The 141,580-nt window shown below is 46.1% G+C and overlaps 3 protein-coding genes and 1 long non-coding RNA gene across 10 annotated transcripts; 2 read left to right on the top strand and 2 right to left on the bottom strand.

Moving 5' to 3' along the window:
• Window positions 1-60,699: 60,699 nt before the first annotated feature.
• On the bottom strand, window positions 60,700-63,198 carry CRYAA (crystallin alpha A). The gene is made up of 3 exons (XM_010119309.2): window positions 63,010-63,198; window positions 61,951-62,073; window positions 60,700-60,909 (listed from the first exon to the last, which is right to left on the bottom strand). Exons 1-3 carry the CDS (start codon window positions 63,196-63,198, stop codon window positions 60,700-60,702), a joined length of 522 nt encoding a protein of 173 aa, XP_010117611.1.
• A 22,182-nt stretch (window positions 63,199-85,380) lies between these two features.
• On the bottom strand, window positions 85,381-87,638 carry LOC147602261 (uncharacterized). The gene is made up of 2 exons (XR_015261022.1): window positions 85,891-87,638; window positions 85,381-85,780 (listed from the first exon to the last, which is right to left on the bottom strand). It is a non-coding gene; the product is annotated as an uncharacterized LOC147602261 (long non-coding RNA).
• Window positions 87,639-87,807: 169 nt separating this feature from the next.
• Window positions 87,808-102,959, top strand: U2AF1 (U2 small nuclear RNA auxiliary factor 1). 5 transcript variants are annotated; one of them, XM_086765941.1, is made up of 10 exons: window positions 87,862-87,985; window positions 88,838-89,372; window positions 90,463-90,550; window positions 93,363-93,429; window positions 94,244-94,310; window positions 97,733-97,782; window positions 98,401-98,499; window positions 99,689-99,822; window positions 100,166-100,258; window positions 102,704-102,959. In XM_086765941.1, the coding sequence occupies exons 6-10, from the start codon at window positions 97,753-97,755 to the stop codon at window positions 102,840-102,842; spliced, it is 495 nt and encodes a 164-aa protein (XP_086622067.1). In that variant the 5' UTR covers window positions 87,862-87,985; window positions 88,838-89,372; window positions 90,463-90,550; window positions 93,363-93,429; window positions 94,244-94,310; window positions 97,733-97,752; the 3' UTR covers window positions 102,843-102,959. The 5 variants fall into 5 exon arrangements, with proteins under 5 accessions (XP_086622042.1, XP_086622049.1, XP_086622067.1 ...); XM_086765932.1 differs by lacking the exon at window positions 93,363-93,429; XM_086765916.1 differs by lacking the exons at window positions 88,838-89,372; window positions 93,363-93,429 and having other exon boundaries at window positions 87,808-87,985.
• Window positions 102,960-113,706: 10,747 nt separating this feature from the next.
• Window positions 113,707-141,258, top strand: LOC104483202 (cystathionine beta-synthase-like protein). Of its 3 annotated transcripts, XM_086765890.1 has the most exons (18): window positions 113,707-113,802; window positions 120,083-120,213; window positions 121,287-121,471; window positions 122,071-122,177; window positions 123,140-123,274; window positions 125,850-125,929; window positions 127,247-127,381; window positions 127,926-127,995; window positions 131,204-131,295; window positions 132,163-132,288; window positions 132,919-133,003; window positions 133,200-133,305; window positions 134,134-134,208; window positions 134,893-135,027; window positions 135,982-136,090; window positions 136,859-136,888; window positions 139,281-139,365; window positions 141,025-141,258. In XM_086765890.1, the coding sequence occupies exons 2-18, from the start codon at window positions 120,172-120,174 to the stop codon at window positions 141,132-141,134; spliced, it is 1,707 nt and encodes a 568-aa protein (XP_086622016.1). In that variant the 5' UTR covers window positions 113,707-113,802; window positions 120,083-120,171; the 3' UTR covers window positions 141,135-141,258. The 3 variants fall into 3 exon arrangements, with proteins under 3 accessions (XP_086622016.1, XP_086622024.1, XP_086622029.1); XM_086765898.1 differs by lacking the exon at window positions 136,859-136,888; XM_086765903.1 differs by lacking the exons at window positions 136,859-136,888; window positions 139,281-139,365; window positions 141,025-141,258 and adding an exon at window positions 136,473-136,583.
• Window positions 141,259-141,580: the final 322 nt, after the last annotated feature.

The raw sequence follows: 141,580 nt of genomic DNA, 5'->3' as shown, positions 1-141,580 counted from the left end.
CAGCATGGCAAAAATCACTAGACAGCACTGTTACAGACGGGTTACATCTATATCGACCCCAGCAGCTCCCAGGTATGCATGAGCTAAGCTAAATCGCTGAGGGATGTCTAGGCAGGAGGGTGCAGCAGCAAAGCCTTTGGAGTTGCCTGGGACAGCCTAGGAGGACTCTGCAATCACATACCGATGTCTGCAGAGACATAGCTGTGACTTTGCAGCATTTTGCATGCTGCATCCTGTGTGGGGAGGACAGATAGCATGGTGGTGCCGGTTCTTGTGTGGGCTTCCTCTGATTAAGTTATCTTCTCGAGGGGATATGCTTCCTCCCTTGAGTGGAACTTGGTCTTTGGGTTGATGTCAGGCTGTAGTCAGTGTTGCCTCCAGCCCTCCTCCTCTTTGTCCCTTTCGTATGAACATCAGGGCTGTCCATTGTGAATGATGCTTCCCATTCCTCTCTCTGCAGAGCTCCCTCAGTAACCTCAAGACCTGTACATCTGGCCTGCCTCTTGCTCCCCTGAAGCCGGGGATACTTTATTTGCAGCTCAGTGCATGGCCTCTCTTGCACTTTCTGACCCCAGACATCACCCTTATACCACTGCAGAACTGAGCCTGGCTGCTCAGGTTGTGGAGCTGGGGAACAGCCAGAGCACAGTGCTGCAATGGAGACCAAGCTGCTTGCAGGGCCATTGTACTTTGACCAGACCCTGAAGGCATCTGGCTTCCTTCTACCTTGGGGATGACCAAGTGACATAGCTCTCACAAGACCTGATGAGCCCAACACTTCCCACTGCACTTCACTGGCCGTGGCATCATCTCTGTCTCGACCCAGAGAGAATAACAAACACCCTTCTGGTCCACCAAACAAATTGGCTCATATTTGTATTTGGTGACTTACTCAAATAAGCTTCTCTTGAAGGTCTCAGAAGGTTTCAGTAACCATGGCTGAGCTGACCTCATGTTGGCTGTAGCTGTGCTTTTGGGGAGGGGTGGACTAGATGATCTCCACAGCTCCAACTCTGTGACTCTTTATTGTTATATGGTTTATTTTAGCCTCTCCTATATTCTTCACAGACAAAAATGTTGTAGCCCAAAGGAAAGATTTAGCAGGGGAAATGATTGCTTTTGACAATATTCAGTGTGGCCTATTGCTGAAAAGAAGACGGCTGGGCAGTAGCTCTGTCTTTTTAAGATGACGGATGGGGATACTAACATCAGTGCTTTCAGTTTGCTTCATTTTGGAGAGAAGTCATTTGAAACCGCTAGCACCTCTCAGACAGCCCTGAAATATGGCAGCCATAAATCCAGATACTGCCTTCTGTGATGCTGCTTGAATGGTGCGCCTCTCCGCAATGGCATCTCAGCAAAGGGAAGGCTGGCGTGGAGATAACAAGCGTGCCGTGAGCTCAGCTGATCGCCCTGAGATAGTCAAGAGCCAGAGCACACACGCTCTCTGCAGGAATCAAATTTCATTATGGAAACTTTTTAGTTGTTGTTGCTGCTTTTAAATAATCCCCAGCTAGGCCTGACCTCCCTCTCTCCCCATCTGTTTCATATCTGTAGGGAAGAAATAAAAAAGGAGGGGAGGAAGGCTCGTACCCTGTGGCTCACTCACTAGCCCAGCATACTGAAAACCCCTGGCTTTGTCTTCGCTTCACCTTCACCATTGGATGGGTTGTTGTTTTTTTTTCCAAACTTCTCATGTAAACTCATTAACATCACTTTTCGATCTGACCCACTTACAGATCTGCGTCACTGGTGATGCTTCAGCACTGAGCAATCTCCCTCCACTTTTCTGCTCATAACCTAGGCAAGAGGGGGGAGGGCGGTGCATGTGGGTCTTGGCTGAACGGCACTGCCTTTGCGTGAATCTATATTTACACATTTAACGTCTGAGCGGGCTCAGCTTCACAAGAGTGGTCTAGAGTGAACTGCACTGTACTCGTGTCAACACCTAATGGGGCCCTTTCCACTTCTGGATCCTGATGTGGCAAGCCGGCGCCGCTGCTGCAACGTCGCCTGCTCTGCAGAGTCAAACAATGCTGCTTTTTTTAGACTGACAACCTATAATACTGCTGGTGCTGTGGAGAAGTGATAAAGGTAACATTTCACATCGCCAGTCAGAAACTGCCTCTCTTAGGATAACTTGGCAAAAAAAAAAAAAAGGCAGGGAAAAAGTACAAAGCAGAGTGCGCAATTGCGAGCAGCGATGACGTCTGTCACCTCATAATCTCTCCTGAGCCATGTTTCAAGCAGGGTTGGGTGACACTGTTGTAGGTAAAGTAAGAAGCAGACACCGAAGGCATGCTGGGGTCTTGTGCTCCAAGATGGAAAAGAAAAATAAATGTAAAGCACTAGCTTGCTGTAAAAGATAACCAGCAAACATGCAGTTTTCTGTGACAAAAATGGTGCTGCCAGTGAGGGGACCATGGCAGGAGAGGGCCCCCAAAGCCGTGGTGTTTCCTGGCTCCCAGACCTGCTCAGCTTGCACCGAGGAGAAGGTAGCGTGCAGGAGGGGAGGTTCAGCTCTCGCTGCCAGCTTGGCAAACCAGCCCTGGGCTCCGACAGGCAATCTGGGATCATTTCATCTCCTGCATTATCACCTCTAATGGAGGAGCAGCTGGCCGAATTAGACCCTCTGGTGTGGTTTTGCAAAGCAAAGCATTCAGTGGTGATAGGTGCCAGGAGCATGCTCACTGCCCCGGCCCCGAGCTGCAGTGGTCCCTCCTGCTCTGCAAAGGGTCAACCCACCAGTGCCTGTTGGGTTATGCCATGAGCCAGATCAGAGAACTGATAGCACTTTCCTTTGCAAATTTTGGTTTGGGTTTTTTTTTTTTTTTAGCGGTATTGACTCCCTGGAGCTCCGTAACTCCTGGAGTGTGGTCCTGGCATGAGTTGGGGGTGATGTGTTACAGTGTGGGGATGGAGGTGTATCTTGGAGAGGGTTTGCATGAGGATTAATGGGGTTTTTTGCTGAACGCGTCATGTGGTGAAACTGTCATGTTGGTCCGATCAGTGCCAATGGCAGGGCTTCTCCACTGCACCATCCCTTGCCTCTGTGCAAAGCCAGACTATGGAGGCTTGGCAAGTCTTCCCCAAAGCCCAGCTCACCTGGGGCTGATTGCTAAACCAGGACTGTGTCCAGGGAGAACCCTTGGAGACTTGGCTCCCATACAAGCTCACCAGTGTGCCCCCATGGAAGGCTGGAGACAAAATTCATGGTTAATTTTCTGCTGAGAAAGTCTCGTTTGTACCTCAATTCACAGCAAGCTCTTCCCCAGCTGCCTTTCCTGCAGGATTCAGAGGGGTCCTTCAGCCCTACAACTCCTCGTAAAGACATGGTGCAGCTCCACTTTTGAGCTTTCAGGAATCCCACACACAAAGGCTTCACTTTCTCTTATAAGAACTCTGCTGGATGTTTAAAAAGTTGAGGTTCACCTGATATGCTGGTTTCAGGGCACTTTGTGGTTTTCCCCATGGTTTGCTCCCAGCAAGCCACTTTACTCCAACCCCATCAATTGCACCTTTTCCTGCGTGCCTGGGCTCACGTCACTTGCTAGATCATGCCAGGTTCAACAACTCCTTTCCAAACCTGTATCATTTTACTTGGAAGTCAAGAAACTTTGGTGCAGAAATTTTCCCCCAGCCAGTGAGCATGGGAACACAATTTACACAGAGTTGCTTTTGCAGATAGTCCTTTCTCTCTCTTCACTCAGCCAGCTTTATTCCCATAGGTAATCTGCTTGCAGAAGAAAGGGCAACAGAAAAAGGTCCTAAGCTCAGCCTCCTCTACATTATAAAATCACCTGGGAGATTTTTTGTTGCTGTAACAAGAGCCGTGCTGTGTGTGAGTTGCGCCCTGCTAGAGAAATTACCTGCTGGAGAACAGTCTGGAGGATTTGAAAGTTCATTGCTCAGGGGTGAGGGGAAAGGGTCATTTGCTTGCTTTTTGCTTGGTGTTTTGGGTTGTTGTTTTTTTTTTTAAATAGGGCATTTTAACAAATGGATTTTCATCCCTGTATACTGGGGGTCCTCTTGACTTCTAGCTGTGATGCCCTTACTTTGATCCTCCTTCAGGAACCTTCAATGCTGCAGGTCATAGGAGGAAAACCGACCAGCCTGTTTTAGGCTCAGGCCTAGCAACAAAGTTGCAGAGGGAGGCTGTAGGTTATTGATCCAGTAAGATCTGAATTAACATGATATTTGATCTGTACTTATATAGCCGAAGAGGCTCTACAGGGCAGGTAGAGTCAGCATTTTGAATTGGAGATAATGCGCTTTTTTCCTGTTACTGTAAATTAGCTGCGAGCGCATCTTTACATCTCATCTTACAGTGTTCCCTATCAGACATCTCTGACTTCAGCCAGTAGGCAGAAGAGCAGCACCAAGCACAGAGAAATGAAAAAAAAGGGGGACAAATCTTGCTGCATGTCCTTCGGTGCCCTTCTCATATGCTGTTCTAAAATGCATTTGTGTTGCTTTCTGGCTAGGTTTCACCAGGCTGTTAAGAGTTAGCTATGTGCTGCAGTGGAACTTTATGAGGCTACAATTTAATTTAGAAGCTAATTTATGCAAGTTATGCATCTTTCCCTCTCTTTCACTAGAAAGCAGTTGTTGGGTCCACATCATGCACAGTAGAGCAACAGTTACGGATAACTGATCAACTAGGAACTCACCTGTGCCCTCCAATGTGAAAAGGCAGTAACAGGAGGTGCAAGCAAGGGTGGGCTATGAAGAAGCGATTTAGAAATACTGCCCAGGTGTGTAAGGCAGTGCTAGAAAAGACAAAGCTCATCTAGAGTTGACACTTGCAAGAGGCATCAAGGTCAACAAGAAGAGTCTCTACCCCTACACTAGCAGTCAAAGGCTGAATAAGGAAAATGGAGGCCCACTGCTGAGTGGGGCGGGTGATTTAGTGATAGCAGAGACAGGTAAGGCTGAGGCACCCATTGCCTTCTTTGCCTTAGTCTTTACCAAGAAGGTCTTCCAGGCCTCTATGCTTAAAGAAAGAGTTGGAGAGGGAGGAGAATAACCAGCCATGGATGAGGATCAACTCAGGATTTGCTTGAGAGAACATCCTGCACATGGGACCCTCCGGGCTGCATCCAAGGGTGTTGAGGGAGATGGCTGTTGTGCTTGCAAGGCTACTCTCTATCATGTTTGAAAGGTTGTGGAGATCAGAGGAGACCTCCGGTAACTGGAGAAAGGCAAGCATTGTACCCATCTTCAGAAAAGGCTAGAAGGACAATCCAGGAGACCGTAGCCCAGTCAGCCCTAGGAAAATCATGGAGTGAGTCCTCTTGGAGCATGTCTGCAGACACAGAGAAGAGAAAAGGTGGTTGGGACCAGTCAGCATGGATTCAGTGTTCAGCTCTGGAGCCCCCACATAAGAAGGACGTGGACCTGTTGGAGCGAGTCCAGAGGAGGCCACAAAGATCATCAGAGGTCTGGAGCACCTCTCCTATAAGGACAGGCTGAGACAGTTGGGGCTGTTCAGCCTGGAGAAGAGAAGGCTCCGGGGAGACCTTATTCTGGCCTTTTACTGTTGTCCTGGTTTTGTGTAGTGGGGGGTGGGCTACAGTGGCAGCTTCTGCAAGAAGCTGCTAGAAGTTTCCTCTTTGTCTGGTGAGCTCAGCCTGATCTAGGGCAGACCCACCACTGGCCAGGGCCAAGTTCATTGGCAACAGTGACAATGCCTCTGTGATAATGTATTTAAGAAAGGGAAAATAACAACAACAAAAAAAAAGGAATGAAGAAGCAGAAGAGGGGGCAGAGAGGGGGAGGCCCAGCCCAGCCGAGAGAAGTGAAGAGATGAGATGTGAAGACAACGTGAGAGGCGTTTGCCTGAGCCTGATTGCAAAGAATTTCTTATGAGAGGAACGGCTGCAGACGCCAAGGTCAGTGAAGAAGGAGGGGGAGGAGTAATGCGGCTCCTGGCCAAGATTCCCTTGCAGCCTGTGGTGCAGCCCATGGTGGAGCAGGCTGTCCCCCTGCAGCCCATGGAGGTCCACGGAGGAGCAGAGATCCACCTGCAACCTGTGGAGGACCCCATGCCGGGGCAGGCAGATGCCTGAAGGAGGCTGTGGCCCGTGGAGGGCCTGCGCTGGGGTAACTGGTTCCTGAGGGACTGCACCCCGTGGAAAAGGACCCCACACTGGATCAGTTCACAAAGGACTGTGGCCCCTGGGAGGAACCCCACGCTGAAGCAGAGGAGGAATGTGAGAAGTTCTTCCCTCGAGGAGGAAGGAGCGGCGTAATGTAACAAGTGATGAACTGATCACAACCCCCATTCCCTATTCTCCCCTGTGCCACTTGATGGGGGGCGGTGGGGGAAGGAGGTAGAGATAATTGAAATGAAGTTAAGCCTCAGAAGAGAGAGGCGTAGGGTGGAGTTGTTTTGTTCTCTTTCTCATTACCCTGCTTTGATTTTATTCATAATAATAAATAAATAGTTTTCCTCAAGTCAAGTCTGTTTTGCCCATAACGGTAACTTCAATGATCTCTCCCCATCCTTATCTCAAAGCTCAAGCTTTTTGTTATATTATCTCTCTCCCATTCTCTCAGGGGGTGGAGAGAGTGAGTGAAAAACTGCATAGCTTGGTCCTGAATGGGTCTAAATTATGACAACTATATAAAGGGAGCTTATAAGAAAGACAGAAAGAGATTTTTTTTACCAAGGCCCGTAGTGACAGGACAAGGCACAATGGTTTTAAACTGAAAGAAGGTAGATTTAGAGGAGATATAAGGAAGAACTTATTCACTATGAGGGTGGTGAGGCACTGGAACAGGTTACCCAGAAAAGTAATTGATGCCCCATCCCTGGAAGTGTTCAAGGCCAAGTTGGATGGGGCTTTAAGCAAGGAGTGGAAGGTGTCCCTGCCCAAGGCAGGAGGCTTGGAACTGGATGATCTTTAAGGTCCCTTCCAGCCCAAACCATTCCAACATTCTATGACTGACCAAGGGTAAACAATGGCAGACCAACTTGACTGCCCACTGGGCTAAAAATCCAGAGGGAGATGTGAAAGAAGAGTCAGCTCTTCCATTGTCTGGAGACTGAGTAGATGAAGATGACACCAGGGCTCATCCCAGTTAATTTGGGGTTTTAGTAAGAGTTCATTCCCTGCTAGCAGGTCACATGTTCCCAGGGGCACTGAACTGCCAAAGTGTCAGGTCCAGGAAACTATCTGGCATTCTGCATTTTACAGTAGTAACCAAATAAACACCATTGCAAATCCTTCAGCTTTCTTGTTTGGTGACAAAGAGGAGAAGGGAAACAAACTTGGCGGAAATCAGCCTGACCACATATCCTGGTATTGATGCACCTCATCCCTCAGGAAATTTCTCCTTTCCTTCCCCCTCGGTGGTGGTGGCAGATGAGGTGGTCTGGCAGTGCAGTGTCAATGGACCATTTTATGAGGACTGTCCATACCTCAGTTCCATAAATGTACATTTCCCAGGGATTTGAGTTTCCCAGCATCTAGGGAGCAGTGACACTGTCTGATTTGGCCAGGAGGCTTAACAGGCAGTGAGCTTGTCAATGAGAAATAATGACTCTGCCAGAAAATCTAGGGCAGCATCTCACCTTCACGGGGACAAGTGCTCACCTGGTTGTGGACACATGACACTAGCTCTTGGACACTTTAGAAAGCCTGGGAGCTGGATACAGCCCTATTGGCTTTCAGATCAAATTTTCCATGAAAAAAAAAAAAAAAAAGGTTCATCTAAAAATAAAAAGTTCAGGCATGCAAAACCAAAAAAATAACAATAATAAGGTGGTTTCCCCAGATAATTACACATTTCAAGATCAGAAGTTCTGTACTTGCATACAAAATATGCTCCCCGCAGGTTTTTCAAAGCTCAATTTTCTCTCAGAAAACAGCATTTTTTGTGGAATTGTTGCTGCTGGTTTCCTAAGAAGGGAAATGTTTGTTTGTTTGTATACAGCTGCAGCCCTTTTCACTGGCCATTAATAACTATATGCTAATACACTAAAGAAGGTCTTAATTTTCAGGGTATGAATATTGATGATGTAAATTAAAGTGGGGCATTTGCATTTATTACTATACGTTATTTGCATAGTGTCTGCAGAGAGTTCTGTACCCTTGTGGTGAATATGTATGTGAATAAATCAGTGAGCATTAATTGCTGAGGCTTAGCCCGTTGGCCCTGAATTCAACTGGAGCCTTACCATCAAATTTATGAAGGCAGGGTCCAGTCCAAGAAGACTACTGAGATTGCAGTGAAAAATTGTTGAAACTGGCATAGTTTGTCACTGAATTGTAGCATAAATTGGGGCTTTAAAACCACTTTTGACAGACTTCAGGAGTCTTCCTTGTTTAAAAGCTTCCCTGCATGTCTCTATGAGCAGGATCAGGGCAAAAAGCTGAAAGTATGTCACAGAAAAGCCAATATTTTCTTTCCTGTTAAGGTGCCACATATATATAACATTTGGCTAGTGCTATTGCTGTCTTCGATACATGGAGCAGTGTTCCTCAGGGGTCCATATTGGGACCAGCACTGTTTAACATCTTTGTCAACGACATGGACAGTGGATTTGAGTACATCCTCCTCACGCTTACCGACGACACCAAGCTGTGGGCTAAACTACGACAGTGGTGCAGTTGACACACTGGAGGGAAGGGATGCCATCCAGAGGGACCTGAATAAGCTCAAGAGGTAAGCCCATTTTAATCTTATGAGGTTCAACAAGACCAAGGGCAAGGTCCTGCACATGGGTTGAGGCAATGCCTAGTATCAATAGAGGCTCGGGGATGAAGGGATGAGAGCAGCCCTGCGAGAAGGACTTGGGGGTACTAGTGTATGAAAAGCTGGACATGAGCCATCAATGTGCGCTCGCAGCCTGGAAGGTCAACCATGTCCTAAGCTGCATCAAAAGAAGCATGGCCAGCAGGTTGAGGGAGGTGATTCTGCCCCTCTGCTTGGCTCTTGTGAGACCCCACCTGGAGTACTGCATCCAGCTCTGGAGCCCCCAACATAAGAAGGACATGGGCCAGTTGGAGCGAGTTCAGAGGAGGGCCATGAAGATGATCAGAGGGCTGGAGCACCTCTTCTATGAAGAAAGACTGAGACAGTTGGGATTGCTCAGCCTGGAGAAGAGAAGGCTCCAGGGAGACCTTCGGCCTTTTAGTACTTAAAGGAGGCTTATAAGAAAGACAAGCAGAAACTTTTTAGCAGGACCTGTAATGACAGGACAAGAGGTAATGGTTTTAAACTAAAGGAGGGTAGATTCAGACCAGATACAAGGAAGAAATTTTTTACAATGAAGGTAGTGAAACACTGGAACAGGTTGCCCAGAGAGGTGGTTGATGCTCCATCCCTGGAAACATTCAAGGCCAGTTTGGATGGGGCTCTGAGCAACCTGATCTGGTTGGAGATGTCCCTGCTCTGTGCAGGGGGGTTGGACTAGGTAATTTTTAAAGGTCTCTTCCAATCCAAACTATTCTATGATTCTATGATTCCATATTTGTAGCTAGGAAGCTGTTAGGATTTTTTTTTCTCTTGGCTCTAAACCTTCTCAGTAGAATTTTCTAATATCCCAAATGAATCTTGAAAAAAAAAATTAGGATTTTTTTTCCTTATGTTGTATCATCCATAGATGTGAGAAGTTTGTTTCTTTGAGCAGCGCACTGAAACTGCTTCACCAACAGATTTACCAAAATACGTAGCTGTGGCAAAGACGGCTCTCACCAAGCAGTGAGACAATTCCCAGGCTATCAGTGGCACAGGACGAGTGATGGGGTCAGTGTTTCTGTACCATCTTCCACTACTCACAGCCTGAAGGAGAACAAACACGGTGCTAGAGGATGAGCATGTCTCATGTCCTGTGAGCCCGACCAAGATGGCTGCAATGGGGTACACTCACATTGGTACCCAGCAGATAAGAGACAGCTGGAATCATCAGAGGATGCAGTATTGCCCATAACCACCTTCCTGAGATGCCCCATCCCATTTGCCTTAGAAACAAGGCCTGCTTTTAGAGCAGGTGTGCAGGTAGTGGTAGGGGAAGCTCTGAAGTTCAAACCCTGCTTTTGCGACCCTCCGTGCTGTCCCCTGCCGACTCACCGCACACTCAACGAAAAGGAGCAAAACGCTGGTCTGCAGGCTGGGGGCTGGGAGCAAAGCAAACAAAATGCTGGTGTCCTGGTGCACAAACCAATCAGCAATTTGCATAATTAGGGCAATGCTGACGTAATGCTGAGTATCTCCTTCGGGTGCGTGGCAAGCTCAAAAGGATCCTGCTAGAGCTTTGTGGCTTTTTGATAAGCTCTCTTTCTGTCTCACCAGTGATAATTCTTTCACAGAGATATTTATTTGTACTACCTCTCCTCTTGATTGAAAATGTTTTTGTCATACCTCATTGCATACAGAAGCAAAGTTGCTTCTTACATACAACATACGAAAGCTGTGGTCCGCTCCCCTCCACCACGCAGGGCAGGCACTGGAGTTGAGGAAGGCATCTCCAGCCTTCCAAGACACCCCAGACTCCACACAGAAAGGCAGAGCTGTCTCTGAGACCATCCTCTCTTTCTGCAGCAGCATGGCACGTCTGCCTCTGGTGGCAGGAGTTGGGTAGGGCTTAAAAGTGAACTCGTCGGTGAGGGCAACCTATGCCCTTACCTTTCCCAGCTTTGAGGAGGCGACCCATAACCTCTCTGCTTTATGAATTGCTCCAGCCCAACTGGTTTCTTAGGTTTTCTATATTTTTTTAAGTCATATATAATGCCAGTTGCCTTTGCTTTGCCTGTCACAAGGACCATGATACTTTCGTTAAGATCTTAGCCTGTCCATGGCATTAAGTAATGACTCCTCTGTTCTCCAGGCTGATGGGTAGCCTGCTGCTGTCCCGAAGCACACTCCAGCAGGGACACTTGAGAGTCGTGGCACACAGTGGAAGGTGTAGGGAGCTAGAAGCCTTCCTGGCTTCTGTCACATTGCATTGCCCTGTCACTTGGCAACTTCTGACTGGTGACAGAAAAAGCGATTTGTAGAAGACAAGTCACGACTCGGATGATGATGGCATTACATGCAGAGTAGAGCTGGTGGTATGACTGCGTTCAGCTGCAAGTAATGTGAACCCTAAAACAGAGAAAGAGGAAAAGAATATGGGGAGCATTATATTTGGGCTTTGCCACCAAAGCTGGGACTACGAGTCTGAGAGCACTGCAGTAGCCACTGAAAACCCTTCCATCCCATGAAATTCCAGACCTCTGGGGCCTGGAAATCAGTGCAACATCATCTCTGCATTCATCTGCCACATGTAAGAGCAGAAAGGTTGCATGTTTCCTGGTGCACGCCTTTGGCATTTTGTGTCTGAGAGAACAAATTAATTGATTAATTAATTAATTAATATGGTTAGGCTAATGCTCCTGTCCTACTCCCGGACTTGCGGGCCCCTGGAATCCCACCTTGGGCTGGGAGCCGTGGGCAGTGTGAGAAGAGCAGGAGGAGGGAGAGGGCCAGCCCCAGAGCTGGAGCAGTGCTCCGCTGGCCCTGGGCGGTGCCGGCTGCACTCCAAGCCCTGGCAGCAGTGCAAGCACGGGCAAGGCGAATGCCAAGGTTCAGCTGTACTGGGTTGTGTCCTTGGGCTTCCCAGTGCTCGCTTTGCTCTTGAGCATGCTCAAAACCAGGCTGCCAAGGGTTTAGCATACCCCTCTAAATCTGTCTATCTTTCCCTGCACCTGCTTCTCCCTGTGGGAGCTCAGATAAGGCAGGAGAAGGGCAGGGAGCAATGGGAAAGGATGCCCACCACGTGCACATGACCGGCACCGCAGCCACTGGAATCAGGGTTTGATGGACATCAGCAAGCGCTGGATCAGGCCTCTGGCCAACTCAGCAGTGACAGCTGAAAAGGAAGGGGGTGATTAGCTGGGTTTGTAGAGGTGTGCTGTCCAGGACCTGGGCTGAGATAGCCAAGCAGGGCCCCTTCAGGCTGTGCTGTTTGTTGTTCAGCCCCCTCCAGGAGGATTAGAGCATGTGGCAAAAATTTTTTTTGGCATGTGACAAGGTTTTCTTCCCGAATTTCATGCCGAGTTTGAGCTCACTTATCTTCCCCTCGAAGCATGACAGATGACTCTGCATACCTCTGACACAAAATTTTAATCCCACGCCCAGATCTGGCTGCACAGTACCCACTCATAATGCCCCTCTCATCATTCGGGATGCTCCTGGGGAGCCTGCATGCCCCAACCTGGGGGTGGATGTGACCCCCCGGCACCTCTTCGGCAGCCAGTCCCTCTCCTCCCAGTCCCGCAGCCACTGACATCAGCAGACGTCGGCATAAAGCAGCTCAGGAGGCGGCATGAAAGGATCAGGAGCAAAGCCGAAAATTAAATTAGCGCTTATTAGAAGGGTGACTGGCAATGCTGTGGAGCAGCCACGTGTGAACTCCCAGGCCTGGCACATCGCACACGAGCGGCTGCAGCACGCGTGGGACAGCCGAGAAGTGCCCCTACACCCCCCATGGCTAACCTGAACCCAGCCGCGGCATGAGAGCAGGATCCAGCCCTCCTCCTCTGCGAAGGACACACGTCAGGGCCCAGGCGGTGGCGTCTGCATCAGAAATGCTCTGCGTAGGAGAAGCAAGGGAGGAGATGGCATTAGGGAGCTGAAATATCCTGAGCAGAGGGGACCTTGGCGTCACAGTGGTGGTGGCCACGCATCCCCCCCTGCCTCCTCCACTGGAGAGCAGTTGCTCACAGCTCTGTAAGCAGGTTTATTAACCACTGAGCGTGTGTGCTAATTGGATTACTAAGCATCGGCAAAGTCCTCATTAGAAAGGAGACCAAACGGGAGTACCAAGTTAGTGTCAAGCCTGTATTTGGGGAAAATTTACATTGACGCTCATATTTAATGCTCCAGCTATGGCACGTTGCAGACCCCAGGGTGAGCACAATTGATCTCTACATGGATTGACGTAATCATCACGGGAGACATCAGCAGGATGTACCAAGTTCCCATTTTTGTCCACAGCCAAGCTGTGCTGCCATGTTGTTGGGCATCGGGTGCCAGAGCTAAGGAAGGTCCATGCAGTGGCTGTCTGGGCTTAGCTCATACTGTCAGGTTTTATTTCTGTTGCCTTCAGCTCCAGATGGACTGACACATCCTCTGTAATGAGGCCCATGCCATGGGAGCTGTTTGCAGCTCCACACTTAACGAAAAATGCCTGGCTACTGTTAATCCTCCTAATAACACTGGTTCTGCTTCTAAATGTAAGTGCTCGTTATTAATTCAAGGAGTTTCTTCTTTGTTCAAAGGACATGAAGATCTTCTTCATTGCTTTGCACTGGCCCATCCTCCTTGCAGGCAGTTTGCTTGGTGAGCCAAAAGACTGCTGTTTCACCATGTCCCATTTGTTAAAAATGCTGCCTGTCCCAAATACAGCATCCTAATATTAAATATTTCACAGTGTCATGTGGGAACATGTTACCTCAAAAGCAATTTAGTGCTTGATGCTTTTGACACAGAGTAGTGGAGAGGGCTCAGAACATGGGACTGTGTGGCAGAAAAGGAAAACTGCTTGGGGCCAGTGTGGGACCTTGTCAAGGCCAGCCTCCCTGAGGGTGCTGCTCCCTGGGACAGATGCTGTGTATGCAAGGGAAGCATCTCAGAAGCAGACTGGAGCCCCAAACACACTCCCCTCGTCTCATTACTCCCGCATTTGGGTCTTGCAGTGGTGCTGGCAGGATCTCAGCTGGGAGTGAGCTCTCCTGGAGCCTCCTCTCCCACCAAGACCTATATAGGGTGGACTGATTATGATCCTTAAAGATCCTTCCAACCCAAAGCGTTCTATGATTCTATTGACTGACATTTGATGGAGCTGGTGCAATACCAACCAGCTCACCGGAGCAAAGGCTGAGCACACTGCAGAACCTGCGGCACATTAGCCCCAGCCCAATCCCTCCTGCAAGGCTTGGTGGCTTCTTCTTGTCTTGCAGAGTAAGCTGTCCTCATCCCCCCTGTAAACATTGGTACATCGCTTACTAATTACTGGCTTGGCATGAACAGTTTAAGCTTTCGGCTTTACCTATCGCCTGCTGCTTGGGAGGGAGGCTGTAGGCTGACGGGGGGACAGGGATGGGACCACAGGCAGGTGCATGCCGGGAGGAGGAGGAGGCGGATTTGACCTACACAGCTTCTCAGGGTTCCTCAGGGGCACAAGGCAGCCTCTAGCCCTCTCACCAGCAGCCAGCATTTACCTTGGTTTGACCATGCACACGTAATTCTCAAACTTTATAACACATCTTACCCTTTCCCTGTATCATTTTGCCTTGCCACACACTGAGCACTGGTTCAGATAACATATTCAAAATCTTGCAATTCCGAGATTTCCCGGAATATACTGGCAGAGTGCTGCTATTTCCAGGTTCTCTCCTTAGGGCACACAGTCCCAGGCTGTGTCACTGCCGGACTTGTCTGGTCGAGCCAAAGAAGGGAAAGACAGTGTCATTGTGGATGGATGCAAAGGACTGCCTTTCTTGTTTGGCAAACGAGAAACCCTGATGACTTTGAGTCACTTAAAGTATTTAATTCAATCTACAATAAATGCTAAGCAATGCTTTGCTTCTATCTTTCGCTTTCTCTTCTTTATCCTTTTTAGTGATATTGGGGAAGTTTTGAAATGTCCCAACAGCAAGCTGTTTTCTTTAAAATGTCAAAAAGAAAGTGCTTGATTTTTTCTTCAGCTGAAATATTTGCCCAGCGGAGCACAAATCTACTGCCAGCTTCTTTCAAGCTACGACTGCAGGGTTTCGAGACCTATAAACGATTTTAAAAATGTGGACCAGCTTTATCTGTCAGGCTTAGCTCCCCATGACTGCAACAAGCACACCGTAGCTAACAGGAACCTCTTGAGCTGTTATACGGATATTAACATTTACTCTGCTGTGACGCTCACAGCTAGAGATGATAAGTGATTTTTTTTCTCTTTTTCCAGCATTTCCTTAGCAATCCCGGTATCCACAGGGAAACGCTAGCACATGGCATTTTGCACTGAGCAGCTATTGCAAATTTTGCTGTATTGATTGACATGATCTGGCTCCGATCAGCTAAACACTGCTCTGCTACACCTTTGTCTGACAGGCAGGGAGTTTCTATAGTTACTTACCACCCTAAGAAAACCCAACCAGTCAGTCAATTATTCTCTTTATAGTCAGATTTAGTGCCCGATCCGGAACTGAGTGGTCAGCAGAATCACACTGTATGAGCCAATTCATTTTGAACTGGACTTGGCGTGAGGCTATGTGGTAAAACACCTCCCACTGCATGAGTTTTTAATGTACCACTCCCTTGCTCCATGCCCACCCTTTGGCTTGTTGGAGCAAGGAGGAAAGAGGAGAGGGCATCACAACATCTCCTGCACTTCAGTGCTGCAGACATAGAGGAGATCTCAGACATTAGCATGATTAGATTCAGAGCCCACCACAAGCAGGGGTCTGTAGGAGGATCCCTGCAGAGGGACTGTCAGGCACAATCCTTTCCCCAGCACTTTCCAAGGACCAGGAGGGAAGACTTGGCAGCCAACAAGGCAGGAAGGTCAAATGGGGAATTTTTCAACTGGAGACACAGGCAAGTGACTTTATCCCAGTCCCTTGCTTTTCTGTCACCTGGGTACAGGTTGCCCAGAGAAGCTGTGGATGCCCCATCATCTAGTGAAAGATGTCCCTGCCCATGGTGGGGGGTCGGGGGTGTTGGACTAGATTATCTTTGAAAGTCCTTTCCAACCTAAATCGTTCTGTGGTTCTGTGAGATGAAGAACAGGCTTGGATGACTGAGGAGATGTTAAAGCTGAGTGAATAAAAACATTTCTAGAAGCTCCTGCTGAAGAAAATTGCTCACATCTTCCCCCTTCCAGTGCCCTTTTACAATGATAAAATGAACCTGGCCATCACAAAAAAAAAAAAAAAAGAGAGGGAGGATTAAAAAAAAAAAAAAAAAGTCAAAGGGTCCTATCCTGTAATTGCAGGGTTCCTGCACCATCTGTGAGCAAGCTCTACAGTGCCTCACTGGGTGCTCAGCCTTGCAAAAGCCATGACTGCAAAGCAATTTGGCTAATAAACTGAAACCCCAGATAAAATCTTTGTCCCTGCTTTTGCCTGGATTAACTAGAAAAGTGTGTCTTTCTTTGCAAGAGACGGTACTGCTACAGATTCAGCTGTGCCTATAAAGGCTGCAATTGGCTTCTTTGTTTCCTCTCTCAATTTCCCACAAATGCAATCTATTACCAATGCCGTATTTTTCTTTTGTCAATGTATTACTGGGCTTTATCAGCAAAGCTTTCATTGCAGCTCTTCCTGCGAGGAGCCAGTGAGTAAAGGTTAAAAAGACCAACCCCGAGCGTATCTGCGAAGGTAGCTTGCATAATCAGGGAGCGCTGCTGGTGCAGGGCTTCACTGACGTAACCGGCTGGGGAAAATTACCGAGATGCCTGCTGAGGGACAGAAGTGACTAACTCTCATCAGCAGAGTCCCGGCTTCTGAAGGAGCTGCTGCTAAGGCGATGGGCGAAAATAGACCTGGAGGGAAGCTGATTTTGAACAGCAAGGGCCTTTTTATTTATTTTTATAAAAAGCGCACTCTGTGCAGATTGCGTGCGGACTCTTTGTGTGCCTCTGTAGAAATCAGAGGAATAAACAAACCTGGAAGCAACTGCTCGCACTTGACATCCTTTTGTTGGCATTTATCAGCCCCTGGCAGGATCCCCGTGAAGTTCCCAAGGGCAACTGAGACCCAGCCAGACCGCAGGCTGTCTCGCTCCAGTCCTGCCTTAGATAAGCAGAGCTGTCCTCCAGAGCATCACCCTGCTCTTAAAAGGAGCGAAGTATTGCGGCTGAGAGCTTGCGTAAGGAGCCAGAGCCATCAGCCGCAGGTCGCTCGCCTCCAGCTGTCTGCCTGCTGCTGGGAATGCTGAGCACTGTCTCAGGCTGTGCAGCAGTCCCTGGCTGGAAGCCACAAGATCTCAAGAGTGAGGAGAGCCGGAGCAAAGCCCTCGTGAAAGTGTCGGGAGCCCACTCAGCTCTAGGGTTTCAGGGTTTGACCCTTGATCTCATCCAAGAACAGTCCCACTCACACTACATGAGGTGGGCTGCACCTGCTCAGGGCTGGAGAAGGGAAAAATTAGTTTTCCAGCCTTGCCCCATAGCCTTCATGCTTGGTGGTGGGCCAGGAGGGCCCTCCAATGCTTCCCACAGGGCAGACGAGAGGAGCCAAGGAGAGGGGGAATCCTTGGTCATGAGCTCCTCTAACACCAAGCTCCAAAGCAGGTCCCCACTCTGTGCCAGCCCTAGAGCCAGAGGTAAGGCACACCTCGTCTGCTGGCCCTCACAGGGGGCCATGACAGCAAGGTCTACATCCATGTCGTGACTCCCAACCCCATGCCTGACCCTTTCTCTGTGTGACTTCTGGGCTACAGATGTGCAACGATGCTTTCGTGTCCAATGCCATGACTGAGAAAACCCATCTGGGCTCAGATAAATAGGAAATCAGACCATGTCTCATCCTCTGCCAAGGTGGAAGCCAGTTACAGATGCAGAGCAGAAGCCTCCTGCCCTGGTTTTGTCCAGAAAGGCACAAGGGGCTGGACATAAGGAAAGCAGCAAATCTGTGCCGGTGGAGCTGGTCACCATCAGGACAAGGATGCTGGCTTGTCCTGGCTGCAAGAAGTAGCACTGGCTGCTCTTGCTGTCGATGGTGAGGACAGAGTAGCTGCCCAGTTCACCTGACGACTGGATGCCAAAACTAAGTGGCATAGGGACATGTGAGGTGAGAGACATTTGGGCTAAATGGGACCCTACTGGCACAACCAGAGTATCCCCTCTGCCAGGTGTGAATCCCATAAGCAAGTGGGATTCAGTTGCTGGGTATCTCTGACAAGATGGACAGAATGAGATCTGCAGCTGGACAGCCAGGCTGAGGGAACCTGGAAACTTTTCCAAGGCTTCGTGATCTTCTTCCAGCTACTTAGGAGGCACAAATCTTTTGCATAAACTTTATCTGCAGTATGGGACAGTGTAAGGAACAACCACTTTCTACCAAATCCTGTGCACAAACTACATTACTACCCCCAGTGTACGGAAGCTGTAGCTGTATTTATAGAGTCTTGGCTGCCGTAAATGTACTCATGGAGGCTTTAAATCTATGCCTGGTTTTCTGACAATTGGTTTAACCAATGCTAATTGGCTGAAAATTAATGAAGCTGCTCATCAGATGTTTCTCCCAATGAAATGTGCTTTTTTTTTCCCTCAGGCAGATGAAGAGGTGCCCTGGGAAGGAGAGAAAAGCCCTGGGAAGCAAAGATAGCTCAAGCCATAGCCATGAGTCTGCAGGGAGCCCCGAGAAGCCTGGATGTGCCCAGCACAAGCTCGAGGGCTGCAAAGCTCCTGGGAAGCCCTGGCCCCTCCATGTCCTGAGCTGTACAGGCTGTCAAAGCACCAAGTAGAGAGACATGGAGCTCTCCAGGTGAACTAGAGCAAAAGCAAATTGTCCCCACCAGATCTGTGACACTATAGAGAAACAAAGACTCCTTCTATGCATCTCTGCCTTGCCTTCATGTAAATCTAGCCTCCACAGGGGAACTAGGAGCACCTCCTGGATGCATCGCCATCCCTCGTCCACAAGCGGGGAGACATGTGGTTATGGCCCTGCCCTCAATCCCACCACATCTGTGCCAGTCCAGAGAGATGTTTCGCCTGTTCAGAGAGCCCACAGATGTGGACCAAACCAGCAGGTTGGCTGGCATCCCATTTAAGGCCAACACAAGGCCTTTTGCTGTCCGCCCGTAGACAGCAGCTTGCTCCTGTTAATATACATGCAGCAAACCTCTCTAAGCTAGACGCAGATTGTATCACAGAAAAATGGTGATTAAAAAGAAGCTTTTCTGATGTTTCATGGTAGCAAAAAAAAACAAACCACCAGCTAGTGCTGTGTTTTGTAAGAGGCTCTGAAAGGTGTATTCATGTGAAAGCAGTGTGGGAAGTATGCGTCGTGGTCCCAATGCGGTGGCTGAGTTAAGGTTTAATTGCTGAGGTAACTCCTTCAAGTGAAACTGGAGTAGACACAACTGAAGACTGGAAGTCAAAGAAGCTGTCTTTCTCCTCTTTATAATTGAATGAACTTTTCTACTTAGTTTTATCCCACCTGCTGCCAGGAGTGTGCAGAGCTGCAAAGAGGTGGAGAATTGGTGCTTCACAGGAGTGTCAGCCAATCCTAAGGGTACCAAAATCTCCCCAGAGGCAAATGTTTAGGCAGTGGCTGATTGCATTTTGTTGTATTGGCTAGACGGAGGCTTAGAAGTGGGTCGTGTACCTCACTGTGTCTCATTTTGTGGAATAGCAGCATCCATCACCCAGATCTGCTGCAAGCTAACTTGGTAATTACTGCTAAGGCAGTTAAGGAAGCTGTGCTAGTATTCTAGAAGGAAGCCACTATTGAAATTATCCCAAAGCTGAGCACCTCAGGCTGGCTGGAAATGGTTTCAGGACAAGAAAAATGGACTTTCATGATGTGGGGACTCTTCAGGGCACAGGATTTGAGTGGGCTCAACAGTGAAGAAAGGATTTGTTTGGTGAATGAGCACAGGTGTACTTCCCTCTACACTGGAAAAGCTCTGCAACTGCATCCTACAAAACAAGTAGAAACAGATTGCCACATATTTACTCTATCCAATGCCACTAATGTGCACCTCAGGGGTGTTCCCATGCAGCCCGCAAACTCTCATCTATTCTCAAGGCCTTGTGCATCCAGATGACTGATATATGATATACTCTGCAAAGGGAATATGTGTTACGAGATAGAATCCATAATAGCAAAAAAAAAATTCACCACTGTGTTTCTGTTTTAAAAAAAATCAAACTCATATTGGAAGCAACATGATGAGAAACAAAAAGATGGGGTTTTTAAAGAGATCACACTCCGTCCTTCTCTCAAGCAAGTGTTCTGGGTGCCTGTCCCACCACAGCAGATCTATTTCTCCACCCAGCTGCATCTCTGGGGGATGTTTTTTGTGGGGGCAGATGGAGCTTGAAGCACAACCTTTAGGTCTCCCATCCACCTACCCCTGCCAGCATCCACGTCTTTTGCTGCAGAGGTTGTGCACCATACTTGGCATGGTTGATTTTTGCCAGGCAAGTGGCAGTCACCTTAGTGACCGTGGGAGGTATCCAGCTCAGAGCTTGAAAAAGCTGGTGTCTCTCAGCTTCCCACAGTGTAACAAGAGAGAGTAACTGGCTCCAAGTAACTTCCAAACAAGTTCAGGAGGGCCAGAACAGATGAAATGGATGGCACGGAGTTCCTGAGTTCCTTTTCCAGCAATATTCGTCATCTATTGCTTTTCCTCTGTTTCCCTACTTTCTTTGCACTCAGATACACAAGCACACTCTGTCATAAAAAAGTTTCAGAGCTCCAGAATCAGGAGGAGAAGGAAGGCAATTTTTTTTTCCCTTGCTTAAAGTTTTAAAGCCACATCCACTGTGCCATCCAAAGGAGTTTTGAGTGTGGGAAGAAATAAAGATAATATTGCAAAAACATTCTGAGCTGTAAGAATATTACACCCATAAAAATGACAGCCCAAGCTTATAAAACTTTAACAGAAGTAGTATTAAAAATGTAGAAGGGACCAACAGAGAGCAAAAGGGGGAACAGTGAAGAAAATAAGAACCTGGCAGGAGGAAATACACAAAAATATATGGCTTAGCTCAGGTACTCTAGGCATTGGCCTCACTAAATACTTTGTCCCCGCAATGTGAATTTTTTGTCTGCAGCAGCTGCTGGGGAAAGCATGGGGCAAAGGGAAATGGGTGCAAACGCCTGGGGTTTATGAGCCAAAAGAGAAGTGGAGATAAAGAAAGAGTCCATCAGGTCAAGGGGACAAGGATATCTCCAACTTGGTGCCTGGAAAGGACCACCATTTGCCGCTGCAAGGCTGACAGCTATGGCTTTTCATCAAGCCACCAAGCTAGGGACTGTGGAAGGGGGTGGGAGAAGAGCCAACATCATGGCCAGGAACAGGGAAGGAAAAGGGACTGGGGAACACAGTGGGGGCAGCCATACACCAGATCATCTGGCCTCTGCAGAAGAAAAGTGTTGGGACAAACTCCACAGGAATGATGGAGAAATACAAGATGGTGCATGACGAATCAAATAAAGGAGCAGCTAGGTTCCCCAGCTGTAGTCTGTGCCTGACTTGCTTGAGTCAGGACACAGGGGAGACCAGATCTGCCTGATTCCTTGTTGCCAAGCAGGAATATGTTCATTAAGATGAGGTGTCCTGAAAAAGATTTAGTCTGGGTCAAGAACAAGCCAATGGGTAGAAAACAGTCTGTGCCGAAAGGGGAATTAAAATTTGGCAGTGATTTCCCTGTGGAGTTAATCGAGGAGCTGTCTTGGACGCTATCTTAATCCGTGTTTTCTTTAAACAACCCTAGCAGAGAAAGCAGGAATGACGCGAAGTTGGGAATCACTGCTAGTACTGATAAGGGTTGGAATATTATGTAGGAGGAGTCGGGTGCCCTTAAGGATGAGACTGAGACAAATGGGATGTAATTTAGCAGTAAAAAATGCACTGCCACATACTTGGACACTAGAAATAAGAATTTCTGCTATATGCTGGCAGCTTATCCACAAAGCAGCAGAGATAGATCACTTAGGCATGAGATGGCTCTGAGCCACAAGTGTCCCATGGCTAACAAAAGCCAAATGCAAATGGAGGCGGCATCAACTAGAATATTTCCAGAAGGGCCTGGAGAGAGCCATGCCAGGGGACGAGGACCCACTGAGACCTTGGCAGTGCTCGAGGCTGTGCTCGAGCTGCTGGGGACATCTCCTTGTGCCAGCTCAACCCTCAGCCCTGTGCCCTGATGGACCCTGGCAGCTCCCTGCAGCTTGGGGGGCTGCGTGGGGATGTGGCCACTCTCTGTGACCACTTCTTTTTCCACTAAGAAGGGAGATGAGTTATTTAAGCTTGAGGATAATGCTGGCCATTGAGCAAATGCCTCTAAACTATTCCTGACTATGTTTAGAAGAGGAACGACAGAATTAATGACTGCTGGAGGAATGAAATTCTTCTAAGGCTTTCCTGCAGCAATCCTAGGAGCAGAGTGCTGCCTAGCTTTAAGCTGGAGCTTTGAAAGCCTATGAAGGGGATTGCATAACATGACTACGTGTGACAGAAGAAGATGCAATAGAACAACCCAGGAGATCCTGTCCAGTCCCATGATTTAAAACTCCTTATCTGCAAGCAGAGTTATAGAAATCGATAGAACAGGGGCATCCAACTAGGCACTGGTATTAAATCTGCAGATGAATCATGGCCAGTACTTCAGGGCAAATAAACAAGATATGGTTTATTTCAGACTTGTCTTTGGAAAACCCCACTCACGACCTGAGAATTTAGAGTCTTCAGGGAGGACAAGAAAAGGAAGCCAAGATAGGCAAAGCCACTGCATCAAAATGCCTCCTCTTAAGGGCAGAGCAGATTTCTGCTTTGCTCCTAAAAAGGCAATATCAGGACAGACACAGCTCTTACCTGTGCCAGCTGTCCCACAGGCTTGAAGGGATTTCTATTCCTGATAGGCCTGTCCAGGCTAGAAAGCCCCCAACCAATCTGTCCTCTTAATCCAACTCATTAGTTATATAAGTGGGCAACAAATGAAGCCATAACAGGAATCTACCTGAATGCTACCTTCTTCTATGGTCTAGCCACAACACAAAGAGAATTTTTATGGTGCTCACCTGGAGTCAATTGAAAACCACACATGTTCCTATCACACCATTTTTAATCAAAATGACCAAAAAGACGGTGACCAGCTTTACCCACCACTGCATGCCCTGTGAATGAGTTGGGAGGGCCAACATGTGTCAAGGTAAGCAGGATGGTCACCTCTCAGGATCAATGGTGGCTGGAGGGTCCAAGCAGGTCCATAGCAAGGGCAGCATCTTAAGGGTTATCGTGCACCTCTGCTATCCCCAGGGCTGGGGGGTTGGGTTATGCTGGGCTCAAGATAAGCCAGAGAGCATCAAGGGCCATTTCTGAGGCTGTGTGGATGCCATCAGCATCTCTGGCATGACGGACACATCTAACTGGCATGTGTACAGAAAAGGGAAATGACAACCTGAAAAAAGGGTTGGTATGCCAAGAGTATCAGAAGGTTTGTGTAAAGGTTGAGAGTTTCCAGCTCACAGCATAGGGACTGACGTCCCTAGAGAATTTTGGTGATCCCTCCAGTTATGAAGCAGGTGTATTCACAAAGAGGGGACACAGCATCCTTCAGACTTGAGTGTGACAGTATGTTTAGAGGGTGGCTTAGGCCAAGAAGGACATTGCCCTTCACCTTCACTGCACTATTATGGCTGGGACATGCTACCTCTTCTGTTCATTTTATTTAATTTAAAAAGGCTCCTCCTGCCTCTGTTGTCTACTTCATCCATGGCACTATTGTCTCTTTTGAGAGGTTTCCATTTTCATTAAGATAATCTGCTGTCAAAGTGTAGTTTGAAAGGGGACCTTCTTCCCTCAGTTCCCTCCTGCACCTCACCTTCCCCAAGGGTGTCCTGATGATCAAGACGACTTTTAGAGTAGACCAGGAGGACAAACATGAGGGGATGTTGGGGAACTGCAGAGGAGAAATTCTAGGACTTGTGACTGCACTGAAAATAGCACTTGATTTCTCCTGTGCTGCAGATTGGCTTTCAGAAAGCTTTATCTGTCCTTTTACAAATATGTGATTTGTTTTTTTGACAGTTATTCTGACAGTGCCAACAGGGCCATCAGACAGAAGAGTAAGTGGGGAGTAACAGCAGGAAATAACATGCAGGAGATTATTACCTTTTGCCTGGTATTTTTCTCTATATTTTTCTCCCATCTCTTAGGTCTCTCTGGGGTTAACAGCAGATAGGTTACACATGGGTGTATGGATGTCTTGGGTCTCAATGCTCCAGGACACTAAAGCCCCTATAAGGAATGACTTTCCACCCACACCAAGGCCTACACTTCTTTTTGTCTGCAGAGGAGTGGAAATCTGGTCTTGACAGAAAGAGTATTGCGGTGTCCCTCCAAGCCTCCTGTGTGCATGCACCAGCTTTGTTCTGAGTACTTCAGCTGCAGAGTACTGACTTTGGCACAAGACCAAAAGTAATGCCACATAATCGTCCCACCTGATTCCCATCCTCCATGCTGTCACATCCCAGATCACCCAGCCTTGCTGTAGTTATTCTCTGTACCCTGTCTCATGGTGACCTGACAGCAAAGATGTGCGTGCAGACTCTCTGCCACCCCTGCACTGGAGACCCAGGCTGCACTGACACCTCTACAGTGACCTGCCAGTCCCCTCATTTCAGGGAGCAAGTGGCACTGAGGGACTTGTCTGAGCAGACCTACAGCTCTCCCAAGCCTTTCTTCTCCAGGGGAGCAAGACCAGGCATCTGGTTAAATTCCTCACTGATCCTTGCCCTTTCCTACCATGTCTCATGCCTTGAGAGGTGCTTGCTGACATGACAGCCCACCACTGTTAGATGTACACACCCTGGAAATAATTTTGCCGCCTTGACTCACTGCCAGAGGCAGGGCAGACTGGAGTACAGGAATGAGAAGCAGGAGAACTTCTTAGACCCTCTGTCTAGCATTAAACCTGAAAGGTGACTGATGAAGGATCAGCTGCTGAACATCGAAGTACTCGCAGCAATCTGTCCTGCCACAGCTGAGAAGATGTAATGACCTCCAGTGAAAAGATGCAGACTAATTCCCCTATCTTTGACCCTTTTAGAGGAATTTGTTTTTCTCCCTCAAGAGTGGAAGGATCGATTTAAAATCTAGCAGTCAATTCACTCTGGCCTGTAGACTGCTTTAAAAGCGCTGGTCCTGTGAGAATACCCCAATTAAGTTCACCTCCTGCCCTTCTCAGTGCAAAGCAGGCTCCTCCGGCTCCTTGCAGATCAGCCTGGCAGCCTGAAGTAACACTCCCTTCAGCACTTTGTCTTCTGCCAAACAAAAGAAAATCAAACCCCTTGATCCTCGCTCAGGAAACAAGAGCAGTTCTGGATAAGCTCTACATGTTAACAGGCTCTGGCCCTGCTAAACCTGGCTGGAGGGAGCAATAACTTCCTCAGTAGCCAGCTCCTTGCTTCCTAAGGCAGAAGGACTTCCAGAGCATGGGGTGGGCTGGCCTGGGAAAGGGGTCGGGGTCACCTCTGGCTGAGCTGGAGAGGTGTGAAGCTATGTACTCTGCTTTCCCAGAGTTGGCTGGGTTGCGGATCTCAGAGCTGGCCTCTTGCTCACACCAGGGAAAATTGGAAATCGTGAGATGGCGTGTAGCAAATGCCAGCTAGACAGATCTGCAGCTTTCTGTTTCTGGTGAAGGGTTTTTACTGATTTTGACTATACTGGATTTTTTATTCCAGATAGGCTTTGTCCGTCTCTCAGAAAGGCCAATGAGCCTGCTCAGAGCCTCTGCCTGGCATGTGGGACACGGAGATCTGGGCTTGCATTTGAGCAGGGACACAAACTGTGTTCCCCCACATCCTCAGCAAGGGAAAGCTGCCAAGGGGGAGAGGCTGACCCAGGGCCTGGCTCTTCCCAACCTGGTACACTCCATTTTGTTAATCCCAAGCTCTGGTCAACGAGATGGGGAGTAGCTGGGTGGCAGTAATGGAGTGGACCAAAAACTCAGGCAGTGCCTTTTGCCTCAGGGGAGCTTCAGAGGGGCAGGTGGGAGGCAAGATGTGTGGGAGGTCCAGCCCCCAACTAGCCAAAACACAGACTATGCAGATGCTCCTGCAAAGCTGTCAGGCATCAGCAGGTGAAACAGCTCCCCAAGATGACAGGATGATGTGCCTGAGTCCATCCAGACTTGCCAGGGACAGGGGAGTGTGCTGTGCCCCCTGTGCCCCAGCCTGTGTTGCCTGGAGGAGGCCATGGGTTTCACTGTTATCCTGCACAGAGCTGGGGTGAGACCCTCCCCGGGCCACGAGCCCCCGCTTCCAGGGCAGTAGGCTCATCCTTTCAGCCAGAGTGAGGGTCAGGTAGCTCATGCAGCCATCAGAGAGACTTTAAGCTCTTTCCTGTGTTTTATTAGGGAAAGAATAACCTGCCAGAGGGTCTCATCTATTGCACATTCACTCCCTGCCCTCCCAGCTGTGATTTTCATAATCACTGCTCTCTGCTTTTCCTGCTTGGGCCAGAAAGTTAACTAGAGGAGATGTTTCTTCTCCATCTGTGGGGAGTGCCTTTGACCCACAGGTAATTGCAGGTGGGCATGGGCACCTACCTGAGAGCACGGGGTAACTGGCAAAACTCCAAATCCCTCTTCTGCTTTACATTTGACTCGAACCCACACAATGTCCTGATGCAAGAGATACGCTGCATGGAAAAAAAAATCCATGTAGCTACATTTTGCCTCTCAGAAGCGAGCTGATCAATCAGCCTAAAGAAATTCAATTTGTTCGGCTTGTCAGAGAGGAAGTCGGGAGATGACTTGACCACAGCTGACAACCCCTTTGGGAAGAGCCATGTGCCTGGCAGATCCACCGCTCCGGCAAGAAAGGGCACGATGTGATGCAGCAGCTGTGTGCGCCCAAGTGCCCAGGCAGGCCAGCTCAGATCAGAAATAAAGGTGCACATTCACTCCACAAGGATAATTAACCACTTCAACAGATTATCCAGGGACACAGCGCAATGGCTTGCAGCCCTTAAATCAGAACTGACTGCCTTTCCCAAAGATTTATTATATCTCCGAAGAAAGGCATGGGCTTGACGCACAAATCATGCTCTGCGTTATATCAGGGGTCACACTAGCCAACTGTAATAGCTCCTTTCTGGCCTTGAAATTTATGGCTGGTGTCAGAAGGACAAACAACTCCTCCAGCAGTGCTTGCTGGAGAAGAGCAAGCTTCTGGGGCACAGCCGTCTTCAAGGAGAGCGTGGCAGAAATGCTGCCCAGGTGGCCCCATCCATCCTGCTTGGCTTTGTGGCAGAGGCACCATGATGCTGTCCCATGTAGCAGCATGGGGACACAGTCCCCATCCTTCTCCAGGCTTACCGCGGAGGGCAAGAGCCCTACGCAAGCAAAAACCCTCACTGAAACTGGGAGCGTGAGTTGTCAGAAGGAAAGGGATGATAAACGTTCTGCTTATCTTTTAGGCAGATTTTGTTTTGCAAACGGGGTTTAAAAAAAAATAAATTCTTCTGCCAATCCTGTTTTAATACCTTCGCAGCACAAGGATCTGCAGCGTCTCAACAAACATTGCCTGCCTTGGGATGGCACAGGGAGACTGGAGGGGGAAATCCAGACTCCTCCCTCCCCACATCGCCTGTCCCTCCGTAACACTCGCCTGATGCAAATTTCCATTTCCTAAGCGAGACGCTTTGCTTGTTCCTCTTGTGCAGAGACTTCCAATTTTCTCTTCACAGATTGCAGTAAAGGATCTGCGAGGGGGAGGGGGAAATCTCTGTAAAATGATAACCCCAGGGTGAAATCTTCAACGGGATCTGCACAGTTTTATCTGTGCAACTGTCATTTACATTAATGGGAGTCATGCAGCTAAGTAAGCGTACTGAAAATACCCTAGTCCCCACCTGCTCAGTCTAAATAATAAAAATATTTTTTTAAAAAACAGAAAGGAAAGAACAAAAAATTTCTATTCTCCCATTGCAGCAGATCAAGAGAAGACCTGTGACAGAAGCAGAAATGTCACTCACTCCTCACCCATCATGGTGCAGGGCAGCAGGGAATAAGCATTTGTGATGCTCGGAGAAGGCCGGCAGCTCTCTGGGCATATGTTACTGTAAATTTGAAATTAGAGCAACCAAGGGGATGAAAAATGACAAACCCAGCTGCCAGTGGGCGTGCTGGCTGCCAGCAGAGTAAAGTGTCAATTATTTACCATTTGCTAAAGGACATGGCTTTCTGTGGTCATGCTGAAATATCTGTGAACTGCGTCTTAATCCCTCCGGCACGTGGGCTGGTGGAGGCAGCCCCAGCCCTTCCCTCTGGTGTGACTCGTGGCCATGCTGAGATCTGGCATGGCAGAAATGGCCAAAGCCACCCTGGAGCATTGCTTGCCTTCACTGGCTCCCCCCGGGTCAACCCTGATGGCCAGGGCAGAGGGCAAGGCTGTGAACCTCCCTCAGATGTCGGGGCAGAGATGGAGAGTGCGCAGCCAGCACTGCCTCGCACTCAGGCTCATGAAACGGTGATTTCTTCAGCAAGAGCAGAGAGCAGGCGACACCCCAGCAGCCACCATGGCACGGGCACAGCACACCTGCGGTCGGATCCGGGCCGGGATCAGCCCAGTCTCGGGTTGCTCCGCTTCTCTCATTGCAGTGGGATGTGCGGCTTGCAAAAGCAACAGCGGGGAATTGGTATTTTAGAAACTGAGTGTGTGTATGTGCAAATAAAACAGATGGTGAGGGTGTTTACATTAGCACTCATGCTGGAAGTGCTTACATTATCTTCCTCCTTAGCTAAATTAGGGCCCTATTTGGGCTGGGAGCATCACTTTAAAAAATCACTGTTCTTCCTGCTGTTGGCGAACGTGGGCTCCCGTGGAAACCTTTATTCATTGAAACTTTCCCCCAGTCCAACCAAAACCTTCTATATTTGGGGCCCTGACAAGTCAGGGCACTTCACGAGTGCTGGTGGCTGCTTAATCACAGGGCTCTCATGAGGTTCAGTCATCCTAAATAAGTCATCAAGGCCGTGAGTCATGTCACAGGTGGGCTCCACAGTGATTCAAGGATGAGATGCTCCATCCTGATTTATTATATGATATCATTACCCAGAAGAAAACTCATTTAAAAGAAGTATTTCCAAGCCTCGCATCCCACCTCTTCAACCAGAGCTAGCAGTCTCTTGTTACTGGCTCTTCGGGCAGCCAGCTGGAGGAGTGGGAGACGCTACTCCACTACCTGGGCTTGAAGGGAAAGTTTTTAGTGGAGGTCTCACTTGACCTCCACTCACTTGCTGCCTAGCCAGGCTCTCCTCCAAGGACTGGGCATGTGGCAAAGCTTCTCCCTGGTTGGCTGGGACACTGTTATCCTCTGGGCAAAAATCAGGATTTGCAGCAGTCGGGCACAAAATGCATCTTTGACAATAAGCCAAAGGGGAGGTATAAAGCCCATATAAAACTATGTGTTGAAACACCTTGGCTGTAGTGTTAATACCCCCAGTCGTGTGTCACTGCAAGGGCCATGCTGGCTGTCTCAAATCACCTCCCTGTCCTCCATGTGCCTCAGCACAGCTTCTAGGAGCATCTGTTTCATGATCTTCCCAGGCACAGAGGTGAGGCTGACAGGTTGGTAGTTCCCAGGGTCCTCCTTTCTACCCTTTTTTAAAATGGATGCCTTGTTTCCCTTTTTCCAGTCACCAGGGACTTCAACTCATTGACATGACTTTTCAAATATCATAGAGAATGGCTTGGCAACTACATCAGCCGATTCCCTCAGGAGGGGGAATATACACAGCCGGGCAGCATTGTGTATATATATACTTTCCGCAGGAAATCTGTCCATACTTCCACTGCCAATGCATTTCCTTCTTGCCCTTTAGATTGACCTGCAGGTCTCAGCTCAGCCATGCTGGTCTCTTGCCTTCCTTTCCTGTTTTCTTAGACCTGGGGATCAACAGCTCTTGTGCTCTATGGAAGGCATCCTTAAAGACCTGCCAGCTCTGTCCTGCTCCCTTGTCCCTGAGGGCAGTTTCTCAGGGGGTCCTACTGACTAATTCCTCCAACAGGTGGAAGTTTGCTTTCCAAAAATTCAAGATCCTGACATTACTCTTTGCCTGAGTCAAATCCCTCAGGACTGCAAACTCCACCAGCGCATGATCACTGCAGCCCAGGCTCCCTCCAGTCTTGATGTCACCAATTAACTCACTTGCATTGGTGACCATCAGGTTCAGTATCACATCCCTTCTGGTAGGGCTGTCTAATAACTGACTTAAGAAGTTATCCTCTATGCATTCCAGGAGTCTCCTGCATGGCCTACAGCTCACCATGCTACTTTTCCAGTAGATGTTGGGGTGGTTGAAGTCTCCCAGCAGGACAAAAGCCTGCAAGCATGAAGCTTCCTGTAGCTGGAGTAAGAAGGCTTCATCAATAGGCTCCCCTTGATCAGATAGCCTGTAGTAGACACCAACCACAAGGTTCCCTTTGTTGCTTCAGTCTCTAGCTCTTGCTCATAAGCTTTCAAGCAGCTTGTTGCTATTCTTCAGACAGCTCTTCACCCAATCCATTTCCTGATGTAAAGGACAACACCTCTACCCTTCCTGCCTCACCTGTCCCTTCTGAACAGCCTGTAGCTATCAATAGCCACACTCCAGTTGTGTGATTCGTCTCACCAAGTTTCAGTAATGGCAACCAGGTCATAGCTTTCTAGCAACACAGTGGCTTCCAGCTCCTCCTGTTTGTTGCCCATGCTGTATGCATTGGTATAGAAGCACTTCAGCTGGGCTGTTGGCCGTCACCTTCTTAGAGGAACACCCTTTAATTCCTTTGAGGTATTTCACTGGTGTTTCCCTGTTGGCTCCTATTACCTCAGGAGCCCCTGGCTCATCTCTATAAGACTTCAAGTGTGCTCCAGTGTAGCCAGTACAACTCGAAGCAACAGGCTGAGGGCCCTTGCTAGCACCCTGTCCCTTTAAATTTGGCATGTCATCCCACAGTTTGTCACAGGCAAGCCTCCCCCTTCAAGTTTAGTTTAAAGCTCTGTCAATGAGCTCTGCTAGCTCATGACCAAAGACTCTCTTTCCCCTTTGAGAAAGATGAATCCCATCTGATGCCAGCAAGCCTGGTGGCATGTAGGCCATCTCATTATTGAAAATTTTGTTGGTGACACCAGCCATGGAGCCATGTACTAATGGAATGGGTATGTCTGTTTCTTCCAGTGTCACTGCCGGCAACTGGAAAGAGAGAGGAAAAAATAACCTGTGCTGCAGATTACCTTACCAACCATCCCAAGGCTCTGAAGTCTCTTTTGATCACCCTTGGGCTACGTGCTGCAGCTTCATTGCACCCACATGGAAGAGCAGTAATGGGTAGTAGTCTAAGGACCACACCAGGCTATGAAGTTTCCTAGCGATGTCCTTAACCCAGGCGCCAGGAAAGCAGCAGATTTCCCTAAGAGGAGGGTCTGTTTAGCATATTGCAGCCTCTGTTCCCCTCAAGGGAGTCACCTACAACTACAACCCATCTTTTCTTCCTCATGGAGGTGGTTGTGATATGGGGGGTAGGCCTTTCTGACCCTGGCAACACCTCTCGTGTAGATGGACCATCATCCATGTCATCCGTTGACTGGCCTTCCACATCCAGAGCCTCATACCTGTTGTACAGGGACACCTGGGAAGGCAAGATGGGCAAGGAGGGGATTGTCTACCGCCCTGAGTGTGAACTTGCCTTCATTCACTCCTTTCCTTTAAGCTACTGTCTTCAGCCTGGTGGGGGGAGGATAGAGGATGTCCTTGATTTCTTGGGTTTTTTTTTCTCGTGGCTGTTCCTGTTTCTGCCTCAGGGAGGGCAGAGCATAGTTCCACCCGTCTATTTTTTTCTCAGATTCCCTGATGCTCCTTAACTTTTCTACTCCCTCTGGTAGCTCTGCCACAAGGCTGAGCAGATCATCTACTCTGTCACACCTCACACATGTTCTCGCTACTGCTATCCACCACCAGTGCAAAACTCTGGCACTCCCTGCAGCCTGAGACCTGGATGGTTGCATGTTTTTGGGGGGAGCTCTATTTGGGTGCACACCTCCATTTTTCTGAGCACCACATCCAAGGTAAACAAAGTGAAGACAGGAGATTTCTGCATGCCCCAGTGAAGTGAAAATGCCCAGCTGTTCATTTTCTGGTCACGGGCTCACAGTTTCTCCCTCCTTATTTATCAGACTGAGAGTAAAGGAAACATTTCCACCTGTAATCTGTTATCTGAAATATTAATGATAATTCTTGTGTCAGCATTTCCGGTGAAAGGTAAGGAATGCCCCACTCCAGCAAAACTAGTTGGGAACTTGAAAATAAAGGATTCTTGATCTGGAGTCAGCCTCTTTTGTTATAAAATAAACAGACATTAAAGTAACTCTGTTTTATGCTGTGTGTGTCCCTATCTGGATGTGTGCATATGCATATGCAAAAGGGTGAGACTTGTAAGATAAACAGCAGGGATAAATGAATCTCCTGGGTATAATCTAGGTCTGCACCACAATCTGTGGGAATTTTATCACTGATTTCAGCATGGCTTTACCCCGTGCTGTAGCAGCAGTTGTGACCTGGGAACTTTGTACCGTCAGAAAGGGAAAAATCTCAGCACAAGGACCTGGCAGTCACGTCTGGCCCCGGGAGAACCAAAGATGTCAGCGGCTGCTGTAGAGTATAATTCATTTTATAGCACTTGTATGACGGCTGCCATCTCCCAGTGATGGAGACGGCACTTTTGGGGCCCAGGATGACTAAGTCAACCGGCTTTGCAGGCAGCGGGATTGGAAAAATTGTTCCATTAAAAAAAAATTAAATAGTATAACTTCCCTGCAGGTAGTTTTCGCTACACCAGAGGTGGCCTCCAGAGAAGACAGGGAGCTGTTGTCTCAAAAGCAGGAGTAAGGAGCTCTCATGTTCCTCATGAGCAGGGCAGAGAAGAGCTGCACAATGCCGCACGAGAGCTGGGCTACCTGGGCAAGTCGGGTAGGGGCCACCTGCATCCTCAAGGTGCCCTGGCATACAGTTTTGCAGTAGCCTGGCAGAGATGGATGCCAGAGCCAAATGTTTAGGGCCTTGGTGGCAGCGTGGCAGGAAGAAAAAAATACTACGCTGAGGAAATCCAGTTCGTGGGTGACATTTGCCTACCTGACTGGCTCTAGCATTTCTCGCCAGCCTTGCTCCTGGAGGGCTGCTGTCAGGGATCCCAGCAGGACAAGCACCAGGTCCCAGGAAAAAGCAGGGACCAAAGCACTTCTGCCCCTGCTCACCCACATATGGTTTGTTTCTGTCAGGGTGGCCACATACCATGCCTTGAACTACATTGATTTTATTTGTAGACACCTCTGAGCAGTGGAGGTCTTGAGCATGGGAAATTTCCTCTAAAAGCTGATATTTTGACAGCTACCTGAAGTAAGATGACTCAAAATCTAAGGCAGTTCCCAGAGAAAAATGAACATCACCACCACCAGAATAAGAAGTTTAGTTGGTCAGGTGTAGCTGAAGCCTCTCAGGCTTCTCATGTTCCTTACATGCCTCTGATATGACATCCCACGTGGGCTGTCCCCACTTGCCAGTGACACTACCACAGTCTTGTTCATTCCCCTTATTCCCTTGCCAGCTGGGAAGATCATTGAGTCTGTGAAGTAAGGAATGGGTCTCCCATCTGAGACTTGTTTGTGCAAAAAGGTGGATGGAAACACCCATGTTTTGATAAAAAATCTTGGCCAGTGGAATATGGGAATTGTGCAGAAGACAGTGATCAATGGGAACAACCAGCACATGAAAGTACCCCAGACCTGATGGTGAAAGTTGCTGCCACCCTCAGTCCTGTTCCAGCTTCCAGAGTACAGCAGGGAAACTCCTGAAGGGTTGATCCAGATGAGGCCAAGGTCTTTCTGGGCTTTCACAAGAGGCTCTTTGCTCAGGGATACTCTTTGGAAGCCAGGGAGGAGGTCACAGGGTGGTCCTTGGAGATGTCTCTGCAGGAGAGAGATGGTCTCCTGGCCACCTCTATGAAAGCTGAATACAGCTCCAGGTACTGGGCTCATGGCACCACTGGCACAAGGGTGGAGAGGGCTGTGCCACGCACCACATAGTCTTAGGGGCTCTTGCCCCTTTGCTGCTCCGCTCCCCACTTTAACCAGCCAAGGGCAGCAAGATGGCTACCAGAAGCCAGAGGTCTGTGCCCATGCTAGTTAGCCACAATATTCTTGACCTTCTTATGATTTTTCCTGAATTTTTTTCTTGGTCAAGATGAGGAAGGACTTTGATCCAGTTTTGATTCATCTTATTTCAGGAGCAGGGTCTTTCTCGCATAATCTCCTGATTTTGCAGATTAAAATTTTCCTTTTATATAGTAATTCATGGGAGCGACAGGCTGAGTAGAGTGCGAGGTGGCTCCCTCCCCTGCCTCCTCGCTCCCCTCCTGCCCCCTTCCCAAATCCATATCTTAGCACCCATCAACTCTGACTCATGCTCCAGGCATGGAGCAGGCAGGCAGGCAGCATCCAAACAGCTACTGCATCAGGTGAAATATCAAAGGTGAGAGGTTTGGCTATTGACTGAGGAACACACAGGCAATCTTGCAACATTTGCCTTTCCCCTGCTTTGTATTGACTTTCATTTTCTCATTATGATAACAAGTAAGAGATCATTGCCCGCGCTTTCACTGAGACAGCTCTTCTGTCAACAGACCCGGGCTCTCCTGGTCTCCTCCTCCCCCCGCCCCTTTTCACAGATTAGCTTCTCACCAAAATGGAAAATTATCTTCAGACATTGTTGGCACAGGCAAGGCTGACAGGAAGACAAATCAGATGGTGGGCATGAACCATAAATATTGTTAAATACTTATTTCAACTTGTGTTGCCTGACTTCTGGGAAATTATATATAGTGTTAAAAAAACACAGCTGCTGGTGAGCATGTGTGTTAACGATGGCACGTCACAAGCACAGGACCATGTTTGCCTCTCCAAATCAAGGTAACACATAGACACTCCGACAAAGAAGAGCTGAAACCCAGCAGGCAAGGAGTGCTCTTCATCAAAGACCAGCATCATATGGTTGGAGAACAGCTTGTATAGTAAAGACAGGGACAAGAACAGAGAAATTATAGGTGCATTAAACTGACCTCAGTGACACATGGGCTCAGAGCAATTGTTTCAGGAAAAAATAAATACAACTGGGGTAGTAAAGGAGGAAGATACATGGCTCAGCTGAAAGTCATCCACAGGATCAAGCTAACCTCTATCTTTCACAGAATTTACTGATCTTAAAATGTTTTCAGACTTATCCTCAGATAACATTTCCATTAGAGGAAGGTGAAACAGTCAATGTTGTTGTACCAGCCACTTCTAAGATTTCAACAGGAACATACAGGGCACGCTGCCGGTCTTCCAGAGAAGCGACTTCACTCTGGCACCTGCACACAACAGGTTTTACAGCGACCTCCTTACAGGAGGAGTCTGAAAGACCTGAGCTCCTGTCTTTTTCTACATCTTCACATTGAATACAAGGGAAGAAGAGATCTTCTCCCTGTGTTGGTCTTATTTTCTAAAGCAAATGTGTTAAGGTAATCAGAAAAACATGTGGGCTAGAAGTTAGTTTTGAAGACTGGCGAGGTCCTAGAACATTTTCTACAGTGCAAGAGGGGCAGCAAGACCCCTCCCACCCCACAACATCCGTAGTCTGCAACCTGGTAAATTTATGTATAGGCTTATGCAACTTGGCTGTCTGCAGCAACAGGGACCTGAATTCAGCAATCCAGGAGTTTCTTTCACCTCTGTGCTTTGTATGTGCCTCTGACATGCAAAATCTTGATGGCCCTCAGAGCTTGTAAAAACATTTCTGTTAATCCATTAATAAATTCTGCCTAGAGCCCATAATGCAGGGTCTTAAAAGCTCTGCACTGCTGAGTTTTCAGAAGGATGTTGTGTTCTGGGTTCAGTCAACAGAAGGCAGCGAAACCTGTAAAAGTCAAAGGTCATTCATTTTTGTAGGGCCTCAGCATTTCTGGACTGACTGTCAGGGAAGAGCTTCCTTGATTCATGGATATTTTTACAAACCAAAATTACCCTGCTCCATGGTCATATTTTGTCTAAGAAGTGGGTTTGCTCTCTTTGTAAGAGATAACCAGACACTAGCAAGAGCCGTAAAGGTGTAGAGGGGAAAGAGAGACCAGGAAAACTGCATTACTTTTTAAAGAGAGCATGTAAATGGGAAAGATGGAAATCAGACACCTTGTCATGTCTTAAAATGCCTGCCTTTGAAACAAGAGAGAACAAGAAAACTAGAGGTCAGCAATACTAAGCCAAGAATGACCTCTTAGGAAAGACACTCAAACTCAAATCCATTGCTGTCATAAGCTAAGCGAGGTAATTAATCACATTTTGCTGGGGAGACTCTACGTTACAGAACTTTATTTTTCTGGGAAAGCCATGTAGGAATTAAAAACCAGACAAATATTTTTTTTTACTTTGTAGTGGCCTTTGTATGGACCCTCTTCTCTACCAACCCTCCTTTGTGCCTGACAGACTCATCCGTCTGCTGCCTTCGTTTCATTCTGCAAAGACAATACATACTCTTGATCCCTATTTTTTAAGTGCCCTTAGGAAAACATGACTTGAAGGAGGAATAAAAAGCTACAGCAAAGGACTCCATTTCTAGGTAATTTCTTCTAAATCCTGCTTTCAGTTTATTACCCTGACAAAGAGTCTCTCAGGTGCAGAGCAGAGCCTGACCTCTCGCAGGGGATATACCGAGGATTATCTACCCTGAAATGAAAGTCTATTGACCTAGGGAAAACATTTCGCTAAATAACAGCAGTTGTGGATTGAAGGGACCCATGGGGTATTAGACATGGTGTAAAAGCAATTTAAGTGGAGTAAGGAAAATAAGTGGAAATAGATTTGGGCAGGAAAACTAGATAAAATATGTAAATAAATACATTTGTGGGATGGTTAGAAGTTATGCAAAAGGAAAATACACTACTTTTTCCACCACTGCTATCTGAAATGGCAATTGCAGAGGTATTCCAACCTAAGCAAAGTCTCATAGCCTCCAAAGGGTCCCATCACCCAGTGAGAGGTGACCTGGACTCGCCACACTTCCTGCTCTCTGGCAGGACTCACAGTTCCCCATGGATCCTGGGATGCTCCCTGCACCATGATATTTCCCTGCCTGTGGTGTCCTGAGAGGTCACGCCTGCAGGCATCACTCTGCATTTTGGATCTCCATGGTGTTGGATATGGCCCCTATCACATACCCCTGCATAGCCTTGCCTTGGCCAGGAGACTATATTTTCCAGAAATTTAGGAAGCAACTGACGCTTAAGCTATACCAAATTAAAATTAGAAGGAAAAACTATGAAAACTTGAGCCTGTCTTCCCAGCCCACAGTCAAGTGGAAATTTGGACCCACTGAAAACCTCAGCTAAAGCAATTTTCATTTTAGGGAACCAAAGAGAGAACATCACGGCGCGTTAAGGGCAGCAGCATGGAATTGCTGGCATCCCACATGGCCCCTGGACCACAGGAATGAAAGCATTTTTGCTGTTCTGAGGATAATTATGGAGATCCTGTTGCCCTTTTGCCCTGCATTACAGTGATAATCTGGCAGTTTTTATTAACCCCCCCAGAGTAAATTGTTTAATTACTCCCAGAGTAAAGCAAAGTTTCTGAAGGGTGACATTGCAGAGGGAAAAATGGCAAGGGATCTGCTAGGCTCAGTCTCCACACGCATTTTTTTTTTTTTTTAATCCTGCATAAAATGAAAAGGTGGTGTGAAATACGTTATTTGATTTTAAAATATCTCTGGCAGGGAAATTTTTCAGTTGTTGAATAGCCATCTGAGGCAGTGATGGAATTGCTACACATTCCTCAGATTTAGAGGAGCTTCCTTCCAAGAGTCCTGGTTTTTAGAACCTGATTTTTTTTTCCCAAATACAGCAGCACCTGTGAGAAACAAACCCCTCTGTGCAGTAGATGTTGGATACCAAAGGTTCAACAACTAGTTGCTAAGCCTTGACCAGACTTTTTGTAAAAAAAAAAATAAAAAAAAAACATTTGCAAAAAGGATAAGGCTGCAATGCTGGCTACCACACCTCCCTGTCAAGGCTAGTGTAGGAGCTACTGTTATGTCCCACTTGTCCAGACCAAGGACAAACTCTCGACCTCTCAACTGCCCCAGTGCAACAGTTTGCATGTCCGTTGAATGCCCTCGGTTAAAAGGAACAGATATAAATATCTCTTGGAAAATTTTGTATTTTGAGTGTAGGTGATGCAGCGTGACACTTGCCCCACAAGCCCCCGTCATGGCCAAGTCATGGGTTCAGTGGTGGGGCAGGAAGGGTTTGGGAGGTGCAGATCCCTGAGCCCTGGGTGCTCTGCCATCCCTGCCTTCTCCGAACTGCTTGTTGCTGCCCTTGCTGCACATCCTCCTATTAGGGACAATTTGCATGACTCAGCTAGGGATGAGTAGGAAAGTGAATGTCATCATTTTGATCTAGTTTAAAATAATTTGTCTGGTCCTTTCTCTCTATCCTGCCATGCCCCCCTTCTTTTTTTTTTTTTCTTTTTTTTTTCTTGAAGAGAACTATTAGCACATATTTAGAAAGGTAAATTGTCCCCTGAGTTAAATTAGCACATGATCAAATGTGCGCAAACTGCTAATTGCACTTTGCAAGCAAAAACATCTGATAGCAAGCTTTTAAGGCTCCAGGAAGCAGGCAGGGAAATTGAGGCCATCCCAAAGAAAGGGGAGCCTTTTCTGACAGCTGACTGCAATATTACTCAGTGGTAAAAGTCAGACTGTTCCATCCTGAACAAAGGGAGCAGATGATTAGTTGTTTCTAAGGAAGTATATTGGGCAGCTCTTTTGGCCTACACTCTCCACTTCCAGATAGAACAAAATTCTGGTTGAAGGGAGAAGAAGGTCCACATGTTTGTCCAGAGATGTGAGGCACATGTATTTCTTACGGCTTAAGTAAGCTCAGGGAACACTTCCTTGAGGAACGATGCCAGTTGCTCCTTGTACACTCACCCACTTGTTTCTGGTGGTCTTGGCAGGAGGTGTGCAGCAGAAGCTATGATGTGGGACAGCAGTGTAGCTGCTCCTCAGGCAGCAGCCCACTGGGATGCTCCGAAAGCTAGTGGAGAAAACTGCTGGGACCCTCCAATGATTAGGCAGAACTAAATGTCTGCACTTATTTACAGAAAGAAATCAGATGGTTTGAAGATAACCAGCTGTGGCTTTCTGAGAAGAAGGGTAGCAAAGTTTTCAGATGAGAGCCTCCTTGGAAGATGCAGCATGTGGGGATAAGATGTTCCCACACATTTAGGGGGCACATGAGGCCGCTGGGGACAGCAGAGAACCCCCTGAAGACAGGAGAGCTGAAGATTGCTGGCCAGAAGGATGAGGTAGCCAAAAAGCCAACAGGGACAGTTGTGCCATTCATTTGGGAAAGAGGAGGGGGAGATCCCAGGCACTGCAGCAAATGGCTGTGATGTCTGTTTGGTTTTGTTGAGACAGCAACTGCTCAAAAGTTACTGTTTCTTTTCTCCCTCTCGCATTCCTTCTAATAAACTGTAACCTTACCTTAAGGAAATGCAGAGCAACAGAAATCTTGGGAATTTTCAACCAAATAATGATTTAAAAATTGTTGTCTAGATTGCAAAGCCAAACACTCTGAAGAAAGGCACAGCCTTCTCCTGTGTGCACTTTAGGAAACAGACTTACTTCTTCGAGTACCTATGATTTTTTTCCCATCTTCAAACATTTAGGATATGCACTCAAAGGGCTAAAGTCTGCGGCCACTCAGGCAAGCATAGGTCTGGCCTGTCCTGTTATCAGCATTCCTGATGCTGCCATCTTTCTCTTAACATCATCTCTGTGTGTGTCACCGGAGTCTTACACCTCCCTTTCTGCCAGAAACAGCCAAAGCTTTGCTGTTGTTTATTAAAGCAGAAAACTAAGATGGTCATAATTTCTCCTAATTTGCTTGCTTGGATAATTAGCCAAATGACTTTAGTACTTCTCCAAGTAATCTTCACCTTTGTGCAGGAAGCATGCTAATTTGCCAGAAAGCTACATGGCATTTGCATGTTTTTTCCATCTAATTTGGCAGCATTGGTGCTTAAAGCAGGTGCGATGCTAATAAGGCAACTTGTGCAATCAGCCCAGGTAGAGATTTGTGGATTGCACAAGAATTTATTTGGAGTGTGTTTCTGTGTCTGCGCTCAGCGCTGATTATAGCTGGGAGACGAGGGGAAGGAGGGAACCTGAGAGAGTCAAATGGGCTAGTAGGCAGGCCATGGCATTTGGTTTTTCTGAAAGCCTTTTAACAGAGGGTTAAAAGGCCTCCACTCAGCCTAAACATTTCCTCCAGAGCCGTGCTCGGGAGCAGAGGTGTTTCCAGAAGGAATGGAGGGTGCATGGGTCCTTCCTGCCTCCTCCTTTGGTGCTGAAAAGAGCACGCAGATAAATAGGGCCAGAGATGGAAGAGCTAGGAGGTTTGGCACCTGCCGCCCTGTAGACACACTTTTCTCTTTGTACCCACAGACATTGCTCTTTACCTTGTTAAAACCCTAACCGGCTCCACACAGGTCTAACAGGAGGTGCTGGCACATGAAGGCAGGGAGGCCAGCAGCCAGTCCTGCTCCACTCCGGCGGTCAGTGTGATGACCTTGAACCAGGCTCAGCCCTCATGGGTCACCTCCACACAACACTGCTCCTCAGCATCCTCCAGCCTGGGAGCACCCGGTCCCTCCTTGTCCCCGCCGCATTCCCCCTCTACTATTCACCCCGCCGAGCTGTTTGGCCCTGCAGATGCATGACCCATGCTCTGGGGTGGATGTGAGGTTTGTCCCAGAGGATGGACACACGCTGCTTCCCTGGGCTGAGGGCCCAGGTTCAGGACCTGCTGCGGCGTGCCACCAAACCCATTAGTAATAGCATCCTTTGGGCAGGCAGGGATTTCAGGGCTGTCTGGGTAAATTAAAATCCATTCAGTCTTTGCTGTCACATCAGCTCCTACTCTGCCTTGCTCACCTGCTTGCTTTTCTCACTCAGTTCCTGTTGGAGCCCTTAAACTAACAGACACTTTGCAGAAGTTCTCCGTAAGCAAGACTTCAGATTGCTCTAGGTAGAAATTGCATTTCTTAGGTTAAAGAGGTTGATTTTCCCTCTCACCTCTATTATTATTTTTGTTGTTGCCATTTATATCATTACTTATACTATCACTATAACTGTTACTGTTATTATTGCTATTTTGTTATTCCATCTATGCCGGGCTATGAGCTGAGGAAGCATATTAGGACAACTCTTGCCTGCTTTTTGTCACTCCAGGCACTACAGAACTAGGATTCTGGGGTTCGTGACAGAGCAATCTGTCTCCGGATGACATGGAAACAAGTTTTGAAGATGGTCCCATTGCGCGGATCTGAATATCCTTAACTACTGATGATGATGGCAGCATCTGACTCAGGCCTGAGTTACCCAAATGACCTCTATCGCAATGCTGATGAGGTGGATCAAAACCCCAGACTCCGATCCTGCCTTGCACTGCAGTGTTTGGCACCCAGAGCTATGAGCACCATGTATCAGACATTAGCAGAGAAAATTGGAGGAATCGGTTGCTTTAAGACACCCACTGGGGAAACACAGCTCATGTCAAAACCCTTTTGCAAAGCAGAAAATGCTCACACCCTGTATAAAAGTGTGGAGCAGGGGGACAGTCTCCCTCTTGTCTCCCTGTTCTCTTTCAAACTGGAGCAATGACCCCAAACCAGCTAGAAAGGGACCTTTTTCCATGGCACTTCTGGCTTGCTGGTGAGCAGGGATAACTGAGTATTTCACAAAGAGCTCCTTCCCCTCCTGCCGTCTCCCAGGCTGTGTTGTACCAGGGTGAAGCTCACCCCAGAGCAGGGGAGGGTGCCAGAGCCCTCGTGTCCTGCACTCCCAGCCCTGCGGATGCTCCCGCTGCTGCCAGCACAACTCCAAGATTAAATCTTACTTGACTCAAATTTCCTTCCACTGCAAACATTTCCTTGAATTAACAATTTCTCAACAATAGATAATCAAAACACTTGCCTCTATTTTGTTTTTAAATAAACCAGGTGAGGGTCAAAAGCAGATAGAAAACAGGCTGATTAATGAAAGGGGGGTGCTGAGATTTTTTTTTTTTTAACTTTCAACAGACGGAAAAGCAATTAATTTTCAGTCTGATTCTGTTGTTTTGATTTATTCTTCATGGGAATCCTTAAAAAGGCTTCCAGCGAGTGGTGGCCCCAGTTAAAAGCACGGCTGGGAAGGAGGCCACAGCCCGGCTCACTGCAGGAGGGCCAGCACCGTTCCCTGGGGAGGATGAGAGAGGATGAGACGTGTCAGCTAGTTGAAGCAAAGCAGGAACCCTCATTTCTTTCAAATACCTTCTTTAAACAAGTAAGAGGATCCTGGGTAAGAATACAATTAAAAGGAATTTCTCTCTCAAGGAAGCCAAATCTCAAGGATTTCCACCTCTGTCTGGGCAAAACTTCTTCCCCATGTTTCTCTGAAAGCTTTGCTGAAGCAAAGGGTGGGCAGAAGGCCTGGCAGAGTCCTGGGGCTTGGGGCTCTAGCAGTGTGTCGGCACCCCGCCTGCACAGCAACTCTGGAGCCACACAGCAGACACCAGTAGTGGAGGGTGGCCCATCCTTGGCATTATACTGGGAGCTGGGGTTTGACTGGGAGCCGGGTTTTGACCGGGAGCCACTAGCCTCCACTCGCAATCATACATGTGCTTGGGGTGAGGTGAGGTTCCCAACTTGGGAAGACCCAAATGTATATATTTTGCCTGCTTTGCTCTCAGTGGGTAATAAGGACTCTGAATATTTCTAAGCACTGGTGTTTTTAAACTAGAAGTATTTTTCCCAGTTGCTTCAGCCAGATGTACTGTCACACAGCTCAACGGGAGCAAGAAAGCACGGCGAGCAGGGGCTGCCTCAGTTCTCCAAAAATCATCTTGCCATTAACTTCTACCCTCATTCAGAGAAAAGACAAGCCCTGCTTTTAGCGTTGTTAAACTCACCGACCTTAACAGAGCTGACCTTGCCTATAACCTTGAGCCAGAGGAATCTCTGCGCTCTCCCACGTGACATCTGCGCCCATAAACACCTGGATTAAGTGACCCGTGTCAAACACAAAACGACAGCGGCACGGTTTGCCCAGCACTCACCCATGGCCACCACGTACCGCAGCCCTTCCCAAGCAAGAAGGTGATGTTCAAGGTGACTACCCATGGCTGCGCTGGCAGACCCCAGCAGTGCCAAGCATGGATGACCAGGGGCAGAAACAGCTGGTGGGGGGTGGGGGAAGTCCCCAGGGACCTGGGTTTTCCATGCATGGGCGGCTCGAGAAGCACTAGCTGCTCCCAGCTTTCAATGGCTGGTGACAGGAGCCGGACTCGTGCTTCCAAGACAGGGTCAGCGATGTTTTTCTTTTCAAAGAGCATGCGCTGGCTGGTGAGTTGTCACAGATTTGCAATACCAGGAATGAAGGGCATATTTTTAATGTGAACACAATGTTATCTCATTACGTGTGCTCTCAGGGCACCAGAGTGTGAGGAAAGCAATGAAAACATCTCTCCCTTCAGGGCAAGGCGATTTTCTAACTGGGACAAGAAAAGAGTTGGCCTGGGCCAAAGCCAGGCAGAAGGGATTGCAGGCCAAGGGAGAAGCTTTAGTCCTCTAAAGTCTCTCCAAAATCCCATTGGCAAAGCTGAGTTACACCATTGGGAAGTAAACATCCTCCTTTTAAGATGAACTGCAGCAACCAAAGCTGTAAAGAACAAAGGCAATGGGCACTGGGACTTGGCACAGGTCCCTTGCACTTCACTTTGTCCCAGCCAGAAACATTATGGACCTTTCGCCTGGCTTGACCCAAGGTAATATTGCTTTCCTAAGAACCAGAGAGTTTTCTTAAACTTGGCCCAGACTCATGTGATTCTCACCTTAGGCTCACTTAACCTTTATGAGCCAATCCTTTGGTAAAGCTAAGAGACTCCAGGGTTAGTAACCAGGCCTGAAACTTGGGGATTCTTGCAACGCATGGCTCAAAACCCAAACGAAAGCTTCAGCTTGTCCAGTGGAAGCCTCCCATCGAGACCTAAGGCTGCTCTGTGGAAACACACTAAATAAATTCTTGCTTGTGCTAAAGTCACAATGTAGATAAACAACCTGTGCGCCTTTGAAAACCAAATATATTTTATCCCTTTAGATTACAATATAGGAATATGTCTTTTCCTATCAGTGAAAAGCATCCTACTGTTTATTTCAGTTGGCAGACTCGCTGCCAGGAAGGAAATGAGAATATTATCTCTAATGAGTCTTCTCATAAGAGAAAGAGGTACCAATTCTAGGTTTGTGTCAATAGTCCCTCATCTGCAAGCCATGGAATAAACCTCCCAAGCCTATTACAGTATGCAGCCTCACCTCTCCAGAGCCAATGTCATAATGTCTTGACAGAGCAGAAATTCCTATTTTAACAGCAATATAGATTCTTCCTATGCCTGTACAAACACATCTAAGCCCAGATTCTGCCTCTGGGCTCCTCTAAACCAAACAGTCTAGCTCGCATGTCTCTTTCCCACTTATCTGTTTATTCTTTGCCACATTCGAGCTGCCCATGATTTGATATAGAGCCCTGTAGGGGCGGCATCCAGCCTCATTTCTTTGGAGGCGCCTCATTTTAAGCCATTTGACCCACGTCTGCCAAAGCCATTTGAGGGAATTAAGGTAAGATCTTGGGACGTCTCTCTGACATCCCTAGGAGGCACGAAGCCACAACATCCCTCACCACATCTACAAGTGGGCCAAAGAGTCCACCTACCTCCTTCTGGACCTTGGCAGCGGCTGAGTGAATAAAGCTCTGATCAAACAGCCCTCTGGTTTTCAGGCTTTACAGAACCAACATTCATCTCCTTTTAAGCCTGTTTCCAGGTGTGACTGAGATGTGTCAAAAGTCTTTGATCCTTGCACCGCATAGCAGGTGAGGCGAAGAAGCAAGAAGCAAGTCTGCAAACTGATCTCATTGCTTTGAGCTTGCATTTGGTAAGATTTCTGCAAAACCGTCTTTGTGCCTGGCCTTTGCACAAAAAGGTTGTGTTGAACTGAATGCCTAACTGGTTCAGCTGGTCTAGGTTTGATCACTCTGGGCCACTTTTCTCCATTTCTAAAGCATATGTGTGTTAAAAAATTAAGAAATGCATAGAGGATGCTCTAAAGCTTGGAGGTCCTATATACCCCCATATGGAGACTGCTGTTTAAAATATGGCAACACTTTTAATGGTAAAGGTGTGCGGCTGAACAGGGCAGGATTTTAACTGATCACCGAAATAGAAACTTCAGCCATGGGGTACACACTGAGCATACATTACGCTGGCTTGTTTACCCCAGTGTGCAAAGACACGCCCCCCCCCCCCCAGCAATTTATCAAGAAGCCAAGTGCATCTGAAATCTTTGCAGGATGCCCTTCAGAAAGACTTTGAAAACAAGCACTCCTGGTCAAGGACATGCTGGTTAAGTATATCCCCAGGGAGCAACCAATTCCTGTGCCACGGCAGTGACCGCAGATCCAGGAGGTACATTGAGTTGTCCTGGGGTGGCAGGATCCAAAGCTCCCTCCAAGAGCACAAACGCTTCCCATCCTCCCCTGGACAAAACTCTCCATGGACACAGGGATGCAGGCGTGTTTTTGGCTGCATTGCCCTCAACTTCCAATCTGCTGTTTGCTTCCTTGAAGACAACTGTTATCGGTCTAATCCAGTTTCTCACAGTTCTCCCCTCTTCTCTGCCTTGGGGAACTGTAGGTTTGTGTCCAGGTCATCACTCAGGAAATGTTGAGCCAGCCTCAGACCAAAGAAGGAAGATGCCTTTCCTATGGAAATCTGTGCTTTAAACCTTTGAGTAAAAGGAGATTCAAGTAAAAAGTGGAAACCCAGAGCCAGGTTCTCCATAGGGATCGGAGCTACAGCCAAAGGGGCTGCACAATGCTTCTGCAACGGCCCGTGCATTCAAGACCCACATTTGCAAATCTTGCACTGGCATGCATGACTATACACATCAAAATGCAGCAGTGAATTTCTTGTACTTCATCATAAGCCTATAAAATGAGTGAGCCAAAACTGAAGGTTTGTGGAGGCTCGCAGATTTTTCAGTCAAGCCACAGCCAAGTCTCAAGCAAACCTAAGCCAATGCCTTTCACTTGGAAAATGCAGGGTAACCTTAGACTGACAGAGCTATTAGCACAGAGGGGCTGTAAGTCCAAATCCACTGGGTTGTTCTGAGATCCTTTCAAGGCCAGAACAATGTGTCCAACCCAATTTCCAAGTTCAAACTTGATTCTCACCTGTAGGAAATAGTGCTGCAACGTGAATAAAAATGCAACAAAGTTCAATGCCAGACCTGGTAAGAGGGGAAGAGTGATTTATTTTAAAGTAAAACTAATTTCACTCCCTCATACTGTCATAGTCACACAACCCTAAGCACTGAGAAGTGTGCATCCTCCTGACATGGCCAGGATTCCTTGTGCTGGCACAGAGGACCAGGAACACTGGCTACCCCGTCCTCAACAAGTCTCCTGAGTGACAGTATCCAGGTTCAGATATGCTATTTTTCACCCATTCAGAGCTGACAGTGATGAGTCTTCACCCTGCCACATCTGTGAGTCATCAGGATTTTGTCTTCTGAGTCCTTTGTCTCCTGACCTGGGTGTCCTGAGAGGCTGGGCCTAGATGTGCTTCGCAAAGACCCGCCAGTCCAGCTACCAACAACAACTGCCATCTCTCCTGTCCCCCTGCTGCCAGTTACTCCTTTTGGAGTTTCACGTCCCAATATTCCCATTTATTCTCCTTTCATACCAGTCTTCATATTTCTGTCACAACTTTCTCCACCACTGCATGGGCTCCACATGAGGCTGTGCTTGGGCATACCTTTCAGCTGAGCTCCAGGATGCCATGAAGAAGGAGAGCCCAGCAAGGTTGAAGGGGGTCAGATGAAAAGTAAAGTATGCTCCATTCCAGTCCTCCAGCAGATCTTCTGAACTCGGTACTTCTTGAGCATATGGTTGGGTGCTCTGGATAAGATTCATCTGCTCAGATGTAGACACTTGCCTCATTCTGAGCTTGTCCCCTAGCCAATGGGCACAGCCCATTCCAGGAGCAATACCTCTCTTTGTGATGGAAATGGCTAAGATGGGTTAGATGGAGTGCGCCCATGGAGAGGCTATTTCTTCCCATCGTCTTTCCTGGGGAGACAAGGACAGATAGCGCAGACTGCAATGTCTACCTCTGAAGTTAGGTGAGCAGAATCCTATCCCTGCCACCCAGAGAGGAGTGAGCAATGGAGGTTGGAAATGCATGGGTGGTGAAGCTTGCCATTCACAGCCTGACCCCCAGCCCTTTCTCAGCTGTCCATTGCACATGCAGTTTGAGCTTCCCCACACTTCCTACAAACTTCCTAAAACCATGAGTGACCCGAGAGCAGGTTTCCCAGGATTCTTCCTCTGCAGACTTCTTCCTGCGATTTCATCTGACAAGCATCTTTCTCCTGCCAAGCTGCTGGGATGCTGGCAAGGCCCTTGAGCTCACTTGCCATCCCCCTCTAGTGCAGCAGAGTTTGTGGCTTTTGATCTTTTGCCTTATCAATCTAAGTTGGCCCAAGGATGGTCAGGAAGTGCTTTGTGGTGCATCGAGGCATGGGAAGAAAATGTTCTGCGAATCCTGCTGGGCAGGACAGGCTTTTATGTGGTTACTCATAACAGCAGGGGACATGATGGATGGGGTGACCCAGGCAGCCACTTCTCCACCGATGTTCCTACACACACTGGTAGGACAGGTCAGCAGCGTGGCAGCCTCCAGTTTACCTGCCCTGTTGACGTGCACCTACCTTCTGATTTTTGCCCGTGGCTTTGATTCTTAAAGGACAACCAAGGGAAATCTCACATTACAGCTGGCCTCCTCTAAGCACGGGGGAGTTTTTTTGCCAAGCAAGAACAAGTTGCAGGCAGAGTAAATGTACAACCAGGATCCAAGGGGAGCGCTGAATGCTAGCCAGTGTGTCGGTGGCAGCCAGTAAGTTTGTGGGCTCGGGAAGGACGTTGGTTGGAGGTGTTACAGAAGACCTTGACAATTCCGGACATCTCTGGTGCACGTGTACGCAATGGTTACCTCAGTAACAGGTGTTAAAAAGTCCCAGCTTGCTCAGGAATAGGCTTCACTGCCCTTCCTCTCCCCATAAAATACTATTCTCAGTGTGCTGGCAATAAATAACCCCTTGTCATGCACTGTGGGCACACAAAGTACTCAAAGAGGGCCATCCTTTGGAAGGGAGAGTTATTTTCAGCAGAGGATTTTAGCTGAAAAGGGGAAGCTCTGAGCAGGGGCTCTGGCATTTCGCAAGGCTTGGCTGAATTGTTCATGCCTGCTGGTTCCCACAGTCCTCCCGGCATGGTGGTGTCACCGTGTCCACACAAACGAGGGTAAAGTGATTGTTTGATTAATGTCAGCAGTCCGGCACTGGTGAAGGTGCAGTCTTTGCTCTTTCCTCAGCTGAAAAACAATACAGCTTTGTCGCTCTTCAGCAGTTGGCAGGGATGCATCCTGAGAACCAGCTGAGCCCAGCGACCTGGTGAAGGGAAAGAAATGGGGGAAAAAATTGCTTATTGTTTTGACAGAGAGATGCTCTCTCTAAGATGCAAGGAAAAGGAAGAGCTAGATACCTTGTACGGTTAATGGTCAACAGCAAGGATGATTTAAATCTGACAGGCATATCAAAACGTCCCTGTAAAAGATCACCAAATCAGGCTCTTCTTCTTAGAGGGGACATTTTTCTTGGTTTCCAGTTACAACCTGAACATATTTCTTCTGTATCAGAGGCTTTAATAAACCACTCTGCAGGGCTATTTTCTTGCCTTGATTCAGTTGGGATTAACATGAGGCCAGTTGCTATTCACCATCCTTTTATTTTCCATGGCTCCCGTACACCTCCACCTCACACTTTTCTGGAAGGAAGGCTTTCCATTTCCCAGATGGTGACCTACAGTCTGGTCTGCATTGCCCTGCCCCTGTCCTGGCAGGTATGGTGCCACCACGGGTACAGCATTAACCCTCAGGCCACACACAGGCAGCTGGAGCCCTGGCTGCACTCACAGGCAGGTTTTTTGTGTGAGCTTTGGTCTGGCAGAGGTTCTCTGGGGACCTGCAGGGGCATTGCAAGGAATGCCTGGAGAAACAGGGTCTGAGCAGGACTCCGCACAAAGGCAGATACATGGCTAAAGATAGCCTTGCCTCCTGGACCTAGCAGGTCACGGTTGGGCAGAATTTGAGTCCTTTGCGGGCAAGAGGGTGGCAAGATCATGGGTCTTCCCTGGAGATTCAGCTCTGGTTGCCACCAATGCAGACTGGAAATGCATTGCATATATGTGTAGGTACATCCATGCTGTCTCTATTCTCTGGTGTTCCCACTGCACGTGTACAGCATACAGATCAGTGCCTTCCATTGTGCACACCAGATGTGTCCGTCCATTGCTTGCCATCTCTCCTTCCCACCTCAGAAGGAAAGGCTCTAGTCTTTGGAAAGCACTGCTGCCAAATTCATCCTGCGGAGCAGTTGCCCCAGGGGTGCAACATTGGGAATTAATATCACCAGGTGAGCAGAAGTGAGCTGCTGGAGGGGAGCACGGAAAGTTGGTGCTTTGCTGTGGAGCACATAGGACATCATGATTTTTAAAAAGTGACTGTTGTTCCCTGTCTTCACACAGCCTCTGCCTCTAGCTAATGCCCTGGAGATGCCCCAGGTCACATCACTGTACCCCCACCTACAAACCCAGCCCAAAGTCAGGCCCTGAGCCTTTCCCTGAGGGTGGGTATGGGGGTTTCCAGGTTTGCACAACTTTCTCTTTTCCTTTGAGGCCTCTTCTCCATTGCCTCATGCTGGGGACAGTTTGGGGCTTTCCTAGGGAGTGTCTGAATTTCTAGCTATGGGGACTTTCCCCAGGAGCTTTTTCTCTCAACCAGGACATGCCTGAAGTTCTGTGCATCCTGCGTGAGCAGATGCTGCCAAAAAGCCGACTGTAATGAGAGCAACATCATCCACACTTTTTCCTGGGGCACCTACTCACCAGGCCCAAAATATCACGAAATCCTTCCTCCAGGCAGAGATGTGCCTGGCTCACATGGGCACACCAAACACCCGTGAACATTGCCAGCTGGCATTGGTGCCCTGTTGAACCTAATGGAGGAACTCCAGCTCAGTTGATCTTTTTCCCTAATATCCTCCTGGGTGCTGGTAACCAAATAGCTGTTCCACATCCCTGGTACCTTCCTGGTCACTGGGTGCCCTTGGCAAGAGCTAACTCACAGACTGCCCCTGTAAAAGGAAATGCAGCTGCCAGGAACCCCCTTTCCGACCACGCACTTGCTCATCCAACTCCTCTTCTGCCACTCCATTGGGTTCTTAAATCTTGTCACACAGCTTTGGTGTCAAGGGGCTCAATAATTCCCTCTTTTCAGCTTGACCCTGCTCGCACAGGACTCGTGCAGCCACCTGAGCTCCTGTAATTTCTCTGGACAGGGCCACTTGACTAGAGGGTCTTCATGCAGTTTCTGCACCCAGCACTTCCAGGCTTGAAGTAACCCCATGTACAAAAGTTTTCTCTCCAGCACCTGTATACTCCAGAGCACTTTTTAATATTAAAAATTATGCCTAATTTTCATGCTTATAATAAGAAGCAATGTAGTTTAACTGTTTCATACCAGTCTTTTTTTCCCCTCTGCATTCTCCAGACTTTCATCTACTCTTTCCTTAAGATTTATCAGAGAAGAGAGTTTATCTGAGAAGAAATTAAACCAGATTTTTGCTGCTGTCACACAGTCTCTTAATTCTGCTCCCATTTACTGGCAGACACCTTGTGTTGTTACCTGAGTGCTGACAGCACCTGGGAGCTCACGGAAGGGCTGCAGCGTAGGCATTGCACAGGAAAATTTTTGCAGATAGTCTGGCAAATCTCACCGCGGCCGCTGGCCCCCCGTGCCCTCTGCAGAGTGAGGCGTGAGCGCTGCAGACCGGAGGTTGCAGCAGTGGAAGGGGGTAATGTCCAACCCACCGTGACAACGACGGTCAAGGCTCATCTCTCAAAGCCCTCAGTGACTTGTAGATCAGCTTTGGTGCCCAAACGCTCCTCTAAATTTTCCAGCTATGCTAGCAGATGTAATGAAAAATATTCCCTCTGTCTACAACCCTTTGACCTGGCTGTGTCCTGAGACATTGCAGCTGCAGCAAAATATGCTGGAGACCTTGGCGTCTGGTTCTCTTCCAAGGCAAAGAAAGCATTTCACCTCAGATGCTTGAGAAACATGAGTTCACATCTGATTTATTGAGGGGCTTTATTCCATGGTGCAAATAAGCGGTGAGTAATTCCCCTGTGCTCTGAGCGCTGTGGGGGTCACAGGGAGAGGGGTTTTTGCTCACTTCAGACTGACTCCCTCTCGCCAAAGCATCCCTGTATACAAATGTCTCCTGCAACAGCTGGGGGAGAAAGGCCCGTGCAAATGAAGCCCCAAATTCTATGGATATGTGTTTTTCCTTCCATTCATGCTGTCTCACTCCAAAATTTACTGGTAAAATGCTGTCAGACTCTGCTGTCTTGGGTTGGTGTTTTTTTTGGTTTTTTGTTTGTTTGTTTTAGTCTCTCAGTTAAATGAATGCATTTTCAGCTTCTTCGTCAACGACCCAAATGTGTAGGTCACACAGTGAGGCTACCTTTTGCAACTTGCCAGGCACAAATTTAAATGAGAAGCTTAAATGACAGCTACGCTCCCACCAGCAGCAGACTCTGAGCATCAGCCGCAGGGAGAGGGAACGGCACAGCCCACCCGCACGATGATTGCAGACTGATTTCTGCTACACTCCGCTGGAGAGCATTTACAGGGACTTCAGACGCCAGGGCAGCTCCTGCACTTTATTTGACCAAAGGAGGAACCAACATGCATATAGCCTCTGTTGTGGGATTTTTTAAAAGTTTGCGTTACTGACCCATAAATGAGTTGCCCTATACTTACTGCTTTAGCTGAAGACTTTGTCTCTGAGTTATCCGTCTGCTCCCCGGGGGAGAAGGTGGAGTGTGGCTGGGCTGCTTTTTCCAAGGAAGAAGGAAATATTTGTTATAGCCAACTTCACCGGTTCAGCCATCGGTATCATTTCTTGTTTGGGTCTTCCACGCATCCCAGTCTGTACTTCTCTTACTCTGTCCTCCCTTTCTTAAGAAGGTAAAATGATAGGGCTCTAGCACTGCCTGGAAGAGAAAAGCCAGCCTGGGAGGCTTACAAGTCACCTCTAGTGTGTACTGCTAGAGAAACTGCTGCTTAGCAAAAAATTGTGAACGATTGTGTCTCTTCACTAAGTCCTTTCCCAGACTCCGCTGAATCACCCTGCCATTGCTAATTAAGTTCATTGTATTCCATTTGCTCTGCGTCGATGCGACAGGGTATTTGTTTTGCGTTAAATTCAGGTGAGACTTTAAGCTGACATGTTGAAAATCAATGAGAAGCAGAAATCATCAGGAGAAGCCAAAACGCTGGAGAGGCTGAACAAGCTTGTTGGGCTTCCTGGTTTCAATCCCGCAAACAGGGTCATATATTCTGGAGTCATGAACCTCACAAGGGAAATAATGACATATCCAGAGGCTGAAACAAAGCTATGTATAGCTTTTCTTACCCCTATGGCCTGCTGAAGCACATAAATAAGTCGGGCATTTTGCATTACTGTTTTGTGGGCCATTTGGAGGTAGTTCATAAATTATCAGAGAAGAAAGGTCAGGGTCTTAATGAATGCTTCAGAAAACCAGCATCTTTGGGAAGGATTTGACACGCTTTGTTTACGGTGCGAGAGAGTTCAACATACAAATCCATTGAAACGCCCAAGGAGCCTTCCAGCAAAACCAGTGGACACAAGGCTAGACATCCCAAATATTTCTCCTTAAGTAAAAACAAACAATAAAAAAGCAGGAAATTAAACCCCAGACCTCCCTTAGTCAGCACCGAAAACTATGAAGTGGGTTTCTTTTGAAAGTCTTTATAGCTCACCTCCGAGCTCCGGCGACAGGCGCCTGGTGAGTTATCTCAATATAAACACTGTCGGAGCCAAACACGGCTCCGGTGTGAGACCTCAGCCAGGCATCCCAGGCTCATGCGAGGGACAAGGGAGGATGAAAAGGGACCTCTTTGACCCGAGCCTCCTGCGTGGCAATGGCGTCCATGTGGGCAGAGCAAAAAACAGTTTGGGGGGCATTTCCCCCCTCAGCTTCCCCTTGTTTCCACACTGGTGGCTCCATGGCAGGATGACCATGTACGCCCCATCCTCCATCCATGTGCTGGCACAGCTCAGCAAGGCTTGGCACAGGGAGGAACAGGGCTGCCAAAAGTGGGAGCAAGGCTTCAGCTCTCAGTGACTTCTCTAGTGGAAAAAAAAAAAAAAAGAAAGAAAAAAAAGAAAGAACGGCGTTGCAATTAGCAATTTGGAGGGCAGACAGCAGTGCATTAAGTCCTGCGGCGAGGGGCTGACATCAGCCTGAGTGGGTGGAAAACCGAGACAGCGTGGACAATGGTGCCGCTCTGCTTCCTTTTGAGCACATTGTCAAAGAAAAAAGGAAAAAGAAAAATGAAATAATTACTGCTTGGAGGAAAAAGAAAAAGAAAAAGAAAAAGAAAAAGAAAAAGAAAAAGAAAAAGAAAAAGAAAAAGAAAAAGAAAAAGAAAAAGAAAAAGAAAAAGAAAAAGAAAAAGAAAAAGAAAAAGAAAAAGAAAAAGAAAAAGAAAAAGAAAAAGAAAAAAGAAACAACAGTCTCTGGAAGAACATACAGGAGATGCTCAGAAAAATACCGAGCGTGACCTTTCTGGTGGGTGTTTCCTTCCAAGGAGGGGAGGCCGCTCGGCCCCAAAGACGAGGGGCTGCTGCCACCTCCCGGCCTTGTCGGCTGCGGGGCTCCCGCCGCCGCCGGCGGGCACGGGAGCCCCCAGCCCGGCCGGGTACCAGACCCCCCACCCCCGCCGGGTACCGGCCGCCGAGCGGGCCCGTGGGTGCCGGGCGGGCGGGGAGGGAAAGCATCGGCCCACGAAGAAAGGGCCGAGGTGCAAGGCCAGCTTTCTTTTTGAAAGACAGCAGGAAGAGTCGGGTGAACAGATAAAAATCCTTTGGTACGGCACCGCCGAGCACAGCATTTAAGGCATCGAGGAAATAAAACTGTATGTGTGCAAATATTGCATTAGCTATGCCAAGTTTTATGTCAGCTGAAACACATGTATGTTAAGATCTTTACTGCACTAGTGTCATGAGGTTCAAGGCCAAGGGCAAGGTCCTGCACGTGGGTTGAGGCAATCCCAGGCACAAATACAGGCTGGGCAGGTGGAGAATGAATCGAGAGCAGCCTTGAGGAGAAGGACTTGGGGGTACAGGTGGATGTGAAGCTCAACATAAGCCAGCAATGCGTGCTTGCAGCCCAGAAAACCAAGCATATCCTGGGCTGCATCAAGAGGAACATGGCCAGCAGGTCGAGGGAGGTAATTCTGCCCTTCTACTCCGCTCTGGTGAGACCCCACCTGGAGTACTGAGTCCAGCTCTGGAGCCTTCAGTACAGGAAAGACATGGACCTGTTGGAGAGAGTCCAGAGGAGGCCACAAAGATGATCAGAGGGCTGGAGCACCTCTCCTATAGGAACAGGCTGAGAGAGTTGGGGCTGTTCAGCCTGGAGAAGAGGAGGCTCTGGGGAGACCTTATAGTGGTCTTCCAGTACCTCAAAGGGGCCTACAGGAAAGATGGGGAGAAACTCTTTAGCAGGGCCTGTTGTAAAAAGGACTAGGGGTAATGTTTTTAAAATAGAAGGAAGCAGATTCAGACTAAACATGAGGAGAATTTTTTTTTTTATGATGAGGGTGGTGGAACACTGGAACAGGTTGCCCAGAGAGGCTGTAGATGCCCCATCCCTGGAGACATTCAAGGCCAGGTTGGATGGGGCTCTGAGCAACCTGATCTGGTTGGAGATGTCCCTGGTCCTTACAGGGGGAGTTGGGCTAGATGACCTTTAAAGGTCCCTTCCAACCCTAACCATTCCATGATTGTATGCTCTTAAAGGCAGAGCAGAGCCTCTGATACAAGCTGTGTACCTCTTCCCCTGACAGGAGGCTAATGAAATGATTGACCAACTATGAAATGTTCACAGAGAAAGCACTGTGAGCAAAGCATGGAAATTCCCCTTTTCCCAATAAAGACTCAACTGCCAGCTGGGTCGTTGGTTCCCCCAGGACCTACCAGTCCATGAGCACGCTATCCATGAGCCTCTCAAGACGTCATGTGCTGAACCTACCCCGCGCAGGGCCTCCCTACCTCTGGATCCTTGCACAGACTGAGTAATCATCCCAAAATAGCTCCAGCACGATACAGCAGCACATTGTGGAAGCAATGAGTCCTTTAAGGAGAAGAGTCCCTGCACTGGTCCCCAGGGACTTGCAGATCAGCTTGTGCCTGTACCCCAGGAGTAGCTGTGTCTCTCCCCCAGACCCCAAAGCAGCGCATTGACATTTACTGGCTGGTGGCTCCTGGACCCCCCGATTACTGTCACTGCTGTTTAGGTCAATCACCTCTTTGCAAAGTGCAAAGTGCAAAGTGCAACACTGTGGGTTGAGAGCGGAGGAACAGGCACAGCAAGAAGCACTGCTCCTTTGGGTCAGGATCCTAAAGGGCTCCTGTGCTCCCCCAGCATGGCAGTGGTGGCAGCGTCCACTGGGACCCAGTCCCCACAGCGGTCTGGGCAAATGTGGGCTGTGAAAGGGCAAGCCAGGAAGGATGTCAGGCAGAGCTCGGGGCGACATGCAGTGACTGGCAGGGATTTCCCCAGCCACGTCGGGTTTTGCCGAGCCCCTGCCCAGCTGTCAGCACCTCTGCTGAGGCAGGGCAGCTCCTGCAGGCTGGGCTGAGCCCACCTTTCCAGAGCAGAAGGACAATTTTCTGAAATGCTCAGGGCCCTCGTGATTTCTGGTAAGTCTCTGCAAGACAGCTGGAGGATGGCCTTTGAGGCAGGGAGAAGTCTCCTGAGTTTTCGTCGCCTTACATCACTCCATCATCTTGCCTCAGCCTCTCTGACTGCGGTTTCATTTTTACCCTTCTTGTGCTGCACTCTAAGATATGCCATAAACATCTGCGCCGTGTCCCAACTTCACATTTCTCCATTAAAGTGCCAGTTAATTGCAGGCCAAGCGCCAGCCCTGTAACCCAGATCCAGCCCTGCTGCATGGGCTGTGTATGGACCCGACTGCACTTCCCCGGGGAAAAGCCCCACGGCCAGATCAAGACCTGGGAAATGAGAGACTCGGCAGTTACTTGCTCTTCTCATGTGAGCTGCTGGTTTTCCAAGCCAGTCCTGACCATGGGTCACACCGCAGGGATAACATCTGGATTGCAGGGGGCAGAGCCCATGTCATCGCAGTCTCCTCTGGCTGTGTCTCCCAAATCAGCATGCCTGACACAGCAGCAATAAACTGCAGAGGTGTGCCCAGTCTGTCAGTGGTACGTGCTTTTGAGAGAATACTGGGGGTTTGGGATGTGTTTGGAGTTGACAATGGAGGAAGTTACCTCAGATTGTAGAGACTTGTGGGGCAGAGCCCAAATTGTGATGGTGATTGCCAAGGAGGCGAGGGGTTACAATGGTTACATATAACAGAATTTGCTTTAAAGGGAAAAAAAAAAAGGGAAAAACCCTGCTAAACTTTCAGACTACTCCCTTCTGGGTAACTTGTAAATCAATCAGAAACCAAGAAATGCCAGAGTTGTGCAACCCTCCTTGGGTCCATGTGCCTGCCAGCCTTGTGCCCTGGGTTTCTGTCTCCCTGGGAAGATGCTGAAACCCAGGGCGGGGGTGAAGGGAGCCCTTCAGTGTGCCAGAGTGCAGGAAGGGCTGCCAGCCTGTGGGGCCACCCCTTTGCCAGGAAATCGCTCCCTCTCTCCCTTCTGCCAGAAGCCAGGCAACAAAAGTCCAAAGCAAATAGATAAACAGAGGGCGAGAGTGGGGAATGTGGCATCTGCTGATTGCCTGAGCTCTTGCAGAGAGGGCTGTGTGAACTCTCTGCGCCTTCTCCCAAAAAGGATGAGGAGGGTCCTCCTTATCCCCCTGCCAAGAGCGGGGAGTCCTGGCCTGAGATGCTCAGGGACAACTTCCCAGCTGGTGCATCATAGGTCGGATCCTGCCATCCCTTGCTCCCAGCTTTTACTTGAAGGAAATGGGATCCAGCAGAGGTGATGCAGCCTGCCCAAGCAGCGCAATGCTGAGGAGAGGAGGGGGCAGGTACAGCACCAGGAGCTGCTGCTGTCCCCCAAATCGCTGCTACCATCACTGGGGCCTGCGGGAGGAGGAGGAATCGCTTGGAGGAGGATGCGTGCCCCTGGACCATGGTCTGATGCATCCCCCTCAGGACGCTTTAACAATTTCTCTGGAAGGGAAGCTGAAGTCATTTCTGCTTTGCTGTAGGCAAGGAAGGATAGCACTCTGAGTGGAAATGGACAGCAGGTAATAAAAACACAGTGCGATAAGGATGAGGAGTCACCTTGAGCAGAAACCCCGGCCTACAGGCCACCCAACACCAAAATACCCAGATGCTGGAAGGTGCCATCAGTTCCCTGCAGGCAGGGTCCTCCGCTGCCTTTCTCTCCATGATAAAATCATTGACTGTGTTTCTAACAAAAAAAAACTTCAAGAAATTTTGTTAAACCTTGAAGGGTACTAGCAACACCTTATTAACAGGTAAATTTGTGTAGAAAGCTGTGGTGAAGAGCCCCCTCTTGAAACTGTGATCATAGGCTAGGAATGACAAGACTTTCTCTAAATGAAAATTAATCTCAGCAAAGGGAAACAATATTTTTGCAGAGCCAAGTGCACAGAAGAGGAGTCACCTCCGAGAGCAATGTGACTAGGAAGAGTCTGAGGTGAAAAATGTGAAGTATTTCAAGTGACACATGGACACTAGTAAGGAGGGAGGCACTACTGCCCATGCTTAAGCTCTTCTGCGGGTGGACAAGTCCTCCCCAGGGCCAGGGGGAGTTCTGGGCCTGGGAACAGGCATGGAAGCCTTCGGTGACACATCCCTTCTCTTCCTCCTCCTACACAAAACACCACCAGCCGCCCTGGGGTATCCTCCCACAGAGGCTTTTAGCAGCCACTCATGGTTTTAATTGGCTGATGGATTGTAAAGGGCTTTAAAATCAGCCCTTCTCAGGGCAGCAAGGCAGTGGAGGTCTGGTGTCCCCAGGATTTACCCCAAATTGAAGGGCTGCATGAGTACTTCTGTACCCACTGCATTCCAGCACCAGAGCCACTGCAAGAGCCGCTGGCCCCTCTGTACTGCTCCCTGCTTGCCTCAAACCTGCCCGGATTTCCTACCATCAAATTTTCACGTTCTGCCATCCAGACAGAAAAAGGGGTCCAATAGTTATTCGAACATCATTTCATGGGACAGACAGACGTACACACTGCTCAAACGCCAGCAGCTAGTGTCTGCGCACAGGTCACGCTCAAAATACGTTTTCCTATTTTTATGTTTTTCAGAGGTTTGCATGGGGTCTAAATGTTTGTGGCTAGGTGTTGGCTTTTTTCCTCCTGTCTTTGCTGAGTTTGTGTCAGGAAGGGGAGAGGTGTCAGCACACGGTGGGGAGGCACAGAGGATCCGGTGGGGAGATGCCTCCGAGGGGAAAGGAGCAGAGGCGGGGATCCCTTAGCGCCAGGCAAAGCAGCGAGAGGCAGCTTTTGCTAAAATGCCCTTTCCCTGCCTGGAGTAACGGCACCCTCCAGGCACGAAATTGCCCTTTCCCCAAATGCGCTCATTCACGCCTTTCCCCTGGAGATGAAACTGCAACAGGCCACACATTTTTTTCGGTAGAAAGCTTTGGGATTGCACAATAATTAACCTCAGTAAAAAATAGGTTTAAAATAGCATTGGATGCCGTGGGGACTCCTTGCTTTCTAATTGTCAGACAGTAATCTCCCTCCTTTCCCTCTTGCCCCTGCTTCTGCAGCACTTCTCACCCACTCCCTTTCTCCAGACAAGGGGCAATGTCCTTGCCCCCAACCCCAGCCCTCCCTGGGTTTTGGCCTAGATGCGGCCGAAGAAAGCACTTTTTAATTGTAAATAGGCCCAGTGCTTCTGTGTTTATGGCTTATATTAATATTTAAACCTAAGCCATGAGAAAATAACCCTGCATATATTTTCTCTCTTTTCCAGCAGCAAAGGGAAGGAAGTTGGTGGGCTCGTCTTTTTGGCAGAGCAAACACTCCTCCTCCAGCTGTCCTCACCTCCCAGTGAGGGCATGGACTTGTGCTCCTTTCCTGGGAAGGATGCACCTCTTTCGTGGTCACCCTGCCTTATTCCCTAGGTGTGATCCAAGAGCACCCAGAGACATGTCGAGTGAGACAAACTTGTGTCTGCTCCTGGGGAAGCGGTGACTTTAGGAGCCAAGGTGGACCCTAGAAGCTCCACTTCACATTGCAGGTCTTGGATGTGAAGATCTCTACCAAGAGGAGAAGCACTCACTGTCCAAGCTCATTTTACCTAAGGGGTTAATTATGGGGATGTGGGTTTATCAGTGATGCTATGCTTTTCCTAAACACCCCAGATTTCCGTCTGCGCAGAAAGCTATTTGAGTCAAGCATGAGTGCCAAAACCTTCAGTCTTGAGCACTCACATCTATGCAGGCTTGGGAGCCATGGATTTCACACATGACAATTCCCGGGAGAGCTAGTACCTACACCCTACCCACCCTGCCATCAAACAGCTTTAATCACTCATTGCAGATGAAACCCTTCTCATCATATCACGCAAATGAGTTCTGCATTGCCGTCCTTACTGACGCAATGAACTTAAGAAACAGCGTGGTTGTTTGGCTGTTGAATTTCATTTTTTTTTTTGATCCTTTTGTTTTGCTTGTATGAAGGATAACAGGAACATGAAAGAAAGGGCAAGTCATCATCACAAAATGTACTTCCAGCAGTGAAAGCACATCCTCCAAGCGATGTTAGGCACCGTGCTAACCTTTCAATTTCAAAAGCCTTAGAAAGGAACAAACGAAACCCCCAAAGCCAATTGCGTGTTTCCTATATCTCTTTATTTACCGCCAGTGACCGCGTTCTCAGACTGAGTGCCAGATACCAGTGCAAGAGGTGCAGCTACCTTAGAATTACAGCAAGAGCAAGGGAGACGGTGTGTTACGCACGGGCTGGGGAGAGCTGGCTGGGGATGTGAAGCCTCTGCACAGCGCTGAGCCCCCCTCTCTCCACCGAGGGCCTACTAAGACAGTGGAAAGACGTGCTTGTCCTTGTGTCAGTTGCCCCTAAGGGAAACGACAGGGTAGTGGTGTGAACAGATACACTTAAACACTTCGCTGAAAAAAAAAATATACGTTGCAACCCCCGAAGGCAGGACGTTATTATTTCTCCTGTGGTTGCAAGGAACTCATGGCACGTTCATCGCATGTACGCAGGATCTCAGGTGCAGGGCTCGGCTCGGTCGCTTTTTTTTTAAGAGTAACCAGTTTAACTCTGTATGGAGTAGAGCAAGTCTGCAGGGCTTTTCCCCTGCTCCAAGCCTCGCCTCAAGACTTGGTGCACCAGGAGCCAGTGTTACTCATGCACTCCCTCCTACCTGATGGTGGTTATGGACTACAGCACTGGACGAAGACCCTTTCAGCAAGTACAACAGCGTGGCAGCACGCACCATCCATGCCATCCCCACAGCACAGCTCGCAGGTTTAAGCTTCAAAGTCCACCAGCCGCTCACCCAGCCCTTCGTCCCATCAAAGGGAAAGGGGGGAAAAAAAAAAAAGAAACAAAGGGAGGGAGGGGGAGGAACCAACAAAATAAACCCCTCTAGATATTCACTGATATCTATGCAACGGCTCTGGGAATGAGATCCACAGACGGTGGCAGCCTGCATACTGCAATGGCAGGCAGGCTTAGGAGGAAGGCGCGGAGGTGGGCTTCTCCTCCCGGGACACAGGGATGGGCCTCTCGACGTAGCTGGCATCCATGTTGGAGGGGACCTTGGGGCCGGAGAAGGTCAGCATGCCGTCGTTGGACAGGGAGCAGGTGATGGCAGCCTGGTCCACGTTGGCGGGCAGGCGGTACCGGCGGTGAAATTCACGGGCAATGTAGCCGTGGTCGTCCTGAGAGGCAGTGGGGAAAGGGGGGAAGGCTTGTCAGAAACCCCTTGGCACCATGCCGTGCCTCCCTCCACCCAACCCCGCAGCTCCATCTGACCAGGGTCCACATTTGCCCTTGCTTATTGTAACACTGAAGTGTTGGTATCACCAGGCACATCTCTGGATTTTATTCTATCTTACAAGTTTGTAGGGGCAGATGTCCCCCCATGATGACCCTGAAGTTGCAAGAGCTGAGCAAAGCAGCAGGGTGTGATTTTGGCAGTATTATAGGTTGGGATCCGACTTGGACAAGGGCCCTGCGGCGGCCTCCAATTTCTGTGAAGGTAAATGCAATGCATGCATGTGCACTCATGTATTTCCTTACTGGGCAGCAAAGCTGTGTCAGCCAAAGTACACAATCTTGAAGCCCTTTTTTTTGGCCAAAAGAATGAGAAATGCAAATTTTTTTTTAAGTCAGCCATGAAAACAGCTGCTCTCTTCCTCTGGAAAAAATAACTATATTAAAAAATACATACCCTTTCCAGGCTAGAGCTTTGTCTGGCCAAAAAAAAAAGTGTATGAGAAGTATTAGACCCCTGCTGGTATAATTCACTTTTCGACCTCCACAGATATTTCCATGACATACGTGTTAAAAGTTTCCAAGCCTGAGGCACTTTTGTTTTGTTTGCTCTTGCTTTTCTCTCCCAGATCAGCATATGAAAACTCTGTTTTCACTAACAATTCTGGCTTATGAAAACTCAGCCATGCTTCCGCAGAGCCAGATTATGTTCTTTGTCTGGTCCAGTGTTATTACTGAACAATGGACATCATCATCTGACGGTTATGGAAGATGATGATGGAAAACAAACAAAAGAGGAGTGGATTAGCTCATTATTGTCAGATATTAGGTTCGGAACAGGCCATGCCAATAATGACAATCAATAACTAACTCCTTCTTTTGATATATTCTGGGGTTTTTTTTAATTTCAGCTGAGGACCATTGAAAAGAAAGAAAACCGAGCTCGACTCCCCAGTTGCTCCACCATCACCATCGCTTCCACTTACCTGTCTTTCACTGTGCTTGCCATGGATTTCCACAAAGTCATCAATAATCTTCACACTCAGGTCTTCGGGAGAGAAGTGTTTTACATCCAGCATGATTGTAAACTTTTCCCGGTCAGACCTCACCTGAAATGAACATCGTTAGACAGTAAGACCCAAGCTCTAAACGCAGAGCGGTAGCTTAAAAGCTGGGGAAGGGGTGGTCTGGCAGTGGCACGGTGCCTCCTTCTGTGATTATAAGCCTCAGTGGAGGTCTTTCTTCCTATCGCAGGGACCCAGGGACATTGGGAGGCTGTGGTAGGCATCTGTACCATTTCTACCGCTCTGGGGAGAGGCGTTGCTTCTTGCCACTATTCTTGTGCTGGGGATCCCTTTGCAAGCAGCGATCTGACAGAGGCACCAGGGCTCAGCAGCAAGAGGGGATGGAAACTAGTGTACTATTCTCTGATAGGACAGGTTTCATCCTTTCAGTGATTTATGGTTTCCTTGTGACCTTAGCTCTAGGAGGAAACCAGTAAGAGAAGGCTAGAGAAAGCATCGGTCCCCGAGCTTGGGACCAGAGCATCCATGGCTACGCGTTCCTCCTACACACTGCCTTCACAGAATTGCTCCTGAGCCTTCCAGCACGGGTTTGCGAAAACCACCTGAGGTGGCAGAGGAGGGGGTTGGAGGAAGCTCCCACTTACTGGGGTCCTCTCCCATGCCAAGCTACCCTTGTAGGCCACTTGCTCCAGGAACAGCCTAGGTCTTCCCTCGCTGTACAGCCGGTGGGCCCGAGGGCAGCAAAAGCAGCCTTTTAGATGTCAGAAACAGCTATCGGGAGCCAAAATGTTTTCCATTTCTCGAAAGGAAGCCTTCTCCCCAGCAAGGGTTTCCCTCCGTGCCCAAGAAATAGTGGGCTGGCTGTGCTTAGCGGTGGGCTGGAGGTCCTCCTCGTGCCCTTGCACCCCAGCACAGGGCTACAGCCGCTGGCCCCCAACAGCAAGCAACAGGTGGTGAGAAGCAGGCAGAGGCTTAAGGAGGGAGAGGAAGGAAAAGGAGAGGAAACCGAAGGGCCCTTACCTCTGAAATGCCCGACTCCAGCACGCTGCGGAAGAGGGATTGCCTGTAGTAGGGGCTGATAGTGGAAGAGAATAAAGGCAGGAGATCATACTCAAAGAGACCCTCTCCGAAAAACTGGTCAAACAAACGGCTTGGAATGAAAGGTCCCAGAGCACGCTTGAACCAGGGGTGCTGGATGGTAATGTCCATGCTTGCTGCTGCTGCAACCTGTGGCTGCGAGGGAAGAGTGGTGGAGGCAGTGAAGCCGCTGAGGAGACAGTGATGCCTTGGCTGGACCGCACAGTGCAGCCCCAGGGAAGCTCCCCCTATATATACCGGTCTCGCAGAATGAAGGCATTAGCGGGATTTCTCTGGAAAGACATGATCTCATGATGGAGGCAACGTGGTCAGCAGAAATGCGGAGATTGACCTGGAAATGACAGTCTGGTTGGAATCGGTGCCAGGTCTCCCGGAGGGATGATGCCAGGCAGCAGGCTATGAGATAGGGGGTGCCCAGGAGTACTGGCAAGTACTTTATGGGATCAAGCGGGCTAAACGGGACACCCCGCTGGGCATCTCAGGGATGCTTGTGAAGGAGGTCTGCTCTGTGGGTCTTTGTAACCCGCCCTTGGCTTTTTCTTAAGTTGCTTCTGTTTCTGCCCCTCCTTGAAATCGAGACACAAAGTCTCTTCCAAATAAATGAAGCAGCTTTCTTCTAAGCGAGGAAAAAGGGTTTGATTCAGGTTGAAGACGGGGAAACTTTTTTTGCGACATGCTATAAAGTGTGTCCACCACTTGAGAGGGGCTTTACATCCCTGGTGCGGGGATACTGGCAGGGCCGGCAGGGAAGCAGGACTAATGCATGATGCAGAGCACAAACATGGCTTTGACAAAACAGGAACTTTTAACAAATACTTTGCCAAAAGACAGAAGAAGAAATAAGTTTGGTCATCGATCGTAACAGCAGTCCCAAAGCTGTCTTGAGAGTGTCCTTTGATTAAGCAGTGTTCTGGGAGATTTATTTATCTCCCAGTGTCACGACACAGATCCTATTTAACATGCATTTCTGGTTATGGTTGTTTTCATAGAATCACAGAATCACAGAATGGTTAGGGTTGGAAGGGACCTTCAAAGGTCACCTAGCCCAACCCCCTGCAAGAAGCAAGGACATTCCCGACTAGATCAGGTTGCTCAGAGCCTCATCCAGCCTGACCTTGAATGTTTCCAGGGATGGGGAATCACCACCTCTCTAGGAAACCTGTTCCAATGCTCTACAACCCTCATTGTAAAAATTTTTTTCCTAATATCCAATCTAAATCTACCTCCCTCTATTTTAAAACCATTACCCCTCATCCTGTCGCAACAGGCCCTACTGAACAGTCTCTCCCCATCTTTCCTGTAGGCCCCCTTTAGGTACTGGAAGACTGCTATCAGGTCTCCCCGGCGTCTCCTCTTCTCCAGGCTGAACAGCCCCAACTCTCTCAGCCTGTCCTCATAGGAGAGGTTCTCCAGACCTCTGATCATCTTCGTGGCCCTCCTCTGGACCTTCTCCAGCTGGTCCATGTCCTTCTTCTGTTGGGGGCTCCAGAACTGGACACAGTACTCCAGATGCGGTTGGCCTTCTGGGCCGCAAGGGCGCATTGCCGGCTCATGCTGAGTTTCTCATCCAGCAGCACTCCCAAGTCCCTCTCCTCAGGGCTGGTCTCGATCCATTCTCTGCCCAGCCTATATTTGCACCTGGGATTTGTGCCCGGGATTGCCATGACCCAGGTCCTGCCCCCAAGTGCAGGACCTTGCACTTGGCCTGGTTGACCTTCATGAAGTTGGCACAGGCCCACCTCTCCAGCCTGTCAAGGTCCCTCTGGATGGCACCCCTCCCTTCCAGCCTGTCGACAGCACCACACAACTTGGTGTCATTGGCGAACTTGCTGAGGGTGCACTCTATCCCACTGTCTATGTCACCAACAAAGATGTTGAACAGGGCTGGGCCCAACACAGACCCCTGGTTTTTTTGCATTTCTGTTTCACTTAAAGCTGCCTTTAAGGGGTCATTTGCCATCCTGGATGGACCGGGGAAGGGGCATGTGGACAGCCCACTGTGGGAGCAGCGAGCTCTGCCATGCAGCCGAGGCGGCTGGGCGGCAAAAGGGCGGTGAGGCTGCACGGCTCCACAGCAAGGCTGGGCGTGAGGCCATGGCAATAGCTGAAACTCCATTTCCACTGGGTGTAGGGACAGCATCCTAGGGGCCTTCTAAACAGCAGAAGCACCTACATCAGCAGTCATGTGTGTCTCAGCAGAGAGTGAGGGAGCTTCAGAGGTGAGAGGGATCTTCTACTTAAGAGCTGACGGGCTGGATCATCCTCTCATAGTGCCAGGGGCTAAAGAAACCAAGGGTAGCTGAGATCCTGGCATCAGTGCTTCAGGAGAAATGTATCAATTCAGGCCAGAGGAGCTAAATTCAGAAAAGCACTGAGGCAAAGTGACATTCAGCTGAGCATCGCCTGGCATCTAGGTGCCCTGTGGTTGTGGAAAGTCCTTGGCCTTGACTCCCACACATGACTCCTCTCCACACAGTGCACAGAGGCAAGCAAGGAAAAGTGGGAACCAGAAGATCCCATTACAGAGGCTTTCCTTCATGGAAAGCAAAAAGTAGAGCAGAAAACCACCCAACAAGGCAGTAGAGATTGCTAAGAAGACAGACAAGAGTTTAGGTTCAATCTCATGTAGTTTCAGCAAGAAAAGGCCCCGTGGTCCAGCCATGACTCTTGGGCATGAAGACTTTTCTAAAATCAGGTATGAAAATGAGATCAATCTCTCCTCAAGACATGGAACAAAAACATACAACAGACAGACCTAACCCCCATTCAGTCCTATTGTCCCAAATCTGTCATTTTGCTTGAGAAAATGGAGGAGAAGAAAAAAAAAGTCATAAAGCGCTTCCAAGATTTTTCTTCAAGAGCTCTATGAAGTTTGGGCCTTTGCCCTAGAAGAGAAGAAAATATCTCCTCAGCCAACCAGTACCAAAGACCTGCTAACTTGTACTTAACCAAATGGTAGGAGTGACCTGATATGTGCAGAATGAACAGAGAGATACAGGAACAGGTTCAAATCCCAAGCCCCTCACTGGAGCACACAAAGGTGGTAGAGGCTGGTAAAGGATTTATTTGGCTGGTAAAGGAGCAGGTGGGAACCGTGCCTTACCACAGAAAGTGAGACAAACTTGGGGTCTCAAGAGCAACAGCAGACACATCGTTTGGGCCCTAGCCACACATAAGGAGTGGATGCAATCCCTGCAGTGTGTTGGGAACATCTCCTTTGTTTTTCCCAAAGCAGGGGTTACACCATGAGCACAGGGAGCAATGCACACAATTGCAAGCTCCTCTCTGTGCATCTTTCAGTCCTTAAGACTGCCAAACCCTTGAGCTCTGACCTCCGGTGTGTTCCCCATAAAGGAACAGGGACAGATTACTGGGACGGGGAGGAAAAAGGGAGCCCAGGTGGGCTGTACCTCTCTCAGCAACACTGATCAGCAGTGCATCGGTGCTCTTAGGCAGCAGGAGAGCAGCCGCTTGCCTACACACCACCACTGACCTCACAGGGAAGCCAACAAAATCCATTATCCACTCATGGCCTGAAGCTTGCATCAGGATCAGAGCATGTGTGTGTTCAACATGTCATCGGAGCATCCCATATGTTCAGCAGGATGATGGGAATGGGCTGTTGAGAGAAAAATGGCAAATATATCTTCACCTAAATTTAATCTAAAGTTATGTATATTGCCACATATTCCAATACTTGAAAAGTGCCAGACAACTTTATGGTTTTATGTTTTTAGTTTCTTCTGGACCCACATTTTCATGGCTCTCCCTAAAATTAATTATATCAATTTTGTCTTTGATGGACATTTTTCTCTTTTATGGGTAAAATATTTCACTGAAATGTAAATGTAATTTACAGCATTTCTAATGCTAACCTCCTTCTGGACATGCAGAGCTGGTGAGAGGAACTCCATCCAGTGTGATTTCTGCCTCCTCTCAAAAGGAAACTACACCTGGGAATACCAAGAGGTACATGGCAGTTATGAACTCCACTGGCACTGGATGAAATAAATAATTCAGTATGAGAGGAGAACGCAATCACTTTGCACAATTTCAAAGGACCAGACTTCTCACAGCATGCACCTTTGTGCATCATTATCACCTACTGAGGAAAAGCAGTGAGATCTGCTGGCATTCCTATAAAAGGAAGAAAAACTAGTGCACATGCTCACAACCGCACACAAAAAACAGTGCATCAAAGGCAGGTTTCCCAAAGCCTCATTGAAAATTTGGAATATGAGTCCAACTCAAAAGGTCTTCCAGTAGGATCTGCTGTCTAGCTTACCTTTGAAAGAATCCCTTCCTAAACTACCATGCATAACTGCCAGGACATCAGACAGTAAAGGATGTCACCCAGGACAAGTTGCAGAAATCCTAAATCATGTTGCTGAGTAAAGCAGGCGTCAGTGACCCAGCATAGCCCTTGTCTGTATTTAGCTGCTATTAGCTTGTTCACGTCACTGACTCTCACCTGCTGATTTCTAGGTGAGCCCAGTGCTGTTTCCAACCCCTGTGCCAAGCTCTGTACAAGCTCCACGTGAAGAGAAAAGCAAGTATTTAAGTGGAGGAGTGACTGGTCAGGTGTTACTATGGAGGGTTTGTATGCAATTCTGAAGTGCTCATACAATTTGGATTACTCTTTCCAGCTGGCATGTTGCAGCCCCAGGAGTGCCAAGAAAGGCAACCTCTCTGCTCTGATCTGCATGTCCTCTCCAGTTAAGTGGTCTCTGTTAACTTGCAGTGGGTGCAACTCTTCAGATAGTTCTTACAGAAGACAGGAATGAGTTCCAGTGCTTTTTTATTTCTAATAGACCTGTCAACCCAAAAAGGTACAGCTGTACTCATTTAGATGGTCCTCGGCACGTAGATGTAAGCTGTTCAGTGACAATATAAGGGAGTGAATAATCTCTGCCAGTATTTAATGATAAAATTGTTGCTGAGTGCTAATCAAACTGAGTTTTCTCTTTGGAGGAACATTTCTATGAGGTACAAAAAGGAGTTCATAACAGCCACACAGAGCTAGTGCAGGTAACAATGCGATTTTTCTTGCAAGTTTTCTTCCTACCAGTCTTGTTGTGATGGAAAATATACATAACATGTGTGAGGGAGCTGGTGAGCGTGAAAAAACGACCATGCTTTTCTTAATCTTATATAGACCTAGCATTGAAAGGATGCAATAAGTCCACAGAAATCACTATGCAACCAGCCAAGCTAAGAGGCCAGGCTCACTAGGGAGCCAGCATTTTCAGTTTTGGCTCGTAAGCTAAAATCTCTCCTTAGAAATTAACACAGAGCACATATTTCTTTCTTAACAAGGGAAAAGTCCTTTCTATGGAAGATTCATTTCCTGTTCCTCAAACCCACACCTCCCACTCAGGGCAGTGCCATGGTCAGGAGCTCTAAACCTTTCTATCATGTCTGACCTGGGATACTGATGGAGGAAGGAGCAACTGGTTATAACCGCAACAAAACTTGTTTTCCCCTGCACTCGACCCCCACCAAATACCATGGAAAGCACTAAAGTAGTGATTTCTGCCAAGTTTTGAATGCTGTTGATATCTTGCTAAAGTTTGTGAGGGATGTGAGGAGGTGAGGCCATGTTATCAGTGCAATTTGCACACCATGCTTAGCCATGGTTGGGGCTGCAGGGCTAACGCAATGGGAGGGCTGACACAAGAGAAGGCAGATGTTTTACTTTTTTTGTATTAGATGAATAAGTGTTTCTTGTTAAAAGCAGAGAGAACACTTGAAATTCCTCTTTGAGGATAGTTCATAGCAAGAAAGAAGCCAGTTAGTGGGAGGCTTGCTACATACAGAGCATCTTTGAGAATCAAAAACTTCTTTGAGAAGTTTAAATATAGACCTAGGAGCCCAACTTTCAGCAAGTATATTTAAAAAAAAAAAAAGAAAAAAAAACTTGGCTTGCTTTTCTTTTAAAGATTAATCAGCATGTCCCTAGAGAAGTCTTGAAATTCCCATGCCTCCCAAATAGCCATCAGCTGCCCAGCTGGGAGCAGGTGAGCAATCCCCTGCACACCAGCAGCTTGGCTTAAAGAGCCAGGGACTAAGCCTGTCCTGGTGTAAGTCATCACAGCTCTCCCTTCCTTCGTCCCTGCACCTCTTGCTTGACGAATGGTCAACCCCTGTACCACAGTTTTGTCCCAGGTGGTCCCCAGTCTTGCTCACAATAGCTTTTGTCCCACAGGGACCGTGGTTGCAAAGTTGCTGGACAATGGGGCCAAGGAGAGAGAAATCACAGAGGGGACAAGTTGTGGAGGAGATGTTTCTAGTTTTCTACCTAAAAAGAAGTCTTTGTCCCACTGTTTTTAAGGCACAACCTTCTGTTTTCTTGCTGGCCTTTGGGATTCTTTTTCCACTCCAGCATCTCCTTCCTCCCTATTTTAGAGGGATGGGACAATTTTTATTTCCTGGCTTATAGTGATCCACAGTTAGACTTATTACTCAGCTGTATACTAGAAAAGTTAAATATCCACTGTCCTCATGCAAGGACTGATATTTATTTTATCTAAAGAATTTATATAATACCAACAGTCTGCCTTGGTGCAGCCAAAGAGGCTTAAAAAATTACTAGCAATCCCTTTTTTCCACCTCAGAGCCCACATCCTAAACACTGAACAAATCCCATCAGTGTTTAGGGCACATAACATCATTGTTGTCAAATCAATGGTGAATTTGCGTGCTGTTAATCCTTGGCATTTATTCAAACAAGCTCAGCAAGTTTTAGCAGCACAATGCACTTTATGTTTTCGTCGCTAGATTTGCATAGGGAATGAGAGATGCTCTTTGCCTCCCAGTCTGCAGCAGCACGCCCAGAGAGCGGGAGACGCGAAGAGAGCGCCTAGCGCGCACAGAGCGCAGGAGAACTGGAGCAGCAGCAGCTGCTAAGCAATGATGCTTCTCCCCATCTATAGATCTCAGAGCACTATCCAGATGAGGTAAGTATCGTCATCGTGACTGGGAACAAGTAAAATGACTTCTCACCTAGAAAGGCAGAGGTGCAATTTGAGCCCTTTTCACTCCCCTAGTCGTTTTTGTGAATAAAACCATCTCTTTTGCAACTCCACAGAGCTTGCCGCTGAAACTCCTTCTGTCTTGCAACCAGATCTCATCTCTGTGAGCTTTCTGTGGCCCCTCTTCCTGCAGTATAAAATATTCCTTTTGCTCTGGAAATTTTACCCATTTTGTTCAGACCAGAGAATTTGAGAGTGTAGGGTTGTTTTGTAACATGATGTTTATTCAACTAAAGCAAGCAATTATGTTAAATTATGTAACAGTTTGGGGAATTAAAACCTTGACCGTTTTTCAGAGGAAAGGAGCTATTATGTCCATTTTTTTTTTTGGTGTGAATGTCTACCAAATAAATAAATAGATAAATAAATAAATAAATAAGAAATACATTCTTCAGATTGAGATCTCTTTTTAATAAAAAAAAAAATAAAGAAAATCAAAACTTGCTATATGGTTCTTTGATATTATATTAAAAAAAAAATCTTCCAGTGCTCTTAACAGTTTAGATGTGAGTTATTTCTGCGTGGTCAACATAAGCATCCCTGCATTGCAGAGATCATCCTACAGAGCCTATAGCAGAGTGATCCTATGGATATTTTTTCTCCAAAGGATCGATACCCAGCCTCTGCACTGGGAAGGTATGGCATACAGGAGGAGCAGGGGTGTCACAGCAAATGCTCTACCATAGATATTCACTTGGCAAATAGGCAATGTGGAAGGCTTGGGAAGCAGACGAGACTAGGGGTGGTGTCTGGAGAGGGGGAAATGAGATTGCAGGAGGAGTTAGCCAGGAAGAAAAGTGGCTTTATCTGCTGGTCTACGGAAAGGGGAAACTGAACAAGGGGTGCTGATGTAGTAGGGAAGGAGAGAGAGGGGGAGGAGGTCTGTAGGAGCACTGGAAGAAGACTGGAAGAGAAGAGATGATATCATGGAAGGAGAGTGGTCTGAGCAGGACAAGCAGCTCCATAAAGGGTGTTCTCTAAACCCTGCAGCCACTTTGTAATCCTGCAGTGAACCACACAGTCTTGGTCTGAGTCTGCCTCTCGCTGTCTGAGCAGGGCTTGGGGGGAAAACACTGGACACCGAAGGTAGATGTCATTGCATGAATCATTAAACCACCCAGGAAAACTCAAAAAACTGTCTAATGGCAGGTGATGCTGCAGTAGTTATTTAGTGTTCAGTTGTAAACGGGCACTGGGAATTGAGCTGTTTGTTGGTGCTGAAGGGATCGTGGAGATGGGCTCACAGGGAAGATAGGATGTGGACAGGGTAAGAAGGCAGTATCAGATCTAAAAAGGACACTGATGAAAGGAGGTTTGGGTAGGCAAGTTGTATTATTGATTCAGGTTAGAGAGTGAGAGGCATTGACAGACCTCATGGTACTACAGGGGCTGAAACCAACACAGCTCTCCACCACATACTGTGTGTACACAGGCTACCTGTATAATTAGGTAATTTAAAGTTAAACTAGATAACCCACCATGATTGCACAATACAAATACAGCATCCGGATTCTGCTGCAGGGAGCACGTCCTTTAACAGGCAGCCACGGGGGTGAATCTCTTTGAACCTCCCCCGGGTTCCCAAGCACCTGTACAGCATCACTGGACCTGCAAATCTCCCTGTGCTGAGGAGAAACACAAAATAATAACAGCTTCCATCTGGCTCAAAGGGATCCACTCTGTTCGTTCAGCAGCCTAATAGAGAGCAAAAAAGCCAGCTCTTGATGGGATAATAATCACCTGTCCCTCATGCCTGGATGCCAGATGAGTCTGCTACGGTGGCAGCTGCCTGGCGACTTGGAGAATTTATTTTTACAGTAGCTCGGTGATGGGAACCTTAGAAAAAAACATCACTTGGCAGAGAAAGACCCTAATGAACCATTTGTCTAAGCTGCTCCCAAATCCTCTTGCTGGGTTTATGTGCACTCATGTGAGGATGAGCATTAGTGGGTGGTGGAGGTTAGCGGCAAAAAGATTAGCGCAATAGGCTGGCGAATAAAATGCTGAGACCGGCTCTGTGTGCGTCACTGTGTGCACGCACTACCAACGCCAAGGCCCGCTCTCAGCAGTTCTTCTCAGCTGTTACGCACCGCGGGTTTATGGCTGCTTTGCATCACCGGAGGAAGGGATGGAGTCAGTACGAGCCAGCGATCCCCTTGATGTCTCTTATGATCTTGCAAGGTAAATAGAGCACACAGACCGGGGACTGGAGCACACTCCTGGGGAAAAGACTGCAAACTAAGGGATAATCAAGCTGAAGAGCATCACATTTCCCAGACTTTAACCCACAGGAAAGTGTTACGCTCAGGCACAGCAGATGAGATGAAACATCAGATAGCTGATGCAACACCAACGACCACGGCTCTGCTGTATAAATAAGGTTAAATGACAAAGATTGTCACAGCATCTCCAGTCTAAAACAACCCTTTTCCCTTTGATTTTCCTTCTTCCCAGATACTTTACCCATTTTGTCAAAAGGTCATAGCTGGGGGACCAAATACGGTGAGGGGAAACAAGCAAACAGAAAGATCCTTTCTGCAGCTGTTGAGGATTTATTATTTATTCTTTAAATAAAGGAATTTTGTACAGCTGGGAAGAGCGGGGCAGAGGAGGGGAGTCGCAGCTGCGGCTGCAATAATAGGAGGGCAATTTAGAGCAACCATTTTTAAATGCAGGGCCCCAGATCTAAACTCACAGCATGCAAACACAAAAGTCTTTGCATAACTTTTCTCACATACAAGGGTGACACGATGACCTGTAGATCACAAAGGAGCCTTTCAGCAACCCAGTGAGGATGCTTTCAGTTATAAAGGTTTAAGTAATGCACTTTATGAGCAGCTGTGGATGTAGGAGAGCAATTCTGGAGGCTTCTGACAGCATTCGAGCAGATGAGCAAATAAAAATTTGCACTAAGTAATGTTGCCCGATGCTTGGTGTTCTTTCTCCACCTACTGCACGACAAGAGGAATGCTCTACAGCCTCACTGAGCTACCTGAGAAGTAACTCTCTTCTGGTGCTACACACTGTTGTGCCACCTACTGAGCACGTCCAATCTTCCTTTCTCACTCCGAAGTCTTGTCCAACTCTCCCCTCTGACTCCCCAATTTTATTCACTGGGATACTTCTGTGTATTTATTTCTGTACTGCTGAGTGATTAAAACTTTCTGTCAATGCTGTTCAGGCTTCCTCTGAGTCCATGTTGCTTACCCTTTATGTTCCAGGGTACGTAAAAAAGTTGTTACTTCCAAAGAGCTGCTTGCTCTTCACAACACCCCAGCAAAAAGCAGGCCATCAGCCTCTGAAGGGCAGGAAGATTTGACTGCTTTTATGGCCCTGTTGTGGCTATCCTCTTTCAGTGTAACAGCCTATGTTGAACGCTGGCTCCCGCCCCAGGGATGACCTGAGGGTAAGAAGGATAAGAGAAAGAGAGTAGACAATAAATCTTCCCTTTGATAACAAAACGTGGTCCCGGAGGCTCCATCAGCTCTGCTCTTCTCTTGGACAGGCAGTACTTCCCAGCTGGGAAGGTCTTACCTGCAAGGAGACATTCAGACATTGGTACTAATTACTCTGGAAGGGAAAAAAAGGGGAACTGGGTACAATCACATTGGCTATAGAACTGCACCTCCTTACTGCCCACTGTGCTCCCTCCAGAAGGGATGTAAAGAAAGCATCCACACATTTTTCCTGATGGGAAAAGCACTCCCAAGAGCCTCACCACTCAGCCCGGTACACCGCACCCCTCCCCCTGCTCTTCCAACCCATACCGCTAACACCAAGCCAGCACACCAGCTCCTCCACACTCCGCTCCTCCTCTCTTGCACTATCTTCTTCTGGAATTCAGAGGTGTTTTTTTTTCCCTAAAGACAAGAGTTTCAAGAGGCTGCACCTGTAAATGGGACAGTCCTTCAGATCCTGCCCTGATCCAGGGGGCTGGGTTATCTTGACCTGCAAGGACTCAGTTTGGTTGAAGAAGGTTTACTTCTTAATCAGCAAAGAGAATACCTGCTGTAATCAATAAAAGCATGAAAAAAATAGACTGGCATATATCTTTGAGAAAATTAGGACAGCCTTCCTGAAAACTGCTCCCCTCCCTTTGTGATTCCCAGAGCCTGAGAATTTCAGGCCATGTAAGTAAAAGTGCAGCCCTTGTAATGCCATGTAATAAATGTCTTCATACCAAGCAGAAGAGACATTGCCCTGAAAAAAAGTGCCCTTTTTCAGTGAATGTTATTGCAAGAGTTTGGACATGGCCGCTCCATGGCTTATCGCAGTTGGCAAGTGCTTTTTATCTCCATAAACTGTAGCACAGGCGATTTTTCCAGTGTGTTCACAGCATATCAGAAGCAATGTGCCGTCTCCGGTTGAGATCACAATATGCTCTACATCCACTCAGCGTCTATTCCCATAGGTTACCACACTGCAGAGTTGGCTTTTCCTTTACGAAGCACTTGGGCAAAATATGCTCGACGGTCTGAAAATTTGCGTTGTTACCATTCCCAGCCATATGTAAAAGACTTTTTTGAAGCTCTGAAGAGCGCCAACACCCAAACTACCTACAAGAAGAGGGCCTGAGTTAGTCAGGAATCTCATCCCTCCCCTTAGTTTGCTCTACGTAAGTGATAGACATAGGTGCTCATTTTCAAATGAGCTTAGCTTTCATTTCCATCCTTATTCATGATCTGATTTTCAAAGTGTTCCATCTTCCAGCTCACCCTGGGCCACAGACAACTAGATTTTCCCAGGCAGCCCCCAGGCAGTGTGCCATATTCTTCTAATACCTGGCCTACAGTGGCAGACAGGCAAAAGGAGGGCAGCGGTGTTGTCAGCCAAACAAAAGAAGGGGCAAAGGAAAGAGCAGAGGTTTCACAGAAGTGCTGCGCCTGGTTTTACACCTCTTTAGCTTACTATCTTCCAGACAACAGGAATTTTTAGAGGTAAGCACTAGTTTTAACTTGCCCCTGCTTGCTTACTTCTCAAGCTGATTGCATTTCCCCAGTCCAAACAGCCAGAGCTAAACCCTTTCAATGGCGAAGGGAAGCTTGACTCCAGAACAAAGCCATGTTAAGTGACGTTCCACCTAAAGGCCCTACGTTGTACCAAATCCAGAGCTGAAATGTGTGGCTTGAGCGCTCCTAGCTCTCTAAGCAGGGCTGCTGCATCCACGGCCAGGGAGGCTCCTGTTCTCCTGCACATGGCAACTCCTGACCTTCGCACCGAGTCCTCCGCTAGCGACACGCACAGCCGCGCTACATCCCGCATCATGCCTTTGCATGAAGGGTGCGGAGACAGGAGAGGACCTCACCACAACCCATCAGCTCTTCATTGCTGCATGGACTTCTACCCTCTGCAGGCAAGGAGTGCACTGGGCGGTGGAAGAGGGACAGGCACACCATCGTTCCCCTAATCAGAGAGCCGTATTTGCAAGCCTGCTCCAGCCCCATGCAGTGATAGGTGCTGGAGACGGCACTCTGTGCTTGACTGGTCACAGTGAGCCATAGACAGAGGATGGGGAATCACCAGAAAAGAGGAATTGAGCAGCAATTTCTTTTTCTTCCCCAACCTTTAGCTGGACTGTAGAAGTGCTCAGGACCAGGCACACAGGATCAAAACATCAAAACATCAAAAGAGAATGAAGAATGACAGCTGTATGATTTGACCTCGTGAATCCAGCTATTTAGTAGAATGTGTAAGTCAACAGCAGCTGTTAATGAGTCCGCATCAGTACACGTGCTCAATAACCAAACACTGCTAGCAGGACATTTTTTTCAGCTGTGACTTTAAAACCACTTCTGGTCTAGAAACACAGTACAGCAAAATTCCCATGACATTCCAGTGAAGACAACTGCTTAGGAAAGCAGATTATATGGGGAAAAAACAAGCAGGCTCTTTTGTAGGCATTGGCATGCTGATTAAAGTGCCCTGTATCTTGCCTTAGGGTGCTCATTGTAGCTGCCCATTTGTTGAGAGAGACAAAGAGCAGAGAGAGCACGTGTGGAGAAGTGCACAGAAATGGGCTTGCATGGGTATCTGCTGCCATTCAGCCACCGCAAAGATGAAAGCGGTCCGTTTTAATGACTGTTACAAAGGCAGACCCACAATCACTCCACAATCCCTCTTCACCTCGTGGAGATGCCTCCCTCAACGTCCATTTCAAGGTGGTGAACACCCTGATGACACACCACGAATGCCACTTGCTTCAAGAGAACTTTTTTCGCTACGTTTTTTCAACAACTGCAGCATGTGCATGCACTTCTTGGGCCAACAATTCAGCCATTCTCAAATAATTTCAAGTGTTCCACGTCAGCTCGGGCTACAGCCAGCCATTTTCAACCTCTGGATAACAACCTCTTCCCTAGAGGTGTGTCAGGCCCACAAAGGGGTCCCAGGCAGAGCCAAGGAGTCAGGTGGAGCCTGGGAGCCCCTTGTTGCAGGCTCCGTCCAACCTAAGTGCATCTTCAAGTACGAGCAGTAATTTTATCTCTTGTTTTGTTAAGGAGAGTAAAGGAATACAATTTAGGCCCTTTTTCTGGTAGATGAGACCTAGAAAACCGCTGGGACCTGCCAGACGAGCTCATTGAGATGGCAACGCCATGGCTGTAAAGTCTCCCAGCCGCTGCAGTGTGGTCCCGGCCCATCCTTGCAGCCTCCCTGAGATCAGGCAGCAGGGTGGCTGAGACTGGGAGCTGGGGGGGAGCAAGGTGTAGGCAGCTGAGGCGAGGGACCCCCAGGTCCCTTTGCAGCTGTCAGCCCACTGCCAGCAGCTGCCCGGCTCCTCTGCAGGGTCTACAGGGAGGCTTTTAGCCCTTGAGCATGACGAGAGGCAATATGGGAAAGAGAACTGAAATCAGCAGCCTACATCTGAGCCTCATGAGTGCCAGGGGCTACAGGAAAGCTGTTCCAGGTGGCAAGAGGTGCAATGGTAAAAAAACCTTCAGCAGCATCAGTGAAGGGACAAGGGAGCCTCTTTAATTTAGGATCAGCTAAATGCCCAAGTAGCCTCATGCCAGTGGCTGCGGCTTCAGCTGCCCTGTCCTAGCAGAGCTCAGTTTCCCTCTTCATGACACTGTCACCTTCCAGCTCTCTCACTACCTCACACCAACAAAGTTATAAGAAACTAATGCTCTTGCTGCAGTTGTTCTAAAAAGATTTTAATCTTGTGGGAAAATAGTTGTCCAGTATCACTCCAGCATTCAGTTATTGCTCAGGTCTGAAAACTAACTGGGCTCCTGGGAAACTCCCTTTGTCTTTCACTAATCCAGACAAGGAAGCTGTGCTACACCCAAAGGACATTTCAACAGCTATCCAGTGCTGTGTAAGTTTCCTGCAGCAGATTACATCCCTAGTGTTACTGAGCTGGTGTTATTTCAGCTAGAGCTACTTTACAGTGCTAAAACCAGCACTGTAAATACTATCAGTCTTGGACTCTGCTCTGAGAAAAACAGTTCTGCTGGATGTTGTGAACATCTATTTCTTGCTAAGCTCCAGGGAAATGCTTTAAGATAGCAAGTAACTTGGCATTAACAATATTGATCTTTTTTCCTAAGCCTCATCAATTCCTTAGTCAGGTGGCAGCAAAGAAGTCTGTTGTCGCAGTTACTGCCCTGAAATGAAGGCCTAAAACAACAACCAGAAGAATTCACACGAGGCAACACAGCTCTTCAGCTGCGTCAAAGCCAGCAGCTTTGATGCTTGTGCTTTCACAGGGCTGACTAAACAGATCGATTAGATCTGCATCAGCCATTCTGCAAGTCACATTTGGAAAATAATATTTTCACAGGATTAGAGCTTCTTGCTTTGAAAATAAGCAGCTTGGCTTTGGGTAAAATTTTCCAAGGCACCTATGTGATGCAGAGAGCAGAGCACAATTTCAGCAGGGGTCATCAGACCTGCGGCAGCTTACCTGGCCTCCAAAGGGCGACGGTGGCAGTGGAGAAATGACAGTTTGGGCTTGGCCTTCACCTCATGCTGCCCCTCAGAGCCTGCTTGCTTGCAGGTTTCTACTGCAATTGCTTTTGCAGGGTGTCTCTCCTCCTCTCACTCTTTATCGATGGTAACCAAGGCTCTCTGACAAAGGCCACAAACACAGCCCCACACGCAGACTTGTCTGCTGTCCACGTTACATACCTGCGCATTCAGATCGGGCAGGGATAGCCTGACTGGCGCTGGCCCTCACCTCTTGCTCATGTCAGGGAACAATTTGTGTGAAAGCAGGACGAGCACACCACAGCGTGGATACCTGGACAGAGCAGCCTTGTAGGGCAGAGTGAGCCCCTGGGAGCTGAGCAAAACCCCAGGGCAAAACCGCAGCCTTCCTTACCCAGCTCTGGCCTTCAGGGAAGTAAGAGGGGTTGCAAGCAGGCTCCATCGCAGCTCACTTGCCTCCAGAGGGCCCACCTGATACTGCAGAGCTCTGCAGGGAGCCAGGAAAGCAGAGCTCACACACCATGGCCTTGTTAGGCCAAGCGCACTGCACAAGGCAAGGGGCTCCTGTTTTCCCCACATGAGCTCCGTAGGTGTCACGTTCCCATTCCCTCTCCGGGCCTCCCTGACACCGTCCTGCTCTCTGTGCATCAGGAGTTCCCCCAGAGATGTCACCTCACGACTCCAGCTGGTCTGGTAACACTTTCCTAAGTGCTCCCATGCCAACACAGGGTCAGGCAGCCTTTCCCAAGTTATCCTTTCCTCCCCCAAAGTGGATCTCACATTCAAGAGCCCTCACAGGCACAATCTCTTCCCCCCAAGATCTCCACACCTCCCAAACAATGCATGAGGCTCCCCCAGCATCACCCAGCATGTACATACTCGGGTGAATGCTGGCAGCACAACCCTCGGCACCTTGTTTCACATGCCAGCAGAGAGCTCAGAGTGTAAGCTCCCCCGTGCGCCGTCCATCGCCAGAGTCTCCCTGCTGCTCAGAGAGGGTCCCAGGAGAAGACAGGGCAGCAGCAACCCTGTTGCAGCTGCATCGGGGAGAGGCCACACTGCAGAAGAAGGAGAGGCAGACTCCAAAGGAGTCCAAATACCAGGGCAGCCCAGCCCGGGCTGCTGTGGCTCACAGGAGGGGAGCCTGGGCCCACCACCATGTTGAAGTGACTCTCCTGCCCCTGGGGCGCAGGAATCACTCATCACCCCACGCTGGGCCATGCAACGTGCTCCGCCGTCCCCTCGACACCCATCCTTAGGGGCCTCATGCCGACAGCGTGGGAAACGCTGCCCTGGATGATGCCCAGCTCAACTCCGGCCAAGGATTTGTAGAGCTGCGTTGGGTGAGCCCTTCCAGCTGAAAGCCACCGGAGGGAGCCCCAGCAAAGCAAATGAAGGCTCACGGGAGCTTCTGCATCCATCATTTGGAGCGGTGGCTTTCACCAGGTCATGCCCAGGCCCTGGGGATCTGCTGTCAGGAGGTGTCCATCACTGCATGTCAGGCTGCTTCTTTACTTACACCACAGGGCGCAGTGATGCAGCTCCAGAGCTCCCACTGAGTACACACACCACAGGGCAACAGGAATGGCCTGCTCACCTGCGCTTCCTACCCGCATCTGTCCCAGGAGAACTCCCTCCGGATTCAGTGGGAGGTTTGTCTGAAAAAAGGAAGCAGCGAGAAGCTTGTTGTAGGTGTATGGTGCCTTGCCTTTCTGCAGGCTCTTATGACTGGGCTCTTTTCCTAAAACAAAACATTTTCTGCAAATGTATTTCAGGATAAATCTGGCACCCTCCTTTTTTTTTTTATGAATGTGGGCCTGTGAGAAGAGTTCAACTGCAGATTGCAAAGGGAACGTGCAGGAGGTTTCCCCCACCTACAACAGCTTGCCCTGATATTCCTGCTCTACTTCACTGGCAGAAATACCTTGCTATTTTTAGGTCTAATATTTGCTGATAAAAAAAAACTCACTTATCAGGGTATAGTCGCGTGATGAGCTTGAGCTGAACAACTTTGCTGCCACAGAAAGGGAGAAGCCTTACACTCGGTCATCCTCCTTCTACCCTGTCCTTCCCGCTTTCTCCCCCTCCCTCCTGCCTTGTTCCCATCTGTGCAGTGCAGCCTCATTTCCCCTCGCAAATTCTGATGGCAAGATAAAATGGTTCAGTTTATTAGCCCAGCCATTTAAGCAAGTTCAATCTGCTTACCATGCAGTCAGGCAAGTATGAGATGGAACAAAATAAGCACTGGGAGGGGTGGAGGGAAACATGCCCCTTAACCGTGGCTGAGCTAACGTTAGCTAAGCTCCTGCTGTATTAGGAAACCATAACCAAATGAAGCCAGCTGGAGCCAGGCTGAAAACAAACAAAATGATGCAACAGGGACAACAGATGGGCAAGCTCCTTCCTGGAGGACAGCACATGCAAAGGGCTTGCATGGGCTCAAGGGGCACTAGACAAGTTCTTGGAGGAGCGATACAATAAGAAGTACTAAACTGATGAAGCACTGAAGGCTCAGGAGGTCCCCTGAGCTGAAAAAAGTTGGAGGCTGGAAACATACCTGGGGAGACAGGGCAGCTTACGTATGCACACCCTGCTCTTCCTCTCTCTCAGGGACACACCTTTGCTTTCACCAGGCACGCACACCCACATGCTGCCTCCTGCCAGAAGGCAGCATGTACTCCTCCAGACAGGGAGGGGATTCTCAGCATTTTCAATGCAGACAGACCCATCCCTCCTGATAACCGTGCAGCCACCGAAGAGCCTTCACCAGACAGTGCTCCACCACCACGCCGCAACAGCTGCTGGGAGGAGGACCTGCAGACGTTTCACCGCTGCTGCTGGCACCTCCATGTGTACAGTCACCCGTACTGAGCTGGAAGCAGCCTCTGAACAGGTATGAGTCAGTCCCCACAGCCTTATCAGCAAGCTCCTGCTGCACACCCAGCGTCTCACCCTTGGAGACTGCTTCCAAAAACCAGGCAGCTGGGAGGGTCCCCAGTGCTCTGGCCAAGGCCAGATCAGCCAACTGTTGTGACGGGCTCCCCACCACAGAACACAGCAGTATGACTGGCGGGGCTCCCTCCAAATTTGCCAAGGTTTCCACCAAATGGCTTTCACTGCCTGGCTGTCCTCTCAGTCCTTTGACTGCTGCAAAATACCTGGGGGCAGCAAAAGCAAGTGATACCTGGATAAGTTTTCCAAGAGTACTCAGAAGGATCCAAAGAGAGCCGCTTCTCTCACAAAATACTCCATCCAAACTGCCCTGGACAGCACAGAGAGTAATTTCCCTCAAAGGAGCACTTGGATTTGCTTGTCAGATGGACTTTGATTACTTTCCAGTCAATCCTTTTGGCCCTTGGGCAGTGTGACAGGGACAAGGTGGATCAAGGACAGCCCTGCGGCAGCACTTCAAAAGGCTGGGAAAGCAGGTCTGAGGTGGGAGAGCCAGGATTATGCTCACGGGGGCAGGCACTCAGAGTGGAAGAAAAAAGGTTTTTCTCCTCCTTTTTCTCGGGAACAACAGAGATGCCATTCTCCCAAGGCCACAGCACAGTGATGCTGCTGAGTTGCCCGCATTTGGGGAAAGCACAGGGGTCGACACAGCCAGAGGGCAAGGGATGAGGCTCACCTTGGGAAAACCATCTTCCTGGTCTTAGAGCTCTCCTGCCAGGTCAGTACCGCTACTGTCTCTACTGACTTCTCCTCAGGGTCAGCCTAGCACACATCCTTAATAAAACTTGAATCCCTGTCTAGCAAGGTGGGCTACAGGGCTCTGGGGAAAGAATAGGGGGAAACCAAGTGACTTGCACCCTGGATAAGGGGAGTGTAAATGATAGGGTGCAAAAACCATCGATCCTCAAAAAGTGGTTCTGGAGGACCCAGAAGTGAGGTTGCAGCCTCGGGCACAGGATGCACTGAGGTATGAATGAGGGGAGGCCACAAACACACCAGTGCTCACTGCTGTGTGCAGAATGTTCCCCTTTCTGCCCCTGGCCCGTGGGACCAGGTCTGCACTCCTTGTCGGGGTGCGTCACCCTCACTGCCAGCTAAGCGGTCCTGCCACTTTGTGTGTGAGCGAGCAGACGAGTGTGTGCAGCATGAATGTGGACAGACGCCTTCATAGCGTCGTTTGGAGGTGAAGGGGCTGGATGTAAGACCTTCCTCCCTGTGAGCCTGGGCTTGGTGAACCCTCTACCTGAACCACCATGGCTGTTCCTAAATTCTTATCCTGACTCTGAACGTCTCCTGCTCATCTTGCTGTTGGTAAAAGCATCTGATTTCTGTGCCTCCTCTGTAAAGGGAGGGAGGCTGGCATTTTTGCCTAACTTGTGAACTCCTCTGGGCAGGGAGAGAGGGCCCTTTACATAAAGGAACCAGCATAATGGGGGTCTTGACCGCAGACCTCACAGCAACTTGCTGGACCAAAGTGCTAAATGCAACATCAAATATTGAAGTCCTGCAGCTTTATTAACTTTCCTGTTTTTCACTTGTAAGGCACCCTCTAATAGCAACAGTTAACAAATCAGCAGCACTCCTCATCAAGGGCTGGATCTCAAAAACTCTCCAAGGCAAAGTTTCCGTAAGACACTCAAATCTCTCAGCCATGCTCTGCAGTCTCTGCACCGTTGCTTCTCTGGTCATTGACTCAGCATTTCCTCTCCTCTTCCTTGCCATTCATCCTACCCCCAGTGACTGCCCCTCACACGAGACCAGTTAAATTTACCTTAACCTGCAGCATCAAAGCAGTGCCCTTATGCCACTGATGGTGATTAGCGCTCAACTGTGAGTGACCTGGAGGACTCAGACAGGGTTCATCCCCATGCACTCAGTGGCACCGTCCTTCATGCCTACGTATGCTGCCTCAACACGTGAAATAAAGCCACAGCCAGTTTGCACCAGACACTCATCCCCAGGACCCACATGGTGGCTACAGCTAAGAAGCCCTCACCCTTTTCTCTGCTGTGCTGTGTAGCATTTCCTGGGGTTGCTATAATTAGGGATCGTTGATAAGACCTGCTTATATAACCATGGTGATTAGCGAAGCATAGGCACGGAAGCAGATTAGATGAGATTACAAGCTACAGCTCTGTTCTAACGTACACGAGTTGCCTTCTCCGATTAATTTTTTGACATTACATCTTAAATTGATTCTTTTTCCTTACGGTTGTGCCTTGTTCCAAGAGGTGTCAACCAGAGAGCTGGTAAAATTGTTCAAAGGGCTTGCTGGCTGTGAGTTACTAATTACCCGTACACACGTGCTGTTAGCAAAATTCCTTTAACCTGAGAAACCAAGTCCTGTGCACTGGCCTGGAACTCCAGGTACCTCTTTAATTAACACAGAGTTCTGGGCACTGGCAACAAGGTGGTATTTTCCAGTGAATGCATTAAGTACTTTACATACTGACCCCCGGGATATGTTTCTGTATTTGTTTTAATCTCTTTTTTCTACATCCAAGCATTGCAGTCATTTGTTTCACAACCGTTTTTTTTCTTCCCCTTTCCTCCTTGCTCTCCCTCTCTTAAAACTGGCTGCTTCCCTACTGCCTTACTTTTCTTTCCCACCTCTTTATCTCCAAACCAAATCTGGGTGGCACCATTTTCTCCTCACCATGTGTTAGCTGGTATTCAGTGATGACACTGGGCTTAAGAAGGCAGACCAAAACAGAGGAGAGTTTGTGGCAGCATTTAACCCATTAGACCTAAGCAAACTGGGGGCAGGGAGTAACCTGCAGTAAGTCACTAACCTGAACAACCCCGTAGCAGTAGAGTATGTGGAAAGCCAGGGAACACATCCAAGCTGTGTTTCCCTCTCCTGAATCCTGGAAATGTCCTCACTCAGACTTGGGCAAAATAAAATACACAGTAATGAGTAGTTACACGGACTTCTGCCTTTCATTCCTGTTCTTCTCTGGAGACCTTTTCCTTCATGTTTCTTTTACTTTGCTGGTTCCTGTCTTCCCTCTCACCATTCTAGCTGTGCTGCCAACATTGCCTTCAAAGTGTCTTCTCTCTCCCTCTCTTCTCACATGCCCTAGTTTCTGTCCCAGGTCCCCTTCTTTCTTCTAAGTGCAGCCCTGTATGCCAGGTGAAGCCACTTGAGGAAGCTGCCTAATACGGTTGCTAAGAAGGAGCCTTTTATCCTCACTGTGACACGGAAGCTTGCAGTCCTCGTAGGCTTGCAGTGCTCGCAGGCTCTGTCCACATCGCTGCCCTTCCATCAGGCAGACGCACTGCAGCATAGCTTTCTTCCAACAATGGTTTGGCTACATTGGCACAGGGAGAAGATATCCCACTTCCCAGATAACCAGTTGCAGTACTGCTAACACCTCTAATGTAGGTGAAATTTTGTCTCTTTGACACTGGATTAATTACAAGCCCATTGATGTCTCATGAACTCGCACATAAAAAGACATTTTGTTTCATTTCTCAATTCATTCTTAGATACCTATGGAAGGAAGAAACACGTGAAAAGACTGGCTGCTATTACTATGCAAAGATAACCCCCCCCCCCCATTATGTACCACGGGTACCATGAAGGCATAGCACCCTCCTGCTCTGGTGTGTTGCGGTGCCGGTCTTGTCAAAATGTGCACGGCCAGGCTGAGCACAGGAGGGAATTGGGACACTGAAAGAAGCAAAGGGTTATAAAGTTCTGGCAGGGATGGACTCCACTGTCGTCAGTGTTAAGGGGCACCCCTGGCACAGAGGTGCAAGATATGAGTGGGTTTATTTTTCAATAGTTCCATGACCTGTGCAGTTTCATGACCAAGTGTAGTCCTGGTTCTAGGACTACTGTCTCACAAAACTGAGAAAAAATATTACTAGTCAAGCAGGCCCTCCCCAGCCAACCACGACCAGCGCCATAGCAATTCCACAAGCCACAAAGCAAAACTCCATGCAATATTCTCTTTCCGCTCATAGTCCTTAATGAGTTATTTTAGGCATCTGCTTTTGCTGGAGGCACCATAAGATTTCTGCTTGTCACGTATAAAGGCTTATTTCCAGCATGGGAGCAGCTTTTTTGTCTTTTCTAATAGCATCCCCATGTCAAGGTACCTGTCTGTGAAACGTGGATCCCAGAGTCAGCAGACTTCAGCACAACAACTGCCTTACAGAGTGTCGAAGTTAAAGCCATGCTCTGGAAAATGTTTCTTGGTCTCAGCAGTACACCCCACAAGCTAGAGCAAACGGAAATCTAAAGTGAATTGGGTCTTTACAAGATATGGAGTGAGAACCCAGTGCATTTCAGATAGTGAAAACAGATTTTAATTCCTCAGGAAAAATATATTTCAACATATTTTAGCTGAAGGCTTTAACAAAAACATTAAAGCAAAAATCAATGCAATTTTGTACTGTTTATTATATAAAGCATATATTCTGTGAACACACGTTACAGGCTGCTCTCAGTGATGAATGACAATCACCCGGAACAACTCCTTTGTCAGAGCTCATTGCAGGCCACTGCTTGACGACCTGGGCTAAATCAAGCCTCACGGCAGGTTCCCACCAGGTGACTGAGCTGACGTAGCAGCACACTGCTATGGAAAGGGACTGTCCCATTCCTTCGTCATCCTCGCTCCAAGCTACAGCAGTCTTGATCTTCCCTTGCGCTAGCTCTGGCACTCCTTGAAACGCTCGGGGAGCTAGTTCAGTTCGCTACAGGAGCAGGAAATCACTCTTTTATTTGCAGGGTTTGGCTTCTGCTGGTTTAGTGAGTTTAAACTGCAGCAGTAAGCCTAGGCAGGAAGTAGACCAACAGTGAGCAACTGAAGCAAAGAAAGTACATCCTCTAACACACAAGCCTTATTGGGCACATCCACTGCAAGGCAAATCTAAGCAGCAGTACCTGATCTCTGGTAACAAGATCTTCTCAGATTTTCCCAGGGATTTCTCCTTCTAACACCTGGAACAAAATTGTGAATTTGAAGGGAAGCAGGAGGAAGGAGTGAAGGGAAGTTAATCTGTCTGTATGCAGTAGAGGTTCTAGCAAAAAGCTTTTGTCATCTCAATAAGGAGCAGCGGAGAGCAGGTGAGCTTTATATCCCAAAAGAGTATGTGCAGAAGGAACACGGCAGGCCATACAGCAGTGCCAAGAGGAATGTCCTTGTCCTGTGATGGGTCATGCAGTCTGAATCAGCTCAAACCAACTGAGGAATTCCAGGGGGCGACTTAGAAAGCAACCAGACTTCCTTCACTGGGTGTAACTATGTCAAAGCAGTGGAACACTACTAAAATTGCCATTCCATTTCTAAAGTAGATGAATTTTTAAAATCCTTCAGAGTCAGACAGAAAAACATCCGGCTTACTTCCTCAGAACTGGACTTGCTGTTAAGTTTCAATCGTACTATGCTGGGGCACAATGCAGGGAGCACTTGTGCTTGCGAAAACTCCTATTGTCTACAATGGGGGCTGTGAACACTACGTGAAATAAAGCATATTTGTAAATGTTTCAGGGAATTCCAAAATATCTAAGAGGCGAGTTTTACTTGTAATACACAGGGTGCTCCGTCTTTGTTTTCAGCACCAACAAAATGAGCAATTTCACTTTCCTGCAATGATTTTCAGACTGGAACACCACTGTTGTCACAAATGCTGATCAGGCTGTATAGTATCAGAGTTTTCCACAGATATTCCTACTCCATTTCAAAAATTTCAATTCATTCGGTTCAGATTTGCAGCTTTTGGCCTGTAATTCCATGAAGCTTCCCAGAAGGACCAGAAATAATTTGGTCCTACCCTCCACTCTGCTTTTAATTAAATGCGCCTTTTTCTCTGCAGCTCATCCAACTTTTATATAAACTCCTTCAGAACCTGCACCTTCCTGCCTTTGAGCAATTATTTATTCCAGCACTTGAAGCCAGAGTAACAAAGGTCTAATTTGGATTTCTTGTCAGTGTCCTTTGTACCGATGACTAATTGCAGAAAGACTCTTTAGCTTCTAAGCAGCATCCTTATATTCGCCACAATCATACAAACTTCTCTTAACCCTGTGCCCCAGCAAACCCTTCTCTCATGTCTGCCTTCAGTCTCTTACTTTTCAGACTGCCATCTTTTGAGTTGTCATGCCCTTTAGCCATGTGCTTCAGTATCGATCAGAAGTCTTGCAATTTCCTTGAACTACTGGCTGAGTTTCTTCTGCTCTGAGCTTACTCTGGGAACATACAGATTGATGCCGAAGTTTTCTTATGACTCCCTGATGGCCACGCCACACTGCAGAGCGAGAGGGGGGTGTAACTCAGAAGTCTGGGCACACACCTGGACATGGACGCACAGTACACTTCAGTAATCCCCCCAGCTGGGAGAGCATAACGTGCTTTACAACTGATGCAACACTCCCGACGACACACACGCCAGTCTCGGCGGGCACAGGCGAGGCCCCGGCTTCCCACAGGGCAAACTCCATTCTGCCACGGGCCGCTCACTCCCCGGTGGGCAACTTGGCGCCCCTCCCCAAAAGGCCTCACGCCTCTCCCGGACTCTCGCGGTGAAGAACACCGCTCTTCCCTCTGCTCCGCCGAAGGCAGGCCTCCAGCCCCGCCAGCGGCCCCCAGACACCGGCCCGGCGCAGGGTTGGTGTGGGGGGGAACGACCGATCCTGCTCCGCTACGGCTCAACGGCCCCCACCGCACCGCCCCCGCATGCGCATGCGCGGCAACAGCACCGCGTGGCGCGAGCGGGGCCCGCGCGCCCTGTCCGCCCCGCCGGAGGGGGAGGGGGAGAGGGAGGAGGCCCCCACCGCTCCCCCAATAAGGGGGCTGGCGGCCCCGCGCGCACGCGCAAAGAGCCGTGCCCCCCCCGCCCCCCCCCCACCCGCGGGGTTCGGTAGAAGTGTTTCCGGCGCGGCGGCTGTGACGTGTGCGGTCGGCGCCGGGCTGTCCGGCGGGCGGGCGGTGGGAGATGGCGGAGTATCTGGCCTCCATCTTCGGCACAGAGAAGGACAAGTGAGTGGCCCATCTCCCCTTTCCCGCGCCGCTCCGGCACCCCGGGGCGGGGGGGGGGAGCTGGAGGGCGACCGGTGGCGGGGGCGGCCCGTTCGGATGGTGGCGGTCAGCCGCTCCCCCCCTCCCCTCCTCCGCGAGGAGGCGGGGGGGTGGGGGGCGGCCCGTTTCTTCCACTCCCGCCTCGGAGGCCTGCCACACCACCGGGGCCGGGGCGCGCGCCCGGGAGGCTTACCTCCCCCCCCCCCCCCCACAATACCTTCCCCGTCCCCCATCCCCACCGCGCGCAGGAACGTGGCGGCGCGCGGCCGCGGGGGAAGAGGAAGCGAGGCGGGCGCGCTCCCATTCCCCCCCCCCCCCCCCCCGGCACCGCGGCGCGGCCCTCCTCCCCTCCCCCCATCTTGCTGGAGCGCGCGTGCGCGCGCCGCCAGGGACGGGGAAGGAGGGGAGGGGGCGCGCGCGCCTCTCGCCGCGTGGGGGCCTGCGCGTGCCCGCGCTGCCGGCACCGCCCATGCGCTTCCCTCGCCTCTCCCCTCTCGGGCCGGGCCGGGTCTGTTCTCCCCGGGGCCTCCCTCCTCCCCCTCTCCTCTCCCTCCCTCCTCCCTCCCGGCCGCCATGCGGGTGTGCCCGCGCCTCATGGCGCGCTGCCGTCCCCCCGCCCTCCCCACCTCCTCCCCGGCGGCCGCGCTTCTCCGAGAACGGCCGGGGCCGCTGGGTTGCCGGGCTTCCCGCCGCCCCCTGCCAGAAAAGGGCCGCCCCCTTCCCCTTTTGTTCGCGTCTCTGCGCCTTGCAGCAGCCCGAGAGCTTCCGCTCTGCTGCAAGGACAGCGACCGGTTATTTCTCCCCCCTCCCCAGGGTGCGGAGGATTTCCCCGACTGCTGCATCCTGATCCTCAGGCTTCTGCCTGCAGCCTTCCACGCGTCGGGAACGCCTCTAGTTTCTCTGGTTGTTGGAAGCGTACTTACAAAACCCTCCTAACGAAAATTTGGTCACCGTCGGCCTGACCAAACCAACGTGTTTTTCCGCTCGTAAAAATGAAAGGGGCTATCGGTGTGCCGCTGGACTAATTTACACTTGTCAGCCCCCGGCCATGAGGCTTCTGTTTTCCTTCCGCTTTGTAGCGCTACATGCCAGTTCCAATTCACTCGTCTGTCAGAAAAGCAATTTCGGAAGCCTCTCTTGAGCTCTGTTACTGTAGCATCCCTTCTGATGTAATGCATTACAGTTTAACAGTATTGGTACATGCCAGTACTGCAGGCACAAAACTCCTGTGCTGATGTTATTTTCTATTAAAAAAACAAGCAGAACTCTCCAGAAGGTGTTGGAGGTGCAATTGGAAATTTTATAGTTAGGGTTTTCTTTTGTTTCAGGATAGAGTTCAGAAAAGACAGTAAGTATATTGTAATGCTACATATATATTTTTTAAAATGTTCTGAAGAGTAAGCATGTTACAATTTCACAGTAGAATGTTTTATTAGATATCAGATATGCTTTAGTATTTTAATATTTCTCCCTTCCATGAGTTGGTTACACAGGATTGTGGAAAGAATTGGTGTTAACTATGAGCAAGGGAATAATAATCTTTCTTCCAGGAGAATTCTTATATTTCACTTACCCATATATAGCCTGTAATAGTTTTCTTGCCCTTCAGAATTTTGCTTTCAGTTTTCCCAGTCAAGGTAACTAAACTCCTTTATGGTTTTCTTTCATCGTTCCATGTGAATTACACTTATATGTGGGAGTTTTATTGGCATTCCTAAACCAGCATAGTTTTGAAGGTGTCGTGAGATGATAGTTAATTCAATAAAAGCTTGTGGTTTAAAAAAAAAAATTAAATGCTTCCTTTTAAAATTATAACTACATTCATGGAAATGACTTAATTAAATGAATTTCTTTTTCCCATGTGTATTCTCTCTGTAACATGATTTTTCTCTTATCTGAATTATGTCGAATATTGTGTTGGCAGCAGTCTGAATTAGCCTTAGAGTATAACTTTAAACAGGTGGTTTATAAAACATTAGGTGGGTGCAACTGTATCAACTTTAAAGTAGGTTATATTGCCTAGCCTAGGGGGTTGCATGAACTAAGACATAACCATATAGCTCCTAGTGTAACTTTTCGGACTGTTTTTCAGATTATTTCCCATCCTATCACCTAGTGAAACCAATAGAAAAATAAGAATGGAGAACCGGAAGGGTAAAACAGTAGTGATCCCTTCTGTCTGTGGTGGTGTCATGAATACATTTTGGGGTTGAGTAGTGGGTGAAATTGATTAGATGACTTGCTGTAAATTAGGGGTAAAGAGGAATGAATATGAACAGATTTGCTGTAATGTTTTCCTATACTGTTTTGATTTTTTTTTTTTTCTGTGTTACTTCTCCACATCAAGATAAAGGCATTTAGGGCATATATTTTATAGGAATTGCATATTAATGTCTTTCTGTTCTGGTAAGTAACTACTTTGGGTTTTTTGCTTGCAGAGTCAACTGTTCATTTTATTTCAAAATTGGAGCTTGTCGTCATGGAGACAGATGTTCGCGGTTGCACAACAAACCAACATTTAGCCAGGTTTGTTTTCATTTTGTTTTCTCTTTCTTGTGGAAGTATATCCTTGCTTCTTTAAAACGTAGATCCTGAGGTACAAGTGAATAATTGCCAAGCTCCAGATTAACTAGTTCACTTTTGGCCCCAGTTTATATGGGTTTTTGCTTTTTTTGGGGGTATTCCATTTACTTCTCCCAGCATTTCTAATTATCTCCTGTCACCCTTAATGGCTGCAGGAAGCGATGCTGTTGTAAGCTTGCCTGTAGTAGAGACCAACCAGTGCTAACTTTCAGGTGAGTGTGCCTTCTCAGTGGTGTTCAGGCACTTAAACCATCCCAGATTTTTTTTAATCACAGACAATGGCAACATGTTCCACCTATCTCAGAGGTGTGAACTTAAGTCTTTTATACATATGATAGAGGAAAACTAATTAATAGATAAAAGCTACTCATCTGTCCTTACCTTTGCTCTCTGGCCCAGGCTCTTAAGAGTAACTTACATCTTTCTTTTGAAAGTGGAAGAATTGTTTCTTGAAAAAAACTTGCCTGGTTGCTGAGGGTATATGTGTCAGGTGACTTGACATATTATTTAATCTTTGGCTATGTGAATATCATTAGAGACATGATGCGTGACTGCATGTCTGCCAAAAAAAAAAGGTGCAGTGGGTGATAGGGTCTTTGTTATTATAAGCTCTGTAGCTTTCAGAAAGTACGTTCCTGGAGAACTGTATGCTCTGCCACTTTCTGTCACTGCTGATTGTCAAGGTATACAGGTAAACAGATTTCTTTGGGAATATTACGTATGATAAGTAGTGCCTATGAAAAGCTGCTGCATTATCAGCAGTTTTGCCTACAGAGGTAAACTTTACATAGCAGTGGAGTCCTCTGTACATTCATTTTGGCTAACTTGGAGCAGAATTGATGAGAGTGGTGGACCGGTGTTGCTTTGGGGAGAATTAGGGGGACAAGTACTATGCACATGACTGGAATTCAGAGCAATGATGTTCATGAAGTTAAACTTTGCGAGTGCCTGAGTGGGCGAGGGGAGTTTTGCAGGGGGAGGACTGTTTAGGTTACTGATCGGTAGGGACAACTGCTGGTGCTTCATCTACAAAAACAGTTTTCCACTCCTGGGAACTTAATATTTTTTAATGTAGATATTGTATGTCAAAAAGAACATTGTCCATTTTCAAGACTACTCCATGTTGCTGACCTACATGGAGAGTATTCTGAAATGTGATTGGTTGTTTAGAGACCTGAATTTAGGTCATTGGCTACTAGAAAATATTTCTAAGTTAAACAACTTCCACAGTAGTTGTCTTTAAAAAAACCAAACCATCAAAAACTAAACTATACCTTTTTTTACAAAAAAAAATTCACATGCAATGACGATTTCGTCTGTCAGTGCAGTCTTTAGCTTTGCTTTAGAAACTGCGATTAGCAATGCCAGCTGAAGTGGGTCATCAGGGCATGTTGGATTCATCCAGTGGTGTCTGGGACTGCTAAAGGATCCAACCTGGCAGATGTACTGTATTGTAACATCTCTGCCGTACCTGGCAGATGTGTAGGGTTCACTACAGAAATCTTTACTTGTATGCAGACTGATAATCAGCTGTGATAGAATATAGAAGAGCATCTACCTTGTTAATGGGAAGTTACCAGCACGGTGTTTTTATCTTGTGTGGCTATTGCTGATGCAGCCACTCTATGGAAGAGCTCTGTTAGGAGAGGTCCTGCAATCGAGGGTGATCAAATTACCACCAATCAGCAGAAACGCTGTATATGCGTGTTTCTGGCTCTCTCCAATTGTAGGCTAAAACAGTTTGGTTTTTTGTTTGTTTTGGTTTTTTTTAAACGTGAGACACAGAAGCGCAAAGCTTTGGTTGGTATGACCATAGCCATTATGAAACAAGTGTGTGATTTTTGTATGTGATGTTAGATTGCTGCCCACTTAACATGTAAAACATGTAGGTATGACATTGCTGCTCCTGTGATTTCTTTAAGCTATGACTTTTTACTGTGACTAATAATAATGTGTAAGATAACTTTACTTGGGGATTGCAATTCATACTAACTAACATTGAACTTGTACTTTAAGTAATCAGATTTTAATTTTTGAGCTGCTTACAGTGATATGGACGTTTGGAATTTTTTTGTAATATTAGTTTACTAACTTAAACATGGTTTGTTTTTTCAGACAACTTGATTTTAAGAAGAACGGTACAAATGTAAGGTTTCAAGTCTGCCTGGGCTAATTCTTCAAGTAAAAAGCAGAAGGGCTAAAAGGATATTGCCCTTGTTTGAAGGATCGGAAACATGTGAACCTATGACGCTATTATATTATTTAAACAGAAATTCCACCAAGAAATTCCTAATGCACAAAATGAGACGTAGCTCTTGCCTGAAAACCTTACTGTCTGGTGTAACATTTTAGACTCTGTGGCATTATGTAGTATATGCTGTGCACATAACACTTTTTTTCTTTTTTTCTTTTTTTTTTTTTCCCCTTCCTAGATGTAGAATAATGAATCTGGTCTTAAAAGCTAGACATCTCCGTGATATCATGTAGTTTGACATTTTAGGTTACTGTGCCTCACAATTCCCATTTTGAGGATAGCTGTTGAGACAAATGCAGCTCTTTCTTGGTGGTTAATTAAAACTGTTTTCATAATATGATGGTCTGGATGCAGTTTTGGAAGATATTCTGCAAATACAAAAGGAAGTCTTGAGAATAAAATATTACTTCTAGCTGTTTGCAAACAAGTTGTCTCTTTGCAATTGTCTATTATATGCACAGCAGCCAGTAGAATTCCCCTTTTTATTTTTTTTCCCCGCAGACCATCTTGATTCAAAACATCTATCGTAACCCCCAAAACAGTGCACAGACGGCTGACGGCTCACACTGTAAGTCCCACAGTTGGAGAAATTTTTTTAAAGAATGGTGTTAAAGAGCCCACTCCTAATTATGAGAAAATAATGTTGGCTTCTGAGCTGCTGACATAAAGCTGTTGCAAACAGGACAAGTGATGGAACTCTTCTTGCGCATAGATCAAGAACTTGTCAAATGTGTGCAATTCAGAATGCAGAATTGACTGCATAAATGGACTTGATGCAGATTTTTTTTTTGCACTGCAAAGTGAAACTTGATTTCTCAGTAACACTGCATTCTTTTTAAAGGGTTAGCCTGCAGACATTTCTCAAATTCTTGATTTAACAAAAAAAAAAAAATAGGGGTATATGTGATGCACGGTAAGTTTCCCAAAACTGTGGGTTTTCTTTCATCTTAACTTTTTTAGGAAAATGGAGATTTCATGTTATGCTGTAATTATTGTATTGCTTCCTTTCCTGGGGTTTTGCTATTAAGTAACTATTCAGTAGCACCAAATTAAAAAAAAATTACTATGCTTGTAATTTGAATACCGTGTCTAGATGCCATCTATTACATACCTGCTTGAAATCATGCAAAACCCATCTATATTAATATTTGTGAATAAAATCTAAAAAAAAAAAATACAATAATGGAGTATCATGAGATCTCTATTACTTTACAGTGTTAGGTTGATTCAGAAAGGTCACCAGCTAAGAGAAAGTTCTCCTTCTTGGGAGAGAATAACCACCTCTCTTTCAGCACAGACTCGGCTAAAGCGACCCTAAAGGAAACCGGTTTCTTGTTAAAATTATTTTCCATAATATAAAGTTGTTGCGTTTTGTATTTCAGACCATTGCCCTCTTGAACATTTACCGTAACCCTCAAAACTCTTCCCAGTCTGCTGACGGTTTGCGCTGTAAGTTCATACAAGTTCCTTCACTGGTTCCCTGGGCTTGATTGTCAGAGCTCAGTGTCGACTTAAGCTGGTCTACCATTTTAGTTTAACAGATCAAACTGACCACGTTTTGTTAAATGTGTCTAAAACAAACACATTAAAAAAAAAAAAAAAAAAACAAAAAACCAAAAACAAGAAAACCTCCCCAAAACCTCAATTTTTTTTTTGTCCTGCTCACCTTCCTCTCTATTCCCAAAACTGTGAGGGGAATCCAAATATCATCTATTAAATCAAAAAGGATTGAAATTGTACTTTCCCTGTAAAGCAGTCTTGGTTGCACCGCTTTCTTCCCTCTGCCTTTCTCCCTGCCAGTTGCCTTCATCCTAGGAATGTTTTTCTGTATTTTTTTGTGCTAGCCATTAGGTTACACTGTCTAAAAGAGCAGGCTAATGACATATTGACTTCATCCAGAACAAATTTTCTGTTCTGTAAATGTTAAGAGAACTTGAATTTTAAACTTTTCAGACTGCATGCAGAGATTTGTCCTAGGTTAATGCAGCTTCCATTTAGAGTCTGCTTTGGAAGAATACACTTTGACTGACAAGCACTTCCCTTCTGGCAGCTGTCCTTTTTGGATAGGTGCATGGTTAAAATTCCTTCCGTGCTTTTACAATTGCAATTCCAAAACCAAGTTGCATATTTACCTAGGAAAATATACTTATAAAAATACTTTTGAGGAGGGGAAGGCATTTGGATATGGTCATGAACTAATTTAATGACTCCTTATGAGGTAGGAATGGGCGTAAGAAAACACACCTACTGTGAGACTGGCAGAAGTTAAATGACCAGGATTGTTGATCTGCGAGTACTGATATATCATTGTGATTGAATCATCAATATTAGAACAAGACTTAAAAAAAATAAAACCAAACCAACCAGTTTTAAGACCAAAAAGGATCGGTGTTATTTTCTAACTAATATTTCTTGTTGAAGTGAATATTGATTGTGTGGTAATAAAGCTTTGTTTGGCTATTCCTTTTTTTGACTGTTGGATTATAGACTAGTTCAGATTAGTTACCAGCATTTGATTAGATGTACTTTGTGAAATCAGCCACTAACTTAAAAGTCAACACTGTCTCTTCTGCTTCTAAAAGTAATAATGGCCCAATTTAAATAATTTGAGTATTTTGTGACACAATCAAGCTAGATACTTAATGAGCTATGTAAGTTTGTCTAGATGCTTAAACAGTTCTATTGGTCTGTAGGCTTTCTTGTTGCAGATGCTTAGTAGTTAACGCTGTTTTAGTAAAACCAAAAGATGTACAGTTGGGTATTTCCACTCTGTCCCCAAATTCTCAATGCGCTGGTAACTAATTTGCACAGAGTTAACAGCAGTTTGGTCTATGGAGCTGTTTATAGAGGATCTGTTCAAGGCTCTTGCAGCTGTACAATCTAGCGTTGTAAATGCCGGTATCCAACTCTAGTTTGTCTTGACAAGTGGGTAGATACTTAACAGAGCCCGGCTGTACCGTTTGTGGTAGAGCTGGAGCTCTGTTGTCAGTAGGTTTGCTGAAATTCCTGGCTCCCTGGTTTTTTGATACTGTCCCTACTTAAGTACTGCATGTATTTTAAATTGATAACTTGGGTAGCTATTTAATGCTTTTGTTGTTGTTGCTTAACTGTCTTCCTTTCTGTTGCCGTCGTAGAGAATTAACCTTAGTTTTGAACAGCAATAGTTTTCCTGAGTATTTTAATTAGTAATTGGGCTTCTCAAGGTTCAGATACCAGTAGCCCTGGAATATGAATGTTTGTAAAGCCTGTGCATATGTATGCTTCCCACTTTGGAAGGACATTCAAGTAGCCATGAACTAACTGTTGCTTACGATCTCCTAATTTGACAATGGAATCTCCTTATAAGTTTTTAGCGCTTGTCCATCTGGTAAAAAGCAGTTATTCCCAGTGTGGTTCACAGAGCCCCTGTCTGTTACCTTAAAAAAAAAAAAAAACAAGCCAAAAAAAACCTAACAAACTTAGGTGTTAGTAAGCTGTTATCAGTGATGTTGGCAGAACCTTGAGAATATAGTTAAGTATTAAACTGTAGAAATACTGGTTTAATGTTTGATATTTCCTTAATTTGCTATATAACCATGGGGAAGAAGAAAGTTCTGAAAAACAAACATATTTCAAATTCAGAAACATTAGCCTAAATTATATGACAAATGCCCCTCTTAGCCTTGTTCAGAAGATGAGCTGAGTGGAAGAAAAGTTATTAGAGTTTCAGAGAGTGTGGCTGGTTAATATTAGAGCCTTTGAAGAAAAATGCAGAATTTGTCCAAATGGTAATATTAGCCAAAAATGACTGAGCCCAAAAGTGGGGGTTTTTTTTGTTTTTTTTTTTCCATAGCAGCCCAAAGTGAATAAACTCTGCTTTGATGGCTCCGTTTCTTGCCTTTCACTTTCTGTGAACTAAAACAGTAGTGTTTGTAATTTAAAGGCTAGAATATTTTATAGCATAAAATGCAGAGTTCATTTTAAAACCGCTCCGCTTGATTTTAATAAACCACTTAACTGCTGAAGAGCTAATACATTAGGCTTTAATGTATATAGCTTAATGTAGTTTAAAATCCTGAAGACTGGAAGAAATAAATACTAGTCATTTTTGTATTCTTAAAGCTTTTAAAAATCAGCCAAACTTGCGTTGTTTTTTATAGCAGCAGGCAAGCAGCGCTCATTTGTAAAGTCCAGCTTGGAGCATGAAAATAATTAACCTGAATATATGGCTGGCTTGTCTTGCACTAAAAGGTGTTCTGCAGGACTACAGAAAAATTAAGTTATATTCAAAATTAAATTAGAAACTTGCTCTCTGTTGCAAAGCATTATGGTACCCCTCTTTGAGGGCACTGAGAAAAGTGTGTCATTTCAATAACTATTTTGAGCAAATTTGAAAAAAAAAAAATCTGGGCTGTTACATTGTGAACTCTCAAATTCTGCTGTATGTGCTGGAGAGGTGGATATGTTAAAGTGAAATTCTGCCTTTAGGAAGAGGAACGTTAAATTGTTACCATACTTTAAAACATGCAAATGTGACAAAGCACTTGCCTTCTGTTTAGGTAAAATTGTTGGGAGATAGAGGGTGGGATTGTATACTAAATTTAAGTGATACTTCAAAGTAATCAACTTCCCCTTCCTTTAAATTTGTGGCATACAAGTTTGTTTTTGATTAAAACTTGTTTTGATTTGATCATGTCAATGTAATGTTTTGACATATTGCTTTGGGGACTCAAAGCTCTTCACACATACTTAATATTCCTATTAGTTAGCTCCATGCTATATGATGTCTTTTGTGCTCCAGACGGCCTCTCTAGATTGTTTTGTAGTATGATCAAAATCTATTTTTCCTTATTTACAGGCTCTAATCAGTATGACTCTTGATTTTTTTACAGGTGCTGTAAGCGATGTTGAGATGCAGGAACATTATGATGAATTCTTTGAGGTATGTATAAGATTAAAAAATGCATTAAAGTGTTTGTGGATTTGTTGACACAAAAAAAATTAGGTTCTGTGTATAGCACAATTAGATGGATTCAGAGAAAAGCACTTGTTTCCTCAGGTGTTCATCTAAAACTTCGAACTTTCAGTGCTAGGTATTTCCTGGTATCACCTTTGATTAGTTTGGTTTTTAATTTACTGTTTATAGTAGACTTTGTTTGAAAATCAGCAACTTATAACGATGTAGCATTTTGATTCCCTAATGCCTTTCTCTTCTGTAAATTTAAAATAAGCTTAATTATTTGTATAAAAGCAAATTAAGTAAAACTATAGCATCAAGGCTTACATGTCAGTGTTTTCAGTGCATCTTATGTATTCTGCAAGTACTGCATACTTAATGTTTTCCATAGATTTTATTGTATCCTGTTAGTGCTGTACTTACAGATGGACAGAGTACAGGCCAAACAAGTACTAATTTTAAAATCAGAAATGTAAAAAAAGGAAGTTTTCTTTTGCTTTTTTCGAAGGAGGGTGTTCTTTTGTACGTACAACAGCTAAATGCAGTACTTCTGTACTTCTAACTAATGTGCTGCAAACTTTTCATTGGTTGCTTTGTGTTTAGGAGGTCTTCACAGAAATGGAAGAAAAATATGGTGAAGTTGAGGAGATGAACGTTTGTGATAACCTTGGAGATCATCTAGTTGGAAATGTATATGTAAAGGTAGGATAAAGAGAGATATGTTTATATAATCAGTAGGGGTGGTCTTTATTGGTTTTTAATTTTAAAAATTAATGTATATGTGTAGATTTTGAGAGAGTAGCCCTTCAGGATATGAGCTCCTCTCCAACTTCACAATATAAAGTAGAATGAAGAATGTGAATGGAATCTGAAAGAAATTTTAAGAGATTATGAGAAGCTTTCTTGATAGTCAAAAATCTGTCCTTTTCATAAGATTTCATAAAGATTTTTTTTTTACATTGTTACAAACAGTTACCACTACTGCATTGTTTAGTTTGTCAGGGGATCTGCCTTCCCACCACACTGCCTTTTAAGCCCTTCATTGTGAGCAGAGATTTATTTGCAACAGGTGTGTTTATTTTAAACAGGTGCATTTATTTTCTAGCTTCCCAGTTAAACAAAACATCTTATAACCAAGTCACATTTGGCAGTAGCTGGGGTGGCTTAAGGTGCAAACTGGAGCACTTAAGTTTGACTCTTAAAAATCATTGGTGTCACTTGAATGTTGAGTACAAAGTTGTCACCTGCAGAAATTTTATTGTGTGTACACAGTGTTGGGGGTGTGTGATGGAGTCTGAATATTTTTACTGTACATTCCCTTAACTGGAAAGTATTTTCACATCTGAAATTCTCAGCTGTGTCAGTCATAATCAGAAATAAAAGCTGTTTTAAAAAATTTTCATGTGGTTAGCTGTGGGAAGGCATTTCAAATTTAAATTTTACATTCATTGTAAAACAATCAGATTCTTGTAAATTCTAATTTAAATGAATAAGAGTTTCAGTTCTCATGCAGATTTCTCTTAATTGCTTGAAAAAATCCATTACATTTGGATCATTATTGTTCTAGAAAGTACTCTTAGTGTTCTCTTTGTTTAAAATTGTACTAAGAAAGCACAGTATCTTCTATCATATACTTTAATACAAGCCACAAAACGTGAAAGACCCAACAGAACATAATTAAGAGAAAATATCAGTGTTGTGATTAGCTCCGAGTCCTAATTAATGAAAAGGTAGTATCTTTACCAGTCCATCTTTGATGGACTGTCCCAGGAACTCTGAAGTAGCCTCCAGTTTGATTACTAGTCCTAAGCCTCAGATATCGCACAACTGATTTGATAGGAATCTTCAGTCTACTTCATGGTAACATGAGAAAATGTTTCTTTGCTTCTAGTTTCGCCGTGAAGAAGATGCGGAAAAGGCTGTGATTGACCTGAACAATCGCTGGTTTAATGGACAGCCCATTCATGCTGAGCTTTCACCTGTGACCGACTTCAGAGAGGCCTGTTGCCGTCAATATGAAATGGGGTAAAAAGTGACTTCCTCTTTGCCCGTGACAGTATCTTTGAAATGCTTGTGCAGACAAGGTGGCTGCTTGGGTGTGGCTTTTATGTGTAGCTTAGTGTAGAAAGAAAACTACTGCAGGTAATGTTGATATGGAGGACCTGCAATCAACCTCTTGACTTTTGCCATCTTTTTAGGATTTTGATCTAGAAGTGAGTCAGTGTCAGTAAATGATGCTTAACAATTTCCTGGTTTTAATGTTAGAGGTGATTAACTTTTACATGGCTAGAGGTCCGCTAGGGCTTAGGGCAAACAGATATGATGTAGGGCTGGGAATTTTAACTGTGTCTCTTGAATTCTGTTTCAGAGAGTGTACACGAGGAGGTTTCTGCAACTTTATGCATTTGAAGCCCATTTCTCGAGAATTAAGACGCGAGTTGTATGGGCGTCGTCGTAAAAAGTAAGTTTGCTTTTAAACACGATTAAAACAGGTAAATTAAGGATCAGTTGCTGAAAATTCTAAAGGCAAATCTTTAAACTTAAGTCCTCTCTTGTTTTTTCTAATGCAGTTCTGACACGTGCCAATGAAAGAGCATCAAGTAAAGCTAGCGAGTGGCCAGTTTAGAACAAAGGAATAGGTCTTTGTTTACAACAGAAAAGTTATGGTGCTTCTTGCCCTGCAGTACTTTGGATGCTGAAGGTTGATGTGGCTTTGAGAAAGCAGGGTTCAAGGAAAAGAATATTCACTGAGTTACTAAGTATGTAGAACCTACCTGTGGTTCAAATCTCCAAACGGCAAAGTGTTAACAGGTGGACGTTATTTGGGAGTATTGCTTTATGCCGCCTTTATTTTATTCACTTCTAAATATATTTGCTCCTGCACTCTGTTAGAAGCAGGCTACTTGGCTAATGGGCATTTTGGCAGGATCAGACTGGCCACTTTCAGCGCTATGCACAATCAGACATAGCTGTAGATGACATTCAAGACCCAACCTTACTTGGTTTTAACAGCTAATGTCTAACTTTTCTAGCCTGTGTTCATTCCTTAGTGTTGTAACGAGCAGTCACTGTATTGAGCTCATGTTTTATTAACACTAGCCTCACAATGTGACCCTTCTTAATAGGAATTCTCAGTAGGGCAAAGAAATAGTAATTTTGCTTAATGGCAAAAAAGATTGTGATAAATACGTTTTATTTTATATTTATATTTCATTATTTATTAAAGTACCATGTATAAAGGCTTTTACCACTGCTGTTGCTATGATACCTGTCTTGTGGGTGGGTCACTTTAAGCTGGATTCTATTTGCTTGCTTTTAGGACCTTGCTGTTTTGGACAGGCATAAAAAATTGTTGAGCTTCCTTTTGTATACATAAATTTTGTAGGGTTTCTTTTTCAAACACAGAAGGAGCCTGGGATTATGAATGTGTTTTTCCTATAAATATCTCTAATTGGCGATGTCTTAGAATTTGTGAGGATTAATTTAACTTGGAAAATGTAGATTGTGTTGCTTAGGCACATGTATTTGGCCTTAATAATTTCCTAAAATATCCCAGTTAATATTAATTTAAACTTAAGCGTAAGCTTTTAAGATGTGTGAGTAATGTATGAAAAAGACAAAGTATGCTCTTGTATTAGCCTTTTGATCACTTTTACGAATCTGAATCTGGAACTCTCGGATGTAGTAAGGCTAATTAAACGGTATCACCTTTTATTGCCAGAAAGATCAGATTTGTGTGTTTAGCTTTGGAAGATGATTGTTTTACCCATAGCCCAATTTCAGTCTGTGGTAAAACAAATAAAAAACTGAATCCTCCATCCAGTTTTGTCTTTATTGGTACTATTTAAATTCTTTGTGCAGCTGTCATAGGTTAGCAGTAAGGGTGGATATATTACAAGAACTGATTTTTTTTTTGTCACTGGGATTTCACAGGTAGATTGTATAAACTAGACTGACCTGGAAATAGTTAAGCATAGAATTAAATATGTGAAAGGTTTTTTTGCGTAGAAAAACAGAGGGTAAACCACAAATAATAGATTAATTCAGTAATTCTGGACAGCACAGTGGTATGCAAGAGTTATGTGTCTATCATAGTAAAATTTGTCACCACACACACTTTGACTCCAAAACATCTCACCATGGAACAACATTCTGCAAACTTAAGACTTATAGCCTTCATTTCCCAGAGCTTTTTAGTTCCTCTGTAATTTCTACACCTATTTAAAACTGTACTGTTTACCTGTTTTATAAAATGCTTGAAAACATTCAAACCACTCTTTTCTTGACAAGTGCCATATAAGCTATAAATCCATAGTAGCTGTCTTTGTTAACTCACATTCTGGGTGGTTTTACCTTTCTTCCTGAATTTAGGTCATCAGCCTCAAGTGCAGGGAAGGTTATTTGCAAATGTTGGTGGCTTCTGGAAGGCGGGCAGGGGGGAGATTTAAAAAAAAAAAAAAACACTGAGCTGTAATTTATAATTCAGTTGATTTAATAGGAGTAGACTTACTGCTGTAAACTTGTGCTGTGTGTTGTTACGAGCTGTTCATAACTGCAAAAACAGGTGTCCTGTTCTCTTGCTGCTTATATTAAACAGCTGTGTAACAGTACATTTGGTTGCTCTGTAGAGCTCTGCCTTTCCTTAAGTTTTGCGCACTCATTACAATGGATGACTGGCAGTGAACAGTTGAGTCTGTTAACGGTATACATTGACTCCTCAGCATTAAGTTTGTTCAGTTTGTAATACATGGTTTTGCAGCCTGAGTGCCAATTTGCCAATCCTTCTAATGCCACGTTGTCTTTCTTCTCCCTCATTGCTTACATCCTTAAGTGTTCCACTGTGTGTTACTGCGAGTAAATTGTTGAATGTGATGGAACAATAAAATGTTCAAACTTCTCTTTGAAGGCATAGATCCAGGTCGAGGTCCCGTGAACGTCGGTCTAGATCCAGAGATCGTGGTCGTGGAGGTGGTGGCGGAGGAGGAGGAGGACGTGAACGTGATAGGAGGCGATCAAGAGATCGTGAAAGATCTGGTCGATTCTGAGCCATGCCATTTTTACTGTATGTCTGCTAGAAAGTGTTGTAGTTTGACCAAACAAGTTCATAATGAGATTTTTTTTAAAGATGGGCTTCTGAATAAAAAATTTGTAGTGATACAGTATTCTTTGTGTAACTTGTTTCTTGTGGGGGGAGTCTTTTTAACTGTCATTCCTCTATCTTGACAAATACCTGGATTAACTATGCCTGAGGGAAAGGTGGTAAATGTATAGGAGGAGCGCCAGTTTTGTTTTGGTTTTTTTTTTATTTGGGTATAATTTGAACTGTTGATGAAAATGTGTGTGTATATAATATAAAATATTATATACATAGTAAAAATAATACTGCTTAAGAAACAGTTACTCACATAAGTTTCCCTTTTCTGCTATGCTGTCTGCTTATTTAGGTTAGTTTAGGCACACTTAAAAGGAAGGCTGTGCAAAATGCATTTATTTACCAAGTAGAAATGCTTAGTTACAAAAATGTATGTTTGTTTGTTACCAGAAGTCTGTGCTCTGTCTATCAATGTGACTGTGGCATTTACAATAAATCCAGTTTCTTGGTGTAAAATCTAAAGCCTATTTTCTAAGCACCATGGAGTACTTGAGTTGCTACTCCTGGCTGTGCCAGAAAACAATTTTTTTTTTTAATTATTCTTAACTAAATTTCTTGTGTTTGGCTGGAAAATAAGTTGCCTACTGCAGTGTGGGGAAAAAAGTAATCTTTTTATTGCAATGACTCATAGGCAGGTGAGGGTTGCTAAAAAGAAATCATACTCCATGCAACATGATACATTAGATCTATTGAAGGAAATGTAACGTCCTAAATACAAGGATCAAATTTCTTAACAGACTGGTTTGGGTTTTTTTTTTTTCCCCACTCTGTGTTCTCTTAGCTGTCATTTAATGAAAAGCATTTTGTTAGTGTTCAAGATCATAGGAAATTAATTGGATGGTAGTGGAAAATAATTTTTTTTTCTCCACCTTTACTCACTTTCTGATAGTCTGAAGTGTGATAAAAGCTAATGGATAGATGCTAGTTTCTTCACAAACAAGACCTCTTTCTTTTTCTGTATGAGTTTAAATTGCACAATAGCTCTATATCATAGGTTGCATATCTTAAGGAGTTAAAGCTCTAACTGAAACGTTGCTGGAACATCTTGAGAGACAATTTGTACAATGGTTGACTTGCAGTCTAACTTCATTCATGTCTGCTTTTACCCAAAGTACAACGTATTAAGAAATATTCATCAGTGGTCATTTCTGAAAGATACAACTTTATATACATGAAACTATGTAATACAGCTTTCAAAGACAAATGGAGAGAATTACTAGTGCTTTTTTAGTTCTAAGTCAGATAACTTGCTAAATGATTAATCTGCTGCTTGATTATTATTTAAAAAAGCAGATAAATAGAAAAGATATGGAAGCATAGCCAGATTAACAGACCAGCTTCTCTCTGCCTCCAAAATAACTATAAAACCATTTTGCTCATTGGCACTTGGGAGTTGGCAAACAAAATAATATTGAAAAAGGAGCTTTGCTAAATGAATCTGCTTTGCCTCTTACAACTACATTCTTGCACCAATTCAATTTGAATTTTTTTTGTTTGCATTGGATGGTCTGGCCAGCCAGATTGTGGAACTTATTTTGCCAGTAATCTTTTTAAAGAAATGTATCTTTACGTGAAGATGGTTTCACTGCTTATGTTTTGTTGCAAGTACATAAATCAAATTGTGCTTTCTTTTCACTCGAAGAAATTGAGCAGTGCTTGGCATTAGATAGCTGAACTGTGGTATTTCTGCTAGGCATTAGGAATTTAACATTGATAATTTAATTCTTGCAGTTTGCAGGATGTTTATCCAGTTCCATTTTTTCTTCAGTGAGATTTAGGTTTATTGGTGAGATAATTTAGATCTCGAGCTCGAAAAGGTGAGGATAGTCTTTCTGTTTTTTAAAACAGTACCTAGTGTAATGTGGATACTATTTAAAAAGGTTTAAGATCACTTTTACACAGATTAATGACAGAAGCCTATTTGCTCTATAAAAAAAAGTTAATTTTAAGCTATTATAAATGTGTCCCTGTAACAGCCTTCATCTGTTGATCTAGACCCTGTTAAACTGCAGGTATAATTTTGCATGAACAGATAGCAGAAGGTTGATCTCTCTCCTCAGTACAATTTTTTTTTTTTTTAAGAAAGCACTCTCGAATTCCACCAAATGCATCATTTTATGGTCTGATTGCACAGCTACCCAAAAGTTAACCATGTAACTGGAATATGTCATCATGGGCACTGAAAGCAATGGATTTGACTGGATACTCAAAGGAAGAAAAACTCATGCACTGATCATTACCTGATCGTGGAATGATTACCTAGTGACAGCATTCAGCAGATAAACCAAGCTCATGACATATCTTCAGTTAGGTTCACCTTTTAAGACTATACTACCAGTAAAATTCATCAAATTTGAAATTTAAACTGCACAAATTTGATTAAACACACATGGTAGTCCAAACTGTATTGGTTTACCAATACAAACCAAGTGGAAATCCTACCTCCCCCTTCTATTGTTGCTCACAATGCCTAGAGTAAGATTTTTACCCCCCCCCCCACCCTCCCTTCTTCCCAAAGTTACCTACTTCTCAGAAATATTTCATTGTTGATTCTTCTGTTAAACAGTGGATGTTAATTTATGGAATTCCTTTACCTCAAATAAGTGACAGCATACAGTATTTTCTGAAGTCTGAGTCAATTAGGTTGAAACTGTTAATCCCAAGTGGCTTCCTCTTCTTTGTATTTGGCTCTTATTCTGTGAAAATGCTGCTTGTCCATGAATATGATGTATGTTGAGACTGTAAAACCAAATGGAGAAAACTTGTTCAAAATAAAGCCTTTTTTATAAGAATCTGACAAAAACTATCCCTTTCCTTTAGATGGGATGCTGCTCTTTAAATGACTAGTAGGACACAGACTACAAGTTTCAAATTTTTCGCTCTTGTCTTGAGCTAATTTGGAGGGGTTCTTTTCCCTCTGTTTTTTTAGAGATAGTGGAGCATTTCTTCCAATAAAAAAAATTAAAAAAAGAAAAAGAAAAAAGAAAAAACTTAAAACAAAAAAAATCTTGAAAAACAACACAACTCCAAAACCCGATCTCTCCATATTTACTTGACAAAGTTGAAGTATCAAGAGAGTGCAACTTGGGGTTAGGAGTTGGGGTTTTCTTTTGGTTGTGTTTTTTTTTTCGGGGGGGGGGGGGGGGTGGTTTGTTTTGGTTTTGGTTTTTTTGTTTTTTTTTAAATTGGTAAGGATTCTAGTTGAGAAATCCTGCAAGTGGTCTGTAGAGAACAAGAAGGCTCATTTTTGATGGAAAGAGCATGTTTAATCGAAGAAATGAGTAGTTGAAAGGGGTCATGCCTTTTTAAAGATTATTCTTTCTGGTGTTGCATTGCTCAAGATGCAGAACTTTGGGTGTTAACAATTGTGTCTGTTGCCACTGTTGTACAGCAGCACCTTAAACTGCACCTACTGTGTAATATATGAGAAATGAAACTACTTTCATAGCAGTTGGAGGGGGACTCTTACTCTGTTCTCCAGACGCTTGTAACTGCTGATGCTGCTGCACTGATGACTGCCCCCAAAAAAAAGTCCTGTTCAGGAAAAGTCAGAGCTAAAAAAAGGGAACCGAGTTGGTGTGCACTCATTTCACCTCGTAAGGAAGTAATGCCTGATTGGTAAGGCTGTCATAGAAGAGAATGTTTGTAGCTGTATTTGCCGTTTCTTGCAAGGGTGAAGCTGAGCTGTGTTACTGTAGAGCACAATTTTACCTTAGAGTGCATAAATTTCAATTCTGAAAATAAAAAAATTAAAGCCAGATGTCTGCAGAATAAACTGATACATCTTCATGTTTAATTGATACATGATGCATTCTAAAACTATGCGCAAGTATTTTTGAATTCACCTGATTAGCCAATGTTACTTTTTTTACAAATGTCTCATTCTTTTTGCAATACTAATTTTGTTAAATCCACACGTATGGAAAATGGAGCATGTCTCCTGAGCTATGTGCACAATCCTTGTCAGCAGTGTGCTCATCAGTCATAAACATCTAATCCCCTGTTAATGCAGGTCATGTTTTATTTCTTATAAAATTGTAACCTTCAGCAAGAAGAACCGCTAGTGAAAGGACACTGCTATCCTGTACCACAGTCCCACAGGACTTCAGCAGCAGCAGAGCTGCTTTAGAAGGTCCCTGTTTTCCTGCTGGAGGTTATTGCCAAAAAAAAAGGTGTTAATTCAAGTGATCTGAAGTTTCAACTGCAAATTGGATTTGTGGAAGCTAACAAACCAGATCTGCTGCCAACAGACCAGCTCTGGTAGCCACGGACTTGGTTTCAACATATGCAAAGTGGGAGGGGGAAGGGTGCACTCATCTCATCTCTAACTGTTAAGATGCAAATGCCTACTTCTTAGCTGTGCTCTGATAATCATCGGGTTCGGTACTTTTTCAGAATTTCAGCCTTAGTGTTTGCTTTCTAACTAGATTTTTTTGACAGGACCAAAGTGGTGGGATGTGAGCAAGGCTGGGGGCAGCAACTTCTGGGGTGGGCTGGAGCCCTACAGCAGCTTGCGTGAGTATGGCTGCCCCTTTCATCCCAGTACTTTAAAAATATTCAGAGCTCTGCAAGCTGTTACTACTAGGAGGAGAAAATTAATATGATTCAGGTGTTTCTTTGGGACAAACCCATGCTTCTTTTTGACAAAGGTATGCAGAGCACTGTCCTCCTGAGCAGTCTGAAATCGATGCGCTTTTAGGCCAATTCCAGCTCTCAGTTTCCAAACTGGACGTTTAGTTAAGTCAGGAGGGGAAAAAAAAGTAGTTTCTGCTCTGGTTTCAGTGAGCCGCAAGACAAAGTGCGGAGAAAGGCAGCAGAGAGCCATCAAGCTGGTCTCCCTGCCTCTTTGTTTTTCACAGAAAAGCCTTCAGTCTACCAGGCTGAGGCCTGCTGTGCTTTTGCCAGCACCTGGCTGGATTTCAGGTCTTGCTACCTATGCAGCTGAATGTTGGACCTGATTCAGATCGTTCTGACTTTCTTCCTGGAGCTATCTGGGATTCTGGCCAGGCAGAGGGAGGGAGGGAGCTGCTCCCACTGCAGCCTGTGCACCAGCCTGCCTCCTGGGCCTGAGAGCCTGGGGGAGCGACCGACCACTCCTCCCTTTTCTACACACTCGTTTCCCTGAAGAGCTAATACTGCTCGTGTCTAAGAGAAAGATGAGAGAGAGCTTCATGGATCGAAACAGTCTTGCATCTTCAATCATTTCCTCTTTCTTCCTTCTTCCTCTCTAGTGAATTGGAAGGATGCTTCCTCTTGTGTTGGTGGAGAAAAAAAAAGTCCTGGAGCTGCAGGAGGAAGAGATGTGATAAAAGGACTCTGAGGCAGAACATGAAGAACTGATTTCTCCACAAGTGAGAGTGGAAAGTGAGCAGTCAACCTTAATGACTTTGGGATTGCACGCAACATTAATTGTTGCGTTGCTGGACTGGGGATGGGCAAGGGAAATTCCAAAGTCTAAGACAGGCCAAAATTGGACCAAGTAATAGCCTCATTAATGTCTGGGCCAGTCTTTTAATTCTGGAGGGGTTTGACACATCATTTTTTTACCCTTTCATGTGACCATGTTAACCACAGCAAAGAGACACTTAATTGCCCTTCTTGCTCTGCCTCTAAGGAGGCAAGCCTTTGGTCTTTTGGACAACTCTGATTCTCAAATACACATGATGCCAGCTATAGCACTTTACAGAAAGGCCATCAATAGATCCGTAGGTGAAGAGAGAGCAGCAGATTATGCCCTCCTAGTGGTACTAAGTAGATTACTTGAGCAAGGTTTCTGACAGAGTCTCTCACTCAACCCTGGTATCCAAGCTGGATTCTTACAGTCTGCAGAGGTGGCTTGCCAGATGAGGGGAAAACTGGCTGGTTCGTTGGCTTTAGAGAAATAGTTCATACCCTCCCTGGAGACCAGTTACAAGTTCCATATGGGTCTGTGCTGGTATCTGTCCTCTTTTAATATTTTTATCAGTGACTTAGAGGAGAAAATGAGTGTGTACTCATTGGGTTTGTGGATGACATCAAACTGGGGTGGTGCACCTGACACATGAGAGGGCAAGGCAGTCATCCGCAAGGACCTGGACAGGCTGGAGGGATGGGCTAGCAGGAACCTCATGAAATTCAGCAAGGACAAAGACAAAGTCCTACCCTTTGGGTGGAGCAACTCCTGGTAGGGCACAGGCTGTAGACTGCTTGGCAAGAGAGCGGCTCTGCAGGTAAGGCTCTGCAGGTGGGCAGCAAGCTGGACTTGAGGCCACAGTATGATCTGGGAGCAAAGAGGGCCAACTGCATCCATGGTGGGATGAACAGGAATGGCCAACAGACTGAGGGAAGCGATTGTCCCCCTCTACTTGGCACCCACTAGACCACATCCAATATTGTCTATTGTTTTGGGCCCCCAGTATGGATAAGACATCAGTAAGTTGAAGTGAGTTTGAGGTGTGAGAGAGGGCCTCCAAGACCATCAGGGGCTGGAGTGATGGCCCTGTGAGGACAAGCCAGGTGAGCAGGGCTTGGTTAGCCCTGGGCAGGGATGACTCGGAGTGGGGGGAACATTACAGATGCCTCCCTGTGCCTACAAGGTCAGCAAGAGGAAAAGTCAGGATCTTTACTGAAGTCATGAATTGAAAGATGGGAGGTTCCAGCTGGTGTAGGGAAAACATTTTCCCTATAAGGACAGTCAGACACTGGACGGGCTGTGCAGTCTCTGTCCTGGGAGGCCTTGAAGACCCAACTGGACAAGGCCTGAGCAACCTGGGTTGATCTGTAGACAGACCCTGCTTTGAGCAGGAGGCTGGACTGCAGACGTCCTGAGGTCCCTTCCAGCCTGAACAACGTTCTGGTTCTGATGTTCAGCTGAAATCCTCATTGCTGTAACTTTGCCCTTTTCCACTTTCTCCTACTCTGAAGCAACACAAAAAATGGTTTATCCGCTTCCTCATTGCCCTTTAGCTAAATGAAGGCAGTTCTGCCCTTTTTTTTTCAGTTTTCTCTTCTCTGAACAACTCCATTTCTTTCAGTCTTTACTCCTGGGCCATGTTTCTCTCTGCACCTTCTTGTTGTGCTCCTCAGGCCATGTCCCACATGGGCCATAACTTCTTTGAAATGCAGCATTCCAGATGGGACATGGTACCTCAACAGAGCACACCAGCGCTGAGAGTGCCATGTGTCCTGCAGACTATATTGTTGTTTGCATAACCCTGTATGATATTTGCTTTTTGCACAACAGCAGGGCCTTGTTGACTCACATTGAGCTTGCATGGCACTATAGTCATACCTTCCACACTACACAATTGCTGTCCAGATAGTGGCTACTTAAGCAGTTGATTGCTCCTGACTGGCTGTAAAATTTTGCATTTGCCTTTATTGGTCAACTTCCTATTTTACTTCCTCATTTCTCCAGTCTGTCAAAGGTAATTTTAAACGATGTTTCTGTCCTCCAAATTGTTTGCAGCCTCTGCCATGCAGTTAAGATATAGAGTGGCTCTTCTTGGGATGTTTTTTCCTCCTTTTGTATAAAAACATTTCCACAAGGTTTTGCGATAGCCTTGTGCTCTCCCTTCCCAAAAGGGCTCTGGGTTACCCCCAAAGCACCAATGGTTCTTTGGGTGGCTCCATTAGTCACTGACAAAAAGCCTTTCCCACCTGATCTGCATTTACCCTTTTTTTCCCCTTCCTTTTGATCACTGATTGCACTTGTCCAGGGGATCTCTCTCCTTAACCTTTCAATCTTCAGTATGTCTACTCATCACTGATACAAGAAACAACTTTGCTTGCCATTCCTAAACATTTTGTTTATTTCTATGTTGATATTCCAGTCGGTGTCACATCGCTGCTACATTGATCAAATGACAATTTTTATTGTATACCAACCCTCTTTGCAACTCCTCTTGTTCTTGGGAGAAAAATCCTCTCAAGTGTTGTCAGATCTCAGGAAACGGCTTAAGTGGCTCCACTTACGAAACTGGTAGTGACCTGCTGATTTATGGGAGTTATTCGCAAGGCTGGGTTGAAAAGTAATCTAAGCATCCCACTGATTTGGCTTGGCCATAATGGATCTAATTAGCAGGCAGTGGGGTGGAGAAAAGCTTTGTGTGTTCATTTGCAGCCACCATGACTGTTTCTAATGCCACTAATGCCAATGGCACAGGTGGGTCACTTGCTGTGGATATCTTTTAGGTCGGAGGTGGGGGGGGTTAAGTAAAAATTACCATTTTCTTGTAAGTGTTGCCAGTTTACCTTCACCTGGCTGCTTCCACAGTGAAGGAGATCGAATTTTGAGTGCAGAACTGTGGTGCAATTACAAATCGTTCTCATTAGCCTCACACATTATGTTCGTATAGTTTCCAACATGCCTAGTGCTGTCACTTGGTCTTACAAGTCTCCTCTGAGGTATCTGTTTTACGTTTTACAAGATCTGTCAAATCCATCTGTGCTGCCGTTTTCATATCTCAATGCCCATCTGCCTGAAGTGGCAGTGGTTGCTGCGAGGCTGGCACTTTTTCAGACAGAACAGCTGACTCAGTGCTTCTTCACCCAGTCCCTCCTGAAAGGCATAAAAGGTACGGTTATCCCTCCTTCGCTACCCTCCGTAGATAAAACTTCAGTTTCCAAACACTTCCACCCATTCTGTTCAAAAATATTCATGCATTTTTGCTTTGCTGCGCTTTGCGGCCGGGTGGCACGTGTGCCCTGGTGTCTCTGTAAACCCCTGGTTTGTCTGCCACCCATTTCAAGGGCCAGGCATTCATGACATCACCATTTTCACACCATTCCTGTTGTGTCATTCCATAATTTAGCTGCACCAAATGCAGGCCAGATTCTGATTCCACACGCGTTTCCAATTGGTGTTTTGCCAGTGGGGCTAATGGTTACTTGTGCAAACCTCAGTTTATGTGCACATTTCAGACATAGCTAGCTAGACTAACTGTGATTTAAAGTAAATAATTGTCCTGCTTAACAGCAGTATTTCCTAGTAAATATTTCTTTAGGAAAATAAGAATAACAACATGGAATTCAAAGTAGGTTTAAATCTACTTTGATCCAGAAAGGGGCAGGGGAAAAAAAATGTAATTTGTCATCAATGTGGATTTTTCTCTGTAATTTGAGTGTGGATTTTTAGCACATGCAATGGAACATCTTCCTCAGTGTTGCTGTTTATTTAAGGCTTATATTAAAACCCTGTCTTTTCCCTTGATTTGTTTTTAATTGCTCAGTGTTTTCCTTGTATTTCTTAATGAATTTCACCCCACATTCTAGTCATGCTCCATTTTCTTACTGGAGGCCCTTGTCTCTCTGTAACCTTAAGACTGGTCATTCAGCTTCATTCCAGTCTCATCCAGTTCTAAAGTCTCTTCTGACACTTATACCACTCGATTAAAGCATCCTGTTCCTTACTTTTTATTTTTATACAGCATGCAATACTCTCCAAACAGCGTTACTATGTAGTATCTGTATGTACAGATGGAGACATACAGTCGCCTCCACTCCTTCGATTACCTAAAACACGTGGAACACTTCAGGGTGAATCATGTTCTAAAATCAAGTTACCTTGAATTGCCTTTCTCTTATTTTTTTTTTTTTATAGATCCAAAAGAAATTGCTGCTTGGACTTTTTACAGCAACAAGCTACAATCTCAAAATGTTTGATTCCGGTAAGCCTTCTTGGTATCTCATGTTTTCATGCAAGAATTTCTATTTTGGTTTTTTTTTTTAACTTTCTGTATAATCTAGAAAGTCATCAAGAATTACTCTGAGACAATTTGCACTGAGTGTCTTAAATTCACCTGCACTCTGTGTCAGACATCGTAAAGCTCCATTCACGAGAATGTAGATGCAGCCATTGTGATGCTGAGCATCTTCCCTGGCGAATACCTTGTTACCACATTCTCAGACGCCATCAGAAGTGTAATAATTACACCAGACCATAGCAACTATCCATCGCATTGGTGCGACAAGGACTCAGGGAGATGAAGCCAATGCAGCTAGGATGCAGCCCCCCCTCAAGGGTCAAGATGGCTGCTTCTTCTTCACGAGCAGGGCGTAGACGGGTCCCAAATCATACGCAACTCGGGAGTTTCAATCTGAGGAACCATTAAGGTGTTTTCCAGAGTTACGCTTACGGCTTGGCACCTTTTGGGATAAACCCATTTCCTGACTTTGCGGGATCACTCCTGCTAGCGAAATGGTGGGTTGTGGGTTTATTTCAGTGGGATTCTCGCACCAACTCTCCGGAGCTCCCTTTTCCAGACTGCGGCTCTCAGTGGGGGCATTCACCAGCTCCTCCCTGCCCCAGGCTTTGACATGAACCCCAAAGATGCCTGGACCCTCTCTCTGCCCCCCCATGCCCATCTGTGCCCTGACGCATCTGCAGTCAGATATTCCCCCTGGAACCCGGACACCCCCCTTCAGCGCGGGTCCGGGTGCCAGGGGGAACATCTGGCTGAAGACTCAACCCTGAAACTCCCCACGCAGCAGACACCTCTGCCGCAGTGGGTATTTTTATTTTTATTTTTTTTCCCAAATCAGACGCGCAGCCGGTAGCACCAACAGCCCGACGACGAAACGTCGCCTTCGAAGGCGGGGGGCTGGCCACGCCCCCTCCGGCCCCGCGCCCCCCGCGCCGCCTTTCCGTTGGCTGCCTCCTCCACGCCGACGCCCCCGTGCCGGCCAATCGCCGGGGGCGATCCCCCTCCCTCCCCGCGGTGGGCGGAGCCGGTGCCGGGAGGGGCGGGGCCAAGGGGGCTCTCGTGGTCTTTTTAACTCCCGCGCCCTGGCCGTCGCCTTCATCTTCATCTTCCTCCTCTTCATCCTTGCGGGTGGGCGGCAGCGGCGTCCTGGGCAGCGCCTGGCTCGTGTGGGTGAGGAGCCGGCCGTAGAGAGAGGGGCGGCTACATCACCCCTGGCCGCGCGTTGCATCATCCACGGGCGTGGGGTGGGGGAGGAGAGCTGAGGGGGGGGGGGGGGCCGCGCGGCGGCCGTTAAACGGTCACCGTGGCGCGAGGCGGCGGGGCCGTAGTGGGTTGTAGGGCTGCGGGCTGGTGGGCGAATGCGGTGGCAGTGCATGGGTGGGGTTTTGTTACCGTTTCGCGGGGAAGGAAGGAGGAGGCGGGAGCGGGCGGCGTGGGCGAGCGGAGCCCTGGCGCTGAGGGGGGGAGTGGCGGCCCCGCCGTGGGGATGGTGGGGGACGGGGTGGGGGGAAGTTTGGGATGCTGCGGGCGGCTCGGGGGCGCCGGCGTGACCCGGGCGGGCAGGCAGGAAAGGCTGGCTTTGGGCTCCTTGTACAGGCTTGCGAGATGACTTTGTGGCTTTTGTTTTTCTCTCTGGGGTTGGCACCGACTCCTCAGCCTCCAGGCCGACTCCAGGCCTCCTTGGCCTGGCGTCCATTGTTCTCGTGGGTACCGTGAGGGTCTCTTGCCAGGGGTTGTTATTTTTTGGCAAGTCTGGCTAACGCAGTGGACTAAGAAGCTTTTTCTGTTACACTTTTTTTTTTATCCATTGCCTTTCCCCTATTAGGAAAGGTCTGAACTTGGCGGAGACCTGTGAGACCTACTTTGAGAGCAATGTTAGTAAGGCTGCTGGCATATTGCTGAACCAGCCATTGCTTGAAAGACAAGCCATTCCTCTCTTATTCCTGTTTTCTGTGTATTTTATTTTAAATCCTAAAACCTTTGACTATGGAGGTTTTGGAGTGCTGGGCCTTGTTCCAGCAAAATTACTCAGAGTGTTTACCCTTTAAATGAGTCTATTTGCTGAGTTGAGGCATGAGAGCCCTGTGTTCTGTAAAATTTGTGCTGCAGAAGGGAGGGAAAACTCAGGATATAGAGACAGACAAAAAAAAAAATCCCTGGACTTCACCTGAGAGGAAAGGTATTTCCCAGGAAACTGAGACCTGCTCAGACCCTTCTCAGCAGAAGAATGGCTGTAGTGAGATGGCTACTGATGAAGTACTGTTTAGGTGCTGGGTTAGGTCCAGTACTTGGGGCATTTGGACAGGGTACCCTTTTTGATATTGATTGGTGGCTCCTTAGTATCCTAACGTGGCCATCTATCTGCATGTGAGTTAACCAGCCTGCTTTCCTGAAGCCAGAGCAGTATTTCTAAAAATTGTGATTGGTAGCAAGGATCATGGGGGGCCGTGTCCTGGAGCAGGAATGCTGGCTCAGGTACGTCACTAACCTGGCGCTGGCAGCATAACAGGCTGCCAGGGTGGCTCGGACAGGCTGGTCTCTGCCTCTTGGCAGGTGCCTGCTGTCTGTGTGGGAGATCCACAGAAAGTAGGCAGGCAGCAGGGTGCACGTGCCCATAGTCATACTGTTGGTGCCTGCCAAAAGTTCTACAGATGTAGCCAGAGTGGGTGGCAGCTGGTCTTTCCCACGAAACATGCATCAGCCATAAAGCTGGGTTCCTGCTTAGGCAGTGGTGACCAGCAGTTCTCTGCCTGCCTCTATCAGAGGTCCCTGTGCTAGCAAAAGATCTTATGCCTCGTCATGTTGGGGAAGGGGAGCTGTACTTCTGCCTGGTTTGTAGACCTGGTCAGAAATTGAGAGCAGAGCTCCAACTCCCAGCTTTTTATCATGCTGGGCAGCTTGCTTAATCTCTGAGCCTCTGTTACCTTACCAGTAATGCTTCCCGCCTTGTACTTGGAGAGCTTGTCAGAGCAAGAGCACTGTTCAGGCTGTAGTGTTGGTCTGTCTGTGTGCTGACTAAGGAGAGGGAACTGGAAGCAGGGAAAGAAAGAATGAAAGTTTCAGACTGCAGCAGGTAAAAATGCAGATAAGACATTCTCCAGTCTTTTTTTTTTTTTTTTTTTCTCTAATGCCGTTTTACTCCTTGAAGACATCAGTCTTCACTCGGAATACTTACAGTGTCAGTCCAGATGAGGTTGGAGTGAACTCAGGAAATGGAGATGTCAGAAGGCACCTGCATTAGAGTTGCATGCACAGCTTCCCTTCTGTGGGGGGAAGGCAGACTGAACACTTCCATGTTTTCACAGGCTGATGTCTAGCATAACAGTTGCCACAGTGGTGGAAGTTGCTTTGCTGTTAAGTTTTAACATCTTTGCAGTGTTGCAGAGGCATTAAAGAACTACTCCTTTCCTATCAGGAAGCTTATGTGTGTACCAGTCCAGCCTTAAAAGAAAGAGTGATCACTGAGAGGACACGTGGGTGCTCATCTGCTGTCTCCTGACACAGAAGCGATGGCTGCCTGCTACTGAGGAGCTAGCAGAGTGGAGGGAAAAAAACTAACCCAACAACAAAAAATCAGATGGCTGACTGTGTCCTGAGTGATTTATAGCTGTGGTGTTTCTGAGCAGCTTCCAGAGGCTGGATGGGTACTGCTACATCTGGTAATCTGTAAAGATCCTAAAACTCCCTAAGACTCTGTGATACTCAGAGTGAGCAGAACAACTGGTTTGTAGTGGTTTACTTGTCCACAGAGTAAAGTACCCACTTAATGTCAAAGTTCCTCATTCTCAGGCCACAGCATAATGGAATCGTGTATCTCATCTCTTGCTGAGTAGTCAGCCCTTGGGGCATCTCTCTCTGATCCACCTCTTACACCTGCCTTTTAGACAGCTTAATTTCTGCTTCAGACAAGACTCGACCTAATTAGGTTCTCACATATATGTTACTCTTTAAATGTCTGCATTAGTGCTGACATCGTATACTGTAAACAGCCTTAGAAACTGTAGCTGCTAACATATCTGTGGAGTGAGTTCAGCTCAGTCTCTCTGAGGATTAATTTCACTTGTTGGCCTTCAATCCTGTTCTGTAGGAGTTGAGAAGTTGTTTAGGTCTTGGGTTCCCTGTGGAGATGGATCCAGAGATGTGAGCCTTGTCTGTGAGGCTTTCTGGATCTTATAGCTCTGCCTATGTCCTAATCTCCTTTGTGACTTAGACAATTTAAAGTCACTTAAACCTTTCTGATTTTTCTGTCTTGTGTTCTGCAGATGTAATGGCAGAAGTTAGTCAGGCTTTTCTAGTTAGGCTCTGCCCACACCCCTAGCTAGTCATGGGAGTGTTCCCTTTTACAGCAAACTTAAATTCAGGCTGACAGAGTTTCTTTCCTGAAGATGGGCTACTCTTCGTGCAGCTTATCTCCCTCAGACTCTTCTGAGCAGCATTCAGTTGCAGTTAGAGAAGAAGAGTGGCCGTTTGCCTGGCCTGTCTCCCCAGTCTGCATTCCTAGGAGAAAGACTGAGAAGAGGGTCAGGCTAGCGAAGAAGTTGCTGTCATCCTCTGTTTTCATTATTTCTACCCACTCTTTCTTTTGTTCCCCAGAGATCTCCCCAGTAGAAAGATGCAGCAGCTTCCTATGGCCTGATTTGAGCATGTAGGCAGGATTATGGGAGGAATTTGGATATCCTGGACTGACCACTCTGCCCCCTCTTTTGCTGAAGTTGCATCTCTACAGCTGGAAGCACCAGTTGAGTGTTTTGTGTGGTGTGTCAGGAAGCTCACCAGTAGCACTGAAGGAGCTCAAAGATGTGAGGTATTCTTGTTGGTTCTGAACATGACAAGTCGCTCTTGGGCTCTTGACCTGTTTCTTAGGTACAACTGTAAGCCATAGCAGATGCTTTTGTGTCTCTGCTGAGTGCTGTAGTAAGAATTCCCCTTAGAGGGCAGCTAAGTCTGTCCTAGGATTTTGTCCTCCTTCAAAACTCTAAGTGATTCAGTTGACCATAGCTGAGACTATTCTCAACTAGCATGGTTAGAATTTGACTTTATAAATGTATGTATGCACACCTGTCTGCTTTGGGCTGGGTGGGTGTGGGGTTATTTAAAATAATGCCTAATAAACTAATTTGAAGAGATTTATTGAACAGGAGCTTGTGTTCCTTCCAGTGAATGATGTTGTTTAAGGTTAGTATTTGGTGACAGGATTTTTGGTGGCAATGCTTGTGGTTAGTTTTTTTTTTCTCTTATTTTTATTTGAAGTTCTAGCCGCATTATTAAAGCTTTGATCAAACATTAGAATATTGCTGTTCCTCTAAATATGTGAGAGAAGATCACAGCTTAGTTGAAGGCAATAAATATAGCTTTTCCTCCATTTCTGCCATTTCTAGTTCAAGAGGTGATGGGTGTTGCTGTTAGTGGATTGTGGATTACTTTGCCTTACAGTAGAGGAAATGAGAGGGTATTATCTTGCCCAGTTCAGAGAAAATCCTCCAAAAGGCAACTTTTGGAGAGCCACATTTCTTTCCTGCTATCAATGCAAAGAACAAGTACTTATTTTTTTTGAAACCTCTGAAGCTTTTACTTCAACAGATTTCTCTCCTTTTCTCCTCCATTTTTGAATCCTCTTGAAGAACACAGGGGATTGGTGGTTTAAAGTCTGATTTTTTTTTTTTTTTTTTTTTGCATTCCTGTTTTATGAGAACCCAGAGGATGAAAAAAAATCTGCTGTTTCCTGTCTGTAACCTCTTGCTGCTTTCTTCCTTCATGTTGAAATGGTTTGATCCTTTGGCAGTGAGCTACCCTTTTTGGATGGACTTCATAAATATAATCAGTGTTACCTGTGAGCAGAGGCAGCCGGTGTCTATGTCCAGTATTGCATGCCAGCTGTCTGAAGGAGCATGTGGATGTGGCTTGTAAGAAGCCTTGAAACCTCTCCAGTTTGGTTTTTGGGGTTTTTTGGGGTGGTTGTGTGTTTTTGTTTTTTGTTGTTGTTGTTGTTTCTCTCACTAAACAAAGTGCTGATATTCTGAACGATGAACCAGGCACCTTCTGGAAACAGAAGTGAAGGCTGAGTTTGGCTCTGGAACTAGAAGTAAATTAATCTTTGGTAACAAAGACTGGATGGTGTTAGATTATGTAGATCTATGGGATATTAGCTTTCTTGAACTGAAGTGTCTCAGTCTGGTCCTGGTCAGTAGTCTAGGACAAGACATAGTCTATCTTGGCTCTTGGGCATGTGTTAACCTAAATAAAGTAGGATCATGTCATTTTGGTGGTATGGAAGTCTTTATATAGAGAAGGAGAATTATTTCAAGCCTTAATCTTGAAAGATGACACTTTCAGAGGCTTTTTTTTCCTCAAGGAGGGCAGTTTAAATGCCTTGGGCATTTTCTTCAGATCAGCCTGTAAGAAGGGAATTGGTGTGCATAAGGCAGTATTGGTTAATGGTGCGTGTTAACTTGCAGGATCAAATGCTAAAGTTCACTGGTCCTGTGATTCAGAGTTTTTTTTTCAATGTGTCACTAGACCATCAACTCTGCCTGATCTAAGCTGTATCTGTTTTGTGTGCATTTGTCAGAAGAAGGAGGATGAGGCCAGGGACCCTTTCCAGGCCTACCACAATTCAGTAATGGAAAGAGCCATGAATACTGCTGCAAAATAGTGATGAGAAAAACAAATATTCGGGGGGGAAAAAAAACCCAAACCATGCTTTCCAAGACTTCTGCCAGATTTTTGCCTTCAATGGACGGAAAGGAAGCTAGCTGTAGGAGCAGGCAGGCTCTGTGAACAACTGGCTGGAGTAGGATTAAAAAAAACTTACTGCTTCCATTTTATATTTCCTAATTTCTGAAACAAAAAGCCTGTTGGAAGGCTTCCTTGTGGCTGAAGTGTTTGCTGGGTGCGTTATATCCGCCCCTGCTGTAACTGTGCATTCAACACTGATTCAGTCTTGGGAGGAACCAGTGAGATTTAGGTCTTCTCAAGGATAGTGAGGCCTCTGCAAATGTTCCTGTATAGACCCTTTTCCTAAGTTGTGTACTGGGTCTTTTGATGATGGCCCCATGAAGCCCTTTCACCCTTGGTGACTTTAGAAGTATATATCCTGTGGACTGGAGTATTTTCTATGACTTTTTTGGCTGTCAGGCTTACATAATTGCAAACAGTCCAGTAGAGATGTTTTCTGCTTACTTTACTGGATCTGAGCTGTGGAAGCCAGGGCAGGGGGAAGATAAGGTTAATGCAGGAAGAACAGGGTCAGGAGACCCTCCATTGGTCTTGTGCAATGCCTTTGCTGCATTTTTTTAAAATTTTTTTTGGTTAAATGCTGTTTATTCAAGTCATCATCACTTTGGTTTGCAGCTTCTTTTTTCCCTATAAAAGTGGGACACGTCTTGCCCCTACGAGAGACTGTTTCCTCATAGTTTGTTGTTTGTTTTTTTCTGATTTGCATGATCTACAGCTTTGGAAAGGATTCCAGTCTCGTGACCCACAGTACTCTGTCTCCTAGAGAAAGTCCAATCCACTGTGCTGTCACCTTCATCAAAGAATATGGAGAAGTTGATATTGGAAGGGCCTGTTTCTGCACCTAAGGTACTCATTGGTCTTTGGGTAATACTGCTTGCCTGTCTTTCTGTCTCCAGAATTTGGGAAAGCCCTATCTTTTTTCCCCAAGAGATTTCTAGGTTTTTTTGCTGGAATGTTGTGGAGGCAGTGCTATTGAAACCAGTGGCCTTTCTGGAAGAGTTCTCCTTCGTGACCACAAGTGGCAGAGCAGTCTTTTGGCACGATTTTCTAATTAGTCACCAAGTAGCCTTACTGTGTTCCTCTCTGCTTGGAATGGGGAGGTTTTATTTCAGAGACTTGTTTTTTGGTATGAGACTAAACCCATGAGATTAATCCTGTTTTCTTGATATTTTTGGAGGCTAGTTACAGTAAGCACATGCTTCAGTGTGTTTAAGTCATCTTCATGTAAGGCACTGTACTGAGCTTTTGCACTCAGCATTGCAGTGCAAGATTCTCATTTTGATGATAAGGATTTGATAAATCAAAATTATGCTGAAATGCTTTCCCAGCTTCACAGTACTGTGGAAACATCAACTGACTATTAAAATACCCATTTGTTGTGACTTTTTTCATACAAGGGAAAAAATAATACTGGGACACTTGAGGATGGCAATCCTCTGAGACATACTGTGCTCTCTCCTCTGATACCTGGGTCTTAGGTACAGTGACAGGATCTCTTGTAGTCAGTGGCAGAACCTGTGCTTGGGCGTTAAAAGCTTTTTGTATCCATTGCTTCTTTTGGCTTATAGGCAATACTGCTCTCTTGAAAATTGCCACCAGGATAGTTTCTGTTCAGGCTTCCCTCAGAAAAACTGCATGCTGAAACCCTAGACTGAAAATAGATATGTTAGTGAAGGGACAGAGACAAAAACAAGGACTTACTAGTAACATAATTTTTAGCTGTTGTAGGGGGGCAATGATATGAATGGGTAGTTTTCTGTGGTGCAGAACTTGAATAACTTTTATAGTATCAGAAGATGCTCTGACCTTGTTACAGCAGGACACATGGGTTCCTCTCCTCTTTCTTCCTTTTTTTTTTTTTTTTTTTCTCTTCTTCTTCCTCCTGCCCCAAAGATGAAATGCCTACACTTCCTTCCCAGGAGAAGCTGGGTATGAATTCATGCCCTCATGCATCTGGCAAATATTTTCTCCCTGGTGCGGTGGACAATGAGAACTGCAAGGCTAATGAGAAGGAAAGGGAGTGGATCCGCCCTGATACCCCTAGCAAATGCACATGGAAGCTTGGGAAACCCCTCTCTGCCTCCCCTCATCGTCATATCACTCTGTAAGTATTACTTCTATTTGCCAATTTTTAGTACAGCACTAACTCAGGTGCCCTCAGAGCCATGTGGATTTAACAAAAGATGACTGATGTAAATTGATGCTGTTTAGCATGTAGATATGCTGGTGCTTCTTAATTTCCATGTGTAAGCAAAGCTAAGAACCCAGATTAAGCATGCAAGGGGCTTTGCTCTAAAGATGTGAAACTACATGGACTGAAACTACCTTATTTTAAGTAACTTGGCAAGCAGTTCCCTGACTAGATGAAAGATTGCACTGTTAATGCCTTTTGCTTGTAAAATAGCTGACTGTGAGCAGTGCTAAGCTACTTCATGCCAGGAGGAAGTGTAGAGCACTTCGTTCTGGCCTCAGCACTTGGCTTGATGTCTGACTAGTCCTTGTTTTGGATCAAGGATTTGATGTTTTGAGAATTTGTATCCAATGGATGTTCTTCTAAACTGAAATACCTAAAATAACTAGCCTGGTAAAGGGGAGGGAGAAAGCTGTTTGAAATAAAAAGTATTGGAAATGCTGTGCTGCTTTTGTGTGACTTGCCTGTGGCCCTTTCTGTGAATACACTGACTTTGTTTGTATATGTACCAGGCCAGAGCCTCAGAAAATCCTGCCAAACATCCTGAATAAAGTTGGCAATACACCTTTGGTGAGAATCAACAAGATTGGGAAGCACTATGGGCTCAAGTGTGAACTCTGTGAGTACTGCTGCAGGCAGAAAATCAAAATAAGAAACACTGTTTCAGAAACTTGGGTGGTCCTGGTAGTATCATGTAATCTGGGCACAGAAGGATTGCAGGTACCCTGCAGAAAGTGGTGAGGAAAATTCCTTTTTTTCTTTGGCAGATTTTCAGATTTTCAGGATTTGGTCATCTAAAACATCTTTCAATTTGTACTTAATGAGGACATTTCCTGCAACTTTTCTGGTTTTGTAAAAAGTAAAACTTTTTATCATAGAAAATGATTTTTTTTTTTTTTTTATTTTAAAAAAGTTGTATGAACTTTTTGACTGTTTCTCATATTCATCAGCCTGTGTAAAATGCAGATCTGTAGTTACCACTAAAGATCATTGAAAATTATGACAGGAATGAAACTGTCAAATGAAATTTGTTTGCTTTAAACCCAGCTGTGCTGGAGATATCCAGAGACTCCGATCAGAGTCCTGAAAGGCGGTATTTAACACCATTGAAGGGGTCAATGCTGGGAGTACTGAAGTGAAAGTGTAGACTGAATAAGGGGAGAAACTTCCAGTTTAATCAGAAACTCTTTGGCTAGAGAATGTAGCAGGGCAGAGGCAAGGCATGTTGGTAGAGTTCTCTTGCCCTGTGCTATTGCACTGGAAGAGCCTGGGGGCTTTTATCTTGATGACTGGGCTGTAATAAAGAGGAGAGATGAAAGGACAGGTCATATTTTGAAGAGACTGACAGAGTATGGGTTCCTGGCTTCTGTGGCCAGCATCAAGTACCAGACTTGCTTTGTTACTGTGATCCATAACAGTGGAGATGCTGTTAACTGAATCCCCATCTCTGGTGTTGTAAAGTAGGGAGGTCAATTGGGCAGACATGTTAACAGATGTGCTCTTGCAGGTATGTTGGGCATCAGCAGCCTCTCTAGCAAATAATTGCTGTTTAAGAATTCTGCTTGGTTTCTTTGTTTTCAGTGGTAAAATGTGAGTTCTTCAATGCTGGCGGCAGTGTGAAGGACCGCATCAGCCTGAGGATGGTAGAGGATGCTGAACGAGCTGGGATCTTGAAGCCTGGGGACACTATCATAGAGCCAACCTCTGGAAACACAGGTAGGGGATGGAGACACCCTAGCAAAGTGTGGGGGGAAATGCTCTGGTGGTTTTCCTGGAAGAGACAGACTTCAGATTGGAGCATGGAGGCTGCCTGTGCAAGGAAGAAAGGGGATTCCTTCCTGCCTGTGTGGTGTAGGGAGCAATGCCTCTTCCATCTGGCACAGGGAACAATTCTGCAGTGTCCTGTGCTGACCGGAACAACTGGGAAGGAGATCTGCTAAATTTGCAGACGCCGTTTGCTTTAAAAGAAAACAAGTGTTAGGTGAGATTCACTAGGTTCTTTAGATCCCATTCAGGAACTGAAGTCTGACTGAAATTGTTGTGAAAAAAAAAAACACCAAAAAGACTGATGTGAATCTGGATCTTCCTGTTCTTTTGGGGAAGTCCCGTGGTCCCTCTGTCATGTTGAGGTAGACCTGGTTTGAGAAACAGCCTTTCCTGTGTTGATGCAGTTGAGATGGGAGGTGAGCTGCATCCCCACAGCACTTTCTGTGGATGTAGCCCTTGCACACCTAGATTTTCAACAGATTCCACTTGAGTCAGAGTCTCCTCCTTGGAGGGCTGGAGGAAGAAACAGGCCTGCTAAGTAGGGGCCAGGGCAGAGCATCTGATGATCCAAGCAGACTGGAGTTAATTCTGGGCTATTCTGTCAAAGCTGTTGTACTTCTGTTAAGCTGCTCTACTGGTGGGGAGTAAACATACCTGGGATGCTCCCCTGTGAGCTAGTTAAATATAAAATACACTGCCTCCTCTGAGGAGGTTCCTGAGCTGAGCTACAAGCTACTCTCCTGCCTTATGTGTTCTGGAGAGGTGTCTTGTCCTGTTCTTAAACTCCTTCCTGGGAGTCCACTGTTGCCTTCTGATAGACACAGGCCAGGCAGATCTCTCTTTTGTTCTTTTGATCCAGTCCACCCTTTGTTAATGAAGGGACTGGGATGATGAGCTGACCTTTCACCAGTTCCCCTGCCTTTCGCAGAAAACTGGGAAGTCACATCTCTTGCCATTTGCTCAGCAGCTGCTCTGTGGGGGGTGCAGTGCAACTGAAGCCCTTGTGACTGTGGCTGTACCTCTTGCCTGAACAATAGCTTGTAGTGGAAAATATCCATATATATTGCATTCCTCTAGTATCTGAGATCATACTATGACTTTCTGCTTTCTAGGTCAGTACCTAATAAATGGTTCTCCTTGCCACAGAATCCGAAAGGTAAAAAGAAGGCAGAACTGAAGGAGATATGGGGAAATTACACTAAAAGAGACAGCTTTCTGTAGTAAAAGCAAAGAACAGGGCAGACAGTAACCTGAGAGAATTGTCTTTTGCTGTAGGCTACTGCTCAGAGCTATTGAGTACATTAAATGTGAGAGCTAATGTGTTATATTTTTGTCCTCTGTGTCCCAAAGTCCTCTTTTGATGTTTGCTGCTTTTCCAGGTCAGTAGCAGAAAGTACAAAATGTTAGAGTTCAGGTCTCAGAATACTTTCTTCGTCATAGACCAAAAAGGAGAGTGCTGGATGGCTTCTCTTCAGTCTTTGGCCTTTGCTGTCTTTTTTTATTTGGGCATCCGTATTTATAATATACTGGGAAAAACTTGGAGGTTTTTTCCCCTTTCAAATATTGAAACACTACTTGAGTTACTTGAGACGTGAGTTATGCTTCTCTTACAGGAACAGTTGAAGACTTTTTTTTTTTTTTTTTTTTTTAAAACCCCTAAACAATCCTGCACCACGTAGAAACAGAGCCAGCTGTGAACAAGCAAGTCTCTGTATAGGGTAAACTGCCTGTGAGGCATTGTCCTGGGCACGTGTTGGTAGTGTGCCTGGGGAGGCAGGGGAGGTGCTGTGCAGCCTGACCTCAGACACATGTCAGCTGACTTGATCTGTTTAGCTTATCCAGTGGAGACATGATTTGATAACAGGTGTAAGCTTCTTATTATAGGAAGCTTAGCTCTTCAGGTAGGCAGACAATGACAAGCTGTAAGGCAGAAATCAGGCTAGAGGGGCAGATTTTTAAAGTAGTCACGAGGTGTCTGTCTCTAACAGTCAAGGTACTTCACTGTGACAGCAAGTTGACGTAATGCATTAAAACCTCAGTCACAAACAACATTTAATCGTGTCTTTTTAGAAAGGATGTAGTTACGGCACATTGCAAACTAGAGATTTCATGCAGAACTGAGTCAATAGAGACTCTAATGCTCTTTTGACAGTATCAAAATGGTTGCTCTAGTCTTCTTTAGCTTAAAGCTCATTTTTTTTTCCCAAACTACTTTTGTAAAAAAATGAGGTGAATGAGACAGGAGGAAGGTGATGTGCATGTGGTTAAAGCTAGCAGTTTGCACACATCAAGTTTTCCCACCCTTGGCTAAACTTGTTGGCTGTGATCCTCGGAGAACTAGCAGCATCTGTAAATCCAGTTCTCCCCAGTAGCCAGAAACGTTCCCTTTGCCACCCATCTAGAGACACTGTACTCAAGCCTCTGGTGAAAATGTAATTAAAGCTAGGGCGTGCCAAAGCTAGCATTGTGGGTTTTGTTCTCTGTTGTTCCTCACTCTGTTCTACATGCCTTTGCTTGTTTCTAGGAATTGGGCTGGCCTTGGCTGCAGCAGTGAAGGGTTACCGTTGTATCATTGTCATGCCAGAGAAAATGAGTATGGAGAAGGTCAGATCTGCTTTCATTTTCAAGAATTAGAAAATAAGTGTGTTTGCACTTGCGGAGTTCCTGGTGCAAGTGAGTGCTGTGGCTTTAGCAACAAAGATGTAGGCTCTAGGCCTACAAGTCATTGTCCAGGAGGAACTCTGAAGGCCTGTTGCCAGTGCCAAGAGAAATCCAGGCTGGCTAGCTATGGACAGAAATGTATTTAAGACCCATCCTTACCGCTTGGAAAACTGTCATAACTCTTTTAAACTCAAATGTCAAGGAAACTCGAGGTTTACCTAGCACATTGAAGCAACTACCTGCCCTGAGTTTAGCTGTTACTCACAGAGCGAAGGAGGACAAAGTAAAGCAATGCTGAAGCTTTGAATATTCTGATCTGCACTGGGCTGAGCAAGGCCATGAGGGAGCCTGCTGAGCTCCTCAGGTTACACTGGCAGGTGCTGGCAAGCATCTGAGTTGTGTCACCGCAGCAACAAACAGGAAGGAAAAGCCACCTGGGAAATGTCCTCTTACCTTCCCTGTGGAAAGCATGAAACATTCAGCTCTAGAGCAAGCCCTGTTCTGTGCTACACAAGGGCGATGCTGCACCTTCAGCCAGAAGAAGAGAAGAGATCCTCTGAGTCTCACAGTTGAGGCAGCAAATAGCTGTCAGCAAAACCACTTATTTCCGTTCAGATAATTCTGGTGTTTCAGCTGAAAGGCAGCAACACAAATGACAACAACATCCCCTGAAGGCCTATACCCATTATTTGCTCTTAACGGCTCTGAGGGAGAGGTACTGCATGGCCATTGCCATGTGCCTCGCAGCGCCAAAGGCTTCACCTCTGAAAACAGGCCTTGCCTTAGCTCAAACTTTCTTGCCATCATAGCAATTAAGTGGTGTATAAGGCCCTGGAGGATCTCCTTTGCTGCCTCTGTCCAAAGGAGGAGGTAAATATATGTAATTTGCACTTAAAAATAAAGTACTGGGCTATAGCACTGTTGGAGTGCAGAGCACAGGTGACTGACGTGAGAGAAGATGGTGTTTTACTTAAGTGAGACTTCTTAGTATGTAGTAATAGTCCCTACAGGCCTGAATGCCTATAATAAAAACAGGAATTTGACATCTAGCTCCCAAGTAAAGCTTAGCTAAGACTGACTTATGTTAAGGGTTTGGACCCATGGCTCAGTGATGCTGTTAGGCTGGAGTGTAGGAGAACTGCTAAGGAGGCTGTTGCAGACCATGTAAAAGGGAAGATACTTTCTTTCCTCTGCATCTCAATGAAATCTCTGTGCTGGGAGAGCGCTTTTGGGGTTTGTGACCACCTTTATTTACTACAGGTGGATGTCCTGAGAGCTCTGGGTGCGGAGATTGTGAGGACCCCAACTACTGCCAGATTTGATTCTCCTGAATCTCACGTGGGAGTAGCATGGAGACTGAAAAATGAAATCCCCAATGCACATATACTAGACCAGGTAAGAGCCAAAGTGTCAGAGGGGCAGGCGTAGCATGGGAGGAGGTATTGCAGCCTTGTTCCTTGGTTGACTGTTCAACAGCCTAGATGGGTCTCCTGAGGAAAAGTTGTCCCAGGTCTGGAGCTGTAGTTGAGCCATCACCATGCTGTAGGGTAGCAAGCTTTTTTAGTCAGTAGAGGGCAGCAACGAGCCTATGTTTGCAGAAACTGCAAAACATTGGGTAGCTTTCCATTGAATTGGCAGTCCTGCATGGAGTAGGTACAGCAGTCATGCTCTTAATATAAGCTGTCCCACAGACAGGACGGATCTTGGCACTGGAGGGTGCTGGCACCTTAGAACTACTCTTAAATTAGGTCACTTGTGCAGGTTGTACCTCCCCTTGGGCATTCTGCCTGGGTCCAGATAACAAGGAGACAGTCGCGGAAAGAACATACATTGCTGTTGTGGGGCTTGGAGAATGTTTGTCATGTTCTTGAAATGCCTCATAATGTGAATTTTATTGGCTTTCTAGTGTACTTAATGGCTCTTCTATCTTTCAATATAGTACCGTAATGCCAGCAATCCCCTCACACACTATGACACCACAGCTGAAGAGCTCCTGCAGCAGTGCGACGGTATGTTTGCTCTACTACTAACTTCTTCAGTGAGTCCTTAGTATTCTAGTAATAGGTATTTGGAGAATGGGACCTGAGGTGGCTGAGAAATGCATGGATTTTGATACAGCAAATCCCATACATATGCTATGTGTTATTGGAGAATTACTTTATTTCAGTAGTCATAGTAATTAATTCCCCCCCCACCCTTAAAGAAGGATACTTGGTTTTTAGATTCCTCTGCTTGTGACCAGGTGGAGAAAGCAGTGATGCTTAAGTTATCTTTTTTTTTTTTTTTAAAAAAAAAAAAGCCGTAGCTAGAGTGGCATGAAAGAACAGCATCGCTTTCTCTGATCACAAATACAGAATCATAAAATCACAGAATCGTTTAGGTTGGAAAAGACCTTTAAGATCATCGAATCTGACTGCAAACCTAACACTACAAAGTCCGCAACTAAACCATGTTCCTAAGTGCCACGTCTGCATGTCTTTTTTTTAAATATCTCCAGGGATGGTGACTCAACCACTTTCCTGGACAGCCTGTTCCAATGCTTGATAATCCTTTCAGTGAAGAAGTATTTCCTAACATCCAATCAAAGCCTCCCTTGGCACAACTTGAGGCCATTTCCTTTTGTCCTATCACTAGTTACTTGGGAAGAGACTGACACCCACCTCGCCGCAATCTTCTTTCAGGTAGTTGCAGAGAGCAATAAGGCCTCCCCTCAGCCTCCTTTTATCCAAGCTAAACAACCCCAGTTCCCTCAGACGCTCCTCATAAGACTTGTTCTGAAGACCCTTCACCAGCTTCATTGCTCTTCTCTGGTTATGCTCCAGCACCTCAGTGTCTTTCTTGTACTGAGGAGCTCAAAACTGCCCATGGTGTTCAAGCTGCAGCCTCACCAGTGCTGAGTACAGGGGTGTGATCACTTCCCTACTCCTGCTGGCCACACTGTTCCTGATAAAAGCCAGGATGCTGTTGGCTCTCGGGGCGACCTGGGCACACTGCTGGCTCATATTCAGCTGGCTGTCAACCAATGCTCCCAGGTCCTTTACTGCTAGGCAGCTTGCCAGCCACTCTTCCCCGAGCCTGTAGTGTTGCATGGCATTGTTGTGACCCAAGTGCAGGACCTGGCACTTAGGTATTTTTACCTTCTCAGACCAAATACTCAATTACACTAGAAGCTTCTTCATTTAGGAGTCCTCAGGAGTACAAACTGCTTTATGTTGCAGTTGTCATCAGTAAGACCTGTTTACTCTGCAGGTGTTGCTTTCATAGATTCATAGAACAGTTTGGGTTGGAAGGGACCTTCAAAGGTCACTTAGTCCACCCCTCCTGCAAGGAACAGGGACATCCCCAACCAGATCAGGTTGCTCAGAGCCCTGTCCAACCTGGCCTTGAATGTTTCCAGGGATGGGGCGTCAAACACCTCTCTGGGCAACCTGTGCCAGTGTTCCACCACCCTTATCGGAAAAAATATTTTCCTTGCATCAAGTCTGAATCTGCTTCCTTCTATTTTAAAACCGTTACCCCTCATCCTATCACAACAGGCCCTACTAAAGAGTTCCTCCTCATTTTTCTTATAAGTCCCTTTTAGGTACTGGAAGGCTGCAATAAAATCTCCCCAGAGCCTCCTCTTCTCCAGGCTGAACAGCCCCAACTCTCTCAGCCTGTCCTCATAGGAGAGGTGCTCCAGCCCTTTTATCATCTTCGTGGCCCTCCTCTGGACCTTCTCCAACTGGTCCATGTCCTTCTTGTGTTGGGGGCTCCAGAACTGGACACAGTACTCCAGGTGGGGTCTCACCAGGGCAGAGTAGAGGGGGAGAATCACCTCCCTTGACCTGCTGGCCACGCTCCTCTTGATGCAGCCCAGGATGCTGTTGGCCTTCTGGGCCGCAAGGGCGCATTGCCTGCTCATGTTGAGCTTCTCACCCACCAGCACTCCCAAGTCCTTCTCCTCAGGGCTGCTCTCAATCCATTCCCCGCCCAGCCTGTATTTGTGCCTGGGATTGCCATGACCCAGGTGCAGGACCTTGCACTTGGCCTTGTTGAACTTCATGAGGTTGGCACGGGCCCACCTTTCCAGCCTGTCAAGGTCCCTCTGGATGGTATGTTGGCCCTCGGCAGCCAGGTTGGAGTACCAGAAGTGATTGAGCTGTGGCAGCAGAGAGCTTCAGCTGGGCTAACTCACCCAGCAGAGGAATTGGTTTGAGAGGTATTGGAGGCATTCAGTGTGATGCTGCAGGCTATCATGTAGGCATTGGCCATAGATGGTAGAAGGAAGTCTTACAGGAGGCTACTGACTTGCCTTATAAAACAGTACAGTTTCTGATGGAATCCTTTAATAAGAAAATTAGCTATTAAATTCCTTCTCATTAAGATGAAGACCATGTGAAGGGTTCTCCTCCTTCTCCCCCCCAAAAAAAGTAATTCTAACTGTTTAGAGGATTTGGTTTGTCTTTTTGTGGCAAACTTTCTTAAAGTTTCAGTTAAAATGAGTATACTTTAACAAACTGCCATCCCACAAACTGAGAGTCTAGATGAGTTGTAGCTTTAGGCTTCTTACTTCTATTTACTTTTCCTCATAGGCCAGTCACTGTTCAGTTATTACTGAGCTTATACCCCTGCTTGGCAGGGTGTTACTCTTTTGACTGGTAAGCATTTGTTTTTGTGTGTGAATTGGTGTGTGTGTTTTATTAACAAAGCTATCGTGTGCATGCACCGTGGAAATTGTAGGGCATGACAGAAGAATGAGCTGTTATACCTGCACTCACTCCAAGCGCTCATGACCAAACCAGCATTTTTCACATGGAAATGAAATAGCAGTTGTGTTAACAGTTCTCTGAATGGGTACCTATCCCATGCTCTTGGCACTCGTTCAGTAAATTAACTAATACAATGGGCTGATCATTCTAAGTTAAAGAATGAATTGTCTACATCAGTAAATACAGTAACAGGAAAACTACAGGTGTCAGCTGTATGGGCCACCTCCAGCTCTGTCCAAAGTGCTACGCACTGGTGGCTTGCCAGGCCACTGGGTGGACATTTCAAAACCATCGTTGAAGTAAATGGGGATTGAGCAAGGTGGTCTCAAGGTGGGTCTCATAACACAGCTCTTGGGAAGCAAAGAGCCCTATCTTGCCCCCCCCACCTTTGGGGGTTTGATGGGTTTTTAATCCATCATTCTGGGGGAGATATCACAACTGCCTTCTATTCCTCACCTTTAAACAGGAAAAATAGACATGCTGGTGGCTACGGCTGGCACAGGAGGTACCATCACTGGCATCTCCAGAAAGCTGAAGGAGAAGTGTCCAGGTTGCAAAGTAAGTGGCAAGCCTAAAGCATTTCTCTTTAGCAGGATGAACCTAAAACTGCTCCACTTACCATGTCCCATTCTTTGCAAGCTTGCCCTGGGTCTCTGTGGGAAGCTCTTGGATGCTGTCAGTTAGAGGGTAGTTCTGAGCAGCAAAGAAAGCTTTTCAGACTATCTGAAATTATTGTGTTCTGGTCTCGCTTATGACTAGAGTTCAGATTTGGCTCAGCAGATGAAAACTGGCCTGCAGATGACTTCATGGAGTATCTGAGAAATTTCCTTCTCTGGTGTGTACTGCAGCCTTCCATATCCTCTCTGGCTGTGCCTTTACTAACTTGTCTGGAGCTGCTGAGCTTTTACTGAGTGAAATTTTCTCTGCACACACCAATCTGTATGTCTGTCTGCGTGCTGTGTTAGATTTCTTAACAGAAGTTGATATTGTGTTTCGTGAATATTTTCTTACATAGGCAGGGAGTGGTAAACAAAATAAAGCTTATGCGCTTACACTCGGCACAAAATGTTTTGGCTGTAATGATGCCTGACATGTGAATGAGGACAGTCTTGTCTCAGGGAAACCCTGTCTTCTGTTTAAACCAAACAAAATCTATGTAGAACAAGTGTTTTCCCTCACATAGCATCCACAGCCTGAGGAGACAGGATGGGTTGCCAAGGGGCCAGAAGCAGCAAAGCATTTTGCTGACAGGGGAGGTGAATATTGCCAGGAAGAAATGAATAGGAGATCAGGTTGCTGTTAGCTTGGCTGTGTGTGCAGCCAGTGTGACACCAACAGCTGTAATGAGGCCAGCGCTCATGAGTAAATAGCTCTGTTTTCAAAAGCAGTGTGTCATGGTAGCCAAAGTGGAAACTGCTTCTCCAGATTATAGGTGTTGATCCTGAAGGCTCCATTCTTGCTGCACCAGAAGAACTGAACAAGACTGACAAGACAATGTATGAAGTGGAAGGAATCGGATATGATTTTGTCCCCACAGTGTTGGATAGATCTGTAAGTTATGCTTCTTGGTTTAGTGCCCTTTGCCCTCTCTTGGAATGCAGAAAGGAGTTGAAAAGTGGGGAGGTGTTTCTTTGAACTGAAAGGGGAGGGCTAGTAGACAGATCTATTCCTGTTCTTTCCATCAGCAAAAGCAGTCCTTGGAAGGCTTCTGCACTGGCCACATTTGTTTTACAATGCGAAGTGGAAATGCTGTGAGCAGATAACACTTTCCTAGAATAGAGTACTTCCTTTCCCCCACCCCCAACCAACCAATCAAAAAAAAAAAAAAACCCAACAAAGCAGCCCAACCCCTCCTGTTCAAAAGTGGTATGACTGTCCTGAGCAGAGCCTGTCTCCCTGGGAAGCCCTCCAATATGGGAGAACTGCTCTGTGTGGCTGTCTCACAACAGCCTGTTCTCACAGCAAGGTTTCAATAAGGAGTCTGTTGTACTAATGTGATCATCTTACCTTGGCAAAAAAAAAAAATGCACTTGGCATTTGGAGGATGGAAACCCAGACACATAGCTCAGTAGGGCAGCTGTTACCTCAAAGAACATGCGTTGAATTCACACTAGTTGTGTAGCTCCCTTAGCTGTCCTCATTTAAATAGACCCTTGTTTCTGTCTTCGTGCCCTTTCCCAGACAGTGGACCAGTGGTACAAGAGCAATGATGAGGAGTCGTTTGCTTTAGCACGCATGATGATCCGAGAGGAGGGACTGCTTTGTGGTAAGAGCAGATGCAAATCCTTTGGGTTCCTCTGGATAATATGTGGGAGAATGAGGCATTGTACAGGTCAGGGAGACTTCCTTCTGCTTCAGAAGCTGTCTTCCTCACCCTGGATTCTTCTACTGTCTCTCCTTTTCTTTTTCATTCTTTCTTATTTCACTTATGATTTGACAGCCCCTAATCTGCATTTTGGCAGGTGGCAGCTCCGGCAGTGCCATGTCTATAGCTGTGAAGGCAGCCAAAGAGCTGAAGGAAGGTCAGCGCTGTGTTGTTATGCTCCCTGACTCTATCAGGAACTACATGTAAGAACCTCCTTGTTTTCTCCCTGGAAAAAGGATCAGGCAGTCCCTCAGACCTCCTTACAGCAGTGACGAATTGAATACATTTTCATTATGGCACCTAGTTACCAAAGCAAGGAGTGTGTTTGGGGCACCCCTTCTGAGGTATCTAGGAAGGGTCTGACATGTAGTGGAAAGGAGCTTAGCCCTCGGAAAGCTGAGCTCCTCCTTGTGTCTGACTCTGGTATATAACCGTCACTGCTTAACATTTTTCACAGAAAAAGACTTGCTTTCACTGTTTCATCTATTTGGGACCATTGATATTATCCTGTTCCTGGAGGGGTCCCTGTAAGGCTGTCTACTCTCTCTGACTGTGTCCACGGCAGCACACAGCACTACTGTAGTAGCAGCCAGTGTTGGGGTGAGTTTACAGGTGGAAGTGTGAGGGCCTTGAGCTGTGCTGAGAATGAGTTTCTCACCTACCACATTGAAACATATCCCAAAACATGATATTTTTAACTGTTTTGTGACTTCTGTTGTGTCCAACACAATACTAGATGACTGGAAACTGCAGGTAGACTTTGCCTGAGTACAAGTTGGCACTTCTACATTCCAGGCTGTCTCTCTGTTGTATTGCAAGGGACTGATGTAGTTGAAGCTTCATTTCCCTTGGGATTCCTGTTTCTTCCTATGAGTATTTCTTCTCAGTGTCAGCTTGAATGGCAAGTGGCGCTATATTTTCAGTTACACTTTAGGTGGTAGTGGTAGTGAGCCTTAAATGGTTGCCTCTGTTAGGTTTGCTGTCAGATGTTCAGCCTGCTAATGAACTCTTTGCTTCCTGCTGCTTTCCAGGTCCAAGTTCTTGAGTGACAAATGGATGATTCAGAAAGGGTTCATGAAAGAAGACGACCTTGTCAAAAAACCTTGGTAAGCATGTCAGATCCATTTGGATGTTAAGTCTATTAAATTATCTTTATGGCAGTTGCTAATTTAAAACTGATTTCAATTTGCACTACTCCTTTGATGTAGCTAATCTTTTGTGCTATTGTGTTGATGTATAATTGCAGCTATTAATCAAATCTGCTTAAATTTATTGATTATTTGCTTCTTTGAGTCGCACAGCAGCAGAAGAAAACTTGGTACTTGATGTTTTGGTTGTTTTTGTTACGAAAAGGGTTGTATCTGAGATCAAAGCTTTAATGTGCAAAGCCTTACAAGTCTATATTGATGGAGGGGGTTCTTCCTTAAATTGCTTCCTATATGACTAAATATGACTAACTCTTTCAGTATGAGTCCAAGTTTTTCTGTGTAAGATATAAATAATGAGACTCAAGAGGTTAGTACTCTCCACTAACTATTTAACTATTTGTTCCCAGAAAGCAGATGAATGAGGAAAAGAATTGCAGTCTTAAAGCCTTCTCACACTTCACTGTCTTTCTGATATTGGGGAGAAAACTTGAAAGCCTTGAAGCTTTACTGACTCCGACTGAATCCTGGCTCTTCCTTGCAGCCTTTTGTCAGTCCTGTAGTGTTGAAGGCCCCTGTACATGAGTAACTAGTTCTGTTCTCTCCGTAAGACTTGCATGGGCTTGTTTTTTACTTCATCCCCAGGTGGTGGAACATCAGTGTTCAGGAACTAAGCCTTTCTGCTCCCCTGACAGTGCTTCCAACTGTTACCTGTGCAAAGACTGTTGAAATTCTCCGGGAGAAGGGATTCGACCAGGTACCAGTTGTTGATGAATCTGGGTATGTCCACATATATCACTATTCATCTATATGTATCGCTTCCCTCACCAGGTCCCAAGGGATGTCTTTAAATGCTTACTAGAAGTATAATATCCTCTCACTCATCTTTCTTCAGTTATAGTAATGCAGTTCAGAAATGTTACCTTAAACACACCAATGCTGGACTTAATATGTTGTCATACCAGGACTGTCCTGTCCTTCACAGCTTCTAATGATTACTATGATATGCTTACTTAGTGTGTCTCTGTGGGATAATTTCATTGTTCTTTTATAATAGCTGTTTAACTTTACAAAGCGCAAATTCATGTAGAAAACAAACAACTCCAAGTCTTCCCACCTCCACCACAGCTTTCACTCAGTTTCTTCAGAACACTGCATTATAGTGCAATGTTGTAGTGACCCCTATAAACCAGGGTGTCCCCAGCAAGCTGGCGTGCCTGTAGGACAGGCTGAATGATGAAGAGTTGCCCAGTTACTCTCCAGTTACAGTGCTAAGTCAAGGGATTGATTGTTGCAGATCCTTGCAACATCCTTGCAGGGAGAAGGGGAATAAGCAAAATTGAGGCAAGCATGTCTCTGGCCCTGTCACACCTTTCAAAAGGACAGATGAGGGCATAAAACAATGAAGTTGTGCTTTTCAAAAGCTCTCTCAGATTGCAAGAAGCTCTCCAGTTGCAAGAAGTAGAGATACGAAGAGCCTGATACTCAGAAGGGCCAGGCACCCACAGCACCTGCTGAGTTCTGTGTGAGTCTCCAGAACTTCTGAGAACTAGACTCTGTCCCCTGCAGAGACACAGAATCAAAGTATACCATCGATAACGTTGCTTTATACCATGAAGCATTTGAACTGACTTCTCCAGGCTGACTGAGAGTGGATGTTTTTATCCAAAGGAACACACCTGAGGCTTTTGTGTTGTTGTTGTTTAGCCCTAACTTCTCTGTCTCATTCACCAGGGTGATTTTGGGCATGGTTACCCTGGGTAACATGCTGTCTTCACTTCTTGCTGGAAAAGTTCAGCCTTCTGATGAAGTCAGCAAAGTAATCTACAAGCAATTTAAACAGGTAAGCAGGTATATTCTACAACTCCTAGTTCCTTGGTTTAAAGTACTACTGTAGGTGTCCTAACACTACAGTTGCATCAGGCTGGGTAAGGTTTACCTGGGATGATACACAGCAGCTGTTATTGAGCACAGACGTGCTCTAAACTCTGTCCTAGGTCACTCAATAGCTCCCAGGTTTGTGTTGTGGCTCTGTATTGTGCTGTCCATTACAGTTCAACGGGCTTTCTTCTAGCATGCTTGTCCTTTCCTCCTTCCCCTAAAAGCCCAGCACAAATCTAGGCAATGTAACTATCCAGGGGAGGAGACAGGGAGATGTTGAAACAGCTCTTCTAAATAATTTCTGTATCTGCTAAAAACAAGTAACTGTTTGCCTTTTGCATCAGATGCCTTGCTGAAACAGGGGGATGGCTGTTGAAAGCTGATGTCAAGATACGTGAGTTTTGATGTTAGCCAGTTTCACCTGTCCATCCAGTGTGGTGTGCCAAGATACCACAACTTCCCAGATGTATCGGTGCTCTTCTAAAATATATAAGTATTGTTGCTGTTGCTTTGCTTCACTTGCAGGAAAAGGATTTTGGTTTTAATTTAGAATGCTTGACTTAGCTTTCATCAGGCTGTTAATTTCAACAATACCTCATAGCAGACAAGGTGCTGTATTCCAGAAGTATGTGTAATGCTTCCATTCAGTCTACAAACTACCAACTCCCTGAGGTTGAGAACGGGTGCTAGTTCTTTATAGACGAATGTAAATATATTTTTTCCTTCCCAGACAGATAATCAAGAATCAGGTGGAAATGTGGTGCGTAACAAAACTATTTAGTTCATGTCCTCCCTCACTTGGACATCTTAAGAGTTTCTGGGGCTGGTGGTGTGCAATCATTTCTGAAGCTACACTAGTATTAGCTGTAGTAGCCAATTCTCTGCACTTCTGAGGTTGTGGGTTTTTTTTCATGGGCAGCTTGAAGTTTCTCATGCTTCTTCATTGGAGAACAGCTTAAGGATTTCTTTTGCCTTTAGTTCTGACTTAGGCTATCCTACAGTTAGGATCTGTACCACAGCATGCATCAATAAGAGGTCAGTTTGGCCTGTGACTGCCAAGGTAAAGCTATTTTTTGGGAACACAGGAAACTTTCTTGGATATGATTGTCACAATTACTTTGTGGCAATCCCTTAAAAGGGAAGAGTAATGGTTATAGCTTTTTTTTTTTTTTTTTAAAGTCACCAGTAGGATAGTACTGTAGGACTTTGAAACACTAGTCACAGGACAATCTGCCAATCCAAACAAGTGCTGTGTGTTAATGTAGAGGAGGACCATTCTTGTAGAGTCAGATGTTAGTTCCAGTGGTTCCAGCTATCCTTACCCCCTCGTCCCCAAAGGATCTTTGCATTAGCTACTAGCATCTGTTAGGTGTGGTGCAGACATAGCCTTAGCAGATTCATTGCCTGCCTTTCCCAGAAAATAGGGCTGGGGCATGGTCTATGGCTCTTTCCTGTTACTATACCTAAGTGTTTCATTGTTAGCCTGTTCCCTGGTGGGATTTTTGGCTGGTGTCCTAAACCGTTTAGCACTCTGCTAAACAACACAGGGCCTGGTGTCTCCAGCATCCTCAGTGGACCAGAGCCTACTTCTGGGGAAGGAGAGAATTCTGTTGTAGGGCCATGAGCAGTGCCACATCACTTGCCTTTACAGCCAAACTAGCGGTCCCAGTCGTGTGTAGTGTAGTAGCATGTGCACATGCTAACTGCCTTAAAGACTTACTAGGGTTTAAAAAAAAAAAAAAGCCTAAATGTGGGAAAACTTGTGGGCAAAATTTTCAGAAAGCTTTGAATGAGCAGTGGGTGAGACGTGTGAAAACTTCATGGGAGTTCTGTTAAATTTCCATTAAACATTTCAAAACATGTTTATGTCTTCATAGTTGTCCCAGCAGCCTATGGGCTGCTTATCCTGGTCATCTTTATTCTACCTGGTACCTGAAAGTGGATCTATTGATTAGATGCAACCAGATGGCAAGGGGCTGTACCTCTTCAATGAGCTTTGAACTTAAGTTCAAAAGTTAGGCTTTACATGTGCATTTGCACAGAACTACTTGTCAGTGGTGGTGACTGATAGCTGACTCGATGTGGCAGTAGGTCCAGATTTTCCCCCCCACCTCTTGCCTAACCCACAAGCTTAAGGATTGATGATTCAGTATGCAGAATAGCCTGCTGGTCCCTTAAACACAAGCTGCTAGAAATCCTTTTGATCTCTTCCAACTCATAGTATGGAGATGAGAGCTCTGTGTTCCATTGCAGCCCAGCTATTCATGCTGTGACACTTATTCCTTGGTCACAAGCTGAGGATATCACTGGCAGGATAAAGGCTTTTTTAATCTGCAGTGCAAGACTTTTCTTTGCTGTAAATGCCTTTTAACCTCCTTTAATGAAAGTATGTCAGATGGTGGGTGCCGCTGTTACCTGGGGAGAGTCACCCGGATAATAGACCTGTGGCTGCTGCTTAATATGTTAAAGCATGTGGGAAGAACAGTTTTTTATGCATTCCTTCAAATGGCTCCAGCAGGTGATTAGCTAAGTGTTTCAGAAGGATTTGTATTCTTTCTGCAGAGTCAACACAGGGTGCTTTCTTATTAGTCTTAGCAAAGTTGAGCTTCACTAAAAAAGAATCCTTAATTCTCAGTTCCTTGATTTGCACCTGAATACAGTGTTAGCTGAGCAATCTTCACCCTTGGTTTTGTTCTTGCCTTGTTTGGGCTTTTCTCTTCCACTGCTGCCTTTGCAGATCATATACACTTCCACAATGATTTGCAGCCTGATTCATTCACTTTTTCCTGGTCTTGCTAGCGTAAAATGACCAAGTATAATGAGTTTTATGGTAATTTCTTTTGTTAGACACATGAAACACTTGACCTTCTTCTGTCATGAACATTTTTCATTCAGTATGTTTAGTATATTCATTATGTTTTCAGAATCAGAATGAATAGCTTCATGTAGTGCTTCATTTTTTGTTCTATTTTCTTGGAAATTAGAAACAAAGAAAACTGATCTGTTAAGTTGGCCTTGATTTGTTAGTGTTTTACAATACTTAAGATGGGAGCAGTATATAAATGCTGATGTATTGTTTTTAATCCTGCACAAAGTATATGGGGATTATCAACCACTGAACATATTTAAGTTTTGTAACTCTCTCTCCTCAGATTAACCTGAAAGACAACTTGGGGAAACTTTCTCACATCCTGGAAACAGACCACTTTGCTCTAGTGGTTCACGAACAAATTCAATGTGAGTATGATGTACTGCACCTTGTAAGAGGTAATATTTGAGTAGTAACAAGAAGCAAGTACAAGTGTGAGTGGGTAAATAAGTTCTGAAGAAGCCAAATTCTCTTTCTGTGTACTTAACTGTGCTGCTGTCACTTAGTAAGACAGCAGCGCTGTAATTCTTGTGGAGCAAATGTTAAATCCATTAATAACCTTGCATACTGTAATGTACCTGCTTTTGGAGCAAGGTGCTGCTCAGAGCTGCATGCCTGAGGCTAGTCCGCTGTACAGTGGCTTTGTTAGTAGCAGTAAGCCAATGAATAAGCTCCTGCAGTACAACTGATCTTTGCTTCTTCCTGTCCTGTCATACAACTTCCAGCAGTTCCGTCGCAGTGAGTGTCCCAGGTTAACTATGCTTCAATTTTTTTGCCTTTCTAAAGCAAAACCTTTGTTACAACTTCGTAAAGTTTAGTAAGATCTAGATGTCAACACTGACATCACTGTCTCAAGACAGCTTAATATTTCTTTTTCCTATTCATTTTGTTTAAACTAACTGACACCCTAGCTTTGAAGATCTATTTAGTCATTTCCAGTTCATAAAGGCAGTGTAAAGAGTTTTGGGAAGGATAAATAAAAGGCGAGTTTGGAGGAAAAATATCAAGTGAAGGGGAGTATCACTGTTATATGTGAATAATATTTTTTCCTGTTTTATCTTTCTTGTAGCAGGCAACTTGCAAAATTGCAAACATTGAGAAACTAGACTAAAAACAATATTAAGACTCACCAGATAAATTTATCTGGCAACTATCTCAGTTATAACTGTAAATGAAGAATAGTCATCAAATTTGGCCTTGTTCCTGATAATGTCCATATGGAGGTGCTCTTGACTCTGTGCTGACTAACTAGTTATAAACCTAGAATCTCACTGGAAGCTTGCAATGGAACAAAGATTAAGTAAATTAAAAGTCCAGGACAATCCAGCTGGCTGAACAAACTGAGTGTACAAGTAGGCAAAACATCTCAATACAGCCAGGCTTTAGGAATGGAGAACTCAGACCATAGATAAAGGGGCAGATGTCACTTGGTCACTTTGTACCCAGGTCAACGGCTTATGCTCACAATGAAAAATCACTTGAACCTGTGCTCTCAATGTAGCAATGATTAGATGGTTAATATAAATGGGAAAATGTTGTATTGTGACTTTCATACTAATTTGGTATTTGATAGTGGTGTAGGAAGATGGTAGTGTCACATGTCCTCCTCTAGTGGCTGCAGATTGAAACAGGATAAGTGTCAGTTTGCAACTGTTTCAAGTAGACACACGGAAACTAATGTGTGAGGAAAATACGTTCTATAACAGAGGATTTGAGCTGAATTTTTATGTCAAGGAAAATAAATCTGATGCACCCTTCTCCTTCCTTCCATAATGTTTCTATATCCCTTTTGCTGAGGAGCCTTTCTGACATGAAAATCCTTGCCACTTCCTGTGTGACTGTTGGTAAAGATGCCATTTGGGTTCCCCGTCAATGTACAGGGGTCATCAGTGATAACGAACTCCACCAGTGGGCCCTAACGTGGAGCTGGGTTGGCTTGGCACCTGCCTTTACGAACAGTGCCACTAAAACCAATGGTGTGGTTTTGTGCCTCCTAAAGCCAGAATCTCCTCTTTGTTTTCTTGTAGATAACATCGATGGTTCCTCCAGTAAGCGGCAAATGGTGTTTGGCATCGTTACAGCCATCGACCTGCTTAACTTTGTGACTGCACGAGAACGGGATAGAAAGTCCAACTAAAGTCAAGTAGCAATGTGAAGCCTCTTCAACAACATTTTGCAATCTCCAACAAAGAATCAGGTTTATTTCTTAGGTAGAATGGTCTGTCCTTAGGGTGGTGTTTTGTTTTGGTGTTTGTTTTTTTGATTTTTTTTTTTTTGTTTTTTTTTTTTTTTTTTTTAATTCTGAAAATAAGCAGTTAGCTCTCCTGGTGTCAGCTATACAGCCAGTGCATTTTGCTGTATTGCACAGCTTCTGGGGACTTGTTTCTTGATCGGGTTACACAATATTTCTTATCAAGACAATTTATTTTTTTACCTATATATACATATATATGTAAAAATGGTGCCTAAATTAACTGGTATGTTCCTTGCTTGTTGTGTCTAAAGTCTGACTTTCCAAAACATTGTTTCAGATTCATAAAATGTGTTGAAATAAAGAGTTACTGAAGCAGAGTCTCAAGAGAG

The sequence above is a fragment of the Chlamydotis macqueenii genome, chromosome 1, assembly GCF_036417535.1.
Source record: "Chlamydotis macqueenii isolate bChlMac1 chromosome 1, bChlMac1.mat, whole genome shotgun sequence".
Taxonomy (NCBI): domain Eukaryota; kingdom Metazoa; phylum Chordata; class Aves; order Otidiformes; family Otididae; genus Chlamydotis; species Chlamydotis macqueenii.
This window is presented reverse-complemented; position numbering and strand designations above follow the sequence as displayed.

Coding starts and splice junctions, on each gene's coding strand:
- CRYAA (XM_010119309.2), bottom strand. CDS start 63,198: ATGGACATTACCATCCAGCACCCCTGGTTCAAGCGTGCTCTGGGACCT. Junction 62,074..63,009: donor TGGAGTCGGGCATTTCAGAG/GTAAGGGCCCTT, acceptor TGTTCATTTCAG/GTGAGGTCTGACCGGGAAAA. Junction 60,910..61,950: donor GCAAGCACAGTGAAAGACAG/GTAAGTGGAAGC, acceptor ACTGCCTCTCAG/GACGACCACGGCTACATTGC.
- U2AF1 (XM_086765916.1), top strand. CDS start 87,942: ATGGCGGAGTATCTGGCCTCCATCTTCGGCACAGAGAAGGACAA. Junction 87,986..90,462: donor TTCGGCACAGAGAAGGACAA/GTGAGTGGCCCA, acceptor TTTTGCTTGCAG/AGTCAACTGTTCATTTTATT. Junction 100,259..102,703: donor TATGGGCGTCGTCGTAAAAA/GTAAGTTTGCTT, acceptor TTCTCTTTGAAG/GCATAGATCCAGGTCGAGGT.
- LOC104483202 (XM_086765890.1), top strand. CDS start 120,172: ATGGAGAAGTTGATATTGGAAGGGCCTGTTTCTGCACCTAAG. Junction 122,178..123,139: donor TGGGCTCAAGTGTGAACTCT/GTGAGTACTGCT, acceptor CTTTGTTTTCAG/TGGTAAAATGTGAGTTCTTC. Junction 136,889..139,280: donor AAGAATCAGGTGGAAATGTG/GTGCGTAACAAA, acceptor CTCTCTCCTCAG/ATTAACCTGAAAGACAACTT.